Source organism: Mauremys reevesii, linkage group 3, assembly GCF_016161935.1.
Source record: "Mauremys reevesii isolate NIE-2019 linkage group 3, ASM1616193v1, whole genome shotgun sequence".
In the NCBI taxonomy this organism is placed as follows: Eukaryota; Metazoa; Chordata; order Testudines; family Geoemydidae; genus Mauremys; species Mauremys reevesii.
This window is the reverse complement of record NC_052625.1, coordinates 91,990,914-92,112,809: the sequence shown is the minus strand read 5'-3', so window position 1 is coordinate 92,112,809 and position 121,896 is coordinate 91,990,914. Positions and strand designations below refer to the sequence as shown.

The 121,896-nt window shown below is 43.3% G+C and overlaps 1 protein-coding gene across 2 annotated transcripts; it reads left to right on the top strand.

Moving 5' to 3' along the window:
- The first annotated feature begins 548 nt into the window (after positions 1-548).
- On the top strand, positions 549-78,566 carry FNDC1 (fibronectin type III domain containing 1). 2 transcript variants are annotated; one of them, XM_039533020.1, is made up of 18 exons: positions 549-697; positions 3,737-3,835; positions 7,172-7,289; positions 9,328-9,515; positions 9,730-9,837; positions 13,306-13,494; positions 15,274-18,549; positions 21,390-21,508; positions 24,012-24,123; positions 28,364-28,711; positions 39,017-39,082; positions 42,779-42,955; positions 51,409-51,517; positions 65,853-65,932; positions 68,432-68,461; positions 73,501-73,662; positions 76,451-76,573; positions 78,013-78,566. In XM_039533020.1, exons 1-18 carry the CDS (start codon positions 643-645, stop codon positions 78,126-78,128), a joined length of 5,475 nt encoding a protein of 1,824 aa, XP_039388954.1. In that variant the 5' UTR covers positions 549-642; the 3' UTR covers positions 78,129-78,566. The 2 variants fall into 2 exon arrangements, with proteins under 2 accessions (XP_039388954.1, XP_039388956.1); XM_039533022.1 differs by lacking the exons at positions 549-697; positions 3,737-3,835; positions 7,172-7,289; positions 9,328-9,515; positions 9,730-9,837 and adding exons at positions 10,404-10,536; positions 47,315-47,545.
- The last annotated feature ends 43,330 nt before the right edge of the window (positions 78,567-121,896 follow it).

The following is a 121,896-nucleotide window of genomic DNA, read 5'->3' as shown; positions in this document are numbered from 1 at the left end:
CAGAACTACAACTGATTGTACTGGAGAGCAGAAACCTCTTTCAGTGTACATAGTTTTCTATAGGAAAGTTATAAATAGTGTAATATTTCTGTACTATGTTTTATACTGACCTGAAATACTTGCCAGAAAATAATGTACTTATGTGCCTGAAGCCGTAGTGGGGCGGGAGGGGAAGAGAAAAGACGAAACGAGATTTGTAAGAAATCCAAGATTTCTGGCAGGAATACTTGCAATATGATATACTTTCATTTTGGATGTCTTACACCATTTTGTCTGAAGTGTCTGGGAAAAACGTATTGTGTTGTACTCCACTCTTGGAAAACATGTTTTTATTGGGGTTGGATTTATCACAAAATTAAAAAGAGCTATAAACAGATTTTAATGTTATTTTATGGCTAAACGTGCAGACAGACAACAACTACTGCCATATACGACAAATGCACAATAGTAATATGGTGTTTTTGTGTGTTTTCTTGCTTGTTTTTTGAAGAGAAGGAAGTGCCAAACAAACCTTTGAGAGTGCGTGTCCGATCTCCAGGCAACAAGTTATCTGGCCGATGGAAGCTACCCCAGGCCTCAGGCCTCAGGAGTCCGCGCAGACCTCACGGCTACCTCTTGGGTTACGGGGAAAGCAGCCGGAAGATGAGTTATGTTCCTCTGCAAAAACATGAACGAAGCCAGGAAGCTAAGAAACTAGGTGAGCTGAATTTCCGTGCTACAGGTCTAGCTTAGTTGGTGCAAGGCTAGCCTGGGGCATCAGCCCCTCAGTTTGGTTTCTGTTCCTTTTGTTGCATATACAGTACTGCACTGTGCTGTTCTGTTCAGATGTACCTTACAGTGATAGACTCAAGGAGATCAATCTATTTAGCTAACAAAGAGAAGGTTAAGGGGCCACTTGATCACAGTCTATAAGTACCTACAAGGTGATAATGGGCTCTGCAATCTAGCAGGCAAAGCTATAATGAGATCCAGTGGCTGGAAGATGAAGCTAGACAAATTCAGACTGGAAATGTATATATTTTTAACAGTGCTCAAGGATCAGAGGCCATATCTTCGTAGTTTAAATGACAATGCCAAACATGCTGATGCACACTATTAGGGATTGACGCTGCACAATGTGGAATGCGCACATGTAAGCACAAGGTAAAAGATGATGGCCAGGACAGAAAATGCAGCAGAACCCGATGCTGCATTAAAGAGAGCAGTGCATGCAGGTAGCCACCAAGTTATTCCTGCCTAGTAAAAGTAAGGCCAAAGAAGGGAGTGCATAGATAAGTCTCTCCTTTGCATTTTGAGGGTCCCACTTAAACCCATACCTCTTCATTCTCTGCTCACACCCCTATACTCATCAGAGGAACTGGGTGGGTGCTCAATGGGGATGAGACATATTTCCCCCCATTGCAGGTGACTATGACAAGTGCCTAATGTTGCTGAGCCCGCATATGGCCTTCACTTCTGGCAGCACTAGAGCACAACATTTGAATCAATGGAGTAGGAGGAGGCTGTTAATTTCAGAGCTTCTGTATTTAATATAACAACAAATGAATTATTAAGACACGCTAGGGGTGACAAGGTGTCCGGTTTTTGACCAGAACACCCGGTCGAAAAGGGACCCTGGTGGCTCCGGTAAGCACCCCTGACCGGGCCTTTAAAAGTCCGGTCGGCGGTGCTGCAAGGCTAAGGCAGGCTAGTCCCTACCTGTGCTGGCACTGCGCTGCACCCCGGAAGTGGCCAGCAGGTCTGGCTCCTACGCAGGAGGACCATTGGGCTCCGTGCGCTGCCCCTGCCCCCAGCATCAGCTCTTCACTCCCAGCCAATGGGAGCTGGGGGCGGTGCCTGCGGGTGAGAGCAGAGAGTGGAGCCTCCTGCTCCCCCCACATCTAGGCACCAGACCTGCTGGCTGCTTCCGGGGCGCATGCAATGTGGTGTGCTAGGACAGGCAGGCAGCTTGCCGTAGCCCGCTGTGCCACTGACCAGGAGCATCATGAGGTAAGCCCATACCCCAACCCCGAGCCCCAACCCCCTGTCCTAGCCCTGAGCCCCCCCAAACCTGAAGCCCCCTCCCACACCCCAAACTCCCCATCCCTGGCCCCACCCCAGGGCCTGCACCCCCAGCCCAGAACCCTCACCTCTTCCTGCACCCCAACCCCCTGTCTCAGCCAGAAACCCCTTCCACACCCTGAACCCCCCATTCCCAGCCCCACCCCAGAGCCAGCACCCCCAGCCCAGACCCTCACCCCCCCACACACCCCAACTCCCTGCCTCAACCCACAGCCCCCTCCCGCACTCCAAATCCCTTGGCCCCACCCCCCAGCCTGGAGCCCCCTCCCACACCCCAAACCCCTCGTCCTCAGCCCCACTCCAGAGCCAGCCCAGTAAGAGTGAGTGAGGGTGGGGGAGAACAAGCCACCTAGGAAGGGGGAATGTAGTGAGTGGGGGGCGGGGCCTTGGGGAAGGTGCAGGTCAGTGGGCAGGGCCTTGGGGAAGGGTCGGGGCTAGGGTATTCTGTTTTGTGCAATTAGAAAGTTGGCAACCCTAAGACACGCTTATTGACTTTCAACATGGGGCAAGTGATCCACATCGTAGCACAGAACTGCTTAAACATCCAGGGATGAGTTTTAGGTCCAGATTCAACAAGATTCTTAAGAATGTGTCTAACTTTAAGCCTGTGATTACCCCACTGAAATCAGACTTAAAGTTAGGCATGGCCTCAAGTACCTTGCTGAATCAAGACATTAATTAGCAGGTAATATTTATCATGGAAGGCAAGATCCTTCTTACTATACTGAGTCAACAAGGGAGTGGAGCAGGGCTGGATGTGTGGAAGTTTCCTGAGTCATCCTCCTGTCATAGGCCAAATAATTCAGAAAGGTAAGGAGTACACGCCGCAGCAAACTTTACTGCTTACTGCATCAGAGGACTCCAAGTTGCTAACACTAAACTAAACTGGCTCCTTATGAAGAGAACTATTTGCAGGGGTGTTGCGATTCTAGCTAGCATTCTAGCCATGTGCACACACACTGACTTCCTTATGCTTCCTCCAAACTCTTCCCTCCTGCAACCTGTGCTCCTCTCTCCAAGTTCTGTGCAAGTCACTCCTGCAGCCCAGCAAGCTGGTTTGGAACCCTGTGGTGCTGCTGCTGGGATGAGATATGTGTGTGGGAGAAGCTCCCTGTGCTCTCTGTCTCTATCACACATCAATATAACTAAGGGTAAATATCATCCTGCATTGTTCAGGGGCAATATCAGCTGAAGTCGTTGGGATTCTTTTCATTAACTCAGTGAGCACTGGATCAGGCAGTAAATAATGATGAAAAATACTGTGCAGTGTTTTAAACTGCAGCATTTGTCTTTCACTGCCTTTATTTTACAAGTCAGCTGCCACTGAGAGAAAAAGAGAGAGAGAGAGAAAATGAGCAAATGTTTTTAAAGTAATTGGAAAATTTTCAGGAGAAAGTAAAAAACAAACAAACTTCAGATTATGGGATTTATGCTACACTATTTCATGTTATAGATAGTGTACCTGCCTCTAAAATGCCGTCATATACACCTATGTATATGAAAACCTCATTAGATTTCCAAGTTACCTCTCAAGGAAACTGATTTCCCCTCCTCTAGAGATGGAATTTCCCTAATAAAAATGTGACAAGATGTCTGCTTGACAATATTGAAACATTGTTTACCATTGCTGTGGAAAAGATTATAGAAAAGTCTCTGTGCTTTTTCTCACATGTAGCATCTGAATCCGTTTATGTGGTTTCACTGCAGTCAAGGAATTCCCAAGGACAGAGTCAGCCAGTCTATAGTGCAGCTTTAACCAAGAGAAAGGTCTCAGGTATGTTGTTTTCATATTTGCAGGCAAGTTGTGGAGCCATATGTATAAAAAGTGAAATATATGCTGCTTTGTGACTATAGACTGGGACAGGAGCTGTCTCTTAATAGATTTTTTGTACAGTACCTAACACACTGGGGCACTGACCCTAGCTGATGTCTCTGGTTGCTCCTGTAATTCAATTAGTAAAAAATAACAATAGAATAGATTTGTTCATAATGGACTCAATAGATTTGTGCCTAAAGGACTGCAGCCAGTGGCAAAGCTCCTAGTGACTATAAGAGAAAGAGGGGTGGGCCCATTGAGGATCCGGGCCCACATTTTCAGGCTTGAGTGCCTGAATGTAAACATCTGTGCTAGTTCCCTGATTTTCAGAGGGGGTAGGTATCAGCAGCTTCCTCGTCTTTCCCGGAAATGAGGTAGTGCACATCTGTGTACTGTAACTGAGGTTAGACATGAACTCGTGGCTTTAAGTCATCAACATGGCCAGGCATTTTTCTCACCACATCATAGTACAGTTTAGAGTATGCTGGGGGTAGAGGACCATTTTAGATGTTTTAACTGGGTGATTAAATTAACTGTTCCTGATCTGGGCACTATTTTATATTGGTGTCATGGCTCAGACTTCTCCTTGGAAGGTCACATCATCAATCTGTCATGCTAATTTTTTCCATTTTAAAATCACACCTTGTAGAGAAATTATATGGTTTTCATTTGTCATTCTGTATCTTGTTTCAAGATGATGCTTCCGTTAAACAGAGATGGCTGAAAATCCACTTTCTAATGGGAAAAAAAAATTCTTACTTCTTTTAAATAGTGGTTGTTAGGCTTGGAAAAACCCTGTTTTCCTGGGCAACCAAAATTTTGCTCTTGACAAGTAAAATATAATTACTTATTGTCTACAGACAAGCCATTGTCTTACACTGGCACTAAGCATGTTAACCATAACACACAGGGTTCACGTTTCATCCAAAGCCTGTTGAAGGTATTGGAAGTTTTTCAGTGGATTTCAATGGGCTTTGACTCAGGCCCTTGGTGCACGTTCCTCCCTGAGGCTAGCCTCAATAACTGTAATACCCTTCTACTCACAATACAAGGAGTTCTCCTTCTGCTCAGAAGCAGGAGCTTATACTTTTGGTGTTGAAGGGCCTAGGTTCAATCCCCATGGAAAGTGGGGTGTGTGTGTGTATAGATGTAGCCATGATTTGTACTGACTGATTGGCGCATCAAGCTGAGACTGAAAAGTGGTTCCCTGTTTCAGGTTTGTTGTTAATGAAACTGAACACACAAGACAGCCAGATGTATCCTACTTGAACTTAAGGGAGAGTGCACAGTGCAAATGAGTAGGCCCAGTCTCTGAAATACAGTGGGCAGTACAACTGCTGCTCAGTGGCATTTACAAGGAAATTGAAGCTGATGGCCATTTTTCAGTTCTGACCTCAGGATGGCTGATATTATAAAGGCAGTTCTGAACAGATTGGCCTTCCTGTCCATAAGGGAGGAAACAGTTGATCAGTTGAATTAAAAAAAAAACAAACTCATTTTAGCTGCAAAGCTATACAGAGTGAGGCAGTGTGCTCTAGTGGATAGCACACTGGGCCAGGAAACCTGGGTTCAGTTCCTACTCTGTTGCTGCCCTGCTGGGTGACATTGGGCAAATTATTTCTCCTGCATATGCCTCAATTTCCCGATCTATATAATGGTGGGTGATGATACTGCTCTCCTTTGTAAAACACTTGGAGATCTAGTGATGAAAAGTGCTATATAAAAGCTAGATACTATCATATTGGGATAATCATATTTTCATTTTGGATAACCAAACTTGAGATCTAGCTGGTCCTTGGATAAGATATTTAAACAAACAAACACACAACCAGCCTAGCTATTCAGAAATACCAGCGTAGCAGTGAAGTGTTATTGAAAAAGTACACCGTAAAATATGAAGTGTGGGGGAGAAATCCAATTTTACCGCATTAATGTTTGTATTCACGCTGATATTAATAAAGGACTAAATCCTGGTCCCAGTTCACAGCCAAAGTCACTGGAATGTGCAGTTGAGATTTCTGTGGGGCCTGGCCTGGAGAGGAATCCTTTTCCTTCACTCCTTGACTGAAGCAGCAGTAGAACTCCTCTGTGACAAATACTACAACCTCAGGACTGCACTAAGCCCTGGAGCTGGATCACTTTCCCCTTTGCAGAGTGACTGTGGCTCTGCATGGTCAAAGATTTACTGGTCCCAGCCCTCCTCAGACCTGAACAATTTCCAAATTTTACATTCTGCAGAGCCCTGGGGGCGTGAACCTTGTGCTTCATTTGTTCTGTGCCCTGGGAATATCTGGAGAATGATTGTTATTGTAATAACAGCAAGCATAGACCAGGGGTTCTGAAACTGGGGGTCGGGACCCCTCAAGGGGTCGTGAGGTTACTACATGGGGGGTCACAAGCTGTCAGTCTCCACCCCAAACCCTGCTTTGCCTCTGGCATTTATAATGGTGTTAAATATATAAAATGGTGTTTTTAATTTATAAGGGGAGTCTCATTCAGAGGCTAGCTATGTGAAAGGGATCACCAGTACAAAAGTTTGAGAACCACTGGCATACACTGTCCTGTTCACAAGGTGGTGAGCAGAGCTGGTCAGAAATACTTTGATGGAACCATTTCCTGTCAGAAAATGTGCAGATCCACCCAAATCAGAATACTTTGAGGAATTATGTTGATTTAGCTGAAATTTTATTCTCCCACTCCCCCCCCATGACGTTTTTAGAATGAAACATTTTGATTTATCATTTTGAAGTGACTCTTAAAATATTTTATATTCTATATTTAAAAATAAAAAAGTTGAAATTGAAATGAAACATTTCATTTTTATAGGAAAAAACCCTTTTGATTGATCCAAAGCAATTTTTTAAAAAAAATTTCCTTCACAGATAATTTCTAAATTTTCAGGTTTCCCTACAATTCACAATGAAACCAAATTTCAAAATCATTCATGAATTGGAATTTCTATCCTCTGCACAGCCCTCGTGGTGGGTTTGCTGTGGGCAAGGAATGGGAGTATTTTAATAATTTGTCTGCTATAAATAACTGGTTAGAATTGGCTAAACGCTTATAGAATTCTGCACAACAGAACCGCACCTTATTCTTGTACAAAGACATGTAGCAGGGAGAATCATATTGCTGTGGGGTTCTCCCTGTTCTCAGTGTATCCTGTGCCATCATCTGTGTTAGTCATTTATCAGTACAGTATATTTACGGTAATGTTCTTGCGGCAGAATTACTGCTGCATTGAGATCTCCAAAGTTCTCATTACTGACTCACTGTGTTACCTTGTCATTTCAGAGGAGGATGAGCTAGAGGAGGCAAAAGACATAAGTGTTCGTGTTATGTCCTCTCAATCTGTGCTTGTTGCGTGGATGGATCCCATATATGAAAAACCGAAGAAGGTTGACCCAACCAGGTACTTTACTTTGTGGTGATGTTGTTTTCAAGATGTATACTAAAGATTTCATTGTTTACAGCTTTGTTTTCCATTTAAATAATAAAGTATAGTTACAGGCATAGCTTGATTGAAGGCAAAATATGAACATAGGAATTGCCATATTGGATCAAGGGTCTATATACATCAATATCCTGTCTCTGACAGTGGCCAGCACCAGATGCTTTAGAGGACAGAGTAAGAACCCTGAAGTAGGTAGATGTAGGAAAATGTGTTCCCACATCAGGGCTCATCTAGTTCTCTAATAGTTAGAGATTGGCTTAAATTCTGAAACATGAAGATTTAATATCCCTTCCAAAATTTTGTTAGCATTAGCTATTATAACTTGGGATATTCTTGTTAACCGTATAAAGGTCTCACTGCACTCTCTTTCCCCTCTACCTTAACAGTACTGGCAGCCTTAATTTGCTCCACTATGTGTGTGAGATACTAGATAAACTGGAGTTTTTAGTTTATGGGGAAAGCTCTCCCTGGCCTGATAGAGCGTCTGACAGGGAGATACAAGGCCTCAAACTAGAAGGGTCGTAAACCTCTGCTGGTCAATTTTCAATCCAAGATTTATAAGAGTTTCTCCTCTTAACCAAAGTAGTTGATAGAAAGACAAAATCCCATATCTAGAAACATCTAAATTTGGGGACAGTTCAGATCCAAATTTTGGGGCTTAGGACCCATTTCAGGGTTTAAAAAGACTGAAGAAAGTTATTGAGCAAGAATATCATGACTGATTGAGTCCAACCTCACAGATAAATCGAAAATCATAAACTCTACCTGAAGCCACCAGCTCTCAGCCCTTTCTGGCTGGAACTCAATCTTCCCTCTATTTCTCAACCAGTCACCCCTCTGCAGCTTCCTACTGCCCTTAAATTAGAGAACCTGATTCGCTTCAGATGAGGCTCATTTTGGAATCAGGGTTGGCTTAGCCCCAGGCTCTCCAGCCCAAGGACAAGCCACCCTGTTATAAGAAAGGAGCCATTAAGACTAAAAAGGCACCTGGCTTAATGTGATTGACTCAACTAAAGAAACAGAAAAATGTGTGCTTAAAAGATGCTAAGGAACGTTTTTAGTATTACTCTTCATTTGTATTTCAGTAGCTTCTAGTGGCCCCGATCAAGATCAGGCACCATTCTGTGCTGTACACATGTGTCACGAAAAGAAGGCCCTTGCCTCAAAGGCTTGCAATCTAAGTATATGACAACGGGATATATTAACTTCAGGGTGCTTGGCCCCTAGTGAGGTAAAATCCCACTTGGATGGGGATTGTGGTGGTGGATGGTGCCTGGAATCCTTGATCCACTGGGGGAACCTACAGCCAAAAGATCCTGGCTCAGGAGAGTGCAACCCTGGGATATGCTGATATAGCTCATCCCACAGGCAGACTCCACTGGCAGAGCTCCCAGTAACCCCAGCCTCCAAAGTAAGGCTCTCCTCTCCGTCACAGCCCCTGTTGGAGGACAGACATGCAAACGCTACCTGATTTCCCCTAGAGTGAGTTCCTCCCAAGGCGCAATCAGCTTCCATCTCATTCACCTTAGCATTGGGGGGAACCTAGATACTACAGTGATCAGTACGGTGACACAATGTCTACACTACAGAGTTCTGCCAGCACAGCTACATTGGTCAGGCATGTGAAGAGCTGTGCTGGCAGAAATCTGTTGTGTAGATGCAGTTATACCAGCAAAACTGCACTTTTATTCATGTTGCTTGTTTCATTCCAGGGTAGTGGAATAAGCTATACTGATAAAAGAGTAGTTTTGCCAGTGTAAGCTGCGTCCATTTGAGGAGTGCTTTGCTGGTATAATTTACCTCTATACCTATCCTGGTGACGTGCTCCTCATGTAGACATGTTCTAAAAGAGATTGTTTAGCTCATGGTTGCTCACTCTTCCCCTATCACTGATTTTCTTTTTTAGCCAAGCACATTAGTAGAAAAAGGCTTGAACTGTGTTTGATTCTAATGACTTCAGTTGCTGAATTTTTGGCTCTCACATTTCCATTCCCAGGCGATACGCTGTTCGTTATCGAGAGAAAGGGGAATCAGCAAGGTGGGATTACAAACAAGTGCCTAACAGACGGGTGTTAGTGGACAAGCTGATACCAGACACCATGTATGAGTTTGCAGTGCGAATTTCAGAGGGAGAAAGGGAAGGCAAATGGAGTGCTTCCGTTTACCAACGAACCCCAGAAGCTGGTATGTATCAAAATTATCTACAACTTGACATACCTTTTGAAAATTAGATCTACTGCAGCTACAGGTGGATCTATATTTTAGCAATGCTTTTCATGTTTTGTCTTTGAAATAGTTGCACAGAAGGTGTTGGGATGCAAACATGGGCAAAAAATATGCCATTGTGTATAACCATGACTTCTGACCTTAATTTCCATTCTTGTGTATTATTTCACAGCTCCTGCAAGTGCACCTGAAAATTTAGATGTTTGGCCAATAAAAGGCAAAACAACCTCTGTCACTGCATCTTGGGACCCTCTTGCAGAGAGTGAAGGAAAAGTAAAAGGTAGGTAATTTCTGCCACTTAATAGATTGAGAGAGAAAATAAAGACAAAGTGACCTGCAGAAAACACACTATAGTAATAAAGGTAAACTGACACTGCTGCTGTATGTAATGTACAACTGTAGGGAGCTCAAGCTCTTCAAGAAGGGACTTCCACTCTGTGGTGAGCTGAAATAAAGGAAATTTCATGCAAAGAGCAGCTGACCATACCAGTAATCTTCTCTTATTAACAGTTCTTGCATATGCGGGAGAGTTTTCTCCTTTCCAGCTCTGCTTCAGCTTTTGCCATGTGCTTCAGTGAAGCCATTGTGCTTTGCCTGGATGTCACAAAGCCTTTGCCATCAAAATGATTGTGATGTCACAAATACAATCATATGATTTAACTCCTGTACCAAGAAGGGGGGAAAGTTGTTTATGGAGGCAGTACAGTGACCTTTTGATGATTAAAAAAATGGAGCATGGGTAGTAGGATAATCATCAGAATGGGTGGAATTATGTTTCATGATTTTTTAAAGTTTACTGTAATGTGAAAGTCCCTCTTGAAGAAACAAGCATAAAACATTGATGGCTGGATATTTCATACAGAAGCAACAGTTACCACAGAAGGAGTGTATGCCAATCAGTAGTAATTTAATTGGATGGGATTTGAACAAACTTCCAGTATTCCCCACTCCCCATCTCCCCTCAAAACTCCATATGCAGGTAATCAGGCTACTTCCGTTCACCCATGACTGAAGGAACCGCTAGCTTTTCTCTCCATCCCTTTGGAACATTATACAGCTGTTTTATTAGAACTGTGGAGTCACAGGAGTCACCAAGCCAATGGCAGAGGGAGAAAGAGCGGGCATATATCATATCAGCACAAAAGACTTGCATAGTGTGCACTCCAGGGGTGAAATCTGTCTCCACTAAAATCAACAGGAGTTTTGCCAGGCATTTCAGTGGAGGCAAGGTTTCACCCTAGAGCTTAAAAAAAACCCCAAAAGAACCTGCGCAGTGATGCATGGATGTGATGTGAAATTTTAAAAACGCGCTGAGTTTTGAGGAATCCGCACGTTTGCTGAAATTTCCAAATATGGCCAGTGATTTGGGTGACTCTATTTCTGAATGCTCAACTTGAGGCCCCTTTTTACAGGGGCTTGGTTTTTAGAGGCTGAGTGCTTAACTGTGGAAAACCAGGCCCCTTTAAGCTGCCACAAGTTGGGGATTGAAAAATTGGTCACCCCAAATCACTTAGGAAAATGAAGGCCAAAATGGTTTTTTTTGATGTGATGTACCACAGTAGAGGGCTTTTTTATGAACCTGATTAAATTACACAGGTACAGTGAAAATGAAATCATGGAATAGGTCTCCCGTGACTACTCCAAACACTAGCTTTATTTTACACACCTTGTAAGCTTTTTTGTTTGTTTTCCATTTTGATTACCTTTCATATCTCAATAATGGAGGATGTTGCCCTCTAGCAGCCAAACAAAAGGGCCAGAAATAACAATTGTTGTAGAGTTTTCCTGGGCAGTGCCACTATGTCATTCCTGTATATCATATGTTTCTTACCTCCAGTATGGATATTCTTTACTACCAGAAAGGAAGAATATTTCCCAGGCCTTCTAGTGATTAGCAGCCTTTGCACTGATCAGTAAAATTCATTCATGTCTGACAGTATGAATGATGCATTTTTAATCTGTTTTTATGAGTTGTTCCACGTCTTACAGTCATCACATTTCTTATTGCAACCATTATAGATTAATTGTTAGAGGGTAAAATAAGTTCCTTAATTTTTTTAATGGAGTGTTGTGGGCTATAGTTTTCCTTGGGCTCTGCACTGGAGCACTTCTCCGTAGTCCTAGAAAAGAGTTTCCAAAGTTCTGTTTTATGACTAATAATAAGATTTTTAAAATTATAGAGGGATGAAAAAGGCATCTTGCAGGTTGCTAGAAAATGCTACTCTCTGAATCAAGGCCTTGTGAGAGTGTAAAGGGGAAAACTATAGGTTATATGTTTCCCTTCATGCATAAATTATTCCCATTAGGGAGAAATTCACCCAAGTGCAGATGGCCAGTGTCAGGCCTCAGCACCACTTCAGTCTTATTTTGAGAGGTGCTGTTTTCAGAGGGACTTAAATAGTGCCTAGATCTTGTGCTGGTCCCCTGCACAGGGTGAACATCTCCCATTACAGTTAATGAATGTTGTGTGTCAGTGAGGGGGAAATATGTATTTAACTGTGTTGGACGGAGCATGTGTGTTGTTACTACCATCTGTCCATCATTAGGTTAAGGTATTTCTTTTAGATAAGATCTCAACTTATCAAGGCAAGCATTTAATATACTATATAGTTGCTCTATATGGACAACTATACTAATTAAGGCCCTAATCCACAAAAGCATTTAAGCATGTGCTTAACTTTTAAACACGTGAGTAGACTCACTGGCTGCAATGGGACTATTCATGGGCTTCAAATTAAGCTCCTGCTTAAATGCTGTGTTAGTAGGGAACCTAAGGTCCCAGTATTGCCAAGGATCTCTGCATCTGGTGGAGTCCCACAAAAGCTAACTGGACTCTATGTGGTAGTGGGGATCCTTCTGCAGGACTGGGGCCTTAAAGTGCAAAGTGATTACAGAGTGTTTATAGAGTCCTGATGCTGGACTCTATAGCAAATAAATTATAAAAGAATAAGCAGCACTAATCAAAATATTTTACCTGTTTTTAATATTGCATGTCTTAAAGGTTAGTTGGGTACATACACTGTTTTGTATCAAACATTTTTATAATTTCTACTTGAATTAAAAGGTTTGAACTTGCTGACTAACTATCAGAGTATTTACAATCAGTACCACCACTATTTTACTAACATAAATAACTCTGTAATAGCAAAACAGAACAGTTATTGGTTGCATCAGACTTTATTGCCAGTAGCTATAAGGCAATTAAAAACTGGTTAGAATGTTAGTGTTTCATTATGTTCAACAATTTTTCTAACTATCATTAGATTCAATCCATTACATTTGTATTAGAATAAATGCTGAGTGTAGAATGTTTTGACTCTTCAGTGTTCATAAGCAAAAATTGTGATAGCAATAGCTAAACCACCCAGTATTTAACTTTGTAACCATTATTTTTTTCCACTTGCTTTCCATTTGGGATGCATAGCTCCCACCACAATTATTGGTTGGTATAACCATCAATAATGAAGGTTGTTGCTTAAATATTCTGTAGGATTTATCTCCTGTATTCTGTATGCTTAATCAGCTAATTTACTATATAAACATATATTCTTGTCCAATAAGTTGAAATAATGTTTATTTAGTTTACTGTATATCATGTCTTTATACTCCAGCTGTTGACTCGACGTGCATTGCTAATGTATTAATTTTAGTAATGCACGTTCTAATTCATCCTACCCATACAGTCTGTCCACTGGAAACAGGACTGTTTTCAGTTTCCTCCTTCCAACCGTCTGCCAAATCATTTCAGAATACATTCTTTCATACGCCCCGGCTCTCAAACCATTCGGAGCAAAGTCCATCACCTACCGTGGAGGTACTACTTCTGCCATAATAGATGGTCTGCAGCCTGGGGAACGCTATATTTTCAAAATTCGTGCAGCAAACAGGAGGGGACAAGGTCCTCAGTCTAAAGCCTTCAGTGTCATTATGCCAACAGGTAAGTATTGTGTGCCTATGACTCAGTCTATACATTCTTGCCATTGACTTGTTTGTGTAACTTTTTATTGCAGTCATTGGCTTTTTATTCCACTAAACTGCAGAGTTTCATAACACTGTTTCATTTCAGAGGTTCTTTAATAGCCAGCTTGTTATAAGCTTTAAAACTTAGATCTGTCATGGCAATACTGATTCAGTCAGTCATCACCTTCATAGCACATACAGTATAAAGAGAAACAAATATTTTAAGTAAACATATATATCTGGCTGTTTCATGACCTGCTGCATGAAAATATATATTCCTTTTGCTTTACAATTTTTGGTGAAATCTATACTGTATTTTGTTTGCTTGTACTCTTCCTTACAATATATGCAACATATACAAACTAAATTTTAAATGTTAATCCACCAAGTTCTGCAAAACTTACTTAGGCAAAACTCCAAAATATTTGCTTTTTACTTTGAGTGTATTGTTATATAGACAAAAACATGATCTGTTGTCTATTATTAATGTAGCATTAAGGGTCAGATCCTCAGCTGGTATACTTGAGCATAGCTGCATTGAAAGCTGAAGCTAGACAAATTCAGACTGGAAATAAGGCTTATGTTTTTAATGGTGAAAGTAATTAACTAGTGGAACAATTTACCAAGAGTCATGATGGATTTCTTCTCCAGCACTGACAATGTTTAAACCAAGACAGGGTGGTTTTCTAAAAGATCTGCTCTAGGAATTATTTTGGGGAAGTTCTATGGCCTGTGCTATACAGGCGATCACACTAGATCAGTGTTTTTTTCTGGGGGAAGAAAATTGTTGATGCCCATGACCCAGTGGAGCTGGGGATGAGGGGTTTGGGATGTTGGAGGAGGCTCTGGGCTGGGACAGGGGGTTGGGGTGCAGGAGTGGGTCAGGGCTCTGGGCTGGGGATGCAGGCTCTGGACTGGGGCCGGGGATGAGGAGTTTGGGGTGCAGGAAGGGGTTCTGGGTTTGTGGAGGGATCAGGGCTGGGGCAGGGGTTGGAGTGCGAGGTTGGGTCAGCTGGTGCAGCTGGAGTGCAGAAGCAGGCTTCCCACCTGTCCTGGCACTGCGGGCTGCACTGCGCCCCCGAAGCATCCAGCAGCAGGTCTGGTTCCTAGGTGGAGGTGCACAAATGGCTTTGCATGACTCTCACCTGCAGTCACCGCCCCCCACCCCAATTGGCTGGTTCCTGGCCAATGGGAGTGCAGAGACAGTGCTTGGGGTGGGGGCAGCGTATAGAGCCCCAGGGCCCCCCTGCCTAGAGGCTGGACCCGTTGCTGGCCGCTTCCGGGGTGCAGTGTGGTGTTGAAACAGGTAAGCATTAGCCTGCCTTAGCTGGGCAGCACTGCCGATGGGACTTTTAACGTCCTGGTCAGTGATGCTGACTAGAGCGACCCAGTATCTGACCTACCAAACTTTGAAAAACGCTGGACTAGATCAAAATGGTCCCTTCTGGCCTTAGAATCTATTAATATGTTAAATCAATAAAGCTATGCTGAAGATCTGGCTCCAATTATTTGTATCGCATTGCCTACTCTTAACTGACTTATTATTTATTTTTATTATTTTAAGTTTTCCCCAATTGATCATGTAGTGATATTTGTATTTCCCAGTAGGTTGACTAACACTGAATTAAGTATTGTCCAATGTTCTAAAGCATGATCTGGATCTTGTTGGCTGATTCATTTTTCTTAGCAAGTTTTTATGCTGTTTTTACATATCATTGTGAATTTTTTAAAAAATATATATTTTTTTCTTTTGCAGCCAGTAGGGATGATTCAAAGGTTCATCAACAAACAAACATTCAAGATAATATGGAGTCTAAAAAACCTGGTGATGATGTGCCTTCATCCCCATCTCGAACCTTTCCTGTTCCTTCTCGGAAAATCCAACCATCAGCTTCCTCTAAGCATACTGCTGTTCATTCATCTAGTTCTCCTAGTGGTGGAGATACAAAAAGTCCTCTTTCTGAGTTTAAGAATAAACTGTTGGCTGGTAGTGGGGTGCTGAATAAATCACAGCTATTCTCTAAAAAGACATCAGAGCGAGAACCTGATCCCCAAGTCACTGAAGTCACAGATGATCAAGATTCCTCCATTGAAATGCCAACACCATTGCCTAAAACCCAAGATCAGAGAAGAAACATTGGACCCTACTCTCCTAGCCGTCCATTTCCTTCTGTCCTTTCTTCAGGTAGAACACCAGTTAGGCCACGCACTCCAGTAAGGACAAGACAAATGAGCACAGACAAACATGGCTCCTCTTCATCTTCCTTGTCCCAACGCTCCTCATCCTCTGCATCTTCTCCCATTTCTAAGTACACAGATAATGAAACAAAGCGTCAGAGACAAGGCAACTCTAATATTCCTTCTTCCCCTAAAATCCCTTTAGATAATCTGCCTGCTGAAAATGTACCTCATGATATTGCAGATAGTGTGGAGGAAAAGCAAGTAAGACTAGATTCTGTGCCATTAAAAAAAACAGGGTCCAGTCAAGTATCTCCTAAAACTCCAGAACACACTCACTTGGCTTTACCATTGAATCGGCAGTCTTCTGTGTCTCGCAAGGTGGTCCAGAGCCATCAGACTAAGCCACACACCTCTTCTGTGCCAGTTAAATTACCTACATCATTAACAGTTACAAACTCTCAAAGTCATTCACGCTATCCCTCTTCTAAATTAGTTCACTCTGATACCCTGGATAGTTATGACAATTATGATGGCAAAGAGGCAGAGAGTAGAAATGATAGGTCAAGTTCCAGTTCTTCTCATGATGGAGATTCACTTCCATCACTGCAAACGAAACTTCACTCAGGTTCTAATCCTCACGTGTTGAAGGATCCAAAATTAGCCACTGCCGCTGCATCATCACAGTCTGCTGTTTCGTCTTCTGCTAGTCATACTTTGACTAACTCACGCATTCCATCTTCTGCTAAACGCAAGTCTGAGGGAAGGGATGCTGATGATGGTAATTATAGTAAGGACACAGAAACAGAAGGGGAAGAGAAAAGACAAGACTCTTCCTTGTCTAGGTTTAATTCTAGGTCTTTTTTAGGACAGACTGCCTCTGAACGTTTTAATTTGCCCAAGCACAAGTCATCTCATACAATCAATAATTTTCCAAATAAGATCAGTAGTAGTCAAGAATCTAAGCTACCACCATCTAAACCCCCGTATTCTGCTGTCTCCTCAAAGGTTCATCCTCAGACTAATGCACGCCTAACCTCAACTAGTGCCACTAGGTCTAGTTCCAATATCGAGAGAGATACTAGAGAACTGGAGGGTGAAGATGAGAAACCATTACCCTCAACTATTGCACATGACCATTCACCTTCCTCTTCTAGACTGTCATCTTCAGCAGCAGTCTATTCTAGAAGAAGAAGTCCTTCAGTAGAGTCTAGTGTTCACCGCAGAGAGCCAGTCAAAGAAAAATCACAGCTCCCTGGTTCAGAAGATGAACTTCTTAGTACAGAAATAGAGGAAACTCCCACAAAATCAGGCTCTTTGCTTACAGTCCGCCGATCTTCTTCATTGCCCTCAATATCTGGGAGATCTCCCTCATCTACCAAAACTAACCACCGCTCTAGTCCTAGTGTTTCTCACCAGGTAACAAATAGTCAGGATTCAAGGTCAAGAACTTTATCAAGCTCATCATCTTCCACTGGGTCTTCATCAGTGGCTACTGCAGAAAAGTATTCTCGTGTACAGTCTTCTACTTCCAAACAACAGCCTGATGATCAGGACAGTAAGGAGGTGAAGGAAACCTTTGCAAAATCAAAACAAAGTATACCTTTGTCTAAAAAAACATTAACTGGAGGCTCTCATTTTTCATCTAAAAAACCTCTCCATTCAGAACCAAGCCCTTCTCAAAAGGCACATGCGGGTCAGTCTCAACTTCCATTCTCCTTATTAAATTCTAGAGGCTGGCGTCCTGCTCAGATCTCCCACAAAAGTAATGAAAAATTACAGGAGGATGAGGATGTGGCTGAGGAGGAGGAAGCAGATGACAAAATAAATACCCATTCTGCATTCCCTAAAGATGTCTCTTCTTCTAGGAGAATATCTACCTCTTTGTCTCAGGGAAGTTCTAGCTCATCTCTTTCAAAGCTCCAGCAGTCAGTTTCTCAAATTAGTAAAGTTGATGAAAAACACAAAAGTAGTCATGACTCTCCAACTTCTTCCAGAGGATCAAGTTCATCTTTGCCAGCAGGCAGACATGTTGGATCCAGGGTAGCCACTTCAAATGAACAGGTGTCAGATTCGTATAAACAATCTTCATCTTCCTATCAATCAAAACCCTCTCAGCCAAGCTCTAGCTCCATCACTGACACAGCAAAGGACAATCAGAATAGCAGGGATACTTCTTTATCTTCAAAGTCATCCTCCACTTCTTTGAGACGAACTCATCCTTCAGTTCCTAATTACCATTCAGGTTCCAGAGTCCCTACTAGAATAGCATTCAAAAGTGAGAAGAAATATGGACCATTCCAGTCGCCACCATCAAAAGTGGAACCTTCTCCAAAAGCTCCTTTCTCCTCTATATCTAAATCTCGCCAGTCTGGTTCAAAAGATGATGAGGAGGAGGAGGGAGAAGTGGAGGAGAAACCCACATTATCTTCAGCTGCAAAATGGTCATCTTCCTCCAATTCTAGAGGCAATACAAATATGAATGGCAATGGTGCCAGGGATAAAAAGAAACCCATGGGCTCTCGTCTAATACACAAAGTAAACTCTGCAGAAGAAAAAGAGGAGGAAGAGCCTCCCACTTTAAAACAATCTCTTCCTGCCTCACAAGGCAGGTCATCGTCTTCTGTAGTCTCAAGAATTTCTCAGACCCCTAACAAACCACATACATCTTCTAAGCCAAGATTGGCCTGGCCACGCTCCTCTGCATCCTTATCTGTGCCTTCTCAGCTGTATCCCACACGCTCTGCTTCTCCAACTCTTACTTCATCTTCATCCCCTCTCGTGCCCCATCAACGACTACAAAGGCAACGAAACCTTTCTCAACGGCAATTTGTCAGACCTCCATATAGACAAGGTAATATGTTTTAAATTACTTTATTAATTTTACTGTCTTGAATGTTCCTCCCCACTTATCAGTTGTTCGATGAAAGCTACATTGTTTCATCAGGATACAAGTTAAAGTATATAATTCAGTGTACAGTATTATTCATATTTTGGTAGTATCCAGAAAGCCCCAACAGAATTGGGTCCCCATTGTCCTGAGCACGGTACAAACACAGAGGGTGATATGGGAAGAGATCACAGTCAGAAGATTGATCCTACAATCTTACCTGATGCATATGCCTCTGGGGTGTCCTGCAAAATCGGTGAGGCTCAGGGTCTTCTCAAGGGGATCAGATGACAGAGTCAGGAACTATGTATGGAAACTGGGCAATGCTAGGGTTGCCAATTTTGGTTGGATGTATTCCCGGAGGTTTCATCACATGACATAATCTTTAATTAAAGATTAATCTTTAATTCCTGGAGACTCCAGGACAATCCTGGATGAGAGATTAAGTTTAGAGTCTGATTTTTCAGAGGTGCTGGGCACCCACAACTCCAGTAGACTGAAATGGTACCTGTGGGTGATCTAAAAATCAAGCTCTTCAGATTTTTAGATCTGCCAGTTACTTCTGTCTGTGTGGAGCTGGAATACCACCTCCTCAGCAAGAACAGAACACAAAGCTACCAGCAAAGGGAGTGTACGCTGACTGAGCATCACATATGTTTGGTGGGGGCACGATTCTAAAATTGCTCTCCATCCCATGGTTGAGTGCCTGTAGATGAAGCTAATGCTGTTCTAGCTCTGAGCTAAATTATATTATACAAAGCTGTGTGAGATGAGGTTTGTTCTTTCAGTGTTTTCTTCTAGAGGTGAGGAGAACTGTTATAGAGGCATTTCCACCCCCGCCCCCCTTTTGGGTTCTTTGCAAAAGGTCAGTATAGGGTTGGATTAAAAAAAATGATTCCACATGGTGATGGAGTTTTAAAAAATGCTTATGAAGTTCAAGAATGTTTTTAGTGACTAAAGAGCTATTTGGAAATTCTGCATCTGTTTTGTTTAAAATCCAACAGGGATCAGAGCAGACAGGCCAAACGTTAGAAAGAAAACAAGTGCTTGTCCTCTTCTGAACAAATCAGTGTGGAATGCTGTTTTCAGCTGCACAGATATGAAAGTGCTCCAATAGTGCATCCCAACAGAAATGTAAATGCCTACTTTTAAAAATAACGGGCCAGATTGTACATCAAAAGTCACTCTCCAGTGGATTGTCTCCTGATATACTATGATATAACTGAGAGGAGAATCAGGCCCAGACACTATGTATGTTGTTCTTTGTTCTTTCCACTTCTTATACTTATATGAAAACTAAAGTTTTGATCCAGGCTTCTTGAGTCAATAGCAAACCTCCCATTAACTTCCATGGGAGCAAGACTGGGTCTACTATGTATATCTAAAACAAACCCCTAATTTTCTAGTCTGAACCAGCTGAAGGCTAAAAACTCCAGAATGAAAATACTGTACATTCTTAATGTGAAACCCACTGAGCTGACATATTGCAACATATTTGGTCCTTTCTTTAGCAGGGCCTTCACAAAAGGCCAAATTCTGCTCCTGTTTGCATGCATGCGGCTGCCATTTATTTCAGAGACACTTTCCCCATTACAGCATTTGCTTTTGGCAGGAATGCTTTAGCTATCAGTCCATAGGGTAGAAATTGCAAGTGTGGTGCCAAGGTGTTCTCAGGGTTTTTGAATTTGCTCCCACCAGAAAATCATCAAGAGCCAAGCTAGACCTTTCTTACAGTGTGATGCAAAATGAGATCCCCTAACAATAGATACTGGAATCCTTCAGCAGATAGTTCCATGGCTGGTAATCCCTTTCTTCTGAACATTTCAGGTAAATTGGTCTGGGTGCTGTAGTCTCACTCAGGATATATGCTCTCTAATTTGGGTGCTATGTAATTTCTTGATCTACTGTAAATTATGTAAAAGCAACAAAGAATCCTGGTATATTAATAGACTACTTTAGTTTTTTTGCATTTTGTTTCGTGAATGTGAATTTCCTTCTCTTTCAATCTTCTCCAATCTTCATCCGAAGTGGTATACTAGCACATGCTGCAAAACATCTGTTTATCTGTTAATCTAAGGCTTTTCTGCTCTTTGTTTTACATGATACTGTAAATTATGGAAAAGGCATGCAAGCACTATGGTGATGGGTGCCTTATAAATGTCTGTAATTGTTATAATGGTTTGAGTTTCAGCTTTAATTTTGAATTTCTTAGTTTTAATCGGCTCTGGGCCTGGTTTATTGATATGTTATGGCTGCTTTGTACCATTTCAGTGACACAAAGCAGCCATAAATCCAGTTTAAGCAGCCAATTAGGCCAGGTTTACATCTTCTTTGCATCAACAGAGCAACGCACAGTAGCCAGAGTGTAGTGGTGAATCAAACCCTTTATATTTAGTTTATTTTAAACCCAGCTTTATTTACTGGAATTGGTACATAAATTGATTCAATCACCAGCATAGCAATAAGATGGACACCTGAAGGCAAGTGAAAACGAGGCTGACCGAAAATAACATGGCAAAGAGCTGTGGAAGCCGAGCTGAAAAACCTGGGGCACAGCTGGGGAAACATTGAAAGACTTGCCAGAAACAGACAGGAGTGGAGGAGCTTCGTCACTGCCGTAATCGCCAGAGGCATAATAGGAACGTGATGATGATGATTGATTATGTACTGGACATATCCCTTTATGTGTAAATAATTAAGCACAGTTTGTAATGACCATTGTATTTGTTCATGTTGTAAAGTGTGGTTTGGTTCTGTGCACATGCTTGTTAAGAATACTGAATATATTGTTTTCTTTATTTCAGGTAGTAATGGTAGGCCCAATCTTACAACAAAAACAAATATAAATGGGAAAATACTACCTGGTAATAATGGAAAACAAAGTGGACAAAGAATAATCAATGGTCCTCAAGGAACAAAGTGGGTAGGGTGACCTTCTTTGCAAATTCAAGATGCTTTGACTTATTTTTTTTTAAAAAGGGATGGCGCTCTTCACCAAAAAGAATATAAAATGAGATCAGACTGAGGGTCCCTTCTGGCCTTAAAATGGATGACTCTATGAAAAAAAAATGTATTTATTGTAGTGTGATTTAAATAGCTGATTTAGGGCTTAAGGAGTTGGATTTTCAAAAGCACTTACGTAGTTTAGCAGCATAAACCCCACTGACTTCAATTAAGTGCTTTTCAGTTATGTCAAACTTAGCTCTTCTTTACATGGGGAAATTGACCAGCACAGCTATTCTGAAATAACTGTTCCATAACAGCTATTCCATTATAGCTGCCTATATGGACATTCTTATTCCAGAATAAGAGTATCCACACAGGCAGTTACTCCAGAATAGCTGCTATAGTGCTTTAAACTCAAACCCTATCTTATTGTGGAATAGCATCCCTACGCAGACAAGCCCTCAGCACCAGATTTTTAAAGGTGTTTAGGCACATACAGATAGACATCTTGTAGCTTTTTAAGAAGCACTTAGGTGTTTAATTTCCATTGATTTCAATGGGAGTTAAGTGCCTAGGCATTTTTGAAAATTCCACTAGGTGTTTCTTTCAATGTAAGAACATAAGAGCTGCCATACTGGGTCAGACCATGGTCCATCTTGCTCAGTATTCTGTCTCCGACAGTGGCCTGAACTAGAGCTTCAAGAGGAGTGTGCAGTACAGAGCAATTATCGAGTGATCCATCCCGTCTTCCATTCCCAGCTTCCGGTAGTAGGAGGTTTAGGATCGCCCCAAGCTTGGGGTTGCCTTCCATACCATCTTGGCCAATAGCCGTTGATGGACCTGTAAAAAGTGACAGAGTCCTGTAGCACCCTATAGCATGCTCCAATACTTCTGTTCGTCTATAAGGTGTCACAGGACTCTCTGTCGCTTTTTACAGATCCAGACTAACACGGCTACCCCTCTGATAATTGATGGACCTATCCTCCAGGAACTTATCCAGTTCTTTTTTGAACCCAGTTCTAGTTTTGGTCTTCACACCATCCCATGAAAATAAGCTCCACCGGTTAGTTACGTATTTTACGAAAAAGTACTTATTTGTATTAAGCATGCTGCCTATTAATTTCATCAGGTGGCCCCTGGTTTTTGTACTGTGTGAAAAGGTAAATAACACTTCTCTAGTCACTACTTCCACACCATTCATGATTTTATAACCTCTATTATATTCCCCTTCCCTTCCCACCTCCCAGTCATCTCTTTCCCAAGCTGAATAGCCCTAACCCTTTAGTCTCTCCTCATATGGAAGCCATTCCATAGCCTTGACATCTTTGTTGCCCTTCTCTGAACCATTTCCAGTTCCTCTATATCCTTTTTGAGATGGGGGCAACCAGAACTGGACACAGTATTGAAAGGGTGGACATTATAATATTTTCTGTCTTGCTTTCGATCCCTTTCCTCATAGTTCCCAATATACTGTTAGTCATCTTTAGGTGCCTAAATGCCTTCTAAAATCTGCCGGTCAGGGCAAATCTCACCTACCATGTTGATAACCAGCCTATGTATGGAAGGAATTTTTATTTCTGGCGCACACTGATTTGTGCCTCACTCCTCAAATAGTCCGATTGCAATCAATGGGGGTACTCACAGAGTAAGGTACCCTGCAGCCTGAATAACAGCATAGAATAGATAAATATCATATGGCATTTTAGGGTTCTTAGTGTGTATTAGATGAACATATTCAAATGCCTGTTGAGGAAGATGTTTTCAAGATAGTGTGAAAAACATGCACACGGGCATTTAAAAAATTTAAACTATTTTGATCTGACACTTAGCACCTGTCTTCCATAATGTCTGGCTTGTCACATCTAAACCTTTTGGTTTCCTTTTGTAAACATATGAAATCATTTTTGGAAACAAAATTAAAGGATGAGTAAAATTTTCAAAAGTGCCTACAGCCTGGGTTTTTAAAGGTCTTTAGGGCATTGCTGCACTCAGCGTTTCAATGTCTAACTGATTTAGAAGCCTAACACTTGTTTCCAAAGGTGATTTAGGCACCTAGGAGCCTAACTACCATTGATTGTCAATGGGTTTTTGGCTTCAAAGGGCCTAAAGTCTCTTTGAAAATGCGATTTAGGCTCCTAAATTATTTAGGCATTACAATGCTGAGCTAAGCAACACCTAAATACCTTTATAAACTTGGGCCTAAGTCAATTACAAGCCTAAATACCATTTTCAAAAGTCCTTAAGTAATTTTGAAGTCCTATGGACTTTGGCTCCTAACGAGGTGATTTTCAAAGGCACAATTAATAGTTAGGGACTTAACTGCCATTTGTTCTTTTGAAAATCTCTCCCTAAGTGATTCAGGCACTTCTGAAAATGTAACTCCAAACTTCTCTCTTTCCTGCTGTTACTAATATGTTATAATTTAAATTTACATTCTTTTATGTCAGGTGAGTTTCAGTATTTCTATCGCTGCTTTTTAGATTGTAGATCTCGACCGAGGGGTAGTGTTGAATGCTGAAGGAAGATACCTCCAAGATTCCCAAGGAAACCCCCTCCGAGTGAAACTAGGAGGAGATGGACGCACTATTGTTGGTAAGGACAGACTTTCTTCCTAAAGAAAAGATAGTTTTCATATCCATGGTGCAAAATTCTAGCAAATATGGCAGAAGTGGCATATTGATTTTATTTAGGGATGGATTGTAGCCCAGTTTAATATGGCAGCACAAGGCAATAAGGGGAATATCCTCTTCACTGCATGAGTGTGAAGGGATACATCCTGCATGGCCGTGGTATTACACCCAGTGGTGTCTTCCTCCCCCAAGTAGGTGGGCAGGGAGAGTTTGACTCTCAACCTGATCAGAGGTGAGCCAGTATGAGAGGTAGTAACCTGAGCCCAGAAAAGGGCTGCATTAAGTTAATTCCTACATGGAGCAAGCAAGGAAGATGATAATTCCTAGTCCAGACTCTTCCAGGAGGAGCTCAGCTACACACCACTCCTTCCTTATACAGGGCATTGAACAAAGATTCAATGAGGTCCTTAATATTTATATTATAATCATTCCCAGGGACTTTGACCAGGGTTAGGGCCCTGTTTTAACAGATGCTGGACAAACACAAAGGTAGGTGCAGTCCTTGCCCTGAAGAGCTTACAATTATATCCTTGTCAATCTATAAATAGGGATGGGTATGAAATATACTGTACAAACAGTGTTAACCTGCTCCTCTATTCAGCCGGAGAGCAACCTCCCGCACAGCTGTTCCTGCTGGGAACAGGGATAATTTGCATGGGTGGTTTGGTATATGAACAATTGCTCGTTGGCGACTGTCACTCATGACTGTACAGCAAACCAAGGCTGCTTTCCCTGTGGCCACATCCCCCTTTATCTCTTTGTAATTGCACCTGTAAATGTGCAACAGAATGGGGTTCTGTGACATCCTGGAGGAGGCAAAATTGGATACAAAATGAGTGGAATCTGCATCTCTGCTCCTGGGCCTGAGGCAGAGAATCAGAGAGCCATGACTCACTACTTGACAACCCATCTAGGGTGACCAGACAGCAAGTGTGAAAAATCGGGAAGGGGGTGGGGGGTAATAGGAGCCTATATAAGAAAAAGCCCCAAATATCGGGACATCCAATCACCCTAAACCCATCCCTTCTGCTTCCCTGATTGGTTGCCAGCCACAGCAGCAGAGGATTTAGCTCTCTGGCTTCACGTTGCCAGACAAAATTTGGCCCATGAAATGCATCAGCTTATGATCTAGCCACAAAACTAACTCCGAGATGGAAATTTGAAATGACTGCTGACTTTTTCCATGAAGTGGCTATTTTAAAGTGGTAGGTCATTTGCTAAAGGGACACTTAGTCTTCCTGTGGCTGAGATTTACTGGGGGAAGAAAAATCCCAGCTTTCTGCCAGTAATAATGGGTGGATTCTTAAAAATACATCAGTCATGACAGCATCCCCTTTGAACAGAGTTGAGAATAAAACAAAGAAATGTAGAGGTTTGCAATATTGGATAAGACCCAAAGGTGCATCTAGTCCAGTATCCTGTCTTTGACAGCAATCAGCACCAGACACTTCAAAGATAAATGTGGGATAATCTGCTCCACCCCCAATTAGCTCTCATCCTGATCTCTAATAGTTGGAGATCAGTTTAAACCCTGAAACACAAGGTTTAATATATTTAATTTTTGATCCCATTAACTATGACAACTCTGGATGTTCTTGTTATACATACAAATGTCCAATCCTTTTTTGCATCTTATTAAGATGTTTGGTCTCAACAACTTCATGTGGCAATGAGTTCCACAGTTCAGACTCCTCAAATATACTCCCCTGTGGCCGTAGTGGTTCTTTTTAAAACCAAAAACCTGTTCACTGGGATGTTCACTATTTTAAGGGTGTTTCCTTAAAAGGCTTCAACTTGTCATTTTTGTGTAATTTTTAAAAATATTGTTTTAACTTTTGCTCAGAACTAGAAGCTCTGTAAAAATGTGGGTCTCTTCAGTTTTTGTAGTTCTCTTCAGTAGATCTGGACAAACTATTTGTAGTGAACAGTTTATCCAGGGAGTTTAGCCCTATTTGTTTGGGAATTATCCATGAATAGATTTTGATTTTAGCTAATGTAGTTATTATTCCTAACTGTTTGATGAAGACTTTTTGCAAATACACCTCTACCCCAATATAACACGATCCGATATAACACGAATTCCGATATAATGCAGTAAAGCAGCGCTCCGGGGGGGCAGGGCTGCACGCTCCGGCAGATCAAAGCAAGTTCGATATAACGCGGTTTCACCTATAACACAGTAAGATTTTTTGGCTCCCGAGGACAGCGTTATATCGGGGTAGAGGTGTATATTCCATCCCATGCGTTGCTTTGTCTATGTCTTTGGCTCTTGGTTGTTTACTATTTGATATTCGTGATGAGTGATTGGTCCTTTAAGTCACATTGTATTATGACGGATGTGAGGACTTTCTACATGAAGGGTGAGCCTTCCAGTATATGAATATGAATACTGGGGTTCACATGGAGTGAAGTTCACAAGGAGGCCTTAAGTAATGCAATGTATTGTGCTGACCTCTCTGTACAGGGGTGGCTATCATCCTTGGTGAACAACTTTCCCAAAATGTTCAGGTGACCAGAAACTCCGTTGCTCAAATGTTCATGGAGCAGCAAAATCTAATAATAATACGTAACCCTCATCTTGCACTTTTCATCAGTAAATCTCTAGCATATGGCTATATATCTTCAAACTAAGCAAGCTACTTGGAATCTGCATGAATCACTTTGAATACTATTCTGCAGTATTCTCCCTCCTCTACTCTCCAGTTTGCTCACATGGTTGATTTTCACACTTGAGAAGGATTCCATGGTATGGTTTGTTGTTAGAAATCGGGGGGAAGAAAATCTTATCAGTAGGATCCTATCTTGGATTTGGATTTGCTTTTGGATTATAGTTTGAAATGAGAGGCTGGATCCAAATCTGTGTGTCAGCAGGTATTCTCCCCTTTTACTCACAGATCCTCCATGCTGAAATGTCATTTCTGTTAATATGGCATCTGAGCAGGTGGTATTGCTGGAAATGGCAATCAGAACAGATAGAGGGACATGGCATCTCCTTAGGGAAATCAGGAGGGTGAGTAGAAAAAAAACATGCCCTCCTCATGAGGTGACATGTGTGGAAGTACCCAGATCTTTGAAGGGGGTATCCACAGCATCTGTACCAACACATGTATTTACAGAAAGACAAGGCATACTTCTTACATGGAGTCCAGTTCTTTGAGACGCTGAATGCTTCTGGATCCTCAATGACCATGAAGTAATTAGAAGTTGAGGGCATCTGGCACCACCAGGAAGCATTTAACATCTCATGGAATCAGGCCCATATGCACTTAGGCCCAGATTCTTAAAGGTATTTAGGACCTAACTCCCATTGAAAGCAACCTTTGAGGATCTGGCCCTTAGAAACTAATCCTGCTTTCCTATGCAGTCCAAATGTGCATGAAGTCAGTTCAGTCACGTCTATGTGGACTGTGTGAATGAGCCAGTACAATGAATGGTATATGTGGATATCTTGCTGTTTATGTACATAGATATAAATAACTATTTCCCCTCAATTTATCCACAGCATAGTTTGTGGCTTTCTTTTTAAAACTAATAGGAAATAATAAAAAATAACTGTGGGATATATGTGAAATCACTGGTGATTACATATGAATCCATCTAAATAAGTCCCATGGACTCATGTGTAGTACACACAGATGAAACACAGTTACAGAGAACATCTGTTGTATCCATAACTGCAGACAGGCCTTTTCTCTCTCATTGCAGCATCCTATCAGAGTATCCTTTTTTTTTTTAACCTTGCATCTGGTGTATAACATTAGGGATCAGAGTATGAATCCTTTTACAATTGTCCATATATGTTTTCACCTACCTATGTGAGATGAAAAGTAGGTGTAATCTTTGCACATGAGTTAAATAGATATATGAAACCCCTTCTGTGTGCTGTTATGTGCTGCTGAATCAGTCACGGAAAGGGCTGTATCCTCAGCATTCCAGCCAGCAGGGTTTACCTATTTTAAGTCAGGATTTTCTACCTCCCTTCACTAGTTCTGATACACTCTTGGGAATCCAGCTCTTCAGAGAACAGCTAATAAAAATAGATGACACTGTGGTTTGTATGAGGTCCTCCTGAATCATTTCTCTATTTCCTTAGGTATGGGACTTTTGGGTTCCTAAATGGAAATCTGCTGATGCTAAATACCATGATTTAAAAACACAGAGAATCTGCAATTAGATATTTTTGTTTTGTTCTTCTCTTGTAGATGCTGGTGGTGCTCCAGTAGTGAGTCCTGATGGATTACCTTTGTTTGGACATGGGCGATTTAGTAAACCTCTAGCAAGTGCACAAGATAAACCAGTAGTAAGCCTTGGAGGGAAACCACTGATTGGTCTTGAAATGATTAAAAAGACAACAACTTCTTCAACAACTACGACCACAATTCCCACAACAACCACAACTACCATCACAACCACCACTCCTGAACCAACGACTACTGAGCTTCCGACAGAGAAACCACTACCTACATGTCCCCCAGGCACTGATGCTAAGTATGATGAGGAGGGCATGTTGGTAATAGGGCTTGATGGCCTGCCTGAATGCAGTGCAGAAGGTAATGATAATATAAGCACAAATAGTAGGTATGATGTTTCCTGGGGTAACCAAGATTGTGAGACACCTTGCTACCACCTGCCCATAGTGTGACAAAGTCCTGTGTGTGCCTGCCATGGATCATCTCCCCAACTCCTCCAGCCATGGGCAACACACACACTTCCTTCAAGGCATCACAGACCCTGCTGTCTCTCTACAGCTTAGCAACAAGCACACTCCAACTCTTGAGCCCTCCAAGAGTCTCCCTGGAGTGTCCAGCCCCTGGTCTGCTGGACACTCATCGTGTTCACAGATTTGCTGCTTCCAAAGCTTACCAGTTGAGGGCACCTTACCAGTTCTACCCCAGATCATCAGTCAGCTTAACACACAGCACTGAGATGTTTATAGTGAAATCAAATATACATTTATTTGGCATAGGACAGAGATTTAAGTTGTAGCAAGTAGAATTACTGGAAACAAATGATTGCATGTTATGATTTTATTTTATATGTATTTTACAGGCTAGCCGTAATTCACAAGATACTCTCCTGCTTTGCAGAGTATTGCTCACCCAGATCCTTGCAGTGTTTTACAGCCAGGCTTAGCTTTGGCCCTCCTTTCATGAGAGACACATGCTGTTAGATTTCCTCCTATGCAAAGGATTTTGTGTTTCCTTGCACCCCAAGATATGTCAGAACAATTCTTTATTTGTTGTTCATAAACATAATGCCCCCTGCCCCTGCTGTTAGTTTCATCTTGTAAATTTCCTCTCTTGTAGATTTTGCCATCTATTATTTAGCCCCTGGCTAAGTATGCAAATAGACCTACATTCTGAAGCATACAGTACACAGAACACGTATGACCAGACAGGGAGATAGGTGTCTGCTATCTGCTGCCTGAAAGGAACATTTCTGAGATATGTCACCTTCTGGTGACCTGCCTTAACACCAAGACCTTAAGAACATAATTTTAGTTATAGACACATAACTCCTTAAATATTGTCCATACATACATTTTCCAATGACTGTGATGACCAGTGGGCTACTGGCTCTTGGTAGAGATAACACATGCCATCCTTTGATGAACTGTGATGGATAAATATGACCCAAGGGGTCCCTGTAAAACCCTATGTAACCCTTGTGCCCTCTGCCAGCTGGCATCTTTGTTACTCCCTGTCCCTGAGTCACACTATATGTGGCTGTACAGCACAGTTACAAAAATATAAAACAAAAACTTTGTTTTTTAAAAGTGATCTTCCGAGCTTGCCAATGACAGGTGATTGTGGAAAAGAAAACTTGAGGTGTTTGCCATCTGACAAAGGCAAGAGGAATGTTTCAGTATTTCACTGTGATCTGAAACAGCACATACTTGTAAAGACTCTCCAAGGCTTGTCACATCACAAATCATTATTGAGACTCTCATAAAAATGAATACTTGTTATCAGCTAGCTACTGGGGCCTGATCCCATTGACTTCCTTGGGCTTTGACTCACAGCCTTGATTTAGTTCCATGTAGCTGCCCCCTTTCCAGATTGCTGTGCGGCACTGTATAAGTTAAAGTAACTAAACGGTCACTCTTCTGACCAACATCTTAGGTTTTTGGCTTCTGAACAAACAGCTGCATCTTTAAAGGCTGAAAGAGTAGTGCTCTGAGCTTTAAAGTACTGTCCTCACTAGAAAAGGGATTGCAGGGCTGTAATTTTATTCTCTCTCTGTCATTTCCATATCACGTGCTCAGTTTACAAGCTAATGGCCAACCCTGCAAGCTCAGGCCCCAATTCAGTGAAGTACCTACGCTCATGACTAGCCTTAGGCATGTGAGAACTTTGATTTTCAATGGAATTCCTTATGTGCTAAAAGTTAGGCACATGTGACATTTCTCTGCTGAATTGGTTGGGGCCTCAACTTGGGATACGAAAGTCGGTCTGGGTTCTTTCTGCTCCTAGCCTCATCATAAGCAGCTATTAACTAATGTTCTGTGTTTATGGCCTGCTTCATCTTCCACTCAAGTAAATGACACAGAATGCCATTGACCTCAGTAGAAGTAGCACTGAGTCTTTAGAACTTAGCTGACAGTTTTGTTGCTGGTGCATGGAGCAGAATATAAACCATCTGGCTTTCTGTAACTGTATTGCCTCTGCATTGTCCTGCCAGTAGGAATAAAAACTTGTTTTTCTCACTAAAGTGGGCAGATGTGCTTGAAAGCCACAATGGGGGCAGAACTATTGAGCAAATAGGTGGCCTTTTTATATCCTCACTGTTCCTACTATAATCTTCAACACTTTAATCCAGATGAACCTATTATCTAGGGCCTGGTCTACGGGGGGGCAGGGAGGGATCGAACTAAGGTACACGACTTCAGCTACGCGAATAGCGTAGCTGAAGTCGAACTACCTTAGTTCGAATTTCCTACCTGTCCAGACGCCGCGGGATCGAACTCCGCGGCTCCCCCGTCGACTCCGTCACCGCCGTTTGCGGTGGTGAAGTTCCGGAGTTGACGGGAGCGCGTTTGGAGTTCGAACTATCGCGTCTAGATTAGACGCGATAGTTCGAACTCCGAGAAGTTGAACTCTCCGCGTCGACCCGGCGGGTAAGTATGGACCTACCCTAGGTTTCCCTAGACTATTTGCCCAATGACATGCACTATCACCTGAGTTGCAACTGTTCTGTAGATGACCCCTCTTCAGTTGATTATACATAATTTGTATAAATTCCCTCTTTAACATGATTAGCTAGTCTAACTCTTCAATCATGTCTCTCAGTGCTATGGTGGAAGGATGCAGATATTTGCGATGAACATTGCACTGTGCCAACAGATATTGGGGTTGCTTACCGTTTCCACACTACACATTAATTTTGTATATCTATCAATTACCGTCATCTGTCCATGGGAAGCAAGTGCTTTATGGAGTCTAGACTATAAAATCTGCGGGCCAGATTCCCAGCTGGTGCGAATCAGTGTGACTCCATTGACTTCTGTCACTGGGTCACATTGCTTTACCAATTGCAGGCTGCTGGGTCCATCTGTAAATAGCAAAGATGGATCTTAGCTGCAAAGTGCAAATCTGGACTCAACTTTTTTCTAGCTCTGAGTGGAGTTTGGGAGCTTGGCCCATCTCTGATGATTATGCCTAGCTCTTATATAGTGCTTTACAGCCATAGGTTTCAAAGTGCTTTACAAAGGAGATCGGTATAAATATCACCATTTTACAGATGGGGAAATCAAGGCTCAGAGAGCTGACATGATTTCCTCAAGATCACCCAGCAGGTCAGTGGCAGAACCAGAAACAGAACCCAGGTCTTTTGGGTCCCAGTCTAGTGCTCTATCCACTAATCAACACTACCTCTCCTAGCTGTTAGTTCTCGCTTGCTCTCTTTTGTCATTTTTTTGAGTATGAGTGGATTGTAAACAGAGATCGAAACTGTCTCACTCGTTATAGCTCTGTGGCCTCCTCAGTGTTCTAACCATAGTAAAATTTTGTTTTTGTCAGTAAAGTAGGAAGATATAACTGGAAGACACACAAGGAGCACATATAGATTGTCAAGCAAGAAAAATAGCACATCACTCCTAGGAGCTGGGGAAAGATCGGCCTGGCTCTAAGTGAATAAAGTAGAGGGCCATACAGAACTTTCTTTCCCCACATTAAATATAAAGCAATGACCTTGCTTGTCATTGTATCTCTGTTGCAGCAATACAAACTAATGACATTGCCAAATTTAGATCTGAAGTAAGCAAGAACAAATTCACCGAAGTCAATTTTGTTGAGCTTGCGAACGCCGGGTCTAAATTCAACCCACTCATCATTTGAAGGCAGCATCAGAAAACAGCTCCTTATATTTAAAAACTGGACCTGAATGCACCTACCAAATTGTTCTACAGCACCCCATTTATAGAAGTCTGTAACTGGATTTAGAAACAGACAATGTAAATGGTATCTGGGGAGCTGCACTATCAGTTTAGAAAGCACAGAAGAGATGGAAAGAAGAGACATGGGCAGCTGACGATGAGCTGAGAGATAGACACAAACGTCTTCTACAAAAACTGCCCTGAGCAGAAGATTGGAGATTCCTCAATCAGCTGTACTGGGTGAGTAATCTGTCTGCGAGATTTTATTGCCTTGTAAAGGCAGAATTGTTATTGTTTATATTCTTAGTATTCATTAGTTAGAAGGTAATCTTGTGTAACTACTTTTGACTATGTATATATAGAGAAAGACACAGAGCCAAAGAAATATTAACTATAATATAACAGTAACACAAGTAGGACTTTGCTGTGGGTGTCCTTAAGTCTTGCATTTATTTTTATTTACTGCACCTATGTGATTTGCACCTTTGACTTCCTCGCCTGCTCTCTGCCTAGCAGTCCATCTCCCTGCCACCCATTCTAACATCCCAAACTGTTAGCAGCTTCTAAAAATCACTGGCTGTTTATTTTAAATCAAGACTGAACAAAAAGAATTCTCCTTATTACACTGCCTGAGACCCAGGATGGACAGGGTTCAATCTGGGACCAGTGACAGATTTGAGGTTTGATATCTCACGGACCATAAGGGTCAGAAACAGGACCTTTATAACATTGGCAATGTGAGATTTGCAGCTTTCCAGTAGAGAGACTTAGGCTATGTCTACCCTGCACAGTTACCTGTGTTTTAGCCTTAATCCATCTACCATCCATGCACAAAAGTCTCTGACCTGGGTTTGGAGGTGATTTAAACCCAGGCTGTCTGGGTATAGGTAAGAGTCCAAGATCTGCTTTAACTCAGACTGGAATCCACCCACTTTGCAGTGAAGAAGCAGGCAAAATCACTCAAGTGCTGATAGTCTTCCAGTGCCCTTCCCACAATTCCCCCTTTCCTCCAGGGCAGATAATTCTGCACAGTTGACTAGGAAAGAATCCGGAGGACAGTAACCGGTAGGGCTTTGATGAGAGGATGCTCATATCTGGGCTAGGCTATCCAAGTGCCAGTCATCTAGATGTAGACAGTGTAGACATAGCCTAAGAGGCTTGCCCAAGGTCACATAGAAAGTCCGTGGCAGAGCAGAAAAATGAATGTGTATCTCCCAAGCACCAGGCCAGCACCCTGCCCACTGGGACATCCTTCTTCTCTGTCATCAGATGAAACCTTTAAAATCGTGACATTATAATATATGGAAAAGCTATTTGGGATCATTTTAGAGGTTTCTAAACTCTTATTAGTTAGGACCCCTTCTTGTCTGTGCAATTTGACTCTTGATAATGCAAACACAGGTGGAAGTTTACGATATAGTGTATAATACCAGTAAAACGTTCAGAAACTCTCTCAGGCTCCAACCCTGCAAACAGATGCATTAGTGCAGGGCTCTGTGCCTGTAAGGAATCCTGTTGATAGGGCCTAAAACATATGTGTGACATACTAAGTACATGACCATCATGTGGTATTTGTTATTGGCATTCATTTGGGATGACCAGCGTAACCCTTTTGTGGCTTTATCACTGGTGAGTAGTGCAGCCAGACCAAATTCATGCTGAGAAAACCACTATACTTCACCCGTAGCATCAAGAATTCCCTCTCCATCTTTCTTTTCTGTTCGCTATTTTTATAAAAGAATTTTTGCGTGGCCATTTGTTTCCAGTGGGAGCTTGAGGGCTGGATTAAAACGGCTGGCAGGCCGAATGCGGCCCGCAGGCTGTAGTTTGCCCACACTTGCTTCATGCTGTCATCGAAATGCTTTGTTTTCCAGTATTGGTAACTATTTTTGACTGTAATTATTTTTTTACAGCTGTTCTTTACAAGGGACTGAGGCGGAGACAGATATTATCTCTATTGTTTTTAGTATTATTACTGCTAACTGAGGCCAACTCCCTTTTTGGCACTTTTTTCATTATCTTTTAGTTCCCTTTTTGTGATCCAGTTTACTTTTGTTAAGATTTTTCCTGGGCTTAAATCACTTTCATTATGGCAGCAGATGATTTTGGAAGAGACCCAAAAATCAAGTGAGAGCCATTGACACTCTTTTTGGTGTGTTTTTTCCCCCTATAGTTCTGAGTTTAATATGGAAATCCTTTATATCTTCCCTGTTACGTTTGTCTATTTTCCTTATTCTCCACCTTTGGCAAATTCAAGATGAGTCTAATTTCTTAGGCAGCCTGGGAGTTTTATAGTGTCTGTCTATGTTTATACAGTCCCCAGTACCAGAGCAGCTCAGCGTCTTACAGTCTTTTAATATGCTTATCCTCATATCAGCCAGGTGAGGTAGGAATTATCCCTGTTGTAAAGATGAGGAACTGAGGCACAGAGAAGCTAAGGAACTTACCCAAGGTCACACAAGACGTCTGTGTCACAGTAGTGACTTAGGTCTTCCAAGTGCTAGATTAGTGCTCTAACCACTGACCTGTTCTTCCCCTCTAGTGTGAATCTCCGATATAGGGACCTCTTTAAAAATAACAGGGCAGCTTTTTTTGATCCATTTTGACCATATCATTGACCATATCTTGAAGACACATAATAATATCTCCATGAAAATAGCTGATGGCCAAATTCTAATCCCCTTTATATAAGGCAGTATCTTATTCCACAAGCAGACACATTGACTTCAGTGGGACTGTTCATGGAGTAAATGTGCCTTGAATCTCATCAAGGCTTTCAAAATCTGGCCCTAAAAATATTTTACAGGATTATTTTTAATAAAGGCATTGGCTGATTTTTCTTTGACGTTTAAAGAACCTTTTAAATACTAATATTTCTTTCCTTTCCAGTGTCCAGTTTGCCAGAAGCTCTGGCCCACGTTTCGTTCTTTGCAAAAGAGGCATTATATCATCCATGGATCAACCCAAATCTATAGAGAGCCTTATTGCCTGGTGCAGAAAAAACAGCTGTTCCTCTTTAAAAGTACAGCATGTCAAGAACGTCTCTGCCAATGCATCAGATTGGAAGTGTGAAAGGACAGGACATTTCCTGGATCCTGCAACATACACATGACATAGGTTGAGAAATATTAATCCCCACTTCAGAGTTATGAGGATTTCTACGGGGAATAAATGTTTGCTTCTCTCTCCATAACATTTTGGTAACCTCAGCTTGGCTGCCTAGTCCAACGTTTGACATATGCAATAAAACAGCCTGCCCTGTCTGGGTGAACATCCTTGAGACGAAAGCTCCTCCAAGGTGCCTATTTAACTGCTACGTTACGTTTGAAGGAGGATAACCAGTTCCTATATAGGGCTACCAACATGCCCCAAACTTTAGATGCTGCTCTGTCCTGAATGTTTCCAAAGGGAGTTTTTTCACTGTCTATCTCCTCTGTCTGGATCTTTAGTAGAACAATTATTCTTCCAGAGCCTGATATTTTGTCACCATTAGTACTTGGCTTCCCAACAGACTTGCGCTGTAAGTGCCAAAAATGCCACCACATGTTATACTAATTCTTTGGCAAAGTCTGTTAATATTTGGCAGAATACTTGCTCGTCCCAGCACAATTTATTGTCAACATTTCACTAGATTCAGCAACATTTAACAGAAAAGAGTTTGGCAGCCCAAGCATATATTTCCCAGACAACTCAACCCTGGATGAGAAAAGGTAGTCTGCAACCTCAGAGAAAAGGTAGTCGTTTTTTGTGTGTGTTGGTTGACTTGTGGTGAATGTGGAAAAATTCTAGTGAAGACAAGGAAGTTTGTAGTTCTCACGAGGTAGCAACTCGAAGTAAACCCTACTGGGGAGCTGAGGGAGCTACAGCCAATGTAGGAGGAGCTAACTAAGGAACTACAGTCAACATGAACATGAAAACACACAAAACAGAAAGTTATGGGGGGATTTTGTTTGTTTTGCAACAACTCCGCCATTTCTGTGCCACAGCTCTGCTGAGGAAATACAGCCCTGTAAACTGGAGAACTTGACGAAACACAAAAGAAAACACAATTTCTCTATATAATCAGACTATTGTCTTGACAAGAGGTAATTAAGCTGGGAAGAATTAAGGAGTGAAATCTGCCCATTAACACTTTTAAAGCTTCTTGTATATCTGATACTCAATAATTTATCTGGCAGTATTCAAAAAGGAGGGTGTACATTATAACTAGTGATCAATACCAGCTGCCTATGTTGGGGAAAATTCACTGACTTCATCAAAAGACGCACTGTGTCATATGCTAGCTTGGCAGATGTCCAGTAGACATTCACTGCTTTGTATGATTGCCTGTTGGTTAGCTGCACAAGTTTACCATGAGAAAATGTCAGTCTTTTGCTCTGTTAAAGTCTGACAAGAATTAGCCAATTTCCTGTATTTTCAAAATTTGTTCTGGCACTAAAATTATTGCCGTATTATACAAGCTAGTGTTTGAGGTTTTTTTGTTTGTTTGTTTGAATGTAATAACAAGAACTAGAAAATGAAGGTTTATATGTTTGTTGTTCTCTAATAAAAAATAAATGAGACATGCTGATATGATTCAGATTTTATTTTTAATTCTTTAATACTGGAAATTGAAATTGTTCAACACACATCTTAATACCTTTAATATAACTAACATTTTCTATCTTATTAAGAGCTACAGTGGGAAGGTTACCTGTCTTTAGAAAGTATCTTGTACAGAATAATGTTAAAAGTATGAAATGTGTCAAATAGTTGAATACATTATTATAATTTATACTGGTGTGTGCAGCTAGATTACATGAAAGATAGAGTGTGCTCATGTGTATGTGTATATGCAAATATGTATGTGCCTCTGTGCATGTGTTTTGTGTACATATATACACAATATCTTTAATATAGCTGCCTATAGTTTTATATATATATATATATATATAGTTTTATATATATATATATAGTTTACTGCATATATATATTGCACTGTAAAGAATAAATCTGCATCATGTTGGGTGGGAACTTAGGCAGGCTATCACCAGGATCATGAGCTGGAGCCATGCCCCTTGGTTTCAAAGCAGCCCTGTGGTGGCTGTGAAGAATAGAAGAATATATATAAAATTCTTCAATGGCTGTGAAGAATATATATAAAACTATATATATATTATACTATATTATATATAATATATATATTCTATATTATATAGAAGAATATATATAAAATTCTTCAATGGCTGTGAAGAATATATATAAAACTATATATATATAAAATTCTTCAATGGCTGTGAAGAATATATATAAAACTATATATATATATATAACCAGCCTTGCATAATTCTACTTGGAATGAGGTCTTTTGGTTTTGGGTTTCTTTGGAAAGGCAAATAATTTTCTTTTTTCATTGTCACCAAGCATCATGGTAAAGTATGATCAAAGAGATTTTGTGCCTGAGCTGTTAAAATGTTATGGAAAATGTAGCTGAGATCAGTAACCATATATGGTAATCATTGGGGCCATTATAATTGGTGGCCCTGCCTATTAGAATCCAGATACCTCGGGATTGGGTCCTACCGCCTATAGAGCAGAAGTGAGAGAAAGACTTCAAAAGGTTGATGCAAGCCCCCCAGAATTCAGATATGTATCTAAACCTTCTGAGGTCTTCCTCCTGCTCTTATTCATGTACTGTCCTACATCCCAAGCACATCTTCCTCCTGAAGCTCAGCTCTTCTTTTTTGATAGCCTCTAACGTGGTCCTACCTTTAATGGAATCCATCAGGATGCTCCTATTTTCTCAGTACTGTTGTGGATGGCTAGTCTCGGTCTTGTGTGCTCTGTGGCTTACCTGAGCCACAGGCACCGCAAAATGCATTTCTCTGACTGCAAGGAAAGCCCCAAACTCACAAGATAGCAATCAATCCAGGAGAGAATCCATGAACTACAGAGGTGCTGAAGTGACTTATAGGGGAGGAAGGAAGTCTATTACACACAGGGGTAAACATCCCAGTTGTCTTGCATCTAAAATATTTTGAGCAGAAGTTCCCTGTTGTTCTTATTTTATCTGAGCTGCTTCACCCATTCTTGCTTATAAATGTCATGGGTTCTTGCCATGAAACCAAAGAAAGGGTTAAATCCTGATCTGGCTGTTACAGGAATGCTAAGCAAAGCATCCTTTGCTCCAAGAATCCTGTGGGCCCCCCAGGGCAGAATTCCTGGAGGATGCACTACTGGGTATTTTGTACAGCAGCTCTGCAAGAAACAGCCTCCTGGCTACCTTGTGCTGCCACCCATTCATCTACTCTAGATATTCATAGTGCACCTATTATCATGGGATCTGACCAGGGATCAAGGGTCAGGAACCATTGCTGCTGTTGTCTCATTATTATACAGATTAAATAGCTTTCAGCTTTTATTTTAAAATGTGTTCAGAGAGTAATTGCAGGAGGCAAATATCATGTAATCATTGTGCTATCTTTTCTTCCTCCTTCAATAGATACATTCTCAGGGCTGGATATGGATGTGACACCAACTCCAGAGGCATATGTGATCTATGACGAAGGTACTGGTTGATTAGGAAAGTCCTTTGCAAGTGCTGTGTGGTCTCTCCCCCCCCCCCCCATCCCTTCAACATTGCACTGTAAAGAATAAATCTGCATCATGTTGGGTGGGAACTTAGGCAGGCTATCACCAGGATCATGAGCTGGAGCCATGCCCCTTGGTTTCAAAGCAGCCCTGTGGTGGCTGTGAAGAATAGAGGCTTCCAAGGGATTTAAAGTGGAAGTAACTCTCAGCCAGAGCAGTGTAAAGGAAACTTAGGCCCAGTATTCTCAAATCATTGAAGCATTTTCAGCAAATGCGACAATGGGTGTGTCTACACTGCAGTGAAAGGTGTGATTGCAGCACATGCAGACATATGCAAGCTAACTTTTATCTAGCTAGCTCAAATAACAATAGGAGTGGAGCTGCAGAAGGATGACTAGTAGCACAGGCTGGAGAGCCACACTTGGGAACCTGGGTAGCCTCTGCTGCCTTGGCTTCACTGTTATTCGAGCTACAGTCACACCTTTGATTGCAATGTAGACCTACAGAATGTTTGAACAAAGGTGATCTCCAAAATAGAGTGTCACAAGTGGTCCGGTTGAGAACTGATTCTCTGTTACCTCATTAATGTGCTTGGATGGATTACATCAGTGGTTCTCAAATTTTTGTGCTGGTGATCCCTTTCACACAGCGAGCCTCTGAGTATGACCCACCCCTTATAAATTAAAAACACTTTTTTTTATATTTAACATTATTATAAATGCTGGAGGCAAAACAGGGTTTGGGGTGGAGGTAACAGCTCACGACCCCCCCCCCAAGTAATAACCTCGTGACCCCCTGAGGGATCCCAACCCCCAGTTTGACAACCTCTGGATTACATTAATGTACATCAGTGGGGGATCAGGAGTAGTGGATCTCCATGCCACCCTGCCCCTTTGCCCCTGGCCCACCCCACACCCAACTTCCCCTTACATCAGTGATGGAGGTGGCTTAGTGGGTAGCAATGCTGCCTCCTTCAGCATCCTACCAATGGAGATTCCCCTTTGACTTTGTGCCACATAATATTGCATATAAGCAGCATAATGTAAATTTAACAGATGGAAGAAAGTGGCCCAGAAAGACCTTGAATTTCTGTTATTTTAGAATCTGCCTGCTTATGACTCAACTCTCGACCAAAAAAGGCATTTTTCAAAGTGACACTTATAAAAGCAGGACTGAGGCAGTGTCCTTTAGCTTTTCTGTTACAGAATCCAGCCCGAACCAAAAATCAGCAAAGTTGCTGAATTAATCTAAAATAGAAAATAAAGCTGCTCTGCACGCACTAGGAAGTTGCAGTACTGCTACAGATTTTCCAGCTCTCTACAGCACTGCAAATATATTCTGCATTCGTCCTTTTTACACCTATTCTGTATTTAGAATCTAAGTGTGCACACGTGAATGAGATCAAATACACCTTGAAAGATTAATCTGCAGAACCCACAAGGAATTCAGACTAAGATGCATAAAAAGAGGCAGAGAGAGAGATTTTTATAGAGCTATCCCAGTGCATTGTTCAGGCCTTTTGATTTAATAAATCTAAAACTTCAGCTGAAGAGGAAATATCCACTGCCAATATTTAAATGATCAGTATTCTCAAGAAACATCCTATTCTAGATGGCTAGAAATGCCTTTGTCTTCTGCTGCTCTGCCCCTTACAGTTCTCATATTTTTGCTTACCCTCCCCATGCATTAACCTAGCTAAGACAGACTTTAGTTAAACCCAAAGCTTTTTAGTAATAACTTTGCGGCAGTATTTATAGCTGTACGCTAATAAAATTGTACTTGGTGAATGCAACCCAGGGATTTTAAACCATACCAGAAAAACATTTCAGAGACTCAGGGAAAGAAGAGAGAAACATTTGAGAGAAATACTTACTAGGAACTGAGCACAAATGTCTCTGGTGAATGTTTGTTCTCATAGATTGACCAAGACATGTAGGATAAAATCCCCCCTGGGGAAGAAAGGCCAGCATGAGGCCTAGCCACCACCTCAATCCCATGTAATTAGGGTTTAAGTGGGACTTCCAGAGTAAACAGGACTTTTTCTGGCCCTCTGCACAGGGGTGACTTTCACCCACCGAGCACAGAGAAACTATACCACGAGAAACTGATAGATTCATCTGGTCAGATATTCACTGTGTCAGGGCCGTTTCATTTCATTCCAGTGGTGCAAGCTACACTAAAGGTCCTGTCCCAGCTGCAGAATGATCCCCCCTGTGTAGGGAGGCTCCTCAAGCAGTGGAGAGCTCCTGTAGTGATTTTCATGCCACCTCCTTCCTGCAGTTGGCATAGTGGGGAATAGCTGGGGGGGGAGGGGGAAATGGCACAGGGCCAGATTCTTTTGCTGTCAGTGTCCCCTGGTGGTCATTGGCAGTCAGTCTAAGCCTTTGTGTAGCTCTAACCTTCACCAGGTTACCAGACCAGTGCAAAGGTGGCTTACAGCCCCCCCCCCACCGCCCCCACCCTCTGCAGCTGAGGATCTGGCCTCAGTTTCTGAGCTGGCTTATCCTCAGGTTTGCAGGGAATGAGCGTCAGCTCAGAATCTTGCCATACAAATGTGTTCATTTATCATGGTAAATGTTACCTGATGAGTTTGCAATGAATTCAGCTGGTGATCTTCTGTGTTTCCTTATTCCCTGCTCTTCACCCCTAGGAGACAGCAGGGTGACTATAGACCTCAAGACTTTTAGAGCAAAAGGAAAAAAATCCACTTCCTTGACCTAGACTTCACATAATAACACCACTAAAAAAGCACAAAAATAACCAATTCCAATGGCTGCTCACTGGAGGGTATGGAGATACAGAGAGAGAGAGATATTAATGTATAGATTTATAATTTGGAGGCATTCTGATAGCATGACAAAAACAGTTATATAAGAACCATAATGAATAGACTAGATCAAACCTTTCTGAAAAGCAAGCACCGTTCTCTTGTGAATAAGACCCTTGATGCCAAATAAGTGCAGTGAGTCAGGCTTCTCTTTGAATTTCTGTCAGTTTGGATTTCAAATTAAAGTTTTTTGTTTTCCTATCTACTTGATTCTTTATTTTCTGATGTCCTCTTACTCCTCTCTTGCAAAAGTATTATTTTCCCCATGAACTGGTGCATATGTTTATTGTATCTGACACGTATGCGTATCTCCTGTTGCATGTCCCACTCAGTTTAATATCATTAGGCGTTCCATTAAAGTCAGTGGCAGTTTTGCTGTTAACTTTAATGGGAGCGGATTGAGTTCGGTGGACGACTTGTATAAGTTATCAATATACACATATTTTTTTAAAATGCATGTTAATTGCTTGAGAGAACAGACTCACTTCTTCCCTCTTAGTTCCTTTTAAATCAAACCTAAATCCCTTCTTGCACTATTATTTTTATAGTTAGTAAAGTGAACTAAAGAAAATGGAGGCTTTCCTCATCCTTATTTTGGTGCAAAGACAGTCTTTGTTTTGTTTAGTTTGCTGTAATCCCTGGGAAGAAGAGCAAAGCATGCTCTCCTCTGACTTAAAAATCAATAAGGAGTGTGTGAACCCTGTGATGTGAAGTCTGCTGGTGAATGTTGCGTTAGTTTTCTCATTATAGTTTGTAATGAGGGAAACTACAAGTTCCCTTTCAAGTTTAAGCCAGTTTAACATGGAATAAGTTAATGTTGTCAACTCTTCTTTGTGTCTTCTGAAGACTATGAGTTTTTTGAGAGCACTTTGCCTCCCACCACTACCATGATCACTACTACTACTGCTGCTACTACTACTACTACTACAGAAGCAGTGCCTGAGACAGACTATCCAGAGATCAGTGTTGCCGGCTCCGATCCTATGTCAGAATTTGACTTAGCTGGGAAGAAACGATTTACAGGTGAGCTCAGTACTTGTTATATTTTTGCTAAATAATAAGATAAATAGTCCATGTTCTAGCTGCATTGTCCCGTCTGGTGAGAAGACTGTGCACAAATCTGGCTAACAAGTCACAACTCTTCTTGATACTGTACAGTGTTTTGAGAGATTATCACAAGATAAAGACAAGTAGCAGCACTTGGAGGTGTATCTTGATCTCAGACACAAATTAAGCCAGTTTAGTTAAACTGGAGCAAACCCCTTGTAGACACTTTTTTTATTTCAGTTTAAGAGGGCTGTACTTCAGTATAGCTTAAATCTGTTTCCAACTGATTTAACCAAAATAAGGCCAGGTCTACATTAAAAAAAAGTTAAGTCAACCCAGCTATGTCGCTCAGGGGTGTGAAAAATCCACACCCCTGAGTGACATAGTTAAGTTAACCTAAGCCCTGGGATAGACAGTGCTAGGTTGTGGGAAGAATTCTTCTGTTGACCTAGCTACCACCTCTCGAGGAGGAGGATTAACAACAGTGAGGGGAGAACCCCTCCTGTCACTGTAGTGATTGTCTACACTGCAGCAATGCAGCTGTGCTGCTGTAATGGTTTAAGTGTAGACATACCCTAAGAGTGTCTACTCTGGGATTTGCTCCACTTAAGATAAATCAGTTTAAATTCAAAGCTTAAGTAAAACTCGTGCAACTCTCCTTGTAGACAAGCCCTCCAATGGGAAACCAGGGCACCGTTCTCTTCTGTTACACCAGTGGAACCCCATTGAGATCAGTGGCATTGTACACTGATATATCTCAGAGGAGAATTTGTCTTGCCAGGATATTTCATTCGGAATGTATAGTGTGGGAGAATAAGTAAATGGAACAAAGTCTTAAATTGAAACCCCTTTGATAACTAAGAGTGCTAATATGTTTTACATCTTAATAAACATCTTGCTTTATTTTGTAATTGTAGAAAGAAACAATAAGAGATGGAGCTGAGCTAAAAAGTTTGGATCTGCATACACAGGCCAGATCCTCAGCTGGTGTAAATCAGCAGGGCTTCAATGACTTCACTGTAACTATTGTTATTTATACCAGCGGAGGATGCTGTTCTGAGACCTCATTGAAGTCTTGGGGGTACACAATAAAGGTTGGCAGAACTTGGACCGAGAGTCAGTTCAGCTGCAGGACTGGGAGAGCAGGAAAGGTGGCTTAGAGCCACCTTTGATTCATGTCATCCTCCCAACATACCCACCAGCTGTGTGGAGTTCTGCTCTGGAGCAGCTGAGGATTGAGCTCTTGTTTACCATGGTTTGGGGAGTAAAATACTTTTCACATAAACCAAAACTTTTTCAAATGAGTCTTCAACTCCTCCCTGTCAAAACCTGACGGTATGTTCCCGTTCTTTTAGCGATCATGCGTCTCAGTCTGTTTAGATTAGAAAGCCTTGTGATGGCTAAAATGAAGTAGATTACAAGCTCTGGGCAGACTCCCTGTGAGGAGGGAAATCCAATAAGATAAACTAAGAACATTTTTTTATGAACACTTCAGGACACGGGGGGGGAAATATTATCCTCCCAGGGAACTGTATTATTGTAACTAAATAAACATTTCCAAAGGCGAGCATTAGAACTCAAACTGTTTCTTTAAATGTTACAATAACTGTGGGCATTGTGCCTCTGGCTCCATGTCCCCTATAGCCTTCAGGTGTGACACTGCAGGTGAGCCCTTCCTTAGTTTCCCTCGATCTGGATATAGATAAGTCCAAAACAGACCTGTGCATGAAAGAACACCCGCTTCAGAGGATTTCATTTATTAACAACAAAGATTAGCATAAGCACAAGCAAGACCTCGTTCAGGTGCCCCCCAGGAAATCTGCAGTTTCACAGTGAATTCAACTAACTTTTTGCTCCTTTAGCCACGGGGCACTCTAGACCAAGCCCGTCCTCTGGACCCAGGGCTTCTAAGTTGCGGCTGCTCCCTTCCCTTGGAGAGCAGCCTCTGATTCCTTTTTTCAGGATGGCTCTGTTCTCTTCACCTCAAGAACAGTCTCTGGCTCCTTCTCCCAGCTTACTCTGGTAGCCTTCACCCAAGGAACTATCTCTGTCTCTCTGGAGTCCTCCCAGTTCCTTCTCCTAGGCTACACTTGTTCCTTCCCTGGGAGGGCTGACCCTCCCATCAGAGCTTCCTCCTGGGAGTCGTCTCCCTGGTTCTCTGAACTCAGGCAGCCCTGTGGTAAGGTTGCAGGTGCTTTTCTACTAATTGACCATTAAACAGCCACCTGGGGGCAACCAGTTAATCCCAAGTGTGTCTTCAGAGGGCTGTCATGGGCAGGCTAGGTCCTGATTCCCCTTAACGGTTCAATTGCCCCATGACAATGACCTTTAATGCAATAAAATTACCATTTAGACATTTTGTGAATTAAGTACAGTTCTTGTCACTATAAAGCGTAAGTGTAAAAGTTACCAGTTACTAAACCAATACCTGTACATTTCCATAGTCCAAGAAACTTGGGAATTAGGGGTTGATTTTAATATTAGCAACCAGTTCTCAGTATTAAATAACCATAGTGGGAGAGAACCATGCTACATTGGTTTCACTGCTAAATATCAGTAATTTGTTTCTGTGATCTTTAGCACCCCTCCCTAATGGACCTCACTACCACATAGAGACAAGTAACTGCTTACGCTAGTACGAAGGCGTCCAGTTTCCAAAGCAAGGGCTCTGCCATGAGATAAAAGGACCACAACTCTGTTACTTAAACTACATTCATTAGATAGGGTGACCAGACATCCTGTTTTGGTTGGGACAGTCCCCTTTTTAAGCCCTGTCCTTGACATCCCAACCTTTTTGGCAAAACTGGGCATTTGTTCCATTTGCTTTTACCAGCTGATCATGAGTTGGCAAGAGCGATGGGACAAGTTGCCCAGTTTTCAAACTGTGGGGTACGGAGGAACATTTGGGGTGGGGGGGTGCCCAGTGACACCAGGCAGCTTGGGCCAGTCCTGCGCGGTGTCCCGTTTTTTGCTTTAGGGACATTTGGTCACCCTATCACTAGAAGAACAAGTACCAGTATTTTACTTTCTGTATTCCTTAGGCAAAACTTCAGTGGGGTTCTCAGGACAAGAACCTGGTTGTGGGTATGTAGGAGAGGGAAGAGGATAAAGAGAGGGGATCCATGCAGGAGACAACTAGAATGGGGCAGGCTGCAACACCAGGGCCAGCTCCCCAGCTGCTGTAAATTGACGTAGTCCCATTGAAGTCAATGGGGCTATGCTGATTTATACCAGCTGAGGATCTGGCCCTCAAAATGCAAGGGGGAGGTAGGGGCAGCTTTAGCAGGGGTTCCAGCATTCAGTTGCACTGACAGAAATCATGAAACTGAGGGTGCAAAGACACACTGCTGGGGGAGAAGATACATTCACTCCTTTGCACAAGAAACTCTGTGGCTCCATAGCCTGGGTCTGGCATCATAGTGATGCTGCTCCCGGCCACATCCCTGCACGATGTTGTCAGAGTTGCACACTGCTACAGAAGCCTGAAAGGCAAAATCTGCCAGAGGGAGCACTGAGGGGGTAATACCCCTGTGTGTCTCTGTCTCTAGGCACCAAGGAGATGGGGGCGTGGCGCTGGACTCATGGCGGGGACTTGCCTTGCTCTGAGCAGCCAGGTCCAGATGCTGAGCCACTGCCCCCCAGGTGGGGTCTCTCTTGCTGCCGTGAGTGCACACACTGGATCAGAAGGCTACGTCTGCCACCGGGGAAAAGGGACTATCTAGGTCAGCCAGAGGAGCTCCAAACCCAAAGTGGGAAGGTTGTGACATGGGAAAGACCCTGCCTCTACACTGTGGGCCCTTCCGCCACACATCTACATGTGCACACACACACAAAACTTTGACCCCAAAGACAGGTTGTAAGCCTTAATTTTAGAGCAACAACACTGAGTTAATCAAGAGCCGCCCTCCTGATCCTTTATAACATAGACTGAAATGCACCAGACATGGTTATTCCCCATCAATTGAAATCCTTACAGTAACATAATTCCCAGTGAATATTTGTCATGCTTACAGTTTCCATGGTGCTCTATTTATATGAAGAGTAATAGCACTCCAAGAAGTTTCCAGACAGTTTACAGATTTGAAAGCGTCAGTGAAATGGCAGGAAAATATACAAGATGTACAAGCTGGAAGGTCAGGAAATGAATGTCTAATTTATTTTATTTTAAAAAATAAAATAAAGCCATTTCTGCAAGTGCCCCCCGTTTTGGCCGGGTGTGAGGAATATAAAAAAAAATTAACCTTGTGTTTTCTCTACAGGAAATTGTCCTTAGCTGTAGTAATCTGCCTGTCTGTACAGACTTAAATAAATGCTGCTTATCACTGTCTCTTCCAGCTCCTTATGTGAGTTATCTCAACAAAGATCCTGCAGCTCCCTGCTCCTTGACAGAGGCATTGGAGCACTTCCAAGTGGAAAGCCTGGATGAAATCATACCCTATAATCTAAAAGAGGGAGAGCTGCATCCCCGGACAGTCCCTTACAATATCACAGTGGTGGCAGTGGAAGGCTGCCACTCCTTTGTCATTGTGGACTGGGCCAAACCCCGACAAGGAGACCTGATAACAGGTACGGTAACAGAACTTTCCAGCCCTGGCTGTCACCCTGGGGATTTTGTTGTCCTGGGTGGGATTCATGAAATCTATGCAGAAGCCAAATGGGAAGGTTTTTACCTTAATCTGAGCTAATTATTATTGATAACTTTTCAACAATGTTAACTCTCCATTACCATACAGCTCCCTCAGAAGGAGGTATTAATTGCCTTCTAGTCAGTGAGAAAGAGCTTCTATGTCATCTGTCAACACTGTGCCGATGCCACTGATAAGCATATATTAGTCGTGGTCTTTGAAAGGGCTTCGCCTTGCTGCTGTTTTTGTGCCTGTGGTTTTGAAGTGCAAATACTTGTGGGTTTATTTTGTAGCATGTAGACTCTAACACTCAGATTGGCAGAAGCTCTCAAGGAGTTAGAAGGTTTCAGGCCTATAAAATTTCCTGCCGCTGCAATATGGGAAGCCACATTTCAAAATCAGTCTCTTTATTTTCTAGCACCTCCCTCTTCTAAATCTCTGAAATCAGTAGTCACTCTCTCAAGAAGACTAAATGGGTGGTCGGGGTGGAGGGGGAAAGGAGGATGGAAAGTTATGGAAAATACAGAACAGTTTTTCTTGTGGTTTGCAGATACTGCATGCCACAATAGCAATATTAATGATCCAGGCCAGAATAAAACTGATTCTGTACACAAAGAAATATTGTGGAGCTTAGTAGCTGAGTGAAAAGAGAAATTTAAGCTTTTTATATAAATAAAAACAGTTAAACTGAAATGGAGCTGGTTAACTCCTGTGGAACACATAACCCAAACTATGTTGACTTTATTATAGTTAAAGTTTGTTCAAATGCCAGTCTGACATACTGCGGTTGGTGGTTAAACAAATACATTAAACTGGATCTTTTCCACTGTCTTTAGAGCACATTATATCAAAAAAAAAAAAAGTAAATTGAAATACAAATCTCAAACCTTGCTAAAAAATTAGTGAGATATGTAAATAACAAAAGTATTTGAGATGATGCAAAACCCACTTGACAGCAGGTCAGATGATTTGGAGTCAGAAACTGACTGCGCTGTTGTGTTGGTTTTCACATTGTTGCTGTTGTTGCTGAATCTCGACCAACTCTTTTGCTGGCAGCCCCTCTGCAGAGGGGCCAAGAAGTGAGTGATCATGAAAACTATGCTAGCCTTATATCGTTGATGCGCAGTGGTGGGGGAAGGCAGGTAAGCTTCCACTGCCAGTGCTGTGCCTGGTCAGTGGATAAATAAAGGATTTCATTTTTCAGTATTATCTGAACACTGTTCACTTAAAAAATCACCCACAATGTCATTAATTATGTTAATTTCAGAGCAATATGTCACATAAGTTATGTCTGACCATGTCCGATACATCTTTTTGCCTTCCCCATGTTTCATGAAGCACTTGCATCTTGGCACCTTTTCTCTGAAATGACCTGCTGTCTTCCTTTTTACTCTTCTCGCAGCCATGCTTCATATTGTTCATTTCTATAATATAGCTTTGTCATCATGTCTTGGTCTGGTACTCTGAGATTGTTAAAGGCACACTTCAAAGGACTTCTAAATAATCAAGCTTATGCTCCCTTTCCCCTCTTTCTGATGAATAAAGAGGGCATGAAAGATTTTTCTGGCTTTTGCTCATGAATTTTTGCTGCATACTTTTTAACCAACCTCTTTCATTTGGGATAGAATGAAAAACACATTTTTCTTTATGCCTAAGGAAATTTACTCAAGGGGGAGGGGGGAAGAAATTCTAGATGTTCAAAATCTTTGTTCATAGCCCCAAAGTTACTAGTCATATTTTTAAATTTGTTACCAAATTAACAAGTCCACATAGGCTCTCGCTTTCCCTTTTTTTTCTCCTTCAGCTGGGAATTGACTGAGCTAGTTTAGTAGAGGATTGATTTTTTTCCCCCTCTCACCCCAGCTTGATCAAAATTTCAAGAGAACCCACAGGTGTGCTGGCTTGAAGCCAGAGAGAAAACTATGTAATACCGATGCAGAACAGAATGTAAACAGTGTTCAAGGTTGATTAATGTCGCTTGAGTCAATGGAGAGAGAAAGCGGAGCTGTGTCACTTTTAAACTGAAAATGTCAGTCAGAAATGGATATGCTGAGTACTTCTCAGACACTTTGCACGTGCTGGTAGCCTGGAACTTGAGTGAGAGGTTGACTGGTACAGTACCTATGAATTGCAGATCGACTTTAAGGAATGTTGCTTCTCAATGTGTGTACAGCGTGATATCTACGTATAGTATACTCCCATTTATCTGAAACCCTATTAGCTAAACCCCTTCCTTGCCGCTCGTGTATTTCATGCTGGGAGACAAAGAAGGGATTCAGATAACGTGGAGGTTAGTATGATAGAGCAGAGGAGAAGGATGGTGTCAACCTGCAGCAGTGCAAGGAGCCCTCTTTTGTCCTGCTGTCACTGGAGTGAGCGAGAAGGGCAGAGCAGAGACCCCCAACCAGAACTGCAAGGAAGAGGAGGACGAGCCCTCAACTGCAGGGGAGGCCACCCAGCTGCTGAATGCCTGAATGGCCCCTGCCCTCTTGTTTATCCAAAGTCCGTATCCCCCATGCTGTTCAGATAATCAGGAATATACTGTATTGGCTAATGGGGATGTTCGGAAATGTGAGTGACTTTAGCCTGGGATTTTCACAGGAGCCCAGGGGGAGTTAGGTGGTTGATTCCCATTGAAATTCAATGGGAGTTGAGGCCCTGACTCCCTGAGGCTCCTTTGAAAATGGCAACCTTGAAGAGGACATCATGGACCTGATTGTATTGCTGCACTTTTACACAGTGTAACTCCATTGATTTCAAGAGAGTCACACCAGCATGAAACTGGAGTCATGCCAAGGAGAATCAGGCCCAGCAGCTGACAGAGTTGAATTATTCTATTTCTGCTGTTTTTCTTAGAGTTTTTTCTTTTTCTGTTTAAAAGCCTGATGCATATTAAATACCAATGCAGGATCTTTACCAATGTTGGAAACTGTTCTTATTCAAATATAGGGCAAAATCTTATTGTCTGAGCTGCACTCTGGATCTCTATGGCTTATATTTGTACTTGATCCTCATGCAAAACTCATTGACCTCAATGGGATTTCCATGCAGTGTTCTAATGCGGAATGTTCAGTCTGCCCAGTGCAGAGCTGAGATTAGCATTTGCTCCAGAATGAGTGAGCATGAAACATATAACAGTATTACCTTGTAGAGTGAGTAATAAGTGTGCTCTTGCTCCCATTAACGTTAATGGGAGTTTTACCATTGACACCGGGAAATAATAGTGGGGAAACAGATTGGTCTCCCTCTGTATAAAATGTTTTCACTGGAGTAATTACCAGCAAGATGTTGGAGCTATACCAAGACTGAGTTTGACACCTCAGGGCAAATGTGCTACATCCACTGAAGTTAGTGGAGCTATACAAATGTACACCAGCTGAGGATCTTCCTCCTCATTTTAAAATGCAACACATTTTAAAGTAAAATAGTGGAGGAAGAAGTTTCAGCCTCACCTTCTACATTATTTTATACTAGTAAATTTGGGTCACAATTGAAGTGTTATTTAAATACAAAGGTCCAGTTCATCCCTGGTTTAACTCCATTGACTTCAATGTAGTTACACCAAAGATGAAAGTGGCCTAGTCCAAGCTATGTCTCTGAAAAGAAACAACCAATTTCCTTGGAAAAGTCAACAACTGTATAATTTCAAATAGCACTTCTAAAGAATGCAGATACATAGAGGGACTGAGAGAATAAAGGGTAGGTTTTGTATAGAATTTGTCAAAGTAGCTAAGCTTCGAGGTATCGTTGATTGAAACGTAGAACCCTCATTGGCTGATCTGCTTTTCTCTCTTCCATTTGCAGGTTACTTGGTTTACAGTGCATCTTATGATGACTTTATAAGGAACAAGTGGTCAACCAAGACTGCAGGGGCTACTCATTTACCTATTGAGAACCTGAAGCCAAATACAAGGTAACAGTTTGGTCTATTCTTCTTGAATACTGTTGTTAATTTAAAATAATTTTCCCTAGTTGTTAGTCATTTTGGTGGTCTTAGTAGAATTGCACAAATCTGCCAACAAATCTAGACCAAACAGAACTAATCAAATCCAATTTTAGAAATCATGCATCTACTTATAAGTACATAAGACATCACATTGTCTTTGGGTGGATGAGCAATACATATTAACTATACTGATATGTTCATCAATATTGGCATAAAAAGACTTGGCCCAGAAATGAACGTGCAGGTTATATGCATAATCCAAGCATCCTGTTCGGGGTGGGGGGGCGGGAATGAAAGTCAGGAGCCTTGCTTGCATCATGCTACACGTTGGCTCTATCAGACAAATGGGAGAAGTGAATTACAAAGTCAAGGGCACATATACAAGCTTCAGAACATACATGTGAAATATGGTAGGGTTGTGGGTGAGTGTATATTGCTGCCTTATTCACTCCTGGTTGTAGATCAAGGGTTTGCGATAATCTATAAAGCTCTATGGGAGGGATTTTCAAAAATGCCTAAGGGTGCTAGGCGCCCAACTTCCACTGAAGCTCACTGGGAGTTGAACATCCAACTCCCTTAGGAAGTTTTGAAAATCTCACCCTACATGATTGGGATTTCATTAGCTGAAAGACCATCTCTCTGTTTGGGGGGCTTGAGCTCATAGGCCCTAGGTTTAGCCACTGGGGGCTTGTGGCAGGGTGTTCAACTCTAGAATTCACTTTCCCTGTCTGTTCACAGTACAAGGCCCCTGTGTTTTCTCAAAGGAGTGACTTGAGATGAAATGGTGCAGCAGTAGCGGCACCAGACTTAAGGTTGTGTTACAGAGTTCACTTTAACAGGAACATTAAACCTGTATTTTGTAAAGATCTAATTGAAATGGCAAAAACCAAAGCATAGCCTATAAACATGGAGCACTATTTGAACATTTCATGGTGGTTTGAAAAAAAGTGAATTGATACAGAGAAAATAATAAGTGTTCAGAATTATCTACATTGACAGTTTCCTCAGTGGCTAATCTCACTTACTTTGTATCCCTGAAGCAGCCTGGAACTTGTCCTTTCGCCATATTGTTGCTCTCTGTGTGCTGATTTCTAGAGTATCAGTTAGGCCCAGTCTACACTTAAAAATTAGGTTGATCTAAGTACATTTCTCAGTGCTGTTTAAAATTTCATGCCCTGAATGCCATGGTTGGGTCAACCACACCCCAGATTTAGCTGCAGCTAGGTTGACAGAAGAATTCTTCCATTGACCTAGCTACCACCTCTCAGAGAGGTGGATCAACTGTTTCTAATGGAAAAAAAAACCTCTTCTGTTGATATAGAAAGTGTCTACAATGCTACAGCAACATAGCTGCAGCGCTGCACTGTGCAATTGTAGTGCTTGTAGCATAGACAGAGCCTTATACATCAGTAGTGTTGGTCTATAATGCATTTTATAACATTGTAGCCATAATGGAAAATATGTGTTCCCAGGCAATCCCACTGAATTTGGTGACAAATCTGTAATGGCACAAATATAATTACTCTCTCCAGGGCTGAGTAGACAGGATGGGGAGAGAAAGAGATAGAATGACTCTCTCATCAATGTCCTTGTAGTCCAAGGAAAAGTTTTCTGAGCTGTGAAAGAGGAGGCCAGGCATTCAATTCTCACCTCTTCTAACTGATGTTTTAATTCACTGCCTTTATTAATGACTAAGACCATGAACCCCAACCTAGGAGATGGTTAATGAAGAGCTGTTGAACACTCTCCATCCCCATCCATTATTTGAAATAATTTATCAGACTTAATTATGAGTTTATATGAGGTCACTGGAGGTCTCTAACCCAACAGCTCCAGATTTTATTGACTGCATCACGCTGCCTTTCAGAGTGATTAAACCAGTTTTGATTATCCTATTTTTAACCACTATAAACCACACTCCTCTCCCAGCACTAGGAATAGATGGCAGGATTTCTGATCACTGGTATTCTACTGCAGATTAGGAAATAGTGTGTAACGCCCTTGGGAAAGTGTGTGTCAAGTCCTACTCCGGCTACTGCTCTACTAAAGGGCTAACAGTTATTCCTCTAGCTAAACTAGGAAGTGTCTAAACTAGTAATCTAAAATTCATGGGATTCACACTCTGCTTGTAATCTCTTTTGGAGGCATGGTATGGTTGTATGTGATTCATGCAGCAAGAAGACCTCTTTAAAACAGATTTTATACTACGATCATCTGTAAATTGAATCACCAAAATACACATTTCAGTCCCTTGTTGCACACTTTACTTGAGTAACCCCCATTAGTCAGTGTCCATTGTGCAACCCCCACAGAGCCTCATCCATAGACAATGTAAATCCGTGACAGCTTGCAATTTGCAAGCCTGCCTCTTTAGCACAAGCAGGAAAGAGTGATATTTTTAGTTCTTGAGGACAATGATTCAGTCCCTGGTGTTGGTCACGATGGTGATGGTTATACAAGTAGGTTCCTTAGTTTGGCATCTTTGTAGGTTAAGATGTACACTTCATATGGGAAAGGATGGGAGTCCCAGAGGAAAGGGGAGTGCAATAGGCAGGCTTGCTGGTGTAACACAGATATGCACACCCCACTGCTGCAGCTGCTCCTGGCTGTATCTAATTGCCAGAAGTCCATGAAAGGCTACAGAATGTTCTTCATGGAGGTTCCCTCTGGCTGCCAGCTTATGTCATCACTGCTCAACGTGGAGTGCTGCTCTTGGTGTACTTACTGTCAGTAACTTTTAAACAAAGCTAAACTGTTGTAGACATAAAGAACATCCCAGCCTCCCACGCTCTTCAGAGGGATCAGCGTTGTCAGGAGCCGCTTCAGTAGCACAGTTTCTCCCTCTGATTTTCAGGCCGGTTCAACTCAGGGAGTTATCCACTGAAGTATCCCAAACCCGTATAAAAACACTAGGAAATCAGCAAAGAAAAACTTCACTTGGCAGCAATGAAGGTTGCAGAAGCACACACCATCCACCCAAACCCTTACAAGAATACAAATAAGACATTAATGGGAAAGATTTGTTCATTCCTTTCCACCTTCGTATTGCCTGCAATGTTGTCGATGACCCACACTGTAAGGCTTTCACTTCTATCTCCCAACAGGCACCGAAAAGCAGAATGTACCCCATCTTCAAAAACCTGAGCTCTAATGCAAAACATTAATAGTGACTTCAGCAGTTATAAGGCAGCATAACTTCCCACATGCATGACATATGTGACAGCCAGAATTGCCAATCTGTTGAGAGAATAGATATAAAAAGTCTTTGAGGTGACTGTAAGGTTTTAGAGGGAGGTGAGGCACACATTATGTCAGTGGATTTCACAGCTGTTTGTTAGACAGAAGTGGAATGTTGAGACTAAGGATCCTGGGTTCTAGTCCAAGGTTCTGAGGGACATGTACTCTAGTGGTTACAGACCCTTCTTCCCCGACCCCTGTCAACCTAGATCCCTTCTGCTTCTAGCTCCTCAAGCCTGTCCTTTTCCCACTACCATCTTCCCTCAGCTCCCAGTCTTCAGTCTCCCCACCCTCAGCTCCACATTCTAGTCCCCTTCTAGTTCTTTGTCCCAGTCCCCCTCTTCCCAGTTGGCTCCACATCCCAGACCTAGTGCTCCATCTTCCTCTGGCTCTTCATTGCATTATGGCCTTACCCTGGCCCCTTTGTCTCCCCACTCTCTACCCTCCAGGCCTACCTCCTCACCCCTCTACATTCAAGTAAAGCTGCTTCCTTCTCCTTCTCCTCCTCCTCCTCCTCCTCCACACTGCCTGGGCACCAGCAGGGTGAACCCTGAAAGCATCAGAGATACCATTTTCCTGCTCTCAGTTCCAGTGCCCAGCATCAGAGTGGCTCCTGGCTGTCAAGAGCATCCATTGCAAGGAGAATTTTGCTGAGATGCCGAAGCTCTGAGTTGGAGCATGCTCTGTACAGATGGAATCTTCAGTGAAGTTAGCTTCCACATTCTTACACATCGTTATTGAGCAAGTGTGAACTGAGATGTTCAGAAGCTCATCCCGTGGCCAAATTTGGACAGTTTTTCACAAGAACAATAAAAGTCCCATCCTAGACACCAGGGCAAATTCAAGTGTCTTGCAGTGTATATTTCCATAACACTATTCGGAGACATGGCCTCCATTATGCACTTTGCCGAGGAACTTTGTTTTAAAAGATGCATCTAGCGCCTGTAGGTGTGGCAAAGGGATCCTTTTCTATAAAAAAAGTTGTCTGCCTCAGCCAATATCATTTACATATTCCAAATTCACAAACTGAATTGACTACATATTTTTTGTCTTAAAAATATCTCCATAATTGCTGCGTGGGAAGTACATATTTGAGAAAACATGAACTGGAGGAAGAAATTAGACTGGAAACTATGTGTTCACATTAGTGTGTGAATTTTATGAGAAATCTCTAATTAAGTAATATATACTGTACACCAATGTTGATATCAGTGCTCAGAATTCCATATGAGAGGCTGTCACATTATGCAAACTAGGGCATGTACAGCATATGAATCCGGGATCAACTTCAGACCAAGATTTAAAGCTGTTGTCACACCCTCGGTAGCATGGTTGGGAGAACCTCAAACAGCTCAAAATTCTATAGTATCTTAGAAATTTTCTCCCATCATCTTAGTGGGAGCAGAATCAGGCTTCATGTGACATGAACAAATGAATCTTAAATCTATCTCAGAGGCACAGCTCCCCTGTCTTGCTGCTCCTCTTCCCTCCGACTGCCCATCAGCCTTTCACAAAAGATGCTGGGACAAGTCAGTTTTTAGCAGAGTGCTTTCCACTCCAACTCCCTTTCTGCACTAAAGCACTTTTCTCTGCCTCTGCGATCTCTTGCTCAGTGCACCTAGAACTGTGAGTTGTGTTACCGCTCTGCCACAGCAAGAGTGAGCTTTGTTGCAACTAAGCTATGTGTCAGCTCCCCGACACACCAGCTTGTCTGCCTTGCCAGCATACTCTTCAGGACTCTGCCAGTGCAAACCTTGCCTGGCAGGTAACGATCAGTGAACCCCAACTCCTGAGTTCCCCAGAGGTGTCCTTCTCAGTGTCCAGTCCCTCTTACTGGACACTCACAGAAGTTAAGTTTGTTTCATCCAAAGACACAGAGCACACAGCAGCCTGTTAGCTTAGCTGAAGACTATCACTTATTGCAATATAACAGCAGTGAGATGATTTTGTAATAAAACAAGAAATAAGTTTAAGTGCTTTCAAGTGAGAGTGAAAGAGATATGAAAGGGTACAAACAAAGCTCACTTTCTAGTGACTGCAACTTAACTTTAGTAAGTTACAGTCTTTGTCTGAGCAAGTTTCTCACCTACAGGCAGTTCCCAGAGACTTCAGTCCCCTGGGTCGAAGGATCCAACTTTCTCAGATTTCAAGTGCTTTGTCCTCTTGGGTCCCTTGAGTGATAGATGCCAAAATGGTTTTGTTTCTGCTTATTTTTCCCCAAGTTCCATTGTCTCTGTATCTAGAGCCAGTGAGGCTTCCTGGGGGTACAGCTTCCATCCCCCATGGCGTGATCATTAAGTGGATGTCTCCCACTTGCTAGTTTGATGGCTTTGTTTACCTTGTATGTACATGTACTTCCATTGTTTCTGGCCTTGCCTTGCTCAATTTACATTGGAGACAGGCAAGCTGGCGAAACAACATTCCTTTATCTAGGACAGACTGGGCTTATCACTGCATGCCAAACACCTTTTGAGATCATACATATCTCACAGAACAATGTTAATGATCAGCATGTTACCAGTTCGCATATGACACCTTACATGACACCTTTTAGATACAGGTTATGACAACCGTGAGTTGGAGCAATGTCAGAGCTGATTTGAGTTATGATATGCCTCTGCCAGTTGGCATTGAGGGACTCCCAGAGTCACAGCCTCCAGGTCCTCTATCACCTCCCCTTGTTCCTCTTTTTCCTCAAGGCCCATCTTTCTGATCCCAGATCCTCTGCTACTAATTCCAGCCCGTATTCATACTTGGTCTTTCGTAGGAGGATCTCAAAGCACTTTACAAACATAAGTTAAGCCTCAGCACCTATGAGGCAGCTAAATATTATCCCCATTTTATGGATGGGTAAACCTAGGCACAGAGGTTTAGATTCACAAAGAATCTAATTTTTAGGGGCCTAGAAAATCCCTGGGATTCACAAAGCCTGAGTTCGGCACCTAGGCTCCCAATCCCCGTACAATGAATGGGGTGGGGGCAGGAGAGACACCTCAGAATGGGATTCACAGAAGCCAGCACACTAGGAGACTCATTGCCTAAACTAGCTAATGGGAGTTGCCAAGCCAAGGGTATGTGCTAAGCCCTGCCTCTCTCAGAGATAGGGTGGCAGCTCCCTCTGCTTGGGATTCTCAGAAACAAATGATCCCTTGGGAACTGGCACCCACACTCTATTTACAGGAGGCAGGGTGGGAGGAAGGGGAGGAGATGAAGAAAACTTACCTCGTAGCTTTTAGCCCAGTGGTTAGGGTACTCACCTGGGAGATGTGAGAACCCTCCCCCGACCCAGTTCAAGTCCCCTGTCTGCCTAAGGGGGAGAAGAGATTTGAACACCTCTCAAATGAGTGCTCTAGCCAGCAGGCTATGGGGTATTCTGATGGGGGTGGGGCTCCCTCAGACTCTCTTGCTGAAGCTGTGGCTAACTAATTAAAAAAGTCATTGCAGCAGGGGGACTGTATCCCCCGCGTTAGTGCACTGATCACCAGGCTGCAGAGTCAGTCCCTTGCTTGCTCTCTCTCTGGCCCACTGTTGAAGCTGTTGCATTCTGGATAACTAGTGAAAGAATCCCACTGAAGTCATATGAAGGATCCATTAGCTTCAGTGGGATTCAGATCAGGCCCCAAGCCTTTAAGGCTCCCTCTGCCCTCCTTTTTATATGCCGTGTGTATGTGTCTGAGATCACTCCATGTGCTCTAGAAGTATAAAATAGAACTGAAACACCGGTGATGTGTTAGTTTCATAACCCTGCAGAGAGTCATGGTAAGGCATTTCCTTTGGGAGTAACTTCAGCAGTTGCCCTTGAACACATCACTTTTTTGCGTTATTCTGTGATGACGTATTTCCATAAGGAAATTAATTTTTTACCATGTGTATATTCATAGTCAAACATGACCTTGCCTTTCCATCTTGCCAGCCCTGGCAGTGCTCCGAGAGGGTCCTCTCCCTGCCTTTCCCCCAAATCATTCCATCGATGAGGAGAGGGGTGGAGCCAGCATGTATTGATGCTCCCCTGAAATCTGCAGGAGTCCAGGCCCCTCTAGCTGCAGGTCCTGTGTCCCCACACTGGTTCTGGGATCCCCTGCACCTACTGTCCCCCAGCAGAAACAGATCTGCTCCCCTAGGCCATGCTGCCATCAAAAGGAAGGTTTCACAGGAAGCTGCAGAGGAGATAATGCAGCCTCCAGCTACAGTCATGTTTTTGTTGACTTTTCACAAGGTTTGGGGGGTGATGGGACATAGAATCATAGAATCTCAGGGTTGGAAGGGACCTCAGGAGGTCATCTAGTCCAACCCCCATGCCCCCATCTTACTGGTAGAAAGGCTAATGAGCACCCCTGCACTCAGGCAGTGCCAGTCAGGTGAACCTGCAGCACATGCTCCACCTGGAGAAAGGGAGCTTAAAAAGATAAATCTTGCCACAGGAAAGGGGGGAAGTTTGCCCAGGAGGAGAGGTGACTAGGGAGTGTCAGTGAGCACCAGTAGCAAGCGATACCAGCCTGGGGTAGTGGCTCGCCTCCCCTCCCCTCCCCTCCCCTGTTTTGGAGGCAGTCTGACATTGCAAGAGGCCCTGTAAGGCTGCTCCCAGCCAACAGTCTGTGGTGGGACCTGGAGAGCACTGCCAGGGACCAGAGGTAATGGGACCCAAAACGGATCCTGAACTCCTGCTGGGAATAGGAGTGGGGGCTCCTGTAGGGGATCCAGGGGCAAGAAACTGAAAGAAACTATGGGCACGCCCAGGCTGAGGGTTGGCTGGCTGCATGGTTGAGGAACTGTGCACACCTCCTTTGATGCCATCCCCCCCAAAACTCTTCTATTCCCTTCCCACTTGCAGATCTTCAGCCCTAGGGAGGGCCCTTTGGGGAGTCTGGGACAGTGTCAAGCACCCCTGGCACATTGGAAAGTCTGTGCCTGTGGGAGGGGGACTGTAGTCTTGTTGACAGGGAGTCAGGAAATCTGGGTTTTGTGCTCAGCTCTGCTGCCAACATAGACCCTGATCCAAAGACTGCTGAAGTAAATAAGAATCATTCCATTGATTCCAACAGGGTTTGGATCAGGCCGTTGCTATGTGACTTGGGGCAGTTCACTTAGCTGCTTTGGCCTCAGTTTTCCATCTGTGAGTTGAAGATTGACTACACCCCACCTCACAGTCTTTATTCAAGCCTAATTTAATGGTGTCCAGTTTGCAAATTAATTCTAGTTCTGCAGTTTCTCATTGGAGTCTGTTTTTGAAGTTTTTTTTGTTGAATAATTGCGACTTTTAGGTCTGTAATTGAGTGACCGGGGAGGTTGAAGTGTTCTCCGACTGGTTTTTGAATGTTATAATTCTTGACGTCTGATTTGTGTCCATTTATTCTTTTGCGCAGAGTCTGTCCGATTTGGCCAATGTACATGGCAGAGGGGCATTGCTGGCACATGATGGCATATATCACATTGGTAGATGTGCAGGTGAATGAGCCTCTGATAGTGTGGCTGATGTGCTGAGGTCCTATGATGGTGTCCCCTGAATAGATATGTGGACAGAGTTGGCAACAGGCTTTGTTGCAAGGATAGGTTCCTGGGTTAGTGTTTTTGTTGTGTGGTGTGTGGTTGCTGGTGAGTATTTGCTTCAGGTTGGGGGGCTGTCTGTAAGTGAGGACAGGTCTGTCTCCCAAGATCTGTGAGAGTGAGGGATCCTCCTTCAGGATAGGTTGTAGATCCTTGATGATGCGCTGGAGAGGTTTTAGTTGGAGGCTGAAGGTGACAGCTAGTGGTGTTCTGTTACTTTCTTTGTTGGGCCTGTCCTGGAGTAGGTGACTTCTGTTAGTCTCGAAGGTGCCACAAGTACTCCTAGATTCTCATAGTTCTCCTTTACCCTGGGAACCAAGCTGGAAGCCCAGGATTTAAGGAACACATATCAAGCTTGTTTTCAGTGTAGTGATAGCCTGAGCTTTAACTCATGTTTTGCCTCAACCTGATTCCCTCATCACGTATACAAATTTTAAATGGTGCTTTCAGCTCAAGCTAACTGGTTCCTCAGGGGATGTGGATGGACGCTTTAGTACTGCTGATGCTGGAAATAGTAATGCAGTGGGGATGCACCAGCTGAATTCTAATGACTCATCAACGGTTAATCTAATCGCTCTGTGTAACTCCAGTGCTGTTTCACGTTGTAGTCCCTCTCATCTGAGTGGAGTAACTCGAGTGTACTAACTTGAGCTAACTCTTGCAGTAAATATAAGCCCCCTGGGTGCCCTTGTACCCCCACCCCCACCCTCTCAGCTGTGCTGAACACTCCTTGGCCACAGTCAGGAAGTGAGGCTTATATTTAAATCACTGGCAAATATTTCCACATTAAAAGTCTTGGGTTAGGAATGAGGAGAAAGCACAGCTTTCCTAAATTCCAGCCTTTCATGTGGCTTTCTTTGCCACAGTGTGTATTTCATTTGTGGACATCATGTAGCCATTAATTACATTCAGAACTGTTTGCAGAAAACAAGAGTGGACCAAAAATTGCTGGTTTCTGTCAACAGCGAAAGAAAAGAGTCAGATGCAGCAGAGATACAGGGCAGATCCTCCTCTGGTGCAAACTGTCATAGATAGTGGAGCTGTGAAAGTTTATACCAGCTGAGGATCTGCCCCATGGAGTAGAGAAACCCCTGAAGTCTTCAACATGGATGCAGCATGCTGGTGTGAGGATAACTGAGAACGTGTCAACTTTTGTTAAACTTAGACCTTCCCTTCTTGCTTATAAGGAGAGAAACATGTTTCATACCGTAAGCATGACTAGTGGAGGGGAGAATTGGCATCTGATACACTTTAAATTATCACAAAGGGCTAATGTTAGGCTGAAGAATGGCTTTTTAATCAAGTCATGATTTCTCTTGTTTCAGCCCCATTTATCTTCCTCCTTCTGCTTGTTGGAATGCTCACAGATTTCAAAATATGTAACCAGAAATCACATGGGTGATGCACAGTGATACAGGGTATTGGTATGCTCACACTTCCTCCACCTTCATGAGTCTGCTATTTCTTTGCCTTTGGGGGTAGGGATTAGATGGGATTCTATTTCCTTACAAGTCCAGTCAGAGGGTGTTTATTGCAAGAGAGGTGTGACAGGACTTGGAGATGAGAGGGGGGCTCCTGTACATAAATGAGAGAAGTGCTGTGGGAGAGAGGACAAGGAAACAAATGTTGTTCTTTGGAATCACACCCAGGCTGCATTCTGAGTTTACTATGTGACCCTTTGTATTGTGCAGGCAATGGAAAAGTAGGGAAACTACCCAGCTCTCCTCTGCTGGGGATTCCTGAGTGTGGGGGCATCTCCAACGGGTGTAGCAATGGTATAGCCAGTCCCTGTACCATATCCCTTACCAGCCCCAGTAAAGGGCTGTGTTTGGGGTGAAGAAAGAGTGTAACCAAAGTGCATTGAGTTCTCTTGAAAGCTGTTGTCAGATGTCATAGATTATAATTCAAAAATGGATCTTGACTGCAGGAATCTGGCCCCCTTTTTCCATTTCTGTCCATAAATAGGACAATAAACCTTGTGAATCAAGAGCAAAACATGGGTTAATTTTGTGTAAGTGCCCCATACCGCCTGTCCTTCTCTGCCAACACACTCCAAAGGAAATCAACATGGTCCAGCTGCATGGCCTCTTTTATTATAATGTCACTACATTTTGACCATCTGCACTTTCCTATGCCACAAGATGCATCTGTTACTCCAAGGCTTTTATATATGTTAGGGCATAAGTTGAAATTCCTCTCAGCAGCCAATTGGATCAGAAGAGTTAGCTAAACAGTTATGAAATGGTCATCACTGATGAGTTGGAGGGGCCTGTGGGAACCAGGCTTTGGCTCTGGTAAAGGAGAAACTCTCTTCACTTTTTCAAAACATTAAGTCTCTTGCCCTGCTCCTTGCAAAGGCAGGCCTTAATGTAAGCCCATCTAAACTGAAGCAAACTGATCACTGTGGTCAGACTGAAAGAAAATGGGATCCACTTCCTCAGCAGAAGGCTGGCAGAGGGAACGGGAGAAAGGGAGAGTTTTGAGGTAAAACAAGGCAGTTATCTTTGGTGTGTATCCCAAAGAATCTTCTCATTAACCCTCCCTAAAATCCTTCGGATGGCCCAATGTGTGATAAACATCAAAACTGGTTATTTTCAAGGAGTGGGGGGTTAACATCCCACTCCCAAAGGCCAAGGCCAGTTGTATTTGTTATAGTGTTCAGCCCATGCTGGATACTTCCACTATTGTTGTGAGCCTCATAGTTCCTGCAAGGGGAACTCCCTTCTTGCCTGCCCCACTAAGTGATCATAGAGGGATGTAACATATAGTCCCCACAACCCAACATCCCCCCCCGGGAAACTAAAGAACAAGTTTAGAGGTGAGGAGAGGGGAAGTGTCTCTCAGGGAAGAGGATGGGAGAGAAGGGTACAGAAGGTGAGCATGGGTTTGTCAAGGATGAGAAGAGGAGCTGGGGAACTGGAAAGTAGAGATCATGGTAGGATGGAGCAGGCTCTGGGAGCCTAGGGAAGGGATTCAGCAAAGTTGGGAAGGGGGGAAAAGATGAACATAGACTGCCAATTTCCACAGAAGATAATTGATTCACAAGTTCCTATGGATTTTCTCCCATGCTGACCTCTCTTGGCACTGCTGTCACCACTTTGGAAATTAGGGGTAGAATTCTGTTTTCATAGTGAGTTGGCTTAATACAAGAAGAAAAAGGCTGTGGCCAGCAGTCAGAGCATGTGACGCAGTGATTTTGTAAGATTTCACAAGCTAAGGAGCATTTGGCCTACTGCTTGGATGGGAGATTATCGAGGGAAATAATCCAGGGGGTTGGTAGCATTCTTCCCTCAGAGCAAGTACTGACCCAGTTATGTTGGTCATAAATGGTTTTAGGAGGCACTGTGCTTCTGGAGATACTTGCTTTTGAATGAGATGCAAAATCAAGATGCAAATATTTATGGTCATTAAAGATGCCGGGTATCATTATTTATTTATTTATATATATATATATATTTATATATTTATTTATTTTGCAAGAGTGGAATCAAGCAAGCAGCAAGGAAAGAAGAAACTTAACATAAGCATTTATGAAAATCATGCATTTTAAGCTAGAATTTTTGCCTAGTAACCGACTTAAATTGCCTCTCGCTTTTTGCAATACTGTTTCTGAAGAGCAGACATTCACTTTCATTTCAGCAACAGAACCTTAGTATTTGCAAACATCTGGTCTTGTAGTTCTGGCAGTAGCAGCCCTGTGATTAGCATCCTGTATAAGTGCCTGTCAGCATTGCCATTACAAACCCCAGCCTCTGAGTGGAGGATGTGGGGTTCCCCACTTCCACTGAATAGGTGGTCACGGGTGGGACCCAGCCAAAAATGTGATGGGTCCACATGCTTCAGCAATGACTTTTGCCTCAGCAATGACTCTGGCCCACAGAGTGCCCCCAGATTTGTGGCAGTGTGGAGGCATTGGCTTGCATTGGAGTTGCACTGCTCCAAGGTTGGGGACTCCATGGAAAAGAAAAAGCAGCCCAAAAGGAGAGCTAGTCAGACAATGGTAAGTGTGTTCCATGAAAACTTTTGAACCATTTTCGTTTTTGCAAAGGTTTTCATGAAAAAATTGAAAATTTCTTATTAATGTAAAAAATGTTTTTTGATTCCCCCCCTTCTGTCTCTTTTAAACTCCTTCTCCCTTTTCTAGTGGTGGAATGGATAAAAAGAAAAAAGGGAGAGAAAATGAGGAGAAAACAAAGACCCATAAAACTGAAAAGCAAAAAGGGCAGTTGGTTGGTTTTTTTAACCGAAACATTGTAAAGTTTTTAAATGGAATGAAAAATGCTTAAGCATGTGCTTAATTTTAAGCAACTGAATAGTCGAGTTTCTATCCAGCAAAGCATTTGAGTTTTACTGGGACTTCTCACTTAAAGTTAAGCACTTACTTAAGTACTTTGCTGAATCAGGGCTTCGATAACAAACTAATAACTCAACATACGTAACTTTTCTAAGATTATTCACATTCTTCTAGTCGAGAAATGCTACCATTTCTAAAGAAATGTAAACATTCAGAATTTTATTCAGATATGCTATTTTAAATCTAGACTTAATGCTATTGACATCTTTGGAGTTAGTCTGGATTTACATTGCTGCAATTGAGATCACAACATATCTTGTGACTTTTCTATCTTTTATTCCATTCCTGTTGGCAAGTGCTCCCTTCAAACACACTGTTTGATGCATACTGGCTATAATTAGCCTTGATTATTTATTTTTCTTCAACAAACATGGATATTTTCACTACTGTGAAAATGTATGTAACAAAGGGACAGCTGCTCAACTGGTATAAATTGCTATAGCTCCATTAAACTCACTGGTGCCTTTTCCCAATGGAGCTACAACAGTTTACATTAGCTGCAGTTCTGGACCCATCTTTATAGTCTTTATAGCTGAGTTGTTACTGAGTTCAGAAAAGGGCAACTAAAATGATTAGGGGTTTAGAGAGGGTCCCATATGAGGAAAGATTAAAGAGGCTAGGACTCTTCAGCTTGGAAAAGAGGAGACTAAGGGGGGAAATGATAGAGGTATATAAAATCATGAGTGATGTGGAGAAAGTGGATAAGGAAAAGTTATTTATTTATTCCCATAATACAAGAACTAGGGGTCACCAAATGAAATTAATAGGCAGCAGGTTTAAAACAAATAAAAGGAAGTTCTTCTTCACGCTTGTGGAACTCTTTACCTGAGGAGGTTGTGAAGGCTAGGACTATAACAGCGTTTAAAAGGGAACTGGATAAATTCATGGAGGTTAAGTCCATAAATGGCTATTAGCCAGGATGGGTAAGGAATGGTGTCCCTAGCCTCTGTTCGTCAGAGGGTGGAGATGGATGGCAGGAGAGAGATCACTTGATCATTGCCTGTTAGGTTCACTCCCTCTGGGGCACTTGGCATTGGCCACTGTCAGTAGACAGGATACTGGGCTAGATGGATCTTTGGTCTGACCCGGTACGGCCGTTCTTATGTTCTTATGTTCAGGGAATCAATACTATTTTTAATGTTTGCTCTGTTCCTCTTTTTATTGTAGATACTATTTTAAAGTCCAAGCAAAGAATCCCTATGGTTATGGGCCTATTAGCTCTTCGGTCTCATTTGTCACAGAATCTGGTACGTGTTGCTTATTTCTTTATTTAAAGTTGAGATCTTAATAACAGGTATGATAGGGCCAGGGCCAAAGCCATGGTGATGACTATGATGTTCAACTTTTCTGCTTAAAGAGTCTCATTAAACCATTTGTTTTCAAGAAAATCAAGAAAACGTATCTACTCTTTCATGTCACTGAAGCAGTGGGAAGTTTTAATGAAACTTTAGAAGGAATGGAAAGTTAAATTTAAAATAGAAAAGATAGCTCATACTCAGTGGTGTGGAGGCAATACGAAGTTAAATACATCTTTGATAGGTTGTCCAGACACTTAATAAACTAGCTTTCTAATTGTGAACAGCTGAAGGGCTGGAAGTACTCATTTCTGGGAGGGATATAAGAAACAATTGTTCCACCCGACAGGCAAATTTCAGTTCTCTTTTCTTTCTTTGATGAAGTCTGCTCCAATTTCTTAGTGCCAATAGAATGTTGGAGGATAATATACTCTATAAAAATAGTATACTCAATGGGCTATTTTTATCCACTTTTATTTCTTCTACTGAGCTGCAGGCCAGTCATACTATTGACTAACAAGGGGTCAAACTCTGCAGAGTTTATTTGAGCAAAATGTCCATTGGCTTCAAGGGTCACCGGTTTTGGCCCTACAACAACATGGGTATATATTGCTTCTGTGTGTGCCCATTTAACCTGATCCTCCAGTCTCTGCCTCAGAGCTTCCATTAAAATCAATGGAAGTTCTGTTTATAGAAACAAAACAAACTAAAACTGCACAATAAAGTAAATGGTCTTATGAAATGAATTCAGATATTTTAAAGGCATATTGCATGGTCAGCTGTAAATTAAGCAGAATTTTTAGCATTAACTTCAATGGGACTGTAAAGAGCTCCACAGCTTTTCGTAAGTTCTTTGCAGAATGCACTGAGAACAGTGGGTTACTTTCTATTTCATCAAATAATGAAAGTTCTCTGGAATTTTGCCAAACAATAGATAACCATGTACCTTGGCTTCAAGCATCTTACACTGAAGAAAGGCCAATTCAAGAAACAATATAAATCACAATGATGGATACAAAGAATTGCTCCTGTTGTTTTATCTAACTACTAAGGCCTAGATGCACAAAGGGACGTAAGCATGGTAATGCTCAGCATTGTGACAGCTAATTTTTAGGCACCGTGAAAAACTGCAGGACCAGCACTGAGTTGGGAGCCTAGGCTCTCTATGCAGTGAATGGGGAGAGATAGGCACCTTAGACTGTGATCCACAAAAGCCAGCACTCTAAGTGTGGAGTTGCCTCTGCTAGCCAATGGGAAATGCCAGTGAGAGGGGGTGTTTGGTAAGCCTTCCTCTCACAGAGATACAGGTGCCTAAGTCTGGGCTGCAGGAAGGTGCCTATTAGTGCTTGTGGCTCTCAGCTCTGTACCCTCTCCAGGAGAGCATTCACCCAGGATGTGAGAGACCCAGGATCCAGCTCTCTGCTCCCATTACTCTTTTAATTAGCCAGAGTGGAACAGTTTCAACAGGAGAAACTGAGGGAACCCCACAGGAGACTGTCCCGGAGCCCGATGGTTAAGTAAGGATCTGAGAGGTGGCGGATCCCTTCTCCCCCTCAGGCAGAGGAGGGACTTGAATCAGGGGTTTCCCACATACCAACTGAGTGCGCTAACCACCAGGCTAAAAGTTATGAGGGATGTCTTCTCCTCCCCTGGCTTTTTTTTTGGTATGTGCTCGCCTGCAGGACTCAATCCACTAAGCGTACTCAGGTTGGGCCCTGCAGGCAAGTTAGGCTACCGATTACTATCTTCCCCCAATTCATGCATCACTCTGAGTCTTAGGCAGGAGATAGGCATCTGGATGCCTAGAGGGAGGCAGCAGTGCACATACCCAGAGGCAGAAATATAGGTGCCTAGGAATCTTTGAGGGTGAAAACTTAGGTGTCTAGAGGGGTTTAACTACCTAAAGGGTTGGGAGGATGGAGGCATGTGCATCACAGTGGTCCCAAAACTGGTACTTAGGCACCTAAATGAGGGATTTAGCAAAATGACCTGCCTATATAGATAGCTGGTGCTGACTGATCTATAAGGTAGAATATTGAGAAGAAAAACACAGTATACCTTTAAAAGATTACATGATTAAACTGGTTCTGATTGGCTGAAGTAAAGAAGTCTGTTTTTAAAAGCTAACAGAATAAAGGGGTGGTTTTTTTAACTAATTTTAACAAAAAAAACTGTTGCAGTTTAAACATCCATCAGAATAAAAAATATAATCCAAATGCAGGTGCATGCCATCAAATTTGAAAAACACTGGTGTAACTTAAACACCATTTGTTTTGAAAAGAAACAGAAACCCATATCTTCAGCGTTCTTAAAACAGCTAGAGACAATTATTTTTTTGAAGCTGATATTTCTTTCTTGCATGATAGCTAGTACACTGTAACATTAGGAGACACTAGTCTTTGAGAGAAAACACTAAAATATTTGTTTCTTTTGTTTGTTTCATTCTTACAGATAATCCACTGCTTATTGTCAGACCACCTGGTAAGTCTCACTACTGATATTTTCTTGATATTGTCTATAAAACCTGTGAAACAAATCTGGGCATTGTAAAAATTAGGCACTATGACTTACTACTTACCATTAGAGTTTGAGGGAGGAGTGTGATATAAATGTATGTGTTAATTCCCAACTCCTGATTCACCTCAAGAATCTGTGTTCCAGTCTCATCAGGCTTTTGAAGCCAATTACCTCTTAAAAGAAGTATTGTAAATGAAGTATATTATGTTAGGCTAAAATCAAGTGTAGAATCTGTTTTATACCTGCTATACACTTTATTGGGAGACTATATCCTGCACTTTCATGAGGCTAGATTGAATTATTTAATCATTCCTTTCCATCTCTAACTACTATGTTGAGTTGAGACTTGCTGGGTAGAGGTGGGTTGTTCCAGGATCTTGATGAGGGTGGAAGTAATGGACTCCCAAGACACCAGACACCAGTCCATTGGAGACTGTATGGGAACAGCATACTGGTACTGAGACCAAGTTTGGAGGACAACTCTACATGACCAGTAAATGATTTCACTTAGGAGGGGTTTACTCGTAAGTAATAAAGTCTGAGTTTATTAACCAAATCTGGAGTGGAGCTATGGTGACTGGTGGTAAGAACCTGGGATATAATTGTGTCTTGAATGATAATTCTCCAAAAGTGGTCTGGTGTTTTAATATGAAGATAATTTTCCAGAGGCATTCTGATTATATTCTGAAAACCAAATGGCCTACTTCAGAGCAGCTGTTGCAAGGATTCTCTTGAGCACTGTTGATGGTGGCCAGGAAGTTGATGAATAAAAATATTAACATTAACCCCATTCTTTTCATGATATTTTGTTCTTTAAATGAACATTTCACTGCTTTATTTGTATAGAGAAGTGTTATGGCCCCAATCCTGCAAACACAGGAGTAAAGTTGAGTAACTTTACATACCTAAGTAGTGTCATTAAGGTCAATTCAGTTGAATTCATGTCCATTTCAGTTTAGTTCAATGAGTTACTCATGTGTGTAAAAGTTACTCACATGCAAGTGTTTGCAAGATTGGGCCCTATGTTTGTGCTTTGTAAAAAGGAAGAAAGACAAATTGACATTTTTAAAAACATACTTCTCATTCTTAACAGTTTCCAATAACACAATAAAAAACCAAAGAGGACTCTAGGAAATAACATGAAAGAAAATTAACATTTTCACATTGTAAGCTTATATCTTATTTTATCTTGCATACATATTGGTACAAAGACATTCTAGAAGGAAGGTGGATTCCATTATTTAATATAAAGGAACAACCAATTATTTGTAATATTGATCATGTGCAACATAATTATTAAGTGGTAGCTTATAACCACTGCAACATAGTGAAGAAGAAACTAGTTCATTTGAGTCTCAGCAAAAGATCTTTATTTATTTTTTTGCTGGTGTCAAATCTGTTTTGATTTAACTTGAGCTTCTGTGGTGAAAGCCAAATTTTCCACCCAGAACTCACACACACACATCACGAGAGAGCGAGAGAGCGCCATCTAGGTTTCATATCTCATCTTTTTAACACAACACCAACAGATTTTACTCCAGGCTGAAGCCTGTTACCCATTGCAGATTTTTTTTCCACAACATCTGTTCTTTAGAGATGAAACCTACTTTTTTGGGGGGTGAGGGGTGTAATGTTAAACCACAAGACACTGCATTCAGATAGCGCTAGGATCTGACCTACACTCATATAGCCTCCATTTCAGCAAGGTACTTAGGCTTATGCTTAATTTTAGGTTTAGAAGTCATCCAATTGAAGGCAGTGAGACTGTTCATTGTTTAAAATTAGATCTGTGCTTAAGTCTCTTGCTGAATTGGGGACAAAATCAAGGGAAATAAGAACTAAGGCTGATATTCCAGGGCAAACTGTGCCCTTAGTCACATCCATACAGCCTCATTGACTTCAGTGGGTCTGCATGAATGCAACTGGGGGCACACCCACTGCATCTAAATATTGCAGCAGTGGTCAGTGGTATTGTATATAGGCCCATCCATTGTTTAAAGATGCCCACTCCTCCACACCCCAATTCTAGGTGCACTAAAATGAATTGGGTATGGGGCAGTTAAATAGAATCTCTTACTGTTCAACATACATTTTGTGGTTCAATTTTATCTTTTCACATTTGTGGTTTGAATTAAAACAGAGAGCGAGTGCTCCTGTAAGTCTGTGATAGCTAACATGATACCTGAATGGTCCCTTTTGTGATACATCTTGTCAGATGGGGTCCTTGCAGAGAGGATGGATTGGATGATTGGATGGGAATTGTCCATCTCTGACATGATCTGCATGGGGAATAAGTATTTAATAATGGGCTCTTCAATCTGGCAGAGAAAGGTATAATGTGATCTGTAGCTGGAAGTTGAAGCTAAACAAATTGAAACTGAAAATAAGGTGCATGTTCCTAACAGTGAGGGGAATTTACCAAGAGTCATAGTGGATTTGCCATCACTGGCAATTTTTAAATCAAGATTGAATATATTTTCTAGAAGATCTGCTCTAGGAATTATTTTGGGGAAGTTCTATGGCCTGTTATATAGGACATCACACTAGGTGATCACAATGGTCCCTTCTGGCCTAGGAATCTATGATCTACATAAATATGCTATATGTACATGGGCGCCAACTTATATGGGCTCCTGGGGCTTTAGCCCCAGGAATATTCACAGACAGGGGCTCTGCTCCAGCAATATTTGGAGCTAGGTTTCTCCCCTGCTCTGCGCTGCCGGCAGCCCAGAGCCCTTTAAATCCCAGCCACGGCCGGGAGTCAGAGGGCTCTGGGCTGCCTACAACCGCGGGGAGCCCAGAGCCTTTTAAATCCCAGCCGCGGCTGAGATTTAAAGGGCTCTGGGCTCCCCGACGCAGCGGGCAGCCCAGAGCCCTCTGATTCCCGGCCGCGGCTGGGATTTAAAAGGCTCTGGGCTCCCGCGGTTGCAGGCAGCCCAGAGCCCTTTAAATCCCAGCCACAGCTGGGATTTCAGGCAGCCCAGAGCCCTTTAAATCCCAGCCGCGGCTGAGATTTGCCGCGGATGGGATTTAAAGGCTCTGGGCTCCCACGGTTGCAGGAAGCCCAGAGCCCTTTAATTCCCAGCCGCGGCTGGGATTTAAAAGGCTCTGGGCTCCCCGCGGTTGCAGGAAGCCCAGAGCCCTTTAAATCCCAGCCGCAGCTGAGATTTAAAGGGCTCTGGGCTCCCCGCCGCAGCGGGCAGCGCAGAGCACTCTGATTCCCGGCCGCGGCTGGGATTTAAAGGGCTCTGGGATCCCCGTGGCTGCCAGCAGCCCAGAGCCTTTTGAATCCCAGCCCCTGTCCGCTGATTGCCCCCTCCCCAGACCCCTGCCCCAACTGCCCCCCAGAACCTCCACCCCCTTTCGAAGCAACACGGGTCCTTGTTCCCCGTTTACCCCCGCCCGAGACCCCTGCCCCTAACTGCCCCTTGGGACCTCAGCCCCTATCTAAGCCTCCCTTCTCCTTGTCCCCAACTGCCCCTCCTGAGACCCCACCCAACTTCCCCCAGGACCGCACCCCCTACCTGTCCCCTGATAAACCTCCTAGACTCCCATGCCTATCCAATTGCTGCCTGTCCCCTGACTGCCCCTTCGAACCTCTGCCCCATCCAACCCCCCCTGCTCCTTGTCCCTTGACTGCCCCCCGGAACTCCCGACCTCTTCTCCAACCCCCAAACCGCTTACTGTGCCACTCAGACCAGCGTGTCTGGCTCCGTGCAGCTCCAGACAGTTGCTGCCATGCTCCCCCATGGAGCCCACAGCCCTCTCCCACCCCCAGCACCTGCCTTCCAGATTTGAACACCTCAAAATTCAGGAGTGCTCAAGCTCGGTTTGGGCAGCTTTTACTTCATTTCTCCCAAATCAGTTTCCCCTGCAAGGTGCCAACTGAAGGTGTTGGAGAACAGAGAGATCGGGTGGCCTCCTAATGCCTGGAAAAGAGACAAAGGCCGGAGGAGGGAGTGTCAGTGCCTGTGCGGACTTCTGGGAAGTGCACGGTGTGGAAGGGGATGTTGTGATGCTTTGGAACATCTCCATACAAAGCCAGTCAGGACTCTGGGGGAGCCTCCTCTCTCTGGCAGACTGTCTCCAGGGCAAGAAGCTTACACCTTCCTGGGTCTGACCTCAGAGCACTCAGCATGCCCTTCCACGTCATGCACTTTCCAAAGTGAGTCTGCCCAGGCTGGTCCTGGGGCAACCAGAGGGCTCTGCACCCCAACTCCGCAGTCAGATGTGACTCTCAGCCAGACAGTAAAACAGAAGGTTTATTAGATGACGGGAACACAGTTTAAACAGAGCTTGTTGGTACAGAAAACAGAACCCCTCTGTCAGGTCCATCTTGGGGGGTGGGGAGCCCAGAACCAAGTTCTGGGTCTCTCCCCATTTCCCCAGCCAGCTCCAAACTGACACTCCCTCCTCTGGCCTCTGTGTCTCTTCCGGACAAGGAGGCCACCTGATCTCTTTGTCCCCAACACCTTCAGTTGGCATCTTGCAGGGGAAACTGAGGCACCCACACAGTATTCAGAGAAAATATTAAGAACATTCCCACTTCATCACAACAGGTGCAACAAAATATAATACTGTATATTGAAGTAGGCAAGTGCTGCTTCTGACTTTCCACTTTTAATTGACCCTTGTAATCTTGTGGCACTGACGCGTTGTAGCTTCATTTTATATCGATTTACAGGGCGGGAGCGGGGGGGCACCGCCATTTTGGGCCCCACCAAAAATTATACAAACCTGCCGCCTATGTATATGTAAGCATATTTTACACCATTTTAACAATACATTAATGACAAATGTCCGGAAGGGACTTGACTAAGACATCAATTTTATTTCATTTGAGACTTAAATATGATTTTTGAACTCAGCGGTTTCAAAGTAAAAGGGTAGTTTATTAACCTGCCACAGAATCTTCTGGTAACACGACATTCATCTTGATAAAATGCTGAAATATAAGACTGACCCTCTAGGCTTCTCCTTTTATTTTATTTTGTTTTTTCAAGGTGGTGAGCCCATCTGGATCCCTTTCACTTTTAAATATGATCCCACCTACTCAGACTGCAGTGGAAAGCAGTATGTGAAACGCACTTGGTACCGAAAATTTGTGGGAGTGGTTCTTTGCAACTCTTTGAGGTACAAGATTTACCTCAGTGATGACCTGAAAGGTATGTTTGGGGATTATTCTTACAGTGCTGTTACCCCTTCACTTACTGTATCCATCACTTGTTGACCCTATCAAAGGAGTACATGGCTATACTGATGGCACAATTTGGATACATATGGCAGCATTTAGCTCTTAAGAATGGGAACCTAAGGCAGTTTGCACAGTGAAAGCAAAGTTGTACTCTCTAATCATAATACAGCTCTCTCTGAAATGTTCTGTACTCATTACTCATGCAGAACTTCTGACATCATAATGGGAAGTCCACACATGGATTAATTGCAGAATACACAATAGAGAACCACAGAATGGATAAAAGAGGGGACTTATACTCTGAACAGGTTAGATACATGGTAGTGCAGCAATTGTTTGAGCAAATCCAGAAGCTGTAGGTGTTCAACAAGGGCTGTCATATAATTGTAGCCATAATAATAGGTTGTATTGAGAGGGAATGTTGAGAGGGGTTATCCCCAAGGCTTTTCAAAGTGTTTTAATGGGGTTTTTAGCAAAATATTTGTATTGTTTAAAGAACATGTATAAATGAGTATTTGTGAGGACTTGTGGTCTCATGCCCATCTCTGCGGGTCCCAGGCAGTCCTCAGACTGCAGCCACCACCTGACAGCTTGCTGGTACCAGCAGGGAGTGTAGGCCGATGGACCTTGGCTCACCAGAGACACCGCCCACAAAGCTCCTGATCTGGAGGAGACATCTAGCCTCTCCAATTGGCTCAGACATGCTATGTAAGCCAGAAGAAGGAACAGGAAGTTGTCTGAGGAACTAAGTGGATCCTAGGCTGGCTGCAACATAGCACCCTGCCTTGTTCCAGATCCTTGCTTCTATACCCCGCCTCTGGCTACTGGCTCCAGCTCTGACCCTTGGCTTGACTCGTCACTCTGATTCTAGCTCTGGTTCCTGACTCCTGCTCTAACCACTAGGTGTGACTGGCTACATCAGGGATCGGCAACTTTGGCACAGAGTGAGCACCCTGGTGGGCCGGGCCGGTTTGTTTACCTGCCACGTCTGCAGGTTCGGCCAATTGCGGCTCCCACTGGCTGTGGTTCACCGCTCCAGGCCAGTGAGAGCTGCTGGAAGCAGCACGGGCCAAGGGATGTGCTGGGCACTGCTTCCCGTAGCCCCCATTGGCCTGGAGTGGCAAACCGCAGCCACGTGCCAAAGGTTGCTGATCCCTGGGCTACATCCTGGTCCATGACAGTAATATGCAAACTGCCAGAACAGTAAAGCTCCTGTATATGAGACCTATCGTCACAGTTTCTGGCTTAAATTTGAGAGTGCTGTCAACCTAGCAATACTGGTGTCTGGGGCTATTTTTACTTTCTCATAACACATTAAAATAATGGGTCTTGTTGAAATTTCCTCTGCTATAATCTGTACTGTAATTCTGATAAATTACTTATTCCAGGGACTTTAGTAAGGCTTTTGATACTGCCTCACATGACCTTCTCATAAACAAACTAGAGAAATACAACCTAGATGGAGCTACTATAAGGTGGGTGCATAACTGGTTGGAAAACTGTTCCCAGAGAGTAGATATCAGTGGTTCACAGTCAAACTGAAAGGGCATATTGAGTGTATCCTGCGGGGATCAGTTCTGGGTCCAGTTCTGTTTAGTTTCTTCATCAGTGATTTAGATAATGGCACCAAGAGTACAATTATAAAGTTTGTGAATGATACCAAGCTGGGAGGGGTTGCAAGTGCTTTGGAGGATAGGATTAAAATTCAAAATGATCTGGACAAACTGGAGAAATGGACTGAAGTAAATAGGATGAAAGTCAATAAGACAAATGCAAAGTACTCCATTTAGGAAGGAACAATCAGTTGCTCACATACAAAATGGGAAGTGACTGCTTTGGAAGGAGTACTTCGGAAAGGGATCTGGGGGTCATAGTGGATCACTAGCTAAATATGATTGAACAGTGTAACACTGCTGCAAAAAGGCGAACATCATTCTGGGACGTATTAACAGGAGTGTTGTAAACAAGACACAAGAGGTAATTCTTCTGCTCTACTCCACACTAATTAGGCCTCAGCTGGAGTATTGTGTCCAGTTCTGGGTACCACATTTCAGGAAAGATGTGGACAAACTGGAGAAAGTCCAGAGAAAAGCAACAAAAAATGATTAAAGGTCTAGAAAACATGACCTATGAGGGAAGATTGAAAAAAATGGGTTTGTTCAGTCTGCAGAAGAGAAGACTGAGAGGGGACATGCTAACAATTTTCAAGTACATAAAAGGTTGTTACAAGGAGGAAAGAGAAAAATTATTCTCGTTAAGGAAAGAAGCAGTGGGCTTAAATTGCAGCAAGGGCGGTTTAGGTTGGACATTAGGAAAAAATTCCTAACTGTCAAGGTAGTTAAGCCTTGGAATAAATTGCCTAGGGAGGTTGTGGAATCTCCATCATTGGAGATTTTTAAGAGCAGGTTAGACATACACCTGCAAGGGATGGTCTAGATAAAATTAGTCCTGCAATGAGTGCAGGCAACTGGACTAGATGACTTCTTGAAGTCCCTTCCAGTTCTACGATTCTATGATTCAAGCATAGGGAATGTTCCTAATGAAACTACAAAGTTTTCTCTCTCTCTTAATTCCTATTGGCAAATGTAGCATTCTTCACCTCTTATATTTTTATTTACTGGTGTATTGCTGCTCATCACTATAGTATTTCATTTTCTCCCATCTTTATTTTCCTGAAAACAGGAAAACATCATTGGCTGAGATAAGGCCATTTGAAACAACAGTATGTGTCGGTTCTAATCTTGTATGTCACCTTTCAGATACATTCTATGGCATTGGAGATAGCTGGGGGAGAGGTGAGGACCACTGCCAGTTTGTGGATTCACACATGGATGGAAGAACAGGGCCTCAGTCATATGTAGAAGCCTTGCCCACCATTCAAGGTAAAAAAAAAGACAAGCTGAAATGAAAGCTGAGGAATTGCACTTCACCCAGTATTTAGAATTAAGAGGTTTTCTGCCTCCCTGTCTACATTTATATCACTTTTATTAGGAACCAGATTGACACCACAGTTTGAGAGACTGTATCGTGTGATGTCCTGGTATAATAATTTGCAAACCACAACAGTTTGTGAAAGTTCAAACAAAGAGAATGAGTCTGCAAATAAATTATTGGAATAAGACAGAAAATAGAAAAAACCCTTAGGGTGTGTCTACACTGCCAAAAAAACCAAAACAACTTGCAGCAGCGAGTCTCGGAGCCTGGGTCTACAGACTGCTGTTAATCATTCACTCAGCATTACTGGTTTTCATCTTACCCTGTTTGCTGTTGTTTTTTAAGGGTTGGGGTCCCATGAAGAAACTGAAATATTTGCTTACATGTAGATGTCATAGAATCATGCTGCACTTCTCTATTTAAAATAAGGATTGTTAATCCAGCTGTACATTACTATCTCTAAGAAGCAGAGATGTAGAACACACAAATTATACAACTGGCACAGGAATCAACATTTCAGATGTTCCACTGTACAAAATATGCAGAAAGAATGTTGAGAGTCTTTAATGCTTTGAGCTGTCACATTCTTTATACAGATGAGGGAAAGGGGCTATCGGTTTAAAAAAAGAGTAGGGTTTAACTCTATATTTGCTGCATGTAATTTTGCCTCCTTGTTTTGTTATAAAAAGTAATATTTGTGAATTCCATCTTGAACCCTTTAAGATACAATAATGCCTTTTATTTTTATTTGCAGTTTGATTGTAGCTGTGTTGGTCCCAGGGTATGAAGGACACAAGGTGGGTGAGGTAATATCTTGTATTGGACCAACTTCTTTTGGTGGGTAGTTCAAACTTTCAAGCTACACAGAACTCTGAAGACGAGCTCTGTGTAGCTTGAAAGTTTGACACCCCCCCCAAACAAAAGATAGTCCAATAAAAGATAGTACCTCATCTACCTAGTCTCTTAACATTTCTACGGCATTTTCACCCCAAAGTTCTTCATGAGCTTGAATTGAGATGCAGATTTTATATAGAGACATAACTTCACCTGTTACTGAAATTCAGACACCTTTTGGAATGAAATGCAAAAGCTCCTTAACAGTACAATAGTTAGATATTTAGAACAGTAAATCCAACTGAAACTGTAGAGGAAATGTATGTAGGGAGAATGCAATCATTCAAAATTGAAGCAGGCTAGAGCATCGGGGTTAACAATCCTACTTCTCATGAAGTTTGGGGATTAACAAGTGGCTCCTATGCCTTAGTTTTTGTTGTGGTAACTACTATATGTGCTATATACTATATAGCATATATTCTGTACTGCAAAGACGTCATTTGTCAAGTTACTTTGCCTTTGGCTTGAACCGCTGCCGTTTTTCCACCAACAGGGTATTATCGCCAGTATCGCCAGGAACCCGTGTCATTTGGGCGCATTGGTTACACAACACCTTACTACTACGTCAGCTGGTATGAGTGTGGCGTGCCAATTCCAGGGAAATGGTAACCATGTAGCAGTCCACCTGCAGATCGTATGGAGAGTGCACCAATCATGCCTTTCAAATGACTTGTACTGGAAGACTGTGACTAGTTGTTTAGGAAAAGAATAAAACATGAAAGAAACCAGCTAAGACCAGTTGCTCAAGAGACCCCAACCAAACCAAATACTGTACACATTTTCTCAGCTGAAATCTGTGGTGCTGTTTGATCACTCGGCTTGGGACAGGATTTGAATTTGGTGCCCTACTTTCCTTCTCTGGGTCTTAAAAGGCATGGAGATGTGGTTGTAATGGGTGCAACCAGTGCTCAGTGAAACCTAAAACTTTACTGTTCACAAAAACTTGGAAGTTGCGTATATCCTGCAGGAATGACCTAAGCATGCTGTGCTTGCTTAATGGAATGTTAAACACTTTTCATTGTTATTAATAGAATGCTCCATCACTTACAACTTGTGGCGTTCCATGCTTCTGAGTTTTACTATACAATCATGCCAAGTTGCTAGACATTCACCAAAGGCAATATATTCTACTTAAAACTTCTCTGGTGGGTTTGCCCATTGCTGGACTAAACACCAGGTCACAGTGTAAATTCGCTTTTTTTATATATATAATACAGTACTCTATGTCCAAAGTACTACGTAGAGAAGCTGAGTTTTTCTTGTTCACTAGATAAATATGGCTGGGATTTTTATGTAAAAGGTGCTGTTAATTAATAGGTCTTCTGATTTTTAGTCCATGAAACATTTTACTATGCACAATATATTAACCATGAAAAGAACTTTGTTCTTCTTATCAGTGAGCAAAGGTCTGTGACAGCTTCCTAGCAAACCAAAGGACTGGATATTTAATGGGAGTAAATCTTTTTACCTATACTAAAATTGCATTATAAACCAGCATAGGTGCCGTACCAGCAGAGTGTCAACATTTAAGTTAAACTTTCTGTCCAGTACTATTTAAAAGGCTGAGTTCAGTTTTTGTTTGATTCATTTTCATCATCTTTGTGTATTATTTATTCCTTGTGAGGTTATTAAGTCTCACTGTGTGAATGGAGGCACAGTGAGATAACACAGGACTTGCAGACAAGTTTTAACTTATTTTTCTAAACAAAACAGACACCTCTAGGATGCTTGAGCAGCACGAAACTCCTCTGACTCCGATCCATCATGTGAATGAGGTGTGAAAGTCATCATTCTTTCTCTAAAGCACATCAGAAGGGCAGACCACACAGAGTGTCTTCCATCAAAGGCGGAGAAGCAAAAGCTGGTGTGTCTGGGAGGTGCGCTCCTGATTTTTAGCCAGGAATACAAACCTTATTTGGGAAGCGGGCAGTAACATACAATTCCAGTATGCATCAGAAGCAATTTCTCCTGCCATATTACCCTCTCTCTTAATGTAGCATAAGTTTACTCTGACCCCAAGGGATTTAGCCTTTGTGGCCATACTGTTTCACTGTTACATCTTATAAGCCTTTGCTCACATCAAAAAAGACTCCAGTATTCTGACGGCCTGGGAAAATAGCAATATACCTGGGGGACAAATTCAACTTCTTGATCATCTGTCACTCTCATTCCAGTTTACATACCATATAGGACTAATATCTTATAAGCCGCTTTTGTAGTTATTGTAAATGTATGGGGAGAAAAGTAACTAAAGTGATTATTGAAAGAGCTTTTTATTTTCACAGTGGTGCTGGGATTGAACATTGAATTGTTTTCACATTTTGTTTTGCTTCAATGCAGTGCCAAATATATGATCTTTAAATATAGCTTCTTTCCCTAATAAAGGTATGATATATTGTTCCATTTTTTTTAATTGCATCCCTTTTGGTTGTCTGCGCCAGGTAGTCTGACATGCAGGATCAAGCTGCATGATGCCCCAAACGCACACTTGGAAGAATAGAAGGTGCCAGTTTGTATTAAGGCAGGAAGTGTATGTGAGTGCAAACTTGCCCAGGATTTCACATAGGGTTACTTGGGGGGGGATGTTCCATAACAAAATAGATTTTCTCTTGTATTAAATCTGTATGATGTACATCCACATCATGGGCCATATCCCCAGCTGGTGTAAAAGGGCATAGCACTATTGAATTCAAAGGAACTATGTTCAGTTTCCCTAGCTGGGAATCTGGCCCCCTGTCTGTGGATGGGTAGTCCGCTACCCCCGCAGCCAAAGGGTGCTATAGTTTGCACATTCAAAGACTGCAGCACTTGTGAAATGTGATTTCAGATCATTGAAACACATGGGGCGGGCTTTCTGCCCCAATCTGCTCCCTTCAGTCATCTGATGGAGATACACCTGGAGTCAGAGAGTCCCAAGTGGAGGCAGAGAAAACTCAATCATTGCCTCTCTGCAGCCCCTAGCTTAGTGGGCAGTCAGGGTTGTATTGGAAGTATGGGGAGAAAGACTGGCCAGAGTGCCCTGCACTCTAGCAATTCTCAGCTGATGAATGATCCCCTAGAGGACCAAAGCCATTTGGGGCACAGTAGAGCAACTTCTAGGCTCCTCTAACTTGGGGCAGAGAATTAGAGGGTCATAACTGGCCACCTACCACTTCCCCTGCTCTGCTGCACTCAGCAGAAGTTGGACCACAGCAGAGAGTTCACCCCATAAAATGCAATAGCAAGTTGTATGTTCTGTTCTATTTTATATAGGGTCTTATACCACCCTCATCACTATAATATGAGTGCCTTTGTCTCGTGCATTATGCAACGTGAATGTTATGTGTGGTTAGTTCTTTCTCTCATCTTTTCCCCAGGGGTGAATGGTGTGTAGTGTAGGGTTTTGTTTTGGTAGGGTTTTTGGTTTTGTTTTTTAATGTACATGTTGCTCTGTGTTTGTTAAAGAAGGCAGGTCAAAGAAGTGCACCTGCTTGTGGAGCAGAAGATGGTGACTTTGTGAGGGTCGGTAGGTCCTTGGAGAGTTTGTTCCACCAGCCTGTTGCCTTCATCTGGACACCCCATCCACAAAGCCTTTGCTTAGCTGCCCAAATTTCAAGGAGGTGGTAACTCTTTGAATGTAGAGTAGTTCGTAATCTTTCTCTCAATCCTTCCATTCTGAATAATGAGATCTGCCATTCATAAAGTTACGGTGACAGTTACTAACAGTTTTATCCTTGTGCCCATCATTGCAGTGTTGGAACACCTTCCATGCCAAATACATTGGCAACGTGAAGTGGACCCTAGTGGACTCACGGAGTCTCTGGCTCATCACCATTCAAGTTGTGAAAGCCCTGCTTGGGGTATAGGGTCTTTTATTTTTGTGGCGAGCAATTGATCCTGTCCATGTTGTTCTCATTATGCTGGGAAAGCTTTATCAAATAGGAAGGTTTTGCAATGTTTCCTAAAGGTGAGTAGACTCTGGACTTGCCTGATCTCCTTTGGAAGTTCATCCAAAGCTGGTATCCCTTGACTAACAATGCTTTGTCCCTGATTTTCATGTCCTTCAGCTGGGCTCTGAGAGCTGGATTGTCCTAGTGAAGCATAAATGCTATGGTAGTTGTAGATGCAATCTCTAACGGAGCTGGAACTTTGTCCATGAATTATTTTGAAGATTAGCACCAAGGCCTTAAACTGGCAGCAGGAGCAAACTAGAAACCAGCAGAGCACAGGCTTATGGATTCACAGTCACCCAAACCATGGAGAAGGTGGGCAGACCTCATCCTGTACCAGCTGGAGCTCATACATATATGCATAGGACAAATGTGTGGATTACTATGGCCAGTGTCTGGTCTAAGGGGAAAAGGTAAAGTTTCCTACTGAGTTGGAGGTGAAAGAAGACATTTTTAGACATTGTTACTATCTGGTCATCCATAAGAGCATAAGAATGGCCATACTGGGTCAGATCAATGATCTATCTAGCCTGGTATCCTGTCTTCCAATAGTGGCCAGTGCCAGACGTTTCAGAGGGAATGAACAAAATAGGGTAATTATCAAGTGATCCATCCTCTGTTGTCCAGTCCCAGCTTCTAGCAGTCAGAGGTGTAGGGACACCCAGAGTATGGGGTTGTCTCCCTGACCATCTTAGCCATTGATAGACCTATCCTCCATGAACTTATCTAATTATTTTTTTAAACCAATTGTACTTTTGACATCCACAACATCCCCTGGCAGTAAGTTCCACAGGTTGACCATGTGTTGCATGAAAAATACATCCTTTTGTTTGTTTTAAACCTGATGCCTATTAATTTCATTGGGTGACCCCTAGTTCTTGTGTTATGTGAAGGGGTAAATAACACTATCTCCACAGCATTCATAATTGTATAGACCTCTATCATATCCACCACTTAGTTGTCTCTTTTCTAAGATGAACAGTCCAAGTCTTCTTAATCTCTGTTCCATACCCCCAATAATTTTTGTTGCTCTTTGCTATACCTTTTCCAATTCTAATTAACTTTTTGGAGCTGGGCAACCAGAACTGCACACAGAATTCAAAGTGTGGGCATACCAAGGAGTTATAGGTGGCACTGTGATATTGTCTGTTTTATTATCTATCCCTTTCCTAATGGTTCTTAACATTCTGTTAGCTTTTTTGACTGTCACTGCACATTGAGCAGATATTTTCAGAGAACGATCCATGATGACTCCAAGATCTTTCTTGAGTGGTAACAGCTAATTTAGACCATATCATTTTGTATGTATAGTTGGGATTGTTTTTTCCAATGTGCATTACTTTACACTTGTCAACATTGAATTTCGTCTGCCATTTGCCTGCCCAGTCACCCGTTTTAGTGAGATCCATTTGTAACTCACAGTCTGTGTAACTCAGTGTTGGAGTTAACTATCTTGAGTAATTTTGTATCATCTGCAAACTTTGCCACTTCACTGTTTATCCCTTTTTCCATTTATGAATATGTTGAATAGCACAGGTCCCAGTACAGATTCTTGGGGGACCCTGCTAGTTACCTCTCCTCATTGTGAAAACAGACCATTTATTCCTTCCCTTTGTTTCCTATTTTTTAACCAGTTATTGATGCATTATCCCATGACTGCTTACTTTGCTTAACAGCTTTTGGTGAGTGACCTTGTCAAAGGCTTTCTGAAAGTCCAAGTACGCTATATCCACTGGATCACCCTTGTCCATATGCTTGTTGACTCCCTCAGATCATTCTAATAGATTGGTGAGGTATGATTTCCCTTTTCCAAAGCCATGTTGACTCTTCCCAAACATATCATGTTCATCTATGTATCTGAGAATTCTCTTCTAAATTCAGTGAAGTTAACAGAACGTTGAGGCTTTGAACCACTTTGACAAACAGAGGTTGTGTGCCTTCAGTGTTGGTGGGGAAGTGTGCTACAGCTAGTCCTTTAAAGCATTTCCTCCTATTTACCGGCATCACTGGGTCTTGTCTGGGTTGAGGTTTCACCAAATGCTTTTAATCCAGCTGCCTTTTTATATACTTTTACGCACAGATTCAATAACATGTTGCTGTTTCTAGACTCAAACTCAGGTCTTGGGCAGCCGTGTCCTAGTAGATGCATTTGCTACTAAATCAGACACTTGGCTACACAGTATAATTAAACTGCCCCTCCTTGCGAGGGCTGCTTTTATAATACTGAGGAAATGCCAAAGAGGCTCAACACTCTTTCTAAATCCAGGGTGTTTTTTTTTAAGAGGATAGTGCTCTGTGTTAACATGCAAAGAGTGGGGATAATCTTCTATCTAAGATAGATGGACAGACAGACACACACACACACAATTAGGACAGATAGTTTCCATCCAACAGTAAAATCTCTGGGAAAGGTCTAAGAAACCTCTAATCTATCTATAGTATTGTTATCCCCTCCCCCGCCCCCCATACCCGCTCTCACCTTACCATAGCATCTGAATATCTCACAAACTCTAATGTATTTTTCCTTCATAGCACCCCTGGGACGTAGGGAAATCCCAGTTTTACAGATGGGGAACTGAGGCACAGACTTCAGGCTTGTCTACGTAAAACGTAGTTTGCGGTGAGCTGGGGTGTAATCTGCTGTACACGAAGTGTCTAAGTGAATCCCGCTGTTCTGTACTAAAAGTTCCCTAATGCACTTTAATCGACTCCCATTTCAAAGCAATGTTGATCAAAGCCTTTTTAGTGCGCAGCAGCAGGGTCAACACGGACACATGGTTCATAGCAGGCTAGTGTAAGGTAGATTTACACCCCAGTTTACCAGAAACTAAGGGCTTATATAGACAAGCCCAAAGTCTGTGCCTCTGTTCCCCATCTGTAAAACGAGAAGCTTTGAAACAGAAGTAGATTAAACCACACTAGGGAACTTTTAGTGTAGGACAGCGGAGTCCACACAGACAGCGCATGGCAGATTTACACTCCAGCTGGCTGCAAGCTAACAGTTTGCGTAAACAAGCCTAAGTAACTTGCCAAGCTCCTACAAGAGGTCTGTGGTAGAGCAGCAAGTTGGACCCAGGTCTACTGTGTCCTAAGTTAGTGCCCTAAGCTGTTGGCCCATCCTTCTCTCTCTGCTATCCTTCTCACAGAGTGTTCCTTACATTGTTCCACTGCAGAGGCAGGTCATACCCCCTCAATGCAAAGATGTATGCGTCTGCTGTCCAAGCCCTCCGTTCCAGCTCTGAGTTCCCAGCGTAACCCCTCCAGTTCCATTGGTGCTGCCGCCCTCCCCAAACAGCCCACGTATCATAGCATAAAACAGAACAAGAACAGCTATGAAGCATGACAGAGAGCGTAATGGAAATATCACTCAGACAAAGCAAAAATACCAATTAGTTGCCACCGGTGATTTATTTGTATTAGGAATCCAGGGAAATCCTCATCACTTTGCACCTCTCCCACTTTCTCAGCGATCTGTTTCCTGGGTTGAAATGTTCCATAACTCCCTAGCCAGGAAATATAGCCTCCCTGCCCCTATATACTTTTTATAGTCTCATTTAAATAAAGTATAACTTGCTATTTAGCTGAGGCTGCATCTGGGAGACCTCGTGTGGCTTCCCTGAGCTCTAATGATTTCACAAATAAAGTGCTGAGTGCCACAGTCTCTTGGAGTGGCCTGCTTAGGATGGCAGTCAACATCCTTGTGGCTAATGCTAATCACTGTTTCCTCTCTTGAGTCAGCCATTCTTCTCTTTCTATTCTCCGGCCTCAATGGGATTAGGGTGAACTGTACTTCTCCTCTTCCCTTCTCATCTCAGGAAAGCGCATCCTGCCTGGGAACACAGGTCACATGCCTAGAGACAGCAGGAAGCAGTGCCAGCTCCTAACAGCAGAGCTGCCATTTGGGCTGATCAGGACATTTTCATTTAAAAACATTTATGAAACTCCTGGCAGCAGATGGAATACGCTGACCATTCTTAACTCTATAACCCTGCTTGATTTGATGTTTCTCACACAGCTCTACCCTTGGCATTCAGTAGATCTTAATCTCTAGACAAGCTGTGATTAGGTGTCAGATAATTGTACTGAAAACTGTCAAAGATTTGGAGAGAACATTTCTGGATATAAAAAAAAATGGGATCCTTTACATCAGAGGCCCCTTACTATTCCTGATTCTCCACTTCCTTGCACCTTGTGCAATTTACACCTATGCAAAATGAATGTAAAATACTACTACTTGACAAGTTTTTTAAGCACAATCACGGCAAATGATGAATAACAACATTCTGAGATGTTTGTAGAAAACCATTCACTGGCAGTCAGATAGACAGCACCTTTTAAGCTTCCAGAGGCTCTTCTCTATGCTGCATTCAATTTCTGAATCCAGAACTATTATTAAAAAGGAGCTGGTTGCAATTTTTTCAATGAAATTTGGTGCAACATGGTTCACAGATGAAAGAGAAAACATTTTTGAGGGTATGGGGGTGGATGAGAGGAGAGGGAAGCAAAGGAGATGGGCTCCTAGTCTCCTCCTCAAATTTCTGATCTTTGCCTTTGCTGTGAATGGTGTCTACACATGCTTCCCAAATGTGGACTATGCAAACTCTCTGCTGCCTCTCAATTCTGGATCACGCATTAACACTGAAGATGACCTCAAGTTTTTATATATTTAGCCTCTAGATGGCAGGATGTTCTAGTTGGCCAAATCTTGTAGAGAGTCTACAGCAAGAGATGTGTTATGCTAGTGCAGTGAATATGCGTTCAGTGGTGCAGATGCATGCCTAAAAGTGTTTGCTTTTAATGAGAGCAGCTCCATCATTTATCAATGAATCTGTTCTTAGAACTTACAAATAAACTCTGGGAAATATGTTGCATCTCAACACGACGTAAAACTCAACTTTGCTGGTGTATATGACATAGGAGAGTAATGACTAAAATAGACAAATGAGAAATTGCAAATATAGGACTAAAATCCTGCAGTCCTTTCTCAGGCAAAACTTTTCTTATTAGTGCAGGGTCATCGTGAGTTTTTCTTGACTAAGCACTAAGGACTGCAAGACTCACCCTATAATGAAGTTGGCTGTAAAGCAATATTAGATAATCTATTCATGATGAGAGCTGTAATTTCACCCACGGAGTAACATAATCTCATTGGCAATGGTGTTTGTGTGTGTCTAATTGATTCCCACGTTTCCTCCTCTTTGAGTTCTTGGTCCTTTTTTAGAGCTGCAATGTTTTCATCTCTGGCAACAACACAGATCATTTTTATCCAAGCTGGTAACGAAATCTGAGAAAGCTTTCTCTGATTATTCATAATTAACTTAAAGGCAGGGTTATTAAACCACACCCTCTAATGTTTTTTTCCCTTGAGCTTCTTCCATCTGCACTCTGAAATTCCTTTTTGCGGCTCAGTGAAAGAATGTTTCCTGAATGTATGTTCCTATTTGGCGCCGAAACTGTTTGAGTGGGACATTCAAACAGATTATGGGTGGGGTCTCCCCTTTTCAGCATCAAAGGAAAAGAATCCATTAGACCCTGTCAGTGCATCCCATCCATACATTGCCCTGTATTACCTTGCTGAGTAAAAAGAGGAAGAAATTAACACAAGAATTCTGTGGCTCCCCTGAAAGCACAATCGTAGCATCCTTAACCCCTGCTTTGTGGGACTGGTGCCTGTGAACTGGCTGAGGGACAGGGCCTAGAATGACAATGGACTTCCAGGAATCCATGGCTCCCGGACCCATCAATCCTGGCTGCAGTTACAACAGGAAAGAATAATGTACTGATCTTCAAAGGGAGATTAAACCTAAAAAGTCGTTTTAAAATATTTTATTCAATTATTTTTAGCCTTTACTACTACTGACCACACTGTCATTATAGTCGGATCAGAAGTGACAGGGTCAAATCCACTAAAAACCTATAGAGTTCAGCCAATTTACACCAGCTGAGGACTTGGACTATAATTTTTAGACTCTTGAGTTCTGGACGGTCAGCTTCATAATGGAAAAGATCTTGGGTATTAGTTTAGAGAAAAAGATATGCCACTCATAGCTATGAAAAGACAACTAGAATTGGGGAGTAAACTGCATGCATTTAAAATCCTTTATAGAAGCATACTAGATGTCATTATATAAAGGATTTATAGTCGGTCTTAATAAACAGGAGATATATTGGTGATATTTATCACAGGTAGTGGATTTTAAGCGTATGTTTTGGGGATATCATGTTGCATGGGCATCTTGCACAAGACTATGGTTGTATCATAGGAGATAATGCTGCCATGGCTGTTCTGGATTTCTGTTTGCTGAAAGACCTCTCGGGTATACAGAATGTTTCTGAAGACATTACAAAAAACTGGAACAGCTTATAAAAGACAACAGCAGAAGAAAAAAACCTGTTTAGACAATGGAAAGATGTGCTACGTGCCAACAATAAGAGAATGAGTTACTACACATACAGAGACACCTGCTGCTTTTGAGAAACCAATCCACAAATTTCAAGCACTTGGAAAATCTGAAAACATTTGGAAATCTTTCACTCACTCATGTGACTCAGCAATCTCAAGAGGTTATTCAATATCCCTTGTAGGTGATCCTGAACAGTTTGGAAATTTGGGTTCAGTTCAGATAACCAACCAAAATGTAACATCTTTCTCCAACACTCCTTTAATTTATCCAGATTATTGAGATTTCCCCCACTCCCCCGCCTCACATCACCTCAGTCCCCATGAGACACCGTCCTTTTCCTGAAAAATGAAGGATGGACACAAATGTTTAAGGATGTTTGGCCCAGGGGTCTTTGCTGGATTAGCATTGGCAGGAAAGTCCAGAGCCAGATCTCAACTTTCCCTAAGTAGAGTGGGGTTCCGATATTTCCCGTGTCTAAGCAGAGTCCTTTTTTTCTGCTATTATTATCCAGTTTTTGTTGTATCTTTGGAAGAAACCTGCACATCTGAGGGGTCATCCACAAACATAAAGCCAGAGTGGCCATGACAGCATCATCACTGGAGATAGTGCCTCTGTCTTGTGCAAAGTATTTTCCTGAAATGCCCATATAAAGATTTGGCTGGAGACTGTCTCTGATGAAAATAACATGATATTTTAAAAATCTCATTTGATCATGCCCAGAAAAATGATTGTAGTGTAAATTAATCCTGGCTCTTCATTTGGGTCACCTGCTCACAGACAATCCTAGGGTGCTGGGGGTTTTATGGGTGAGCAAGACTGTCCTTTCCCTTAGTTCTATTATTGTGAGTGTGAACCCTCTCTGTTGTAAATGTGATATTTTTCGTGGCAATGACTGTATGTCAGGCATGGATATTGTGTTTTCCAAATGAAAAACAAAAGTTAAAATGATGCACAGGTTTTCCCTAAGTTTCTCACTCATCTCACTATGATTGTAAAACATATCTGCTGGTCACAGATACACCTTAGCTGGCCTCACCTGTGAAATGCTGCAGTTTGCAAGTATACTGGCAATTCCTTCAAAGACAGTACACATGAACAAGTGGTACTTCAGTCCTCCTAGATCCCAAACTGACAGATAATTACAAGAACAAAAGATTTTGCTTTCTGCCCATAATTAGTCCCAAGAGAGAAGAAAGGAGTGCAGAAAAAGATCTATCAAAAAGCAAGTGGCAAATACTTCCAAGGAGCTAGTCCTGCTTTAGTAGTGCCATGCACTGTCTAATAGCCCTGTTGCAATTCAAACAGATGGTCATTCAGTATAGTAGATATTGCCACAGTTACCAACTTTTGGTATTTTGTCTATGCAAATTGCCTTTAAAGATGGGTACTTTATGGCTGTAAGGATTTAGACAAAACACATTAGGTCAATATGAAATTATGTCATAGAGTCATGGAGGAAAGAAAAAGAAACAATCTGTTGGGTAGAAATGATCAAAAATTTTTGAATGCAAAACATATTTAGTCAAAAAATGGCCATTTTTAGAAAAACAAAGCCTTCACGGAGTTCATTTTTCAAAATTTTCTTTTTTAAAAATTGAAAACCAAAAAACAATTTTTGGTTTACATTTTTCAGTTTCATTTTTCCCCCTTTTATTAGTGATAAAAGGGGAGAAATGAGGAAAAAGAGGGAACATCAAAAATTGAATAGTATGGTTAAAAAAAATTGTGATCATTTTCATAATGAGCTTTTTCTAAAACTTCACATGCAAACCTTTTGAAATGTTTGACTATGTTCATCATTTGTTTATTTAGTCATTCATTTTTCAGGCAGCTCCACTATTGCCTCATCTAGTCCCTCCTCCTGTTAGGGTAGGATGCTTCCTCCAAGCATATTGTCTAGTGCTTTGTCCAGTCTCGTTCAACAGTGGTGACAAGCATCTTCCAAATAAAAAAGGTCAAAGCGAGATTGGTGATGAGGCCGTCACCAGTTCCCTTGGATGTCCATGCTACAGCCTAATACAGCTCACACTGAGTCAAGCTAATACCATTTTGCTCAGTGTCATTCCATTTTTCTTGGTTATATCTGTTTGCACTGATCTCAATAAGTCCACACCCTTTAGGTACTTGTAGCTGTTTATCATTACCACACTTTGTAGTTTGACCAAACTATACATTACTATTGTTTTCTTTTTAAACAGTGCCAACCAATGGTATTCTGGGCCCGGTTCAAAGACTCAAATCCAGGTCTCCTTTCCCCCTGCTGCAAGCCCCACCCTCCATCACCACAAAATACTTTACAAAAGGACCTTCCTAGCGTTCTCTGAAACAATCTCATTTCTTAGCTCGTCCCAGTCTACCCACCTTGCTTCCTAGTTCTCAATAGAAATAATGGCCACACCACTTACCCTTTCCTGCCCCAGGGACATTCTTAGGCAACTCTTGATTAATTTCAGCTTGCTGAAACTCCTTTCATTATCAGCCCGGTTACAGGAAGACAGCAGAAAAATATGCAGTGCTCTTACTGTGTTAGGAAAACTTGTATCTAAAGACCTTTTGTGAATGTAGCTAGGAAGATCAATGGGTGCCTTTGTTTCCAAGTCATCCTTAAAGATTCACTTGCAAAAACTGGTGAAGAACTCATTCTCATCCTCAAAATCTCAGAGTTTAAATGTCAGGGTAGCTATTTGCTAAGTTTTGAGGGTGTCTCTTTAGGTCCTCGGTGTTGAGGTTTTTCAGTTTCTTGACTGTCAGAAAAGAAAACCTTCCTGTGACTCATCATATTTATGCATCCTATTGTTCAATTGAGTTAATATTGTGTGTAAAATAGGATTGAAAACCTTGCATTCAAAAACATTTTCGGGATCTGATGACCTTTGGTCCTTTGCAAGTTCACCTGGCATTACTTTCCTTCTCTGAGATTGTTTCTCTTTGACCTGTGTGCATATTCCTAATGTTTCAGCCTGTGAAACAGCAGCTTCCTTACATGCAAGCAACCTAGAAAATCTTAATTATGAGAAAACATCTCAAAGGCCACTGTGTAAACTGCAAGCCATTTGAATGTCAAGATCTGGACTCCACAAATTTTTGCTCACAACATTCATTTTTAATAAGCAAGTATACCATATCTTGGCCAAAACAAGAAATGAAAACTCTGAAATGTTTGTTTGAAAGCTATCCACTTTCAATGTAAGTTTGGGTGAAAGATTGTGTGAAGCCTTGATCTTGTCTGAAATGCAAGAGCATCCTGACCCTGATTTAATGGTGGATGGATTGCTTCTACCCTTTCTGACCAACTTGTTGTGGTTTGGCATTTTAATGTAATGCTAATATACTTTTTCAACACATCCCAATGACTAGTTGAAGCAGAAAACAGGGTATACAATTTTGAACAATTCCAAAAAATAGAACAACTTGGGGAACAATCATTGCAGCAGCTTCTGCCACAGGATTCAGGGAGTGGATCGCACATGCGATGAAAAAAGCAAACTGCTTTAGCTGTTGAATTTCATTTTTACACCTTTATTTGCTGCAGCCATGTTAGCTCTATTATTTCTATTATCATAGCTCTTTATCATTGTCCCCTGCAGTCAGCCATATCTAAACCATCTTTTTTCAGCTTCTCTAAAATAACCTCCATAATACCCTCCCCTGTTTTGCTGAGGATATCAGTGAAGTCTACAAAGCTCTCCACAACCTTTATTCCATCTTTCGAAACCTGAGCATACCTTAACACCTCAGACATTTGTTCCATTTGGGAGAGGTCTGGAGTGCAAACATAATAGAGAAGAATCTAACTTTTCTAAGCTTATCAAAAATAGTTGGCTGCACTTTTCGTGCGATGCTAATGATAAATTCATTTTGAATTTGGTTTGATAAGTATGTCCTCGTTGTGGTCCCTGCCTTAATAGCTTCCATATAATCTTCTAACACACTATCATACCTTGCAAGCAATTCAAGTAAACCCCCAAAATGATCATTATGAGGACTGGCTAACTTTCCATCTGAACCTCTTAAAGCTAAACATCTCTCATCTCATCTAGGTACAGCAAAGAGACAACAGAAAATATTGTGCCTCAAATTTCTGCATTTGATGACAGGTTTGAATACTATTATTTATCAATTGTACAACCCTTTCCCAACCATTCTGCAAGTTCTATCCAGTCAGCGATTGCCTCCACGTGTTTCCTTGAACGTTCATGTTGGCTCCCTAAAGTGGAAAAAGTTCATGAACCCAGTTTTACAGTTCGCAAAGGAAGATGAGGAATTTAGCTGCAAAAGCAAACAAGTGAAACAGAATAAAGAGGCAAGAGTCAAACTCTACATCAACCAAGATTGCCGGCATAACCCCATTAGGAGTTTTGGCAAAAAAACTTCCCACAATTTTAATACTTGCCTTCCTTTGTGTTTGCTAGGCAAAAAGTCTTGTTCTAAATAGCCAATGGGACCATTTTCTACCAAAAAATGGTGAACAGAATCCATCACTAGTGGCCAAGTTGCCAGAACTAGCTTGTCAAAGACAAAATTCGGCCTCACACTTTCAATAATCAAACCACTTTCAGCATCTGTGTCCATGACAGTTGCACTAGCAACCAACAGGCAGCTTTTTGTTCTGGAATCAGAGACTCCGGCACCCAACAAACTGATACACCCAAATCAACATCCTCACCAGCTCAGGAAGACTCAGAAGTACAAGAAGCAGAACTGTCCACAGATTGTTGACCAGGACCATGGTAGAACTTTGCACATTTTAAAAAGCTCTGTAGACCATTCACACTTCTCTGATCTTCTTTTTCATGGACCTGCTGCTTTTGAGCACCACTTTTGTGCTTGTAGATAATCATGGTTAACTGTAAGAATTCATCCACCAAGCTCTTCACAAGTGAATTATTAGGTTTGCAATGACTGTTTTAGTGGGTGAAAGATCTAATTAATATGTCTGTGAAACTCTGAGAGAAATCAGGTGAAAGGTCATAATATTTCTCTGAAACTCAGCTATATCAGGGAAAACTAATGAGCCAGAGCTCAGGAATGCAGATAAGGTCAAATGAGGTCCAGTGACGGGAGCAATTACAGGGAAGGCTAGCGTCTCATGATGGAAAAAAGAGTGAGAAGTTTAAAAAAAAGTAGATCTCAAAGCACTTTACAACAGATGAAATACACTGCATCAGGCCTAGGTCGTACTATTATGTATTTTCCAAATGTTGCATATCTGAATGCTTCAAAAATGTGTCCTCCTTGGTCACAGAAGATGTCTGCATTTTTGCGCCTCCTTTATAGTAAACAATATAACATGCTAAATTATGCCAATTGGTTTGCTTAAGGTGGATCTGGGGGATCTAAGTCCATGATGTAACTGGGAAGGAATGTGTTTTTGTCTCAGTCTCTGCTCCAATCTCTTCATCAAAGCAGTATCTAGCATGGGAGTGAGCAGAAATGGCTCACAAGTGTGATAATGCATTGCCCATATTGCTTTGCAGGGTGTTCACAAAGAGCCAGATTGTACAGCCCTGAGGCATGTTGGTGAGCATTTACTCCCACGAGTAACTCCTTGGACATGCAAAAGGGCTGCATAACCCAGGAAGAAGCATCTCTTAAGTTACGATCTCTCACTGCTATATTTGAGCTGATGGGTTTAGGTTTGAATAGGCATTTGATCACCGAGCCTTCTGCGGCTGATGGCTCTATTGCTGAAAAGTGACAGACTGTATGACATTTGCAGGAAGTCAGTGAAAAGTTGCAGATGACTTCACTGTTCATTACAGGGCCCATAGGCCACATGCAGCCTTGGGCTATGTTTTCTGTGGGGACCCTATTCTGCTCACTGAATTTTGCACTTAATAGCCCCTACCCGGTCCAAGGGAAGTGTTCCCCAGCCTGTCCCCTTATGTGATGTGAGTGCTCTCCAGGCAAAATGTCATGCCAGGGGGGCATTCCAGGGGAATTCTTGAAACAGTAAATAGAACAGGAGTACTTGTGGCACCTTAGAGACTAACAAATTTATTTGAGCATGAGCTTTCATGGGCTACAGCTCACTGAGAGTGAGAGACAAGCATAGGGCCTGTGGTGGAGAGAGGATAGGCCAGGGAGACACATGGGGGATGCCAGGGGCAAATATTAGGGGTCAGATTCTTGGTTCCGCTGGAGCAGTGTAAAAGGGCTGTAAACTGGCTGGATGTCTTTCTCTTCGCCATCCCCAGGAAATATCCCAAGCACAAATGGGATCTCCTCAGTGATACAGAAGGTGCGCCAGGGACGAGGAGAGCCAGAGAAAGGGCAGGAGGGGGTGTGGCCCAAACATGTTGCACTCCAGTTATTTTCAGTGACAGAGCAACCCATAGGAGGCTGTAGCAGCCTGCAGAAAGCAGCCCTGGAACAGCCTTAGGGGTGGCCAGGCCCCAGGATTCTGGAGGCAGGAATAACCTTTGCCCTATCCCCTTTCTTTCTCCTGAGCCTGCTGCAAGAAAGGAATATCAGAATCTGGCTTCTGGTGTGGGGGAAGCTGGTTGGTATGTGTATGGGAGTGGAATGCAGAAGGGTTAATTGTTTGGGGGGGTGGGGAGGAACCTCTCAGTGGGAGGTTTTACTTATTTTATGGCGTGTGCCCCAGGCAGAGCACCTTTTATAGGTCTCCCAGGAATTAGCTAAGCTGGCTACAGTCCTCCAGGGCTAGATGGAAAACAAAACTATAGGGAACTGGAGATGAGTAAAAATATTTCATCAGACTTCTATTTACTCCTGTTGTAAATGGCACGTTATTCCTGCAAAGAAATTGAAAAATGCCATGTCTCCAGAATTTCAGACGGTTTTATTTTTTATTTAAATTCCTGAACCCTCCAAATTCACCAGGATTTGAGGCCAGCAGAGTCTAGTGGCAGGGTTCCCCCAGGAAATTAAAAGTCCTGTGCTTGGTTCAATGTTTCAATGGTTTTGGAATTAAGCACGCAACTTTAAGTAACTCTAATAGTAAATGCCATTCATTTTCCTATATTTTATTAAAAGGGTCTTAAGAATATAAAATTAAAATAGATGGTAGGGCAAAGGAATGCAAAGCCTAAAAGATGCATAGAATCTGAGTATTAGCACTCCAGGACCTCAGAGGGATCGAATGCTAGTGTTTTCCCAGTGCAGCCCTACACAGTTAGACTGTAACTTGACTGTGGAGGGGATTTTCCAGTAAAACCTTCACACCTGCATCCGGCGCAGTGATCCAGATTAAAGCAGCAAAGAGTCCTGTGGCACCTTATAGACTAACAGATGTTTTGAAGCATGAGCTTTCGTGGGTGAATACCCACTTCATCGGATGCATGATTTGCTGCTTTTACAGATCCAGACTAACACGGCTACCCCTCTGATACGTGATCCAGATGGTGGCTAGTTAGGATGGGTTTACAGTTGCTTTGCACTGGCAGAGTGGCATAGAGAAGCTGGAGCATACCTGCTGAATTTAGCCCTCCTGTACTTTTTGAGAGCAATCACTTTCCTTTGCAGATTAGACCCTGTGAGCTTGATCTCACAATACTGTAAATCAGGAGTATCTTTCTGGAAGACGATGATGCTGTTATGGAACATCTTATTGTTTAGTAGGTGTGATAAAGTAACTCGTTTAGTATCAGAAAAAGAATCCATTATAAAACCGCACTGGTTAAAATGACCTAACTGGTATATTCCAAGTACTTTTGAGTTTTACATGTGAGTGCTCAGTCTCAGAGTTGAGAATCCGCATCTACTGGAAAGCTTATCTCAGAACTCGTCATCTGAAAAAAGACGTCATTTTAAAATGGTGTCTTTCCATTAGAAGGTGTTGAACTCTCAGGATACGGGTATATATTTAAATAGTGACATGTTTCCTTTGAAGTGTTTATATAGTTCTCTTCGGTAGTAGTGTGACACCAGAAGCATCATAGGATAACATTATGCCCCTAGTGGTTTCGTGGCAGTTTTGCTTCTTTCTATGATGTAATGTTGAAACCTTTTTTATAAACTAGTTTCCAATACTGAATTATACTAACGTTTTAAAACTTCTGTCACGGAGTCCCCGGGCGGTGCTCTGGAACTGCTCCCCACAAAGCCAGTCAGGACTCTGGGGAGCCTCCTCTCCGTTGGAGCAGACTGTCTTCAAGGCAAGAAGCTCACATGGCTTCACCTTCCTGGGTCTGACCTTGGAGCATTCAGCATCCTTTGCTCCTCCATGCACTTCCCACAGCGAGTCCGCCCAGGCGGAGTCCTGGGGAAGCCAGAGGGTCCTGCACGCACCCCCACTTCACAGTCAGACGTGACTCTCAGCCAGCCAGTAAAACAGAGGTTTATTAGATGACAGGAACACGGTCTAAAACAGAGCTTGTAGGTACAGAGAATGGGACCCCTCAGCTGGGTCCATTCTGGGGCCCAGCAAGCCAGACAACCCTGTCTGCCCTCACTTCCCATCCCCAGCCAGCTCCCAACTGAAACCCCTTCCAGCCCCTCCTTTCTGGTCTTTGACTCTTTCCTGGGCCAGGAAGTCACTGATCTCTTTGTTCACCTTTAGCCATCCCCTTGCAGGGGGGAAGGGCCTCAGCAATTTGTTGCCAGGAGATCAAGGCCTGGTCTACACTAGGAGGTTATGTCGAATTTAGCAGCGTTAAATTGAATTAACCCTGCACCCGTCCACACAACGAAGCTATTTAGTTCGACATACAGGTCTCTTTAGTTCGATTTCTGTACTCCTCCCCGGCGAGGGGAGTAGCGCTAAATTCGACATGGCCATGTCGAATTAGGGTAGATCTGGATGGAATTCAACGCTAATAGCTCCGGGAGCTATCACACAGTGTGCCACTCTGTTGACGCTCTGGACAGCAGTCCGAGCTCGGATGCTCTGACCAGCCACACAGGAAAAGCCCCGTGAAAATTTGAATTCCTTTTCCTGTCTGGCCAGTTTGAATCTCATTTCCTGTTTGGACATCGTGGCGAGCTCAGCAGCACTGGCAGCGATGCAGAGCTCTCCAGCAGAGGTGTCCATGCAATCTCAGAATAGAAAGAGGGCCCCAGCATGGACTGATCGGGAAGTCTTGGATCTGATCGCTGTGTGGGGCGATGAGTCTGTGCTTTCGGAGCTGCTTGCCTGTTCCTTTACATAACTGTAACCGGCGGTTTACAGCCACATGGTGGAGGCGGGACAGGGGCAGAGTTCATGCTTTCCCGATTGCCGGCAGCAGGGACTGGCCAACGCTAGGAGCATTGCTTTGACCGTGAAAGGAGGGCACTGCTATAAATTAAGTTTTAAGCAGCCAAAAGTCTACGGCTTACCATGTCTGCCTGCTACACGAATTCTGCTGTCCTGCCCCGCTTGTCTGATCTCCACTGCAAGACCCCAGGCACTGAATGCGAAGGCCAAAAATTTGAACTGGTCCTGAGTGCGCATGAGAGAGGTTCTGTGCATGGTCTTGTTCACAGAGACAGACTAGACTATGTTCATTGTTCGCAAAAATGTATCTTTGTAAGAAATTCACTCCTTTTTTCCCATCACACAGCTGCGACTGTCTCCCGACCTACCCGGGCATCCCCCTCATGGAGGCTGGCGCAGATTAGGCGGCGAAAGAAAAGGACACGGGACAAGATGTTCTCGGAATTTATGGGCTGCTCCCGAGCTGAGGCGGCCCAGCAGACCCAGTGGAGGGAGAACATGTCGCAGTACCAGCGCTCACACAGCGAACGGGAGGACAGGTGGCGGCAGGAAGACCAGCAGGCGACTCAAACGCTGCTTGGACTAATGAGGGAGCAAACGGACACGCTCCGGTGCCTTGTGGATGTTCTGCAGGACCGGAGGCAGGAGGACAGAGCCCCACTGCAGTCTATCTCTAACCGCCCTCCCCCGCCACAAAGTCCCATACCCCCCTCACCCAAAGTACCAAGAAGGAGGGGCGGCAGGGGCCGTGAAAACTGTCACTCCACCCCTGCACAGTGCTCAATTACAGGAAGGCTCTCATTCCCAAAATTTTGATAAGTCCTTTCCTTCCCGCCTCACCCAAGCCCCCATCCCAGTTTCATCCCCTAACTGTCTAGTTGATAATAAAAAATACTTTTCTGTTAATTACTGTTTCCGTCATGTTCTTTTAGAGGAGACTGTGTTTGAAGGGGGGGAAGGGGGTTGGTAACTGGACAGGACAGTCACCTTTACCAGGATACAGACACAGGGGCAGGTTCAGCAGCAGGTCACACACACACAGTGCAGTCACTAGGCACCTTGGTCAGTCTGGGAGGTGGTTTTCATGTTCTGTGTGTGGGGGGGCTATGTGACTTTGTGGTGGGGCAGGTTAGAGATCTTATGCAGCGGTCCTTATCCTGGATCACAGAGCCACGCAGCAGGGGATCTGTAACCGTCCTCCCCACCACAAAGTCACATAGCCCCCACACACAGAGTCCCGAAAAGGAGGGGTGGCAGGCTCCGTTGAAACAACCAGTCCACCACTGCGGACCGCTCTAGGAGCAGGAGCCTGTCATTCCTCGAGTTTAGAAGCGGTCTTTACATCACTACACACCCTACCCACCACAGTTTGCGTCCCAGTTTCAACCCTTTACCGCGAAATCAGTAATAAAGAAAACAGTGTTAATTAACAAAGTTCCATGTATTTTATTTTTAAGCGTGCGTTGGAAGGGGGTGAACGGGGTATGTAACTGCAGAGGATAGTCAACATTAGCTGGGTAAAGAAACGGGGGCAGGTTCAGCTTCTCTGTAAACAAACTTAATAGTCACAGGTTACCCTGCTCCCTGAGGAACCTAGCTTTCAAAGCCTCCCGGATGCACATCGCTTCCCGCTGGGCTCTTCTAATCGCATGGCTGTCTGGCTGGGCATAATCAGCAGCCAGGCTATTTGCCTCAACCTCCCATCCCGCCATAAAGGTCTCCCCCTTGCTCTCACAGAGATTGTGGAGCACACAGCAAGCTGCAATAACAATGGGGATATTGGTTTCGCTGAGATCCGAGCGAGTCAGTAAGCTCCTCCATCTCCCCTTGAGATGTCCGAAAGCACACTCCACCACCATTCTGCACTTGCTCAGCCGGTAGTTGAAGAGTTCTTTGTCACTGTCCAGGGCGCCTGTATAGGGCTTCATGAGCCAGGGCATTAGCGGGTAGGCTGGGTCCCTGAGGATCACTATAGGCATCTCCACATCCCCAACAGTTATTTTGTGGTCCGGGAAGAAAATACCTTCCTGCAGGCGTCTAAACAGACCAGAGTTCCTGAAAACACGCGCGTCATGAACCTTGCCCGGCCATCTGACATTGATGTTGGTAAAACATCCCCTATGGTCCACCAGTGCTTGCAGCACCATTGAAAAGTAGCCCTTTCGGTTAATATACTGGCTGGCCTGGTGGTCCGGTCCCAGGATAGGGATGTGAGTTCCATCTATAGCCCCACCGCAGTTTGGGAATCCCATCGCGGCGAAGCCATCTATGACGACCTGGACGTTTCCCAGGGTCACTACCTTTGAGAGCAGTAGCTCAACGATTGCGTTGGCTACTTGCATCACAGCAACCCCCATGGTAGATTTGCCCACGCCAAAGTGGTTCGCTACTGACCGGTAGCTGTCTGGCGTTGCAAGTTTCCAGAGGGCTATGGCCACTCACTTCTGCACAGTCAGGGCTGCTCGCATCCGGGTGTCCTTGCGCTTCAGGGCAGGGGACAGCAACTCACACAGTTCAAGGAAAGTTCCCTTACGCATCCTAAAGTTTCGCAGCCACTGTGATTCATCCCAGACCTGCAGCACTATGCGGTCCCACCAGTCCGTGCTTGTTTCCCGGGCCCAGAATCGCCGTTCCACAGCATGAACATGACCCATTGCCACCATGATGTCCACGGCGCGGGGTCCCGTGCTTTGTGAGAGGTCTGTGCCACTCTGAGACTTCATGTCCTCACCGCGCTGCCGTAGCCTCCTCGCCCGATTTCTCAGCATCTGACTGTGAAAAAGGTGGACGATAAGGTGCGAGGAGTTGACAATGGCCATAACTGCAGCAATGATCGCAGCGGGCTCCATGCTCGCAGTGCTGTGGCATCCGCGCTGTCACTCACCAGAAAAGTGCGTGAACTGATTGCCTGCCGGCGCTTTCAGGGAGGGAGGGCGGGAGTGACGGTTGAATGACGACAGTTACCCAAAACCACCCTCGACACATTTTTCCCCCCAGCAGGCATTGGGGGCTCGACCCAGAATTCCAATGGGCAGCGGGGATTGCAGGAACTCTGGGATAGCTGCCCACAGTGCACCGCTTCCAATGTCGATGCTTGCCCCGTTAGTGTGGACTCACAAAGTCGAATTACTGTCCTTAGTGTGGATACACACGTTCGACTTTGTACTATTGGTTCCACAAATTCGATTTAAGTAGAATCGAACTACTCTGGTAGTGTAGACATACCCCAAGTGTTGTCCATTTATGCACGCTGGCTACTTAAGAAATGCATAAGGGAAACTGAGGCACCCACATAGTATTCAGAGGAAACATTAAGAACAGTCCCACTTCGTCACAACTTTTTTGGGGGTGGTGGTCAGAGGAAGACAAATGTTTTCTCTGCTCTGTAGAGGTTGTCAGTCTCAAAGCTCCCATTACACTGCACTAATCCTTGGGGAAGAGGAGCTATGTATACTGGAGGGGGTCACAGAAGAGGCTGCATCTGGAATAGCAGGAAAACAATATCAATAGCATGGATTGTGTGTGCACAAGTCTTAAAAGACTCATTTGAGCCATTCATTTTCTGTAGGGAGAAATTCTCTGGAATGCCCCTGGCCTTCCATATGAGATCGTATGGCGGGCTGCCCAAATAGATGCACCTGGTTCCCTCCAGGGCACATCAGCACAGTTACCAATGCTTGTGACAAGTGGTGTTTCTCTTAAAGCCTCAGCTCTTCGAGCCATGTCATTACATGAAAAGCTCAGCTTTTGTTAAAAAAAAAAAAAACTAGCACGTTTCTAGCCCTCCTGGTTGCAGCAAAAAGCTTGAAAAAAAGGCTCAAAAAACAGAAGGCAAATAAAAATAATCCAGTGGTATTTTTTTAGACATCATGATTTTTTAAGGCCAGACTCATGATTTTCAGCCAATTGTGCAGTGATCCCTTCTGACCCAGCCCCAATGAGGCATTCCTTCTCCCAAGTGATAGTAGCACCACGCCCTACAGCTATCAAGGAATGAGCCTGAGAACTGAGCTCAGATTGCCAGCATAGTAATGCAGTGTATCTACTGCCATGAACCATAGGTTCCACTGGTCAGAACAGAACACAACTTGCTCAGCTACAGCACAGTTCATACCCAAGGCAACCCTAAAATGCTTTATACAGCAAGAAGCAACCAGCTGGCATTGCACAGGGACTGTGTAGGAAACTTCTGCATCTAGTGTTGTTTTTTTTCCCTACACAGAAATGAAGGCTGTTCTTTTGGTTTGTCCCCCCCATATGATCTCTCATTGTGGCAGAGAGCACGCTTTTTTTTTTTTTTTGGACTTCTGTTGTGTGCCGTTTCCAACTTTGTGTCTCAAGTGCCCGAGATCCTGGAAACGGCACACTATTGCTAACAGAATAGCAGCCCGCATGTTCTTGCATACATTGGAATGATAATCCACATGGCAAAAATCGTCCCAAGAAAAGAGCTGGCTCCCTGTAATTGGCTGAAAAATGTCAGTCTTAAACCCCTGTGTCTAACCACAATTTAAGATTCCCATCAAATCTCTGCCAGCTGTTAATCTCCATTGTAATTGTTCTTAATATATGTGCAATTCCATTGCTCTTTGTCATATTTCTATATCTTACTCCAGTTAATTTTTGTACCTACTTCCCTTGCCATGCCAGCAGTACTGGGAGGTTAGCCCAATGTGCCTGATAGGGATTATTAGAATTTTTGAAAATTATCAAAGGAGATACTTAGAGTATTTCAACTAGAGGGAAAGTAGCCAGATTAAAGAGGCATAATCAAGTGCTATTAGTGTTTTCCTTTTCTTCCAGTACATAAACTCTGCCAACATATCTAATTCACTGCACCAAGGAGTGTCAAAAATAGACCAGAGTTGCTATATTAATCACATGGAGTCTAACAAATGAATTTGTCTGGGTTAAAAACATTTAATGTTGTATTTGTAATATTAACAAGTGCCGGACCACCGACACGTCTCTTTTAATCTAGAACATCTCTGATTCTCTAATGCCTTTCAAAACAAAATGTTCATTTGAAGTATATCTTCAGAAATGTTAACTAAGGATTCCTAGAATTATTATTATTTGTGTTGAAATAGTGCCTGAGGCAGAAATGGAATGGAGCTCCGTTGCGCTAGGGGCTGTACAAAGACAAAGCAAAACTATGGTCCCAGCCCTAAAGAGCTTACAGTCTGAAGTAATGTCTTCATTGGTCCCTATGGGTGTGTCTACATTGCAGAGTAGAGCCCAGGCTCAGACTCAGACTTAAGCCTAACCCCTCTTCTGCCTAGACACAAATTGCGCTAATCTAGGTCTTGTACCCGCAGTCCGAGGACCCTTCTGGGGTGGAGGATCCAAGCCCGAGTCAAAGTGGGACCCAGGGTTCAAGCCCTATTTCTTAGCAGTGTGGATGCAGCCTCACTTGACTCCGGATCCTGGGATTCCGCCAAAAGTATCCCACAATCCCATAGGCCAACTTCCTTTGTCTTCTCTATCCCAAGAATTTCCAGTCAACTCAAGTGAAAACAGAAGCAACCTTCCCTGGCGTACAGCAGCGGCTCAGTGACCCTTCCAGAATCTTCTGACCACTGAGCTGCAAACACACCAGCAGAGAGCCTCCTGCGTTTGAAATGGTGCCTGAACAGAAGAAGCCTTTTGCAAAACCTGCTGCTTCATGGCCATGGGAGCACAGCCAGATTTTGGAGACTCTCTGGTGCGAGGCCAGTAAAACTGTATACTTTATTAAGAATACCAGGAATCGCCACGCATACCATGGGCAGGTTTGCAAATTTACTGAACTGGTGACAGATCAGGGAGCAGATTAAGTGGCTCAAGAGTAAGTACCAGAAAACCAGGGACCAGCACTGCCCTTTGGGCAACTTGCTGACATTGTGCCTGTTTTATGAGGAGTTTGACCTGGTGCTGGGCGCTGCACCTAGCACAGAGCCAGCTATGGTGCATGATGACTTGGTCTGCCAGGCTGGTACCCTTCTGGCCCAGAATCCATCATGGGGACTGATGGAAGCCAGCAACAGATAGTGAGTGAGGACAATGAAGTCCCTCTGTTGCTGAAACTGGTCCTCCAGCTGGCTTTGGAATAGGAGCAGCAGCGGATTATGGCTCCATACTTGGAGGAGCTGTTTGATGCACTCCTGAGGAACAGTCTGCTGCAGGGCCTGCCTCAGACACAAAAGGGACAGAAGCCACCCCTGAGGCTGGTAAGTTTCTGGATCTATTATCAAGTTTGTTAATACAACAATGGGAGGGGTTTCTACTCTATGAACCACTGCAACAGTTAGGAGAAGCCCTGACTAGCAGCACGTATCTGCTAATGGCAGATTGTGTCCCAGCACCTTGGTTCTCCACCCTTCCCCTTTCCCTCCCCATCCCCACCACGTGGAGTTCAAGGTGGTGACCGGGAAATGCAAATAGTAAAGAGCACTTTTAAAGTCTCTTTTTACTGGAAAAGCGCAGATTTTTGCTAGGCCCATTCCTGTTTCTTAAAAATGATAACCTTACATTGCCACACCTTTATATTTGCCGCTCTGTAGCCACGCAACAGTGTATCGAGCCACCTTGAAACAGTGAACTCTGCAGAGGGACGTCAAAATGTGTTCCTTTCATAAATCTCGTCCATTTCAGTCAGAGGTAGTCCATGCAGTCCATAGGTGACAAAATCATTTGTCCCAAATATGACTGTGGTTTGAAATTTTGTCCAGAAATGTGCTGGGGGTGGGGAGGAGGAAGGCTGCCATAACAGGCTAAGTCACGTGGAAGCTAACGCGGCATCCTGTTGATTCCCTCATGAATTCTGACCCAATCCTGAGTGCTGATGACTGCACACTTTTCCTGAGGCAGGAACTCTAGCTGGGTAGTCAGATTGTGGGGAAGAGTGTATTTTTCTACTGGCTCCCCTGGTCACTGACCAACCCACTCCAGTCATAGATGTGCTGTTCAGTCTCTATACATTTGAATACTTTTTGTAAAGTAACATTTTATGCCCTTGAAATTCTACCAGAATTATTCCTGTGCTCCTGCACTGAGCTATTTGAGACTATAACCATCTGTCCCTTGTCTTATTTCAGGCCCCTTGACCTCTACTGGCTGCAGTACCTTTACAGCTCGCTCACAGTGTGATACAAGCCCAGTCCAATGTACCTTCATGGACCATTCCAAGCGGAAGTGTTTCCGTGATGAACTAATTGTTGATGTTCTGGACAGAGCCAACGAGCAGATCCAATACCAGAAATGGAGTGACTTATGGCTAGAGAAAAGGCTGAGCTGGCTGCACAGCTTGACAACAGGGTTTCAGTGTGAGAACAGGCACTTGCTTCACAGTTCCTAGAACAGGAATGGTGGCTAAGGGAAAAGAGCCACAGAGCTCGGCGGGCAGATCTGTTTGAGTGGCTCATATTCATTATGCCTCCAAAATTACTGGCTCCTGCTGCCTCTGCAACACCATGGCCTGAGTCCCCTGCGATGTACTTTCAGTCCAGAAACAGCTTGAATGTTCCATGGCTGAGTGGCCCATGCAATCAGACCCCATGATTGAGCAGCTGGGCAGGGCAACTTATCCCCAATCAGTCTTCCATCTTGCTCCCCTCTCCTATGGATGCCTCACCCATGCCCCCCCACACCCATCCCAAGGGTGCAGAAAATGGGGAAAGAAGGGAAAGGAGAATGGGGGACCAGGGGACATGACCTGGTGGGAGTTTCTGTTGTATGGTTCCGCTGTTTGCACTTGTTCATGTACTTTTTTTATTTTGGAAAGGTTCTGTTGTAACTGGTGTTTGGGTGTGGGAATGGCAGCAGGTGAACGTTGTACTGCTGTAATACACGTTTATAAATAAAGCTTTTTATGTCATCAAGAAAGTTTATTGCTATCACTGAATCTCATCATACAATCTGTATTTGAAATAGTAACAGTAAACACATGATCAGGAATGACTGGAAATTAGTTAGCAAATTGATTTACAGTGAGGTACAGCAATCCACACTTCAGTCACTTCCTTATATGAACCCGTACTGTGAGTCATCCCCTCCGCCCCACACACACAGTCATGTCATCATGTCATTCACAAGTACGTGGCAATCAGGCCCCCACCTTCCCCAAGCACTGAACCTCCCCCCCAAATCAGTTACCCCATGTCCCCCACAAGCACATGCATAGAAGTACTATTCCCTTTCTTCCACTGGGCCATGCAAGGCCACAATGTGGGAGCACAAAGAGCCCCTGACTTCTGTTGCTTGGGTGCGTCCAGCTCCAGCTGTGGTAGGTGCACTTGCAGGCTGAGCGTATTGATTCAGCCGCCCCTCGCTGTCACAGGCCCATGCAGGGGAAATAGCTTCACAAAGAGCACCGCAAGCCACGGTAATGCCAACAGCATTGATGACACTGGCATCCACACGGGTCTGTAGTCATCTCCAAGGGGATTTCAATCTGCCAAAAGCACATTCAACAACCATTCTGCACCAGCTTAGAGTGTAATTAAGCCAGCTCTCGACAGGGCCTCTGAAATCAGGGTCTGGTTTCATAAGCCAAAGCAAAAAGAGGGACATGGGGTCCCCCAGAATAATAGTGGGGACAGTAACTCCATTTATGACCATGTCATTTGGTGGGAATAGTGTCCCAGCCTGTCTGTGAATGCAGATTAAGATCAAGTGTGCTGGGACAATTTGTATAGTGGTGGTGCTGAGAGCCATTGACCAAACTGTAAACCCTGTATCTGATGGAAACCACTTCAAGCCAGGGGGTGCTGCAGCACCCCTAGCACCCGGAGTTCCAGCACCAATGTTCACAACTGGTGAAAAATCCTGACATCATGCACTTTAGCAGTGCAGCCCACGTTGCCATTCATAAAGCGAATGGTCCACACGGACCTGCATAACAATGGAGTATCACCCTTTTTGGGTTTTGTACTCATGTGCTCCATGAGGCTGGCAATCTGTGGGCACACGAGTCCCATCAATGGCCCTGGCACAGTTTAGAAACCCCTTCTCTCAATTCCAGCAGTTACCCCAGGAATAGCTTTCCTGCCTGCCGCCTTGGGTCAAACCACACACCTGATTGCCTCAGAAACCACCACCCCAAGTTGCCTTTCCTAGGCCAGCTTCCAGACTGTTATAGCAACCCGCTTTTGGATGGGCAGGGGTTCATGTATGTGTCTCTGTGCTGGAGGGTTGAGATAAGCTGCTCACAAAGCTCCAGAAATGTAGCTTTCTTCATGTGAACATTCTGGCCCCACTGCTGGTCATTTCAGGGCCATATGATGATGTGATCCCACAAGTCTGTGCTTGTGACCCTGCACCAGAAGCACCGGTCTGTGTAGGTGGCATCAGCTGCTATGCCAAGTGTACTGAGTAGCACTCCCATGTAAGTCTGCTATGCCTGGTACTCTCCCTCTGTCTCCTCCTCCTCCATCATACGCTCTGTCAGGTGCCTTTGGTGGTCAGAAAACGCCACCAAAATGTTGCCCAGTTTTGGAAGGACCTAGTGATGGATGAACCACAAGAGATTCAGAGTTCAGATTTGGCTTGGATTGTTGCTTGCACTATCAATCCTCTCCAATTGGCAAAATGAAGCTGAGATGTCACAACTGTTCTGAGAATTCATGCTTCCTTTTGGCACAGATGACACATACAATGGCCCAAACTCTGCTTTCAAGTTAAATGATTCCAGGGGATTTACCCTGACATAGCTGAGAGTGAACTTGACCCAGTTAGAATAGCTTTTCTCACAGGATTTTGCTACTTCTGCTTTCTTGCCCGACATGAACCGAGATATAAAAGAACATCTGAAAAAATGAAAACAAAAAAAATGATCAAAAGGCATTGAACCATAAATGACAAATTATTTTGTCAACGGATTCAGCATAGACGAAGCTTGGAGGTGATGGTGGAAGGATATTCTTGTTTTTATCTGAACCACTCAACCAAGAAGAGCCTCTTAGTCCCCAGTCCTGCACTGAGAGCCCCAGGGGCAGGCCCATGCAGCATTCCACTGAAGCCCATGGCGCTCTAGAGACACAAAAATACAAAGACAGGCAGTGAAATCCTGGCCCCCGTTGAAGTCAATGGGAATTTTGCCATTGACTTCAATGAAGCCAGGGTTTCACCCATAGTAGTTCATATGCAATCATAAGAATAACATGTAGTCACAGGCCTCCTGACCAGAAACTGAAAGTCACTGTTTCCATAACTTGCACTCATGTAAGAACATACTCTGTATAAGGTTTGCATGAGATCCAAGCCTGATGACTTCTTAAAGAGCAGGCCCATGGGACTACCATACTTAGAAAGCAAGAATTAAACAGTGGTGTTCTGTGACCAGGGGCCGTGTCATACAGCCATTCAGCCTAGATTAAGACCCAGCTGTCAGTAGAAGATTCAGGAAAGGGATCTAGAAGTGGCAGGAAAGGATGTGAAGGGGTAGATCAGTTCAGATAAAATCAGAAGAGCCTTTAACTTTCACCCTAAGCAAATCTTTATTGAAGTTTGAAAAAGTGAGTTAATTCCCCATCCCGCCCCAGAGTTTTTCATTTCCAAGCTACTCTACGTTTCTGGGTTCTGACTAGTCATGGAAGTGCCGAAATACTTCTATTTGCTGAGTTATTTGAAGCCCTGTTTTGCAGCTCCAATAGGGTTGTATAAGTTCCAATAAGCATCCAAACCTCCACACTGTTAAGTGAACCTTATCAGATTGGTCCATCACTATTGAAGAGGCCGTTCTAGAGACCCAATCCTGCAATCACTTATGTACACGAGTAACTAATGGGATTACTCACCAGAGTAAGGTTACTCATATACATAAGCATTTGCAGGATCAGGTCATGAAATATTTGTTTTCAAGTTAACTTGTCTCACATGTAGGGGCAGGTCTTGTGCCTCTAGGGATAAGGACCCAGCAGCAGTTTTATTTTTCACTACAGGTGAATTTTATAAACTCTCTTGGGAGTAAAATTCATCCCTATAAAAGAAGCCAGCAGAAGAGTGATATTGACCTGCATAAATAAGGGACTCATACAAGAGCTTGTGCAGTCAGCTCCAATGAGGGACGTTTACTAACAAAGGTTCCTGTCCCACAGCCTGCTCTGCACAACAAGTGCCACCCCCCCAAGCATTCAAAACTCACGAGCTTGGCTTAAAAACCATGAGATGTTTTAAAATGAATATACCTGGGGTTCTTCTGAGGTTGGAGCATTTAGGGATCATCTTTTCATATTTTCCACAACTATAGGGGGTAGTAACTTCATTTTTTCTTCAATGAAAGCTGGGATTTTCAGGTAACAGCTGATCCCAGGAGTCGGGGCTCTAAGGAAAACACCAAACATTGCAAGACTTGTGATAATATTGTGAGAATTGGTAACACGGTATGGACAGACCTCTGTGCTCACAGGGAGCAGTTTACATGATCAGGGTCCAAGGACTTTCTCCTGTTTCTACTTATGTCGTGACAATATCCCCCACTGATTTCACTGGGAGCAGTCTTGGGCCTTAAATATTATAGAGGATGAGAAAATGAAGTGCTTTCAAACCAAGTGCATGCCTCTCCAAGCAGGAGTAATATGTGATTGAAGGTAAAAATAATCCTGAGCTGAGGCCTGTTGCGTTTGATCCAGCGATTAGGCAATTTTTGTATTTAAAGGCTAGAAGAACAGTCAAAAGTGGAATTCAGGAGGAGTATTTATATTCAAATAGGCAGCTGTCAGCACCTGGGTTCAAAGCTAGCTGGAGCATTTCAGAACAGCTGGTTACCACTAGCTAGACTTTGGGTGAGACATAAAATGTGAGAGAGAATGTAAGCTCTTCATCTCTTCCTTTCTCAACAATGTGAGCCCAAAGTTTAACCCTTTATTAATTGGATATTTCTACATGCTCATTTCCATATACACCTCTACCCCAATATAATGCAGCCCGATATAACACAAATTTGGATATAACGCGGTAAAGCAGTGCTCTGGGGGGGCGGGGCTGCGCACTCCAGTGGATCAAAGCAAGTTTGATATAACGCGGTTTCACCTATAACGCAGTATGATTTTTTGGCTCCTGAGGACAGCGTTATATCGGGGTAGAGGTGTACTCTGAATTGATAGGATCATTATGTTTAGATGTACACGGGAACGCCACCACCTCCTCCTTCAGTGGGTTTTGTTTGTTTGTTTGGTTGGTAAATGGCTGACATGACATAACTTCAGGAGCAGGTTCACAACCTTGAATCCCAAGTGAAAATAGGTGCCTCCCTACAGTTCAGATTTAGGTGCCTAACTCCCTTTGAGAAGAAGGGCTTAGACCTCACCCCTCTCCTCAATATTTCCTACTGACTAACTAAGGTGGCTCCCTGCTCATCTTGCTGACTTCTGTGAAGCCCATTTTTTGGTGACTAACTCTCCCCATGTGTTGTATAGGGATCCTGGTTGCCTAACTGCGGGCTGTGAATTCTACTAGGTGGCAGGGTGCCTAAAAGTTAAGCTTCTCAGTACTCAGCATTGCAATGTCTGTTTCCCGTATGACTATATCCTATGTGTCTTTGAGGAAGTCATGTCACGTCTAAGTGCCTCCGTTTTCCCCAGCTGTTGACAAGATATACTAATAATTACCTGCGGCAGTGTTCTGAGGCTTAAGCAACAAACGTTATAAAGTTCTTTGTGATCCTCTGTTAAAAATGTACCACTGAAATTCAAAGAATTATTTTGCAGAATGGTGGACATTTATTTTATTTTATTTAAGTTAATGACCAAAATAATATACTGTGGTAAATTTCTTGATATTAGCCAAAGAAAGAAAAATTATTAGCTTCTATTTCTTAAATCATCTGGACCTGAGCAGTCAGTGCTTTATCTTTATATGTATTACTAGAGCTGGGCTGGAAACAATTTTCCTATCCCTCAGGTATTTTTGAGAGTTTCAAAATTTTCCCTTTCTCGAATTGGGACACAGTAAAAAATCTTGAAAATAACTGGAGAAACAAAAACGGTTTTGGTTTGGGTCAATCAAAATGTTTTGTTTCAATAATTTCCAAACATGTGACTTTGGACCTTTTTTCTTTCACCTCTTTCTTTTGTGGAGAGTGTCTAATTAAATTTCTAAAGAAAAATTCATTCTGAATTGAGAAACCAGACTGTTTTGTTTTTAAAATGTGAAAACAAAATGTTTCAACAATTTAAAACCATTGATTATCATTTAAAAGCTCATGATTTTTTAAGCCAATCTCATGAATTTTAAGGCCTGAGTCATGATTTTTGAAGCTGTAGGGTTGGCAGCACTAGATACCCCACCGTGCTACGTGCATTTGAGGAGAGGTGGCAGATTTCCAATGCCTGCTCTAAGTACTGGATAACTCCCTCTCAGAAACCCTACAAGTGCAAATAAAAGCTAGAAAACAATAGCTCTGAGACTCTTATGCGAAAAGTTCCACATGGCAGCACAGCCTCCTTGCAGGGAGCAATAAACTGGGAATTTGAAAACCTTCCCCATAATGGGACTAAGTTGATGTATTTGTTATGACTTTGTTTTATTAAGACCTCAGATGCATGGTGAAAATAAACACAGCAGATGTGAGCCAGCATTTGCTGATAGCAACTTGAGTCAAACCCAAAATCGTACTCTAGTTTTGGTTTTCATCCTATCCTTTTACAGGGCCATAAGGAGGCATCAGTCAATACCTTGGAAACCCCTGCTCTCCAATAGATCACTTTTGTGATAGAGGTACCTTAAAAAAACTGAGAAAACCATGCATATTAAGACCAAGACAAAATACAGTATGGCCGTCTGACATACAGTAACTCCTTTGTTTCATAGTCCAGATGTCTTAAGGTTTATTACCAATTGTAGACTGAAGTCTTTTATTATTTCTTAACTGGGAAGGAATGATGAAAAACAAGAAATCAGTAATAATGTTCTACATGTGTTTGGCAAATGCTTCCATTACTCTTTCTTTTTACTACTTTAACCATGGAACAGAGCTTTTCTAAATATACAGTAGATCTCTATTGATTTGCAGTTGCAAAGTTGTCTAATAATGAACAAAGGTAAATATTTTGAATTCTAAATAATTGTACAAAATTAATAAAGGCCTAGTTCTGGTGTAAAACCAGAGTGAGTTATTTTTTATTTGTATTCCTATCGTGCAGTGGTTCTGGATCTCTATACCATTGTGGGCCGCCTATGCAGCTCTCTATGTGTTACGTGGGCCGCGTCTACACAATATATATACTACCTGTACATCTACAAAAAAATCAGGTTTAGTATTTGTTATATGACAATAATACAACTCAAACTGATGTAGTACCTTTCATTTCAACACTGGCAAATGTCTACCAAGAGCATTTTAAATTAGCAAAATAAGTCAAAACATTAACTGTTACAATTAATTCACTTACTGTAAGGGCGTCATGGCATAGTGTATTGCCACCCTCACTTTCACGCTGCTGCTGGGCTGAGTGCCTGGAGAGCACGGCTGTGGAGCCTGCCTGCAAATACGGTGAGCCCTGCCCGGTGTGGGGTGCCCTCTGAGCCAGGGACTGCTCCCCAGCCACTCCCCACACTGCTCCCACAGTCAGGGAATGTCCTCCCCAGCACCAACCACCCCCCACCCGGGACTGTCCCCCCCGCAGCATCCAGACTTCCCCCACAACACTGTTCAAGCACATGTGCCTGCCCTGCAGCGACAGGGTGCTCTGTCCCAGGCAGAATGGCCCCCTCAGGGACTGCCCCCTCCAGCATCCAATCCTCCACCAGGGATTGCCCCCATGCACCCAGCCCCCACCTAGGTACTGCTCCCCAGCACTCAACCCTCCCATCCAATCCAGGGACCGTGCCCCAGTATCTAGTCCCCCATCCAGGGACTACTCCCAGCCGCCAGCCCCCCCATCTAGAGTCTGTCCCCATGCACCAGCTGCACCATGGCCCTAGCCCCCTGTACTCCCTTGCCCCAGACCCCTTCACCCCTCTTCCTGCGCTCCCCGCAGCCCTAGTCCCCTGTACCTTCCCATGCCTGCTGCTCTCTTATCTCAGCCCTGCAACCCACCTGCCACTGTGGTGCTAGTGCTGGGGAGCCTGCTCCAGCTGGGGTCACTGGACCCATGATTCTGTGGGGTGGGGAGGTGCTGAGCACCCTGCCCTCCTGCTGATGCTGCTGGGCCCGATCCTGCTAGGGGAAAGCTGACACTGCTGGGCCCAATCCTGTGCTGCCCCATTTTTGAACCCCCTCTGCGCCTGGGGCAGGTGCCCCTCCTGCCCCATCCTAGTTACAGCCCTGAGGATGCCACATGGGCTGCAGCTGAGTGCTGATTAGGGTCCAGTTCTACCTTGAATGATGTATGCACAGTAGAGCTGGGTGGGAAAGAGTTTTCCCATTCTACAAGAGTTTTTGAGATTTCAAAGTTTATTCCCGTCCAGAAATTTTTGTGAACTGATCATCTGAAAAAACTGAAGCTTGTGGTCAGTCTTTATCAATAATTTCAAAACGTTTCACTTTGATCCTGACCTTCTTTATATTGTTAACCTTGTTTTAGAACAAATTAATTAAAAATTTTAATTGAAAAGCTGTTGTAAGTTGAACAGCAAAATTTGTTTTAACAATTTCAAAACTTTCCCCCGCAAAATATTTTGAATCAGGAGCTTTGTCAAAACCAGCCCGTTCCCACTAACAGGTTTGTTTTTGACAGATTATTCCCTGCCTCCCCGCCCCCCCAAAAAACTCCATCTAGCTCTAATACAAAGCTCTCACTGGGAGACTTTGTGTGTGTGTGTGTGTATTCACCTGATTTAGCTCCAAATCCCTATAGGCTCAGTTGTCTACCCATACGCCTTATATAGGCTACCCACGTGACCAGAACCTTCATGGGCTGGGGAGAGAACAGCCACCGCTGGGCTGCTACGCTGCACAGGAGTGGTCCTTCATCACCACAATCTGCCGCCTGGTGCAGAAGGGCAATCAGGAAACATGGTGTGACTCTGAGAGCTCCAGTCTGCTTCCTGCCCTCCTTCTAGGGCAATGCAGTTACTCACTGGCCTTTATTCATCTGGGTTACAATCCAATCTTTTATGAATTGATGGGAGGATGGGGTTCTTTGTGTTTCCAATGCTGGGTGAAATTGCTGTCCAAACCAAACCAAAATAATATAAACAGGTTTCTCATGTGTGCATATCAATCTCTCTCTCTCTCTCTATATATATATATCATAAAGTATAATGCATTATTTAAATGATATCCTAAACCACAGATTCTCCAGCTTTCACTCTGTAGCCCAGTTTGTGAGAATGACAGATCCTTTTATAACCACTTCATTCTTCCAATATCTCAAACCTTCCCCCACTCGCCCCCGCGCCGCCCATAGCTTGATTCCCAAAACGTTTCTGGCAGAGGACCTCCAAGAAGAGCACCATGGACCAGTAGATCTCAGCTGCTCCTTGGGCCCTAATGTAGCTGGGAGTTTTGCCATTGTTTTCACAGGAAGAAGGATCAAGCTTTAACACCGCAAATAAAATGTTCATTTTGATGGAGTTTTATGGATGTCATGCTAGTTTTGGAAAGTTGTCAGTGAGCTAATTCAGTAAACAGGAAGAAACCCCCCTGTCTGCAGGTAAGTAGAAGGTTCACAGTCTTTTCTGAACTGGCTCCACTGCTCTCAAGTGAAGAGGTCAACAACAGTACAAGGAGTTTTACAAAGTGCTGCTGGCTTGAAGATACTTGTTCCTATTTTTCTTTTTTAAACAACCAAACAAATGAGATCCTCTAGGACCGCAGACACTCATTTCCATGCCAGCATTACTAAATTTATCCTTACAGTTGCTGTGAGAAGCGCAAATCATCCAAAACAAGGGGTGAGCCCATACAGTAACAGACAATGGCCTAATTTCAAAACAGATCATTCATGCATTAGATTATGAGCACATTTCACTTATTAATCCAGTTCATTTGCCTTTATATTCCCCCCCCCCCCTAAATGTTTCCCATCCTTCTGTCTTTGTGCCATAGCTGTATGTACACAAAGCCACATCTCAGCTGGAAATGATGCCTTTTCTTCTTAATCCTGAGGGCACTGGACGTCCTTCGTGCACTTCTTTTTCTTTCAAAATGCTGTGTTATGATCGAGGGGTGCCAGAAATCCTGGCTTCGCAGAAGTCAATGGCAAAACTCCCGTTGACTTCAATAGGGCCAGGATTTCATGCCAGGGATTTAGATTGCAAGCTCTTTGGGGCTCTTGGTTATATATGTTTGCACAAAGATTAGAACAATAGGGCTAGAGCATTCAGGGGCTCCCAGATTACATATAATTAGCGACAATAATAGTAGTATGTGGCTGGGTGCGCTACCTCTTTAGTGGACAGCCTAGAGCTTCAGCCAAAGCAGCCTGGGTGCAATCCGGGAGCACTGTGCCCTGCCCTTGGGGCTGGGCTATATAAACAGGAAAAGGAAGTGAGCAAGGGGGAGGTGATCAGAAGTCATGTTGGCTGCTACAGGTTGCAGGTATTAGGTCACCAGCCTGATCTAGACTATTTTTCTGACTATAAGTTTGGTTGCATGGACTCAAGGCTCTGAGGTAAGGGCCTTATGAACTGGGTTAAGTGGCTTCTCCCCTGACCTGATGTCTAAGGGAAAGAGAGAATACCCGCCTGCCTGCTAGAACAATAAGAGAACTAGGAATTCTGGGAGCTGGGGTTGGTTTGGTGGCCTTCTTAAAGGGACCCCAGGGGTTTTTTGTAAGTATGGTTTTAGCTTCCTCCTCCTTGGATCCTGTACATGATACAACATAAGTTGTGACCCATTATTCTATCCCGGTTTTCTAAGTAAACAGACTATAGGGGCAGATCCCGAGTTGCTGTAAATTGCCATAGCTCCACTGAAGTCATTGGAACTATGACAATTTACACCCAAGCTTTTCTCCTTCAGTGAGTTGACAATTGTCTTTGTGGTTTTACACCATGATGCTGAATAGAGGAGAAACCTCATGTTCTCCATGAAATAACACCCATCTTACCCCATTTCTCCTCTTTAGGAGGGCTTGTCTTCACGTACAATGCTACAGCAGCACGGCTGCACTGGTGCCATTGCGCTGCTGGAGCACTTTAATGAAGATGCTCCTATGCTGATGGGAGAAGCTCTCCCATTGGCATAGTTAATCCACCTCTCCAAGAGGCGGTAGCTATGTCGACAGGAGATGCTCACCTACCGACACAGCACTGTCTACACTGGGGGTAAGGTCGGTATAACTACATTGCTCAGTATGGAAAAATCCACACCCCTGAGTGATGTAGTTATACTGATATAGGTCTGCAGTGTAGACCTGGCCTCAGGGAAAGGGAACTGCAGGAGGTGGGGGACAGAAGGTCAGATGGGAAATGAATAAGTGGTGCAGAAAGAAAATAAAAGAGGTCAAGAGGACGATAAGTGCAGAGGTGAGAAGTGACAAGATAGGAGAACATGGGACAGCGAGAGCAGGAGACGTGATGAGGAGAGACAATAAACAGAAAAAGGAAAATGTAGACAGTCAGGGCCTGATTCAAAGGCCATTGGAACCATTGTTTACTTCAGTGGCCTTTGGATTGGGCCCTAAATAAGCAGTGAGGCAGTTAAAGTGGCTAAACCAGAGTGAGTAATCAAGGACAATAAGGCATTGGGGCTAGATAAACAGTGAGCAGTTAGTAGGCAATGAGGCACTTAGGCCCTACCAGGAGCAGAAGATGGTCCCTAAAAGTATGGGTGGCCCCATTCCCCCATACTGCTCTTTTCCCCTGAAGCCCCACCCCTGCCCTGCCCCTTCTCCCCTGCTCCCGCGCTGCCTCTTCTCCCGAGGCCCCACTCCTGCACCACCTCTCCCAGCCAAGATCCTGTCCCTGCTCTCTCCTCTCGGCCCCCTCCCTCCCATCACTCACCCTTACAACTGGTAAAAAGTAGGAAGGCATAGTCCTCCAACTTTTAAAAGTGGGCGGGCCATGCCCCCCTGACCTCGGCCCCCCCACCCTATTCTGGAACCCCTGGGCCCCAATGCTGCAAAGGACTCTCCATGACCACACAGATTGACTAAAATGGGGTTTCACCCACACAGATCTGCTAGGAGGATCAGGGCCTGAGTGACAATTGGTGGTGAAAATCTGTGAAATTGCAGTCCAGATGTAGTGAAGGAAAACTCCTGGTGCCCTGCGGGTGCTGACGAGTAGCAGATGGAGAGGCCCCTTTGCAGCAAAGTAAAAGATTGATTGTCAGAAGAGAAGATTTAAATTCTGCACATTGATGGGACACCTGCAGCAGGCACGCATGTGCTTTCCAGATGGCTACATCCTTCCCCCCACCTGCTGTCTGTCAGAGCTAGACAACATATGCTGTTCTCTGATACATTGCAGGGCAGTGGATACATCCCAGCTAGGCTTAATGTAAATGTCCAGGAAGCTTTACAGACATCATGCTGAATATTTTGACAATAATCCTGCAGAGATTCAGCAAAGTAGGGAAAAATTTATAGCAATGGTTCTTGTGTGTTCAGTAAATTAACCTTTTATGCTTTGATAACTCCATGTTCTTGGACTTAAAACAAATAATGAGAGAGTGAGAGACAGACAGAAATGAGGCTTTCAAGATTTCAATAACATACTGAAGTCCGCAAATGTTTAGTATCCTGGACTCAATTATGGCATCAATGAGAGTTGTATGCACGCAGGTGGCAGGATAATCAGGCCTTCCTCGACTGTGCGACTGTCTTAACCTGTTCAAAGATTCATAGATCCCAAAGCCAGAAGGGATCAATGTGATTGATCATCTAGTCAGATCTCCTGTGTACCACAGGCCATAGAGCAGGAATGGCCAACCTGAGTCTGAGAAGGAGCCAGAATTTACCAATGTACATTGCCAAAGAGCCACAGTAATATGTCAGCAGCCCTCCATAAGCTCCCCCTGCCCGCCCCTGCTCCCAGCACCTCCTGGCAGCCCCGCCGATCAGCACCTCCTCCTCCCTCCCCCCACCTCCTGATCAGCTGTTTCATGGCATGCAGGAGGCTCAGTGAAGGGGGCAGGAAGGGGTGGAGTGGGGGCAGGGCCTGTGGCAGAGCCAGGGGTTGAGCAGTGAGCACTCCTCAGCACACTGGAAAGTTGGCGTCTGTAGCTCCAGCCCCAGAGTCGGTGCCTATACAAGGAGCCGCATATTAACTTCTGAAGAGCCGCATGTGGCTCTGGAGCCACAAGTTGGCCATCTCTGCCATAGAGCTTCCCTAAAATAATTGTGTCACTAATTAGTATTACCATAGAGTTCAGAACTTCCTGCATCTCTTCCTGCTGCCCTGATGCTAACTGGTTATCTCCTTCCCTTGATGGCTTGATGGGCCTGTTTACCTTTTATGGCAATTGCATTCCCATTGCTCTTAATGCACCTTGGAAGTACCTTCAAGGTGGTGGAACCACATTCCTTTGTCTAGAGTGGGGTAACAGCCCCTCCTGGCAGACATATTTTAAGAACATAATTCCCAGCATGTTTGTAAGCCTGAATTTGTCCTCCATCCATACACCACACAGAAATATTAATGATCAGTATGTTATTAGCTTTCTGCTGATATCTTGCATGGCGTCTTTTAGATACAGTTGATGACATTAGTGAGCTGGAGTACATAACTGGTCAGGCTGGCTGAAACTCACTACCAGATACCAGTGAGCCCCTGGCCCTTTTGCACTGGGATGCAGTTAGGGTCACACTCCACTTCTTTTTAATAATTAGACAACAATATAACTGATAACACACACTCCTTATGTAGAGCTTTACGTATTCAAAGTGCTTTATAAACTGGGAGCCAGATCAACAGCTGAGGCTGTGAAACTGAGTAATAGGTACCCTAGAAAAAAATGAAGGTAGGCAGATAACAAATATTCTCGTCATGCTATTTCTCTGTGTCTATCAGCTCTTCATCTAGTCTTCCACTAGTCTGCCTTGCTTCCTTCCCTCCCTCCACGGCTGCTGTTCAAGAGCAGTAACAATAACATTTTGTCTTTACATAGCACCTTCCAGCTAAAAGTGCTTCACAAACATGAATACATTCTGCACCTTGTGAAGGAGGAAAGTGTTTTTATCTCGCTTTTACAGATGTAGCCACAGACACACGGGGGCCACATTGTCTGTTGCTCTGCACCTTGCGCAGCCATTTATACTAGAGCAAAGCAGGGGTAAAATGCCACTTTGTATAATTTTGCACGCACTTTGCACTGGTATAAATGACCTACGCAAAGTTGTGGGAGAACAGAGAATGAGGCCCATGATGTGCCCAAGCCCAAGGCCGTACAAAACTCACGCCTCTTATTCCTGTGCCTAACCCACAAGACTGCACTCAGTCCTAGTCCCCTGATTCTACACAGGCCCAAAACGGCAAAGCATATGGCAGAGGGAAGGTGCTATAGGCTTCCAAGCATAAATTAGAGCAGCCTGGATGCTACTATCGGAAGAGCATAAAAGTGATGTAATGCTACTTTTACCCATTCCCCATTCTTACAGTGAGCACAGATCTGCTGGACTGGAAGGTTTGGGACACAATGTACAAGCCCTAGGAATCTGTGATGGGTTTGAATAAATTCAAAGGAAACACTGGCGTGACCTCAGCTTCAAATTGCTGCCCAAAATTCTGGTTTAAAGTCCCACACCTCATCAGCTGCCATGTGCAGGAGCTGGTGTAGATCTCTGGGCCAGATCAGGAGCTGGAACTCAGTGCAATTCACCCTGGCTACCTGCAGCTGGTGTGTGTCTGTGTTTGTAATATAGCGTAAGTGTCTGTGTGTGTGTGTGTGTGTGTCATATATCTATTGAGATTCATGCTTATAAACCAAAAATATTATCAGTTCAATTTTTAAACTGTGCATAAATTAGACTGATTTTCATTTAGTGGGGGTTCCTGAGTTCAGCACAGCAGATGGGTATCTCCAGAAAGAACTGAGCACAGACAATTAAAGCTAAGACCATGTCTCCTCAGGAAGGAGAACACTGTTGGCAAATGGAGTTTCCCAGATTTTGTGCCATTTATGTCCTTGCCCATTCAGGATAACCTCCTTTGCTTTTGGACTGTGCTTGGAACGTGTCTAATCATTTTCACATTACTTAGTTTACAACTAGCAGTCAATAGCATGAGGTCACATTTGCATGTACAACATGAAGAGAAAACAAAATGCTAATAGATTTGGAGACCCATCTGAGCTAGAGTTGTTTTGACATTTTCTTCTTGTCCTCAGTTCAACAGAACATTACAAGCTTGTCTATGCACTTTATTTATCGTAAGTCCATAAAACAGACAAACTGAACCGATTGCCCAAAAGCAGCAGTTTGGCTGTTAAAGCCAATGTGATTTGCTTTTGCAATTAAATACGTTGGACCAAATAATCAGCTGCAGCAGCGCTGCACTTGGCAGAACTGAGGAACAGGGTGGGTGCAAAAGTGGTTTTAAACCATCTGTCCTGGCCTCCAGAGTAGAGCCACACACAGTCCTTCCCAAGAAGGGTTCATAATGGAAGGAGCAGCTGGAGCTGTAATTCTACATGCTCAAGAGCATTACCATTAGAGCATTCTGATTGGTTCATTGGGCTTTTTTGATGTCATAGTTGTGCACTAAATACTCCATGTACAGCTGAGACCTCATCACCAAAATAACACAATCTCTATCCCTTTTGGGTCAGATTCATCCCTCAGTAATAGTGCCATCACACCAGGGATGTATTTCGCTCACTGTGTTAAATGGATGAAGAAAAAACAATGTAGGAAATCCTGGCTCCACTGAAGTCACTGGGAGTTTTGCCAGTGGGGCCAAGATTTCATCCAACCTTTCCATTCTTCCCCCCCACCTTGTCTAGTCAGTCCCATTGTCCATTTCCTCTTTTACTTCTCTCTGTCTTCACCAGTTGCTCCATCTTCTGTCTCTAGGGTGAGGCACAATATCTCAGCACCTTTCCTTTTTAAGGAAAGCAAATTAGGCCACTGAACTCAACAGAAGTCTTTCTATTGACTTCAATGGGTCCACTGTCTTTATCTGCCTTAGCTAGAAGTTGCAACAGTTCTGTAAATGACCAGAAAGCCTGGAGAGTGCAGAGACACTGAAATGGAACCAGCCAAGAGAAGAGTTCTGCACTTCGACTTTCTCTTGTGTCTACAGTGACTCATTGGCAAGCAATTAAAGAATTCTGTGGGGAAATTGCAGCATCCTCTTAGCAAATATCACCATCCTGTATGTCACATGAAGCAGGCTGACCTGTTTCAGTACCTCGCATTTCTGTCCCCAAAGCTGGCATATCTTTCTCAGAAGTCATTGTGGGTTAGGGGTCTCCTTATTTGCCTTCTGTTTGTTGAACCTTTAGGGCTCAACTGTTCAAATGTCCTCTGCAATCATGAGGGCTAGAAACTCACTTGTTATTCTTCAGTGAAAGCTGAGATTCTCATAATCACATGACTCCAGCTGGGGCTTTAGGAGAAACAGCAAATATTGTTCAAGTCTCATTAAAATAAAGAGACCTGGCAAATCTGAGATTGTCCATCATGTTGCAATGCAGCACCCTCTGAAGTGACACAAATGCTAGCATAAGCTGTGGCCTGAAGCTGTAGAGGGGAAAAGTTCTCTGCTCCTCTCAGCTGGTAAACAGGCCAAAGTCAGCTACAGAGAGAGCTTCATTTGCATAAGCTTTCTCCACAGACTTTCTCCAAGGACACTGTGGGAGCCACCAGCTCTGGCCACAAATTCAGAACCGGTTGGGTAGAACTAAGAGAGAGGAGCTGTTTCTCTTACCTTGTGCAAAGATTCTGCTCAAGGGTCCTATACGCTGTTAGTTCCCCTCCTGTGTTAGTGACAGGATTTCACAGCAAGATACAATGTAATCAGAGGCCTTCACTGTGAGAGTTGTTGTGGAGGAGCACTTTGCAATCGGTGACTTTGAGGAGCTGCTGTTGCATAAGGAGCAGTGAGTGGCTCCTCTGCAGGAGGCAGTGCAGAGAAGGCTCTTTACTGACACAGTGGAGGCCAGCAGGAGAGCTGAGGAAAGTGGTGAAAGCTCAGGCCAGGATAAGGACTTCCTGAGGGAGATAGACCCGTCCAAGGGCTCCTCAGGACTCTGGGACTGCACGCCCCATTGACACCAAACTGTTTGTGCAGTTTAGCAGATGGAGAAAAGGGCAGTGTCGAGGTAAAGAGACACTTGCCTACTGGACATTTACACCATTCCTATCTAGACATTGTTGCAGCGTTTTTCCCAAGTTGATGCTGTGCTCCCTTGTCCCCTAATAAAGTTTTCCTTGTTTTATACACAGACTCGGTGCTTGGAAGGGGGTTGGGACGTGTTGCCTAGTCAGGCCACTTAGAGAAGGTATTTAGCGATCCCAGAAACTGGGTTGGGGCTGGATCCAGTGCTGTTTCTTCATTTTAAGACTGACTCCATGCTGCTTAAATCCAACCCGTATTGCTGCCAGCAACACCTGGCACAAGGGTCACATTGGGACCCCCCACACACACACAAACCACAAATAGAGGTCTACGCTCCATGTGCTTACTTAATCAGGCCCTGGACCTATGTCAGTAAGAGAGGAAGCACCAGTTCAACGGGGGAAGAGTTGACTCTGCCAACAGTAACTATTGAAGAATCATTTTAAAGAATAAAAATTCATGTCAGCCTGGGAAACTTCCAAAGCCAGCAGCAGGAGCCCCACTTCCAGCACCGTCCCAGGCTCGGAGAGTGACATCCATTAGCTAAGAATTAATTTTTCTGACGTCATCTCTAAACTAGCTCTGCAGCATTCACACCTATTTCATAATGTCTCTTCTTGCCTGAGTACAGGACTCTAGTTACCCAGCAAAATGCATCCTAGGTGTGTTCAGGTTAGACCGCCTTAAACATTTTCTGTCCAACCTTTTTTGATGGAAAATTGATATTTTTTCTAAACAAA

Bases quoted from the DNA above. Each gene is read 5' to 3' on its own strand.
- FNDC1 (XM_039533020.1), top strand. From the start codon at position 643: ATGAGTTATGTTCCTCTGCAAAAACATGAACGAAGCCAGGAAGCTAAG. The intron at 18,550-21,389 runs GTAATATGTTTT...TCTTTATTTCAG, and splicing joins CAGACCTCCATATAGACAAG to GTAGTAATGGTAGGCCCAAT. The intron at 68,462-73,500 runs GTAAGTCTCACT...TGTTTTTTCAAG, and splicing joins GCTTATTGTCAGACCACCTG to GTGGTGAGCCCATCTGGATC.